We start from the raw sequence: 125,900 nt of genomic DNA, 5'->3' as shown, positions 1-125,900 counted from the left end.
CCATGTGCGCTCGCGTCTCCTTCACCTTCCTATAGTGCTAAAGGGCTTATTGCAAAACACACCCGCACACTTTGCTAAAAGGTTCAACACAATTCAACTGTGGAACGTGCGTGGCCTGCCTGCCTGCCTGCCTCCTTCCCTGCCTGCCTGCCTGCCTGCCTGCCTGCCTGCCTGCCTGCCTCTCTCCATCCCTGCCTGCCTGTCTCCCTCCCTCCCTGCCTGCCTCCCTCCCTCCCTCCCTCCCTGCCTCCCTCCCTCCCTCCCTCCCTGCCTCCCTCCCTCCCTCCCTCCCTGCCTGCCTCCCTGCCTGCCTGCTCGCCTCTCAGTGGAGATGAATTACTAGACGGGTCGGCCGCTTCCAGTGTGAAAAGGTCTTAACCCATTCTGGACGAGATAACCCCTTTCGGTGTTTTAAGCGTTATGTTATACTTTTAGCTATTGAAAAAAATAGCAGATCTACAAGCTCATAGCGCGGCATACCTTGTAGGTCTGCTATTTTTGAAAAATCGTGAAAATGTGGCACAAATCTTTGAATATATAATTCTTTCAGAGCGAATGTTTTTTAACTCAAATCTTTGCTTCTGGGAGGTCACTGAAACAACATATTTTCAGATGGGAGTGGGATGGCGGCCAATTTCATATATTTGTGGGGCTCCTTATGACATGAAAATGTTTGAAAATCACTGACATATACAGTAGAAACCTGAGGATTTTCAGAAAACTGTCAGGATTTATAGAAGGCATTTGTATAGAATCGTCCGCAGGTCTAAAGGTCTTAACCCATTTTGCGCGGGGACCTGTTTTGGTGTTAGCATTACGTTATGCTTTAGCTATTGAAAAATAGCAGATCTACAAGCTCATAGCGTGCCACCGAGTGGCGCGCTACGAGCTTGTAGGTCTGCTATTTTTGAAAAATCGAAGAGCGACTGACAGAAGACATTTCTTAGAATCTGATCTCAGGTCAGAATGGAAAACTGTCAGGATGTATAGAAGACATTTTTAGAATCTGATCTCAGGTCAGAATGGAAAACTGTCAGGATGTATAGAAGACATTTTTAGAATCTGATCTCAGGTCAGAATGGGTTAACACTGACCCACAGATGAACTGTATAGTGTGCGGACGGTTCCAGGATGATCAATTCTTCCCACCCCGCTCCATCCATTTTGGTGCTCATGCCTGTCAGGCTGCAGAAACCTCTTATCTCCAAATGTTAATACTTCTTGTGCTTATATATATACACGTTGTAAATGATACTGTACTCACTCGATCACGCTACAGCGCCACACAAAAGTCCAAAAGTGGACCGCGTTTTGAGCTTCTCGATCTGCAGCTCTCTTTGTTTTAACCCATTCTGACCTGAGATCAGTTTCTAAAAATGTCTTCTACATCCGATTCCTGACAGTTTTCATTCTGACCTGAGATCAGATTCTAAAAATGTCTTCTACATCCTGACAGTTTTCCATTCTGACCTGAGATCAGATTCTAAAAATGTCTTCTATACATCCTGACAGTTTTGCATTCTGACCTGATAAGATTCTAAAAATGTCTTCTATGTCAGTCGCTCTTCGATTTTCCAAAAATAGCAGCCCTACAAGCTCGTAGCACGCCACTCGGTGGCGCGCTATGAGCTTGTAGATCTGCTATTTTTTAATAGCTAAATTATAACATAATGCTAATACCAAAAGGGGTTCTCGCGCAAAATGGGTTAATTAGAATCTTGAACATTTAGGGTTTTGGCGGTTATATGAGGTTTCCAGTGTTGGGTATATTACTTTATATTTGGAATATATTTCTTATTACTTATTATCTTCATGTGTCAAGTAATATATTTTATTACATATTACTGTTTGAGCAAGATTAATATATTAATACTACAATTACATACAGTATTACTTTTCTTTTGCTCAAATCGAACAATTAAATATTTAGTATAATTATAAATTATACATTGCGTAGACCAAGTGGCATATATCTACAATAAGGCGAGGCCAAACGGCCGCCTAGCCAAATCCATCTGAAAACGCGACAAAAAGAGGACAAAGGCCACACCTGAGAACTATTAGTGGGGAGCGGAGGGACACTATTGCAAAACAATATATGTTAATGACGTTTAGAAGCTTTAGAACACTTTCCTGGGGGTCTTTATGTGTGTAATATGTGGTTTTTAGATATTTTAGATTGTAGCAGTGAGTCTGATGTCATGGACACTGGGCTCACTTCCTTCCTGGACTACATTTTGTCTCAGTAAAGACAGCTCTCCCCCCCTATCCACAAGGAGGAGCAGTGCACCAAATAATTATGGGAATTGTAGTCCAGGAAGGTAGTGAGACCACTTAACTTCTGCAGTTGTCACATAATGTCACAAAGACAGAGCCACGGGCAACGAGACAGACAGACAGAAAGTAACGCAGTAATACAGAAAGATTTTTTATAATTATATTACGTTATATTATTATATATATTATAATGTTTTTGTTAAGTAATGTATTATATTACAAGTTACCGTATTCCGGTAATATATTACTTGATACATTAAGTTACGTAGTGTTAGTTATTACCCAACACTGGAGGTTTCCACCTGACAGTATAGAGAGAGACGACTATACTGTAAGTTACAGTAAATATAGTATCTTACAGAAAATGTGTTTTCAGGTCACGATAACAATTTCATCCAGTCAAGCAGAGAGAACTCCCACAGGACACATAACAGGATAAACAAGTTTGGAAGTGATGAAAAAAAAATATATATATATCTGAAGAAAAAAACAAAACAAGCTGGAGCTGGAGCACTAACATCTTTGTTTATTGTTTTTTTTCCACAGAAGCATTATTTAAATACTGAGTTTGAAAAATAATAAATAGTGGCATTAAACAGCTTCTCTTAAATAAACCCCGCCAAGTATGACATATAAGAGTAAACGCATTGAATTTTCACCCCAAAGGAAAAGGACAACAGAAAACAAGACAAACAAACCTTAAATACAGGCTCAGTAAAAGTTGAAAAATAAAAAGGCAGACAAAAACAGACAAAACAACAGTACACAACAGCCTATAAACAATCATAGGTACATGACACATCCATGGAACACTAACATTTAAGCTGAAAAATAATTATACTTACTTAAGGCCTTTATATATTCCTTTACGGGAAAGCATGATTAACCTCTCAAATGTTTTTTTTTCTCTCTCCTCATTGGTCAGAAATGATGTAAGACCACAGGCACTTACGTTTTATACTAGTGTCCGAAGTTCCAATTTTGTACGCTCGTTTCTCAGCGCCGTCACTTCAAATTGCACTAATCTGTATCCTGTGCGAGTTCTCTCTCCCGGTGGGATTATAAAATATATATATAGGTATCCCGACCTGAACATGTATTTTCTGTTAACCCGTCATTTTGGTGCGGGAACCCCTTTTGCTGTTTTAACTAAGCATTATGTAATACTTTAGCTATTGAAAAATAGCAGACCTACAAGCTCGTAGCGTGCCACTCAAAATCGTGAAAATGTGGCACAAATCTTTGACTTTTTTTTTATTTCAACGTCAGGCCTAAATGGGATAAGCCATGAGGCCTACTACTGTACCACTGTACCCATGAACCAGTGGAAATGCAAAAATAAAATGCAAATGTCTCATAATCCATCAGCATTGTGATACTGATGAGGAGGGCAGTGCAGCTGTGCAAGCTGCAGTGGTGGACCGTAACTCGAGCATTAGTACTTTCCTACTTTTTCTCCTTTTATTTTGTTGCATTTGTCACACTCACAGGCCTTGTCTCAGATATAGTGTCTAGGTCTTATACAGTATTTCTATGTATTTTGGTGTAGTTTTCCTGGTTCTGTTTCGGTTTGCCCCAGCTGTAACTCATTTGTAATCACCTCATGTGTATAGGCCTAATGTATCAGTCTTCTCCCCAGACAGTCCTTGTTGTTGAGTCTTGTTTCTGTGTTACATGTGTTTATAGTTTGTCTGAGACGTTCTCCAATACAGCAATGAAATGATATCAGAAAGAAAAGTCATTTGTACTTTTGAATACTTTATATTTTTTTATTTTATAGGCTACTTGAAGTACTTTTGTCCACCACAGTGCAACCTGCTGGGAAGATGCAAAGTGACGGTTTCTCAACACGGGCTACGATTGGTCAGGAGGCTAAAAGGGGGGGCCCCCTTTTAGCCCGGGGGGGGGGCGTGTTAATCACCTTGTCACCAAGTTCCACCTGTGGAGTCCACAGTGATGGAGACACAGCTGGACAGGAAATCTAACATTAATCATCACAGCCATGCAAGACACACACGACACTCCTCTGGTAAGTAGAGTGTTACTTAACCCACTTTTGGTGTTTTAAGCATTATGTTATACTTTCGCTATTGAAAAATAGTAGATCTACAAGCTCATAGCGTGGCACCGAGTGCTGCGCTACGAGCTTGTAGGTCTGCTATTTTTGAAAAAAAACGTGAAAATGTGTCGCAAATCTTTGAATTTATATTCTTTCGGAGCAAACAATTTGAACTAAAATATTAGCCTCTGTGGGGGGGGGGGGGGGGTCCATATTTTTTAGATGGGGGTCGGCCGCCAATTACAGAAAATTCTGGGGGTCCTTGACATGAAATAGTTTGAGCACCACTGACATAGAAACATATAGTTTTTCCAGAAAACTGTCAGGATTTAGAGGACATTTCTAGAATCGTCCTCAGGCCTAAATGGGTTTGCTGCACTATGTACATTTCCTCTTGGATTTGAACCCGGGTCTCCTGCACAAGTACTGACATGTTTTACCTTTGACCTAATGGACCCTGCCTGCTTGCTCTGGTTGAAAATGTAATCTTGACCTTTAGATCTAAATGTGTAAACTAAACTATAGTAACCGAAGCCTCAAGAAAGACAAGTATAAACGTGTCACACTTTAAACCAGAAACATATAGCATACTGGTCCTGAGTTTATAAAATGCAGTATGTCAATACATTATCTTGTTGTTTTCTGTTATAACATTTCAGAGTGGGTCATTTCAAAGTGAGGGCTTTCTCTCAAATGTTTTTTTATTTTACATTTATTGCCATAACTTCAATGTTTCCATTACTACAGTATATAGCTTCAAGATGTGATGCTCAATATTGCAAAAAAAATATCATTAGTGTTCAAAAACTAGTAAATATAAGGCATGGCATTGGCTTATATAAAACGGTTTGCATTTTGCAAGGTTGTAGATTCAACAAGCAGCCAAGCTTGTGTAACACACACACACACACACACACACTGCGCGCGCGCACACACACACACACACACACACACACTGCACACACACACGGAACATTATAATCTTCATATATCCTTGAGGATACAATATTGTTTTCCTGTCACGCTTGAAGCCAAACCGCGATAAACAGACTGACTATAACAATCCCTCTCATTCCTTCTCAAGGACTTTATTGGCACGAGAGAACACACATTCACACTGTCAAATCAAATGTGAAATTAAACAATCAAAAGTAAATGATGATAATAATTAAAACAATAATAATGCAACTTAGAAGAACTATTTAGAACGCCATAGACATTGTGCATTTGTTGTAAGAAAGAGTTTTACGTCGGCGAGGATAACTTTGAGAGAGCAATTGCATCGATATTCCACGATTTTGTATTCACGCATTTGAGACAAATGTCTGTCTGTCTGTCTTTCCAGAACGTTCTTTCTCCTCTCTTGCATGCAAATGCTCCTGTTTGCATGCCCATCGTTATTCTCTAACCTCACACACCTGTAGTCAAATCATGCCCTCCCATCTTACATTAAACTATTAACCTACACACGCAATTATGTCTCAAATTGTTTCCCTAATCCCTTTGGCCGCACAACCACCATTATTATGACCACACAACCTAGTTCCATTGGACTGTGAACAGCAGCAGCATAGCCAGCACAAAAGCTTGAGACGTGCTTATTGTTGGAGGGATATTGCATCATCTTTTTCTTTTTCTTTATCATCTTTGACAAGCACCCCAGCTGCAACTACTCAGGCAAATGGATGCAGTAAAAGGACATACAGAGTTTGCTCAAATGCAAATTTCGAGGTGATATCGATGAAGGATATTTGTATTTATTCAGTGTAGTTGGGCGTTCGCTTCTGCCCGAAAGCTCTTATCGTAGGGAAACACGACGGGTACTTTCAAAGTTTAAGCAGCTGATTGAGCTTTGGTTGTCTCTCAATGGTATTCCTCAAGCGTGACATTTCTTGCCTGCAGTTTTATTTTAACTAGACTTGAAGAGGAAAAAAAGAACGCTTTTCGAATGGGAAGAAAAGAGAAAAGCCCAGACGTTTGTTTTGGTTTTGTCTGCTTTTACTCAAATATAACACTGGGTGACTGCAGGGTCAATGAAGTATAAATAAGTATAAATAATGTGCCATAATACAGTATTTATTTGAGCATAATTTCACAAAACCTGTGTGTGTGTGTCTGTCTGTCTATCTGTCTATAACCTAGTGTGTCTCAGATGACCCAGTGATGTGCATCCATTCCAGGTTGGAATTCGGTCACACCAAAAATATATCTAATTAATCGCACAAAGATCAGTTCCAATTTGACAGTGTTCCGGATTCATGTTTTGTCTACTCATTTATATTTCATGCACTTCCCCCTTTTGGTGTTTTAAGCATTATGACATACTTTGGCTATTGGAAAATAGCAGATCTAAGCTCATCGCGCTCATCGCATCGAGTGTCGCGCTATGAACTTGTAGCTCTGCTATTCTTTGAAAAAAGTCATGAAAATGTGGCGCAAACCGCTTTTGAATAAATATTCTTTCAAAGCGAACATTTTTTACTCAAATCTTTGCTTGATCTGGGGAGGTCCCTGGAACAACATATTCTCAGATGGGGGGTCAATTACATATATTTTTAGGGGTCCTTGACATGAAATATAGTTTGAGAACGACTGACGTAGAAACATGGGGTTTTTCAGAAAACCGTTCCACAAATTCCACTTGTTTATCCTGTATCCTATGAGTTCTGCCTTCTTCGTCTCTTCCTCCTCCTCCCTCCTCCTCCCTCCTCCTCCTCCTCTGTGTCTTCCTCGGTGACTCCTGCCATTATGTCCTCTCTCACCACACCCTTAAACCTCCTCTTTGCGGCCTTCCTATATTATCCTCCTGCCTGGCAGCGTCTCAACCTCGCCTCTCTTGTTTGAATCCCCAAAACCTGATCCTTCTACTGTAGTCACTTCTGATCCTGCCAATCCTTGTCACTCACTCCTAAAGAGGATCGTAATGAGAGTATATATTATGTTTTAAGAGCTGGATCAAGATCTCTGTTACTGACAAACTAGCCTGGAACTCACCTATGCTTTTTATGGCATATAGGCAGCTCCCGGCAGGATCCGCCGGGAGAAACTATGCGCAGCTGCACGACATGTGTACACGTGTGCATGTGTGCGTGTGTATGTCAATTTGACAAAGGTGCAGACGATCAGAAATCAGCAGAGAGTGAGCAATGTTTGCGCTACTCTATGCCGAATTGAAGTGGACTCTGACCCAGACTTTTTTCTCCTCCCTGGAAATAAAAACGTCTGGGTTTCCGAGGCTACTGACAAACAAAACACAATAAAATAGAACTACTATTGAACACTTTTTTGAACAGAAAACTATTATCACTTAACAGCACCTTTAACCCATTTTGGACTGATGCCCGATGTCGATTTAAAAAAAAAGGCTTCTAAATCCCAATAGTTTTCTGAAAAACCCATGTTTCTATGTCAGTTGTGCTCAACCCTTTTCATGTCAAGGACCCCCTAGAATTATCTATTTTATCTATTCTATTGGGCAATAACGAGCGACCCCCCCCAGAAGCAAATATTTTAGTTAAAAAATGTTCGCTCTGAAATATATATTCCAAGATTTGCACCACATTTTCACGACCTTTCAAAAATAGCAGACCTACAAGCTCGTAGCGCGTGCTATGAGCTTGTAGGTCTGCTATTTTCCAATAGCTAAAGTATAACATAATGCTTTAAAACACCAAAAGGGGTTCCCCGCCCCAAACTGGGTTAATGTTCTTGGTGTATTCCTAGCCCTAGGCCATCATGGAGGAAGTGCTTTGCATGTGGAGCGAGAATGAAAATGCTGTTCACTTTGCATTCACCAAACATTCTTTTCAAGAACACCAGCTGACACCAGCCACGGGTGGAAACTATAAATTAATTTACTCAAGTGTACAATTTACAATGTAGGCATTTATAGCTCTTAATCCAGAGCGACTTTATACATTAAGCAAGAACAAAAAGCATGGCAATACATCACATACATTAAAAGTAGTTAACGTGAAAAATGCGTAAGCTAAAGAACGTAACAGTGGAATATCTATATAATGAAACTATACATATACAGTATACTATACTATGCTATACATATTGTATACTATATAGTGCTGTGCCTGTGACTACAGTACATACAATGCTATTCTAGTGCTGTCTACATAACATGCTATAAGTCTTTATCAAATGCTATCTAAGTCTACAAAAGTGCTATCTAAGGGGGTAGGGTAAGTGATGATGGAGTCTGAAAAGGTGGGTTTTCAGACTACGGCGGAAGATTGCAGTGATGCAGTTCTGATTGTAATGGGAAGTGCATTCGATACCAAAGTGCTGTACTCAAGTACAATTTTGAGGTTTTTGAGTTTTACTTTACCTTTAGTTACTAGTTACTTGATTCTATTATTAATACAATTACGTGCATTAACCGCTAAAGCCCTTTTTTATACTTTTTGTAAGTATAGGCTATATTTCGATGCCAATACTTTTGTACTTTTACTTTTGAACACAGGACCTTTACTTGAAACAGAGTATTTCCACATTGTGGTATTCTTACTCCCCAGTGTTGATTTCGTCGACTAAAACTAAGACGAAAAATGTTCGTCCACAACCCTTTTCCACTGACGAAAAACTAAATGGAAATTAAAACTAAGCTATGGTGACTAAAACGAAGACTATAAAGTGTACTGACAATTTCGACAACAACTAAAAACCAGACTAAAATGTTAGGAAGGGGCTAGTGGACAAGAGATCCACTATAAGTCATTTTACTATAGTTGCATGCTGAAAATAGCCGATCTACAAGCGCGCTGCGACGCGTTGTGAGCTTGTAGATCAGCTATTTTCAGCAAGTGAAAAAAACAGTCTACTACGACGGCATCAAGGCCCGCCAAAACACATCTTAGTCGACTAAATCAACTGGCGATTTAGTCGACTAAAATCCTATGATATTGAGTCGACTAAAACTAGACAGACACCGAGACATTCCAGGTGGCTAAAATGTGACAAAAACTAAATTAAAACTATTCAAGAGACTAAATACGACTTAAACTAAAATCAAAAGTGTTGCCAAAAAAATAAAAAACTGAGTTGAGCCACTTGGGGGTGCTGATGGGTGCAGCGGGGCCGGTCACTGAATAACTCACGTATGTTTGTATACCTTGACCTTGACCTTGACGTTTACAGGGACTGCTGCGGTCACACGGGAGCTGTGTGAGATGTGGAGCCACGTTGGAGTGGTCAGAAAAACACAGGTTAGTAAAATAAGTAGTTTAAGTTATACTTTCCATCCACCACCGTCCACCGGTATAAACCATGCCGTCTCCGTCCATTCAGCGTGCCGTGTGTTATGTGTGTTATAATACAGCATGCTGCTTGGTTGCCCTTGCTCCGCTGCGTTGGGTGAGTCCACGGAGGGTGTGCAGGCGTCCCCCATGAGACGCCTGGCTGGAAGAGGAGCGGGCGGCGGGGAGAAGAACCACTGGGCAGCGGGCAGAGTGGGCGACGTCGACTTCATTGGTACAAGCAGGACGAGAGGGAAGGTGAGGGCACAGAGCAGAGACTTCATTGGTACAAGCAGGACGAGAGGGAAGGTGAGCGCACAGAGCAGAGACTTCATTGGTACAAGCAGGACCAGAGGGAAGGTGAGGGCACAGAGCAGAGACTTCATTGGTACAAGCAGGACGAGAGGGAAGGTGAGCGCACAGAGCAGAGACTTCATTGGTAGAAACAGGACGAGAGGGAAGGTGAGGGCACAGAGCAGAGACTTCATTGGTACAAGCAGCACGAGAGAGAAGGTGAGCGCACAGAGCAGAGACTTCATTGGTACAAGCAGGACGAGAGGGAAGGTGAGGGCACAGAGCAGAGACTTCATTGGTACAAGCGGCACGAGAGGGAAGGTGAGCGCACAGAGCAGAGACTTCATTGGTACAAGCGGCACGAGAGGGAAGGTGAGGGCACAGAGCAGAGACTTCATTGGTACAAGCAGGACGAGAGGGAAGGTGAGGGCACAGAGCAGAGACTTCATTGGTACAAGCGGGACGAGAGGGAAGGTGAGCGCACAGAGCAGAGACTTCATTGGTACAAGCAGGACGAGAGGGAAGGTGAGCGCACAGAGCAGAGACTTCATTGGTACAAGCGGCACGAGAGGGAAGGTGAGGGCACAGAGCAGAGACTTCATTGGTACAAGCAGGACGAGAGGGAAGGTGAGCGCACAGAGCAGAGACTTCATTGGTACAAGCAGGACGAGAGGGAAGGTGAGGGCACAGAGCAGAGACTTCATTGGTACAAGCAGGACGAGAGGGAAGGTGAGCGCACAGAGCAGAGACTTCATTGGTACAAGCAGGACGAGAGGGAAGGTGAGCGCACAGAGCAGAGACTTCATTGGTACAAGCGGCACGAGAGGGAAGGTGAGGGCACAGAGCAGAGACTTCATTGGTACAAGCAGGACGAGAGGGAAGGTGAGCGCACAGAGCAGAGACTTCATTGGTACAAGCAGGACGAGAGGGAAGGTGAGGGCACAGAGCAGAGACTTCATTGGTACAAGCGGCACGAGAGGGAAGGTGAGGGCACAGAGCAGAGACTTCATTGGTACAAGCAGCACGAGAGGGAAGGTGAGGCCACAGAGCAAACCTTATAAAAGTGTGCGTTCTATATAAAACTCAGGGCTTATATACCAAAGCTATATAGAGCCAGGTGCGAGAGAGCAGGCCAGCATTGAAATCCACAATACGTGACTGATTAAAGGGCGAGACACTATAGTTACAGGTTGTCAATGTTGGCTTCGAACTGATGACAGTTTGGAATGATAGTTTGGAACCAAACGGACCCTTATGGGTCTGTAACTCTGAGAGTGTGCAAATGGAACCAAATGAACCCTGACGGGTCCATTTGGTTCCATTCATACACTCCCAGAGTCAAAGTAACATTGATTTTACAATATACATTGGGGTCTCAGAGATAGAAATGCCATTAAATAGAGGACCGTAGCCTAATTCAGGTCAAACCCTTGAAATGAAAATGGCTGAGAATCACTGCTAGAGCTGTAAAAACCTTCTGTTATGGGGGACTAGTGGACAAGAGATCCACTATAAGTCATTTTACACTTGGTTGCACGCTGAAAATAGCCCATCTACAAGCTCACGGCACGGCACAGCACGGCACGGCACAGCACGGCACAGCGTTGTGAGCTTGTAGATCGGCTATTTTCAGCAAGTGTAAAAAAAGAAAATAGTCATTACGACGGCATCAAGGCCCGCCGAAATACATTTCAGTCGACTAAATCAACTGTAGATTTAGTCTCTGATATTTAGTCGACTAAAACTAGACTTAACACCAAGACATTACAGGTGACTGAAACGTGACAAAAAATAAATGAAAACAGACTGACTAAAACTAAAATAAAAATGTGCTGCCAAAAAACAACAGTGTTGTGGTGTGTGTGTGTGTGTGTGTGTGTGTGTGTGTGTGTGTGTGTGTGTGTGTGTGTGTGTGTGTGTGTGTGCGACTGTGTGTTCCAGTTTGTGAGGGTGAAGAGCAACACAGACCCGGTGCTGATCTACCAGATGCTGACGGAGCAGTGGGGACTAGCTCCTCCTCACCTGGTGGTGGCGCTGGTGGGCGGGGACGAGCTGTTTCAGATGAAACCCTGGCTGAGGGACAGTGTGAGGAAAGGACTGGTGAAGGCTGCACAGAGCACAGGTTTTTAATATTTATAATAAACACACACATGTGTACCATACAGTATAAATACACAGACACCATCAAAGGGGGCTTGAGCCCCTGCCCCTTTTTATCCGTCTGCAAAACAACTGCCCTTTCCAGACCTGCATGAATGCAGCATTTACTACATGGTGAAAGAAATGCCGGAAAAGGCAGCATTCAGGAGAATTGGTTTTTCTTCCCCCCGAAGTCTCCTGAACTTGAACGCAACATTTTTTGCGTTGAACAAATTTGTTTAGAAATCCATGTCGTTTACACACCTGCGTCTCTCTCCACTAGCTAAAGAGTGCTGGGTTGCCCCCCCCCCCCCCCCCCCCCCCTGAAAATAACGCGTCGTGAGCTTGTAGATCAGCTATTTTTGTCCAGAAGTGCCCTCTTACGGGATTCCAGCCCCTGGCTCCCTGACACTCTCTGCACGTCCCTGCGCACACGCACGCACACACGCACACGCACACGCACACGCGCGCACACACACACACACACACACACACACACACACACACACACACACACACACACACACACACACACACACACACACACACACACACACACGCTAAGGCTGTACCCTAGACCTTTTTTTAGGACTCGAACTTCGGCAGGAATTTTCGAGCGAACATCCGGAACCATTTGTTTCAAATTAATTTAAAAAATAACCATTGAGATATCAGTCTCGATCAGAGCGCAGCACGTCTCCCCCGCTCGCAATCTCTCTCGTCTCTCCCCCAACACACACACACACACACACACACCACGAAAACAGCTGATCTGCGCACTGACAGCATATAGCTTGCTCGTTAGCTGTTCCTCGTTAATTTGCTCCACCTGTGTATGAATGCAGCTTCAGAAGCGCATTGAAGTGGGCACAGGGGAAAAAGCAGAAACCTCCGTGACCGTTTTGCTTAACAATGATGCAGAGTTCACTCCTTTTTGGCTATGTGATGCTATAGAAGCATATTAAAATTAAATAAAAATAATATTCTTTTCAATAAAAATAATATATAAAAAAAAAGGAATGGTTTTCAAGCCCATTAATTAAGATTTGCGTGCCAACCCTATAACGAGCGAACATTCGAACCTTGAATGTTTGGGGACAGCCTTAACACACACACACGTGTACACACACATACACACACGTACACACAAACGTGTCTTAATTGTCTTCCTTCCAGGAGCATGGATTCTGACCAATGGCCTCCGCTTCGGCATCACCAAGCACCTGGGCCAGGCGGTGAGAGACCACTCTCTGGCCAGCACGTCCTCCAGGGTGCGCGTGGTGGCCATCGGCATCGCTCCGTGGAACATGGTCCACGACAGAGACGCCCTGCTCTCTGCCAAGGTGTTGTATATACTAGCCCTTACCCGTTGTGAGATATTTGCCCCCCTCTTGTGGCCGTGGGGGGGTACTGCGCCCGGTGCGTTTTTAATTCACTAATAAATGTTGCATCCTTTGGTATTCTTCTCCTGATAAACTACACGGTTTGCACACATCTCACCATGCACAACGGCGACAGGTAGCCTGTCCACACATGGACCGCTACTTTGCATTCATATTCATGTCATATTGACAGTACAATACCCATTTTTGCATTTTTTAATCCACTAATAAATTCATTATAAATCATTAATGTGTCAAATCGAAAAAAGGACTCCGTTAAGACCTCCATATAATTATGGTCCATGCCTGTGTGAAAAGTGGGAGTGATTGGTGCAGCCAATGATGAGATAACACGCTGTCAGTGACATTAATTAATTAATTCATTCATTCAGACATTCAGACATTCGCTGAATTATAGTATGATGATGATGATGATGATGATATATAACTAGCCCTTCTTACCCGTTGTGAGATATTTCCCCCCCCTCGTGGCCGTGGGGGTACTGCGCCCTGGGTGCGTTTTCGCATTTTTAATTCACTAATAAATTCATTATGATTAATCATTAATGTGTCAAATCGAGAAAAAAGGGGCTTCGTGAAGACCTCCATATTATTATGGTAAATTATGTGTGAAAAGTGGGAGTGATTTGGTGCAGGCATGTGTGTGGAGCTATGACTGTTTCTGACACACAGACAGACTGACTGACACACAGACAGACACACACACAGACAGACTGACACACACAGACAGACACACACACACACACACAGACAGACACACACACACACACACACACACACACACACACACACACACAGACAGAGGCTGAATTATAGCGTTATATTAGGATAATGAGGATTGATACTGATGCATCTTTTTAAAAAAATATTTCTGGATAACATTAACGAGGTCCATATACAAAGCATTATTTGAAAACAAAGTTAACCCAATTCAGTCCCGAGTTAAAAACATTCACTTTGACAGAATATATATTCAAAGATTTGCGCGACATTTTTACGATTTTTCAAAAATAGCAGACCTACAAGCTCATAGCGCGCCACTCGGTGGCGCGCTATGAGCTTGTTAGATCTGCTATTTTTCAATAGCTAAATTATAACATATTTAAAACACCAAAAGGGGTTCCCGCCACCTTAAGTAAGGAAACACTGCGTACTTGAATCATACATATTTACATATTTACTTATAGCCACTTGCGTGAATGCCCCAGCAGCGCCCCTGTCAAAAATCACTTAAATGAAAGAATGATTACTTTTTTTTATATCATTGATTTAACAGCTTTGGACATAATAGATAAGAAATGTCTGCTGTCCTTGAGCATTATAATTGATCCCTTATCTTTAAAAATCCCAGGAATTCCTCTGTACATGTATTAGATACATACTGAGATTCCTGGAATTGAATGTGTGCCTGGCATGCGTGCATTTGTGAGACTGTTGCGTTGCATTTGTGTTTTGTATCTGTATAGTATCTTGAATACGGAATACTCCACACAAGGTTACTGTGTCAATATGCGGGTTGTTTATTTCTCACGTAGGCAATAATACAGACTCATACACAATTCAATTCAATTCAAAGGGCTTTATTGGCATGAGAAAACATACGTTTACATTGCCAAAGCAGAAAGAACAATGCAACAATACAGCAATACAATCAATCATACACACCGCGCCAAGAATATATCACTTCCTCCCAAGAGGTGGTTGACTGACTGACTGACTACTGACTGTCCAGTCCTAGTCTGGTACGCTTGTGCCACCTCTTGGCCAGGTCACGTAACAACAGTCTCTGAACATGCCCACAACATAACAGTATCCTTGTGTGATCCTGCTAAGCTTTCGATCCGATTGACTACACAGTAACTTGGTGGGTGTATTCCTTGTACCCAGGGAAGTGCAGCATGGAGTGTGCAGTCGATTAGCTGTCCTCCAGAACACCATTAGTGTGGCGTAACGCTCGATCGACCTCCTAAGCTTGCACTCGACCCCGCGCTTCCCTTCCCTATAGCTGCAGGTTCTCAGCAAGTGTCGGACAAAGTACTACACAAATATCAATACCACAATGTAGGAAAGGAACTGGTTGGAATAACGTGTTCCTTCCACGCGCTATAAGTCCAACCAGGGAAACTCCCCCCCTGTCAGGTGTAAAGGAGCAACATGGACACTCAGGCATGAAGGAAGCATGAGTTCAAGTCCGTTGCTCTCCCCATGTTGGTGGAGGGTGTGTAGAGAGCCCAGGATCACATTAAATAATTGACACGTGAGGGGTGAAAAATGGGTTACAAAATCGTGGGATAACAAAATAAATAAAATAAATACCACAATGTAGAAATACTGGCCTGTATGCAATAGGCATGTAACGACATCGTATATCGCGATATATCGATATTATATCCATGACGATATGTATCGATTTATTAAAATTTTAAATCGATTAAAAAAAAGAAAAGGAAAAAAAAAACATTTTTTAGGGGCGGACTAGTGTGTGATATGAAATGTGAGCTGTAATCATATTCCATCATATTCACGTGCTTTTGGGCAGAAATGAGACAGACTCCATGCAGTCACTTTCAGTAGTAGAGTAGAGGCCTGCAGAGGGGAGCTGTATGTGTCTGACTGTGCCCAGGTTAATTGATGCTCATTAATACATCGAGGAAGGCAATTATGTTTGCAATGTAGTTAAATAAAAATTGTGAAAAAAGCTTGGGGGGAAGATGAATCATAAAAAAAAAGATTTTTTGGTCATTTGTCTGGAAAATCATCGTGTTGAAAATATCGTGAAAAATCGTATCGTGAACCTCATATCGTGATACGTATCGCATCGTGAGTTGAGTGTATCGTTACGTGCTTAGTGTGCCACATTTACTTGAGTAAAAGTGTGAAAGTCGAATACACGCGGCGCGTCACACATATACTTCCTTCACAGGTGTTATGAACAGAGCCAGTGTTGTTTTTGGCAGCAAATTTAGATTTTTTAGTTATAGTCATTAGTCTCTTGAATAGTTTTAATTTAGTTTTAGTCACATTTTAGTCACCTGGAAAGTTTTAGTCTAGTTTCAGTCGACTAAATATCATTAGATTTTAGTCGACTCATTAGTATATCATCGTAGGGAAGGGGCCCAATTTAGTTATTTCCAAAATGGACGCCGCGATGATAGTCCATAATATTCAGGTTCATTGGAAACAGCTGTTTTCTGTGCACTTCTTTCACACATTGCACCCCCCCCCCCCCCCACACAGACGGACGAGCCTGTGCTGTACGAGACCGTGGACCTTCCCCACGGGGCAGCGTACTCCCTGGACTGCCACCACTCCCACCACGTGCTGGTGGAGGAGGACCCTCGCCGGCCCGGAGCCACCAGCGACATGAGGGTCAAGCTGCTCAAGCACATCTCCCTGCAGCGCACGGGATACGGAGGTCAGGCACAAAACTTACATGAAAGTCGTCTAAATCCTGACAGTTTTCTGAAAAACCTATGTTTCTATGTCAGTCAGAGTGGGAAGTCGATCAGCGTTACGCCACACTAATGGTGTTCTGGAGGACAGCTAATCGACTGCACACTCCATGCTGCACTTCCCTGGGTACAATTAAGGAATACACCCACCAGTTACTGTGTAGTCAATCAGATCGAAAGTTTAGCAGGATCACATAAGGATACAAAATACAAATGCAACAGTCTCACAAAGGCACACAGGCACACATTAAATTCCAGGAATCAAAGAGTGTTGTAATGATTTTGTAGGATTTTGTATCTGTCAGGACAGTGATGTGACTGACATACTTTACTGCATTTGAGTCCTTTTCTGTGTTTTCTGCAGGCACAGGCAGCTTTGAGATCCCTGTTCTTTGTCTGTTGGTCCACGGAGAACCCAGGATTCTAATGGTGGGTTCCATTCATTGATTGTTGATGATTTTAGGTCGCTTCATATAAGAACTGTGTTTGAAAAATAAACCGACCACCCCGGCCTTTCTGTCAGGGGAATGGCTGTGCGTCGTTAATGATGCAGCAACCCCGCCTACCCGGAAATGTAGTTTCTGGGTTGTTTGACTCGTTTATAACGCTTATTTTGTTACTCTTTTGGTATATTTGTACATTTCCACCTTCAGTCGATGCTTCATATCCATAGGAGTGAAAAGGCCGGGGTGATCGGTTTATTTTTCAAACACAGTTTTTATATGAGGCGATCTAAAATCCCCCTATGGGGATTATAATGCAAATAAAAAGTACATGAACCTGGGGACTGACGCCCTCTACTGACAGTGACGTCAGGACTTCGGTGCTCTATAGGGGTCACTTTAGGTGCAACATAAAAATTCAAATGAATGTCAGATATCTAAATATTGAAAGAAGCAACTTAATAATGTAGTGTTAAAATGTTCAACTTCCCCTAGAAGTGTTTTGACCCATTTAGATCTGATCTTGCGTTGACACGGGCAGGCAGACGCAACGACGCAGTCTACCATTCATTGTCAATGGAAGATTGCACAAAATTGTAGGATAAGAAATTTGAAAAAAAAAGAAAACTAGCAACAGCTAATTTCACTAGCCAATGTTATAAAAAGGGGTTCCCGGATAGAAAGGTGTAACAACGGATAGGTGATCCAGGTCTAAATGGGTTAAAGTACCGTACTTGAGTAAATGTAGTCTTTATTGACTTTCCACCACTGTGTATACGGTACGTAAATCAAATGTCGTGTCCTTTCCTCAAAGGACATATGACATGTTGTGTCCCGTGTCTCAGAGGACGTATAACATGTTGTGTCCTGTGTCTCAGAGCATGCATATAACATGTTGTGTCCTGTGTCTCAGAGGACATATAACATGTTGTGTCCTGTGTCTCAGAGCATGCATATAACATGTTGTGTCCTGTGTCTCAGAGGACATATAACATGTTGTGTCCCGTGTCTCAGAGGACGTATAACATGTTGTGTCCTGTGTCTCAGAGCATGCATATAACATGTTGTGTCCTGTGTCTCAGAGGACATATAACATGTTGTGTCCTGTGTCTCAGAGGACATATAACATGTTGTGTCCTGTGTCTCAGAGGACATATAACATGTTGTGTCCTGTGTCTCAGAGCATGCATATAACATGTTGTGTCCTGTGTCTCAGAGGACATATAACATGTTGTGTCCTGTGTCTCAGAGCATGCATATAACATGTTGTGTCCTGTGTCTCAGAGGACATATAACATGTTGTGTCCTGTGTCTCAGAGCATGCATATAACATGCTGTGTCCCGTGTGTCTCAGCGGACATATAACATGCTGTGTCCCGTGTGTCTCAGCGGATGTATATAACATGTTGTGTCCCGTGTGTCTCAGCGGATGTACAAGGGCATCGTGAACTCCACTCCCTGGCTGATCCTGGCCCGGTCGGGGGGCATCGCTGACATCCTGGTCACGCTGATGAACCAGGGCTGCTGGGAGGCGGACGGCGTTCAGGAGCTGCTGCTGGAGACCTTCCCCAGCGCTCACCACACCGCGGACCTCACTAGCTGGGTCAAACTGGTGAGAGAGAGAGAGAATGAGAGAATAAATATGTACTTTTTTACCTTCTCCCTAATTTAGTCATTGCCAATTACTTCCTCACCACACACAGTGTGTGTGTGTGTGTGTGTGTGTGTGTGTTGCAGTGTTGATTTTGTCGACTGACACTAAGACAAAACTGTTCGTCGACCTACCTTTTTTCACTGAGGAAAACTAAATGTAAGTCATTTTACACTTGGTTGCATGCTGAAAATATCAGATGTACAAGCTCACAACGCGGCACACTGTGACGCGTTGTGGGCTTGTAGATCTGCTATGTTCAGCAAGTGTAAAGACAGTCATTACGACGGCAAAATATAAAATACATTTTGGTCGACTAAATAAACTGTAGCCTAGATTTAGTCGACTAAAATCTTATGGCATAAACTAAATGACTAAAATGTGACTAAAACGAAGTGAAAACTATTCAAAAGACCATGACTAAAACCAAAAATCTAAATTTGCTACCAAAACCAACACTGGTGTGTTGTCAGGCTTTGTACGTGTACACATATCAGACGAACATGCTCTGTGCTGTCCAGTGTTTCATGGTCGCCTCACAATGCTTTTCCAATGGAAGTCACGTGGTTTGACCAAACAGTTGTGTGTGATGGGGGAGGGGGAGGGGGAGGGGGGGGGAAACCACAAGCGTTTGGTCAAACCACGTGACTTCCATTGGAAAAGCATTGGGGCGGCCTGCATGAAACACAGGCCGAGCACAGCACAGTTGTTCTTCATGTTTAGGGGGCAGCGGTGGCCGAACGGTTTGCGGAGCGGTCTTGATATCGGAAGGTCGCTAGTTCGTATATCCCCGGACCGGCACGTTAAAATTACCACCGCTGTAAACAAGTTCTTGAGCTTAGTCCAGTTACCCTGGGTAAATGTAGTACCTTTCCTTTCCTTTTATGTGTGTACGAACTACGAAGCCTCACTACTGTTGTATTGTACTGTGTGTAGAAGACACACCTGCCAGTGACTGTGAGGTCACTGGCATGCACCGACAGAAGATATAATTGTATTTTTTTTTCAACCTGCGTTTTCAGATCCAGAAGATCTTGGACAACGGACACCTTCTCACAGTTCACGACCCTGAGCAGGAGAGCTCCGAGCTGGACACGGTCATCCTCAAAGCTCTGGTCAAAGGTGCAGTATAGCTCTATATGCCAGTGTTGTTTTTGGCAGCACATTTTGATTTTAGTTTTAGTCATATATAGTCTCTTGAATAGTTTTCATTTAGTTTTAGTCACATTTTAGTCGCAAATTTACAATTTAGGCATTTTAGCAGACGCTCTTAATCCAGAGCGACTTGCAATAAGCAAAAAACTAAAAGCATGGCAATACAGTCACCTGGAATGTTGTAGTGTTAGTCTAGTTTTAGCCGACTAAATATCATACGATTTTAGTCGACGATCTACAGTTGATTTAGTCGACTAAAATGTATTTTGGTGGGCCTGGATGCCGTTGTAATGACTCCACTTGCTTACACTCCATGGAACAACGACGGTCGGTGTAGCTTGTTGGCCTGTCCTTTGTCAACAAAGCTGCATACATTATGCATTCATTTGTCATATAGCTGTCCAACTTATGTGATGAGAGACGAAGCCGTGACATTTTCAGAAGCTCAGAGATTCAAATTCCGGACGTTGTTTTGTGTGTGCGTGTGTGCGTGCGTGCGTGTGTGACTGCGTGTGTGCGTGTGTCAGCCTGTAAAAGCCAAAGCCAGGAAGCCCAGGACTTCCTGGATGAACTGAAGCTGGCGGTGGCGTGGAACCGAGCCGACATCGCAAAGAGTGACATCTTCAACGGAGACGTGGAGTGGAGGGTGAGAGAATAATCTAATGATACACATTATAAAACGTAAAGCCTATAATTTGATCATCGTGCGACGAATAACGAAAATAGCCAATAGATGTCCTGTCAGATCTTTCAGATATTGTATATAACTATAGTTTGGACATTTTCTAGAAATTATCGTATATATATATTCAAATTGGCTAATGGGAGGCTGGTCCGGTCGGCCAGCGCGGGCAGACAGAACCACGGTCACGTCACAATCATCGGGACACAGGTTGACAGACACATACAGTACAGAGACTGGGTCAAATTTGGCACATACCAGTTAATGGTCAAATATAGGCGATGTAGAAAAAGGAGGCTGTCAATGCCTAGTGGGTCAGTTTTGGCACATGCCAAGGTAGCACTGGAAGTACTTTGGCGCCATCAAGTGGGTTGGAGAATAAATTACATTAATTTGAAAAAGCAGGAAGTGGAGATGACAGCACAATAGAGCACCTGACGTAACTCGCTCATCCCGACGATTCCCCTGGTTCGCGGAAGTAATTTCTCTATGGAGAATAACATGGGGTGATCTTAATATCATCTACTATAAGCGTTGTGGCCCAAAAATAAACAAGCTGTCTCGGTGTTATTGTTAGGGAGGTGTCTCTGTATCGTTTGCAACAGTCAGTCACTCATATATGATACAGTCTGCTTCTAGCGAAAATCTAACTAATTCAGCAGCAGTAACATTAGCGTTTTCTCTCAGTCAGTTGATTCTTCATATCCATATGAGTGAAGCGGCCGGGGTGACATGTTTATTTTTCAAACACAGTTGTTATATGAGGCGATCTAAAATCGCCTCAATGGGGATTTCAATGCAACTAAACAAATACATGAACCTGAGGACTGACGCCCTCTACTGAAAGTGACGTCAGACTTCGGTGCTCTATAGCACATGGCTCTAGGCTGCCAGTGTTAGACTTACTGCCCAAATCTGAGATTAGTTGTGCTAAAATAAAAATACACACCAGCTAACTCGATGACTCAACTATAGAAATATTGAAGTAGATTACATTTGACCTTACTTTTGTCTGATATATTTGGCAATGTCTGTTTGGAACAAATTTGACCCATCAGGCACTTGGACATGACATCACATCATAGAGATAGTAGTAACTGTAATAGTGTAATAGTGAAATAGTGTAATAAGTCTAATTTTGTAATAGTGTAATAGTTTAATAAGTGTAATAGTGTAATAGTATAATAAACACAATAAGTGTAATAAGTGTAATAAGTGTACTAGTGTACTAGTGTACTAATGTAATAGTGTAATATGTGTAATAAGTGTAATAGTGTAATTGTGTAATTAGTAGTGTAATAGTGTAATAACCCTATAGTCTAATGTGCCAAATTTGGCACATACCTACATTTATATCTATTGTTTGTGTTAAATGCAAATTGAGTATCTCAACTTAATATAGTATCTGATTGATGGCAGAAACACAAATAAAGTATTATTTTTTCATCATTAGAAATGAATTCCGTCCATGAGGGGTTAATGCATTTATTAATCGAACCCTGAAAATAAATGCTAATGAAAAACAAAAAAATCAAGTGTGCAAGATAATTGATTCATTTAACCCTGATAATAAATGTGACCAGATTTGACCGAGAGCCTGCCATCGCGCAACCTCCAGAGGAGATGAAATAAATGCTTAAACATGTAGCTAGGTGTAATGTTAAGAGTCCACAGAAGACATGTCAGGTGTTCAAATCACACCTCGGACGTATTTTTATTCTTTGGCTTTTCCAAGCATAGTATGAGCTTTTTGATGTTGAAAGTGACACTGTGTACTGTATGTTGTTTGTTTTTTAAATGGAGTTGTGATTTTTATTATTTTATTGTAAAGCACTTTGGTACAACTTGTTGTTATTTAAATGTGCTATAGAAATAAAGATGGTATGGTATGGTATGTAAATATGAAATGCTTAAACATGTAGCTAGGTGTAATGTTAGAGTCCACAGAAGACATGTAAATATGAAATAAATGCTTAAACATGTAGCTAGGTCTAATGTTAGAGTCCACAGAAGAGTCCACCTTTCAAGCCTGTTTTCTCGATAATTCAAAAGAAAATCCAATGGCAGTCCCTCAGTGCAAGATAAAAACCAAAAATCAAGTGTGTGTGCTCTCTCTCTCTCTCTCTCTCTCTCTCCCTCTCTCTCTCTCTCTCTCTCTCTCTCTGTCTCTGTCTCTCTCTCTCTCCCTGTCTCTCTCTCTCTCTCTCTCTCTCTCTCTCTCTCTCTCTCTCTCTCTCTCTCTCTCTCTCTCTCTCTCTCAATTTTTCAATTTCAAAAGGCTTTATTGGCATGATAAATATGTTTTACATTGCCAAAGCATACATACAAAACAAAAGTCAATAAACATCCCAACAATAATGAACAACAAGCAATACAGTAACAATGAAAATAAATTAACAAACATAAACATAAACATAACAGCAACTTAATGACCCTGTTCAGACAGATATACCTGTCTCTTCTGTCCACTGGCTGTCCCTCAGTTGATGACAACTCCATACATATTTTGCTGCCAAAACTGTGCATTTGGACTGTTCTCCCAGAACATATTGGAGTGATGAGTTATTAATGGTGGATTCAAATTCTTTATATTTTTCTTTAAATTTAGAGAAGAATGATTCTCTGATGTCTTTATACTTGTCGCATTGTAACAGAAAGTGTAGTTCCGTCTCCACCTCCCCTTGAGAGCAGAGTGAACACAGTCTTTCTTCTCTAGGCAGCCAGTTCTGTCTGTGTCTGCCTGTTTCTATTGCCAGGCGGTGGTCGCTGAGTCTGTACATAGTCAACATCTTCCTCAGTTTTGGATCAGTAACAGTGGTCAGGTAGTTTGCCACTGTGTATTCTCGGTTGAGGGCCAAATAGCATTCTAATTTACTTTGGGTTTTTGTTGTGTTTTTCCAATATGTGATATAATGTTCTTGTTGCATTTTGATAATTTGGTTAGTGGAGGTTGTTTTAGTCAGGGTTGTGGGGGTAAGACTCAGGACCAGCTGACTGAGGGGACTCCTGCTCATGTTCTCCTCTTGGCATTTTAAGGCCTGGTGATGGTAGGAGGTGGGGTCACTATTTTGAAGGTGCTTATGGAATTTTAATGCTCTTTTCTGGATGTTAATTAGGAGAGGGAATTGGCCAAGTTCCGCTCTGCATGCATTATTTGGAGTTTTTCTTTGAGTTTTTAATATATATTTACAAAATTCTGTGTGAATAGTCTCAATTGGATGTTTGTCCCAATTAGAAAATTCCTGATTTGCCAGGGGACCCCACACTTCACTACCATACAGGGCAATTGGCTCAATAATTGATTTGAAAATCTTCAGCCAAATTCGAATTGGAATGTTAATTTTGATAGATTTTCTAATCATATAGAAAGCCCTTCTTGCTTTTTCCCTCAGGTCATTCACAGCCATGTTAAAATTCCCTGTGGAACTAATTTTTAACCCCAGGTATGTGTATGTGTGTGTGTGTTCTATGTTGGTGCAGCCAAGTAAAAATGGGTATCTGCTTCCCTGACATCTGGACCGTTTCTGGAAAACCATGACTTTTGTCTTTTTCATATTGACTTTCAGGGCCCAGGTTTGACAGAAGTGTTGCAAATGATCTAGGAGCTGCTGTAGTCCTTCTTTACAGTTGGACAGCAGCACCAGATCATCTGCAAACAGCAAGCATTTAATCTATTTGTTCCCGAGGGTAAGGCCAGGTGCTGATGAGTCCTCCAGTGATTTTGCCAATTCATTTATATAAATGTTGAACAGGGTTGGACTTAGATTGTTGCCCTGCATTACTCCTCTACTTTGGGGGAAGAAATCTGTTCTTTTGTTGCCAATTTTTACTGCACATTTATTATTTTGATACATTGTTTTAATAATATCATATGTTTTCCCCCCCACACCACTTTTTAAAATTTGGAATAGCAGGCCCTCATGCCAAATCGAGTCAAATGCCTTTTCAAAATCTACAAAGCAGGAGAAAATTTTGGATTTGTTTTGATTAACGTGTTTTTCTACAAGGGTGTGAAGCGTGTAAATGTGGTCGGTGGTTCGGTTTTTTGGTATAAATCCAATTTGGCTTTTTCTCAGGATGTCATGCTCACTGAGGAAGTTCTGTAATCGGTTGTTAATGATTGAACAGAAGATCTTCCCCAGGTTGCTGCTGACACAAATGCCTCTATAATTGTTCGGGTCAAATTTATCACCATTTTTAAAGATGGGCGTTATTAGTCCTTGGTTCCAGATGTCAGGGAAATAACCTATACCTAGAACAATGTTAAACAGTTTCAACAAGGCAGTGTGAACTTTACAGTCAGCATGTTTAATCATTTCGTTTAGTATTCCATCTACACCACAAGATTTTTTGGTTTGCAGACCCTGGATTTTGTCTATTAGTTATTTTTCTGTGGGTTTTGCTGATCTTTAATGACGGATTCGAGTAGATCAAGTTTATTTTTTGTGTTTCTTTTCTCTCTCTCTCTCTCTCTCCCTGTCTCTCTCTCTGCCAGGCGTGTGACCTGGAGGAGGTGATGATGGACGCCCTGGTCAACGACAAGCCCGACTTTGTGCGCCTGTTCGTGGACAACGGCGTGAACCTCGGCGAGTTCCTCACCTACGGGCGCCTGCAGGAGCTCTACTGGTCCGTGTCGGAGAAGAGCCTGCTCCACAGCCTGCTCCTCAAGAAGGACCAGGAGAAGCAGCAGCTCCTGCCGCGGGGCACCGCCCCGCGCTCCATGCCGCCGGGCGGCGGCGGGCCCCTCATGGGTCGTCTGCACCACCACCACCACCCCGGGGGCCACCATGGGGGGGAGCAGGGCCCCGCGGCCCCCCCGCGCTTCACCCTGCACGAGGTCGCCAAGGTGCTGAAGGACTTCCTCCACGACTCCTGCAAGGGGTTCTACCAGAAGACCCCCACGGTGAGACTATAGTGTTGTTTTCGTCGAGAAAAAAATGTTCGTCGACTATACTTTTTTTTTTTTAGACTGACGAAAACTAAATGGAAACTAAATAAAAACTAAGACTAAATGGATTGACAATTTCGTCAACGGATACAAAACTAGACTAGGAAGGGACTATAGTGGACAAGAGATCCAGTATAAGTCATTTTACACTTGGTTTGCATGCTGAAAATAGCCGATATACAAGCTCACAACGCGTCGCGCTGCGACACGTTGTGAACTTGTAGATCGGCTATTTTCAGCAAGTGTAAAATCAGTCATTATACAACAGCATCAAGGCCCGCCAAAACACATTTTAGTTGACTATAAATCAACTGTAGATTTAGTCGACTAAAATCTTATGACTAAAACTAAATGAAAACTATTCAAGAGACTATACGACTTAAACTACAATCAAAATGTTCCGCCAAAAACAACACTGTGGTGAGATATGTGTGCTGGAAAGTAACTTAAGTACTGTACTTAAATACAATTTAGAGTTATTTGTACTTTACTTGCGTGTTTCCAAGTCCCAGTACTTTTCCTTCTATACTCCACTACACCTCAGAGCCAAATATTGTACTTTTTACTTCACTACATTTATTTTACTTTAGTTAATTTGTAGATTTGGATTATTATTACAAAACATACAGTGACCACTTCAGCGCTATATATATATATATATATATATATATATATATATATATATATATATATATATATATATATATATACTGTACATGATTTCGGCCATATTTGCAAATAGCAGAACCACAAGCTCGCACTTGTGATCTTGTAGATCTGCCATTTTCAAAATATTTGTAGACATTTTAAAACTTGAAATGAGACATTCTGAATCATGAGTACTGTTAGTACTCTTAAGTACCCTTTGATGCCATTGCTTTTGTACATTTACTCAAGTAGGCTACATTTTTATTTCTATATATTACAGTTTTTACTTAAAAAAACGTTTAGAGTACTTCTTCCACCACTGCAAACGGAGCAGCAAAACATAAATGAAAGTATAAAAAGTCTATAATCATAGCTTGTGTGTGTGTGTGTGTGTGTGTGTGTGTGTGTGTGTGTGTGTGTGTGTGTGTGTGTGTGTGTGTGTGTGTGTGTGTGTGTGTGTGTGTGTGTGTGTGTGTGTGTGTGTGTGCGTGCCTTTATTTTAACTGCCAACTGATGGATGATACACTCAGAATCAGTAAAAAATGTGAAGGAGGATCAGGCCTAAAAACGCTCCAGGGGGCTGAGAAGTAGCTTTCTCTGGGGATGTGTGTACATCAATGTGGAATATGCACATCTATTGCAAATACAATATTAATAGACATGCCATACAGATGAGAAAAAAAGAAACAACTAGCATATCACTGCAATAAAAGTCATAGGCAGCACAAAAACTGAACCTCGAATGAACCCAGATTAAGTAAGCATATAAGGAAAGCATTTTGATCGAGAGAAGAGATCGTCAGATCTTTGTTGAATTGGCAGCACAGCAGTTAAGAAGAGTTACAGGTACTCCGTACCATTTTAGAGTAATGCACGTATACTGTCATATTGCACGGCAACACAAAGGCACGACAAACAACAAGCACTGTCCAATGTAGTGGCGCATATCACGATGAAATAGCCATATAATGTATGTATATTGTTATAATACACTGACACGAAAACGCGTATTCAGGGTGGAGTCACCACGTACCCCCAGGGTAAGTTGTGATTTGCTCTCGTTCACTGCAATGCAATTTGCGGCATTTCCAAAACAATATTGCGCAGAGTATAGCGATTATCAAACGTATTTGCAATGCCCATACGTTGAAAGATCTGTTGCCTGGCGTGGACAAGGCACGTTACCTCCGCAAGTTGGATATTATCGGCATAGATGTTTGTCCGTATGTGATTAAGGATTGTAAAAAGTTGCATTGGCAAACATAGAACATTCTGCCCAGGGTAAAAAAAAACGGATGTGACGTTTTTGGGCGTTCCTGTCTTGTTTCGTGTCAGTGTATACTGTCTGTGTGTGACAAACCTTCACTGACTGAGTTTCTGCACGTGAGCTCTGAATGTCTTGATATTGGTTGGTCTAGTGCCCCCAATCCAAGAAGGGCCTCTGTAGTGATCAAGTGTAAAGGTTTGCTATGAAATTGTAAAGGCTATTGAATTGGGCCGTGGGGGTACCATTGTATAGATTTGGCTGTCATTGTGTTAACAATCTATAGAAAGGACCAACCTACTATTATAATACGACAACACAAAGGTAAGACAAACAACAACCATGCTGTCAATGTAGAACAACAGCATGCAACAGTGTACACCTAGAAAAAATAACCTGTCCATTACAATCAGTGCAATGCCAAATCAAATATAGTGTCCATTACAATCCAAGTTAAGAATAGCAGCAATATTAAGACAGTGTACATTGGTCCTACTGTATAGCACAGTTGAGGTGCTTGAAAGGTGTGCAAGAAGCTTCCTATATACTCATAAAGTTATAAACATCTATTTTACAAGTATCTGTGTGTGTCTGTATATATGCCAGTGTCCAATTGGCCCTAGCACCACAACATTCAGATGACCGCAACAACACTTATTTTTTTGATATATAATCCCAAATTAAACAAATATATGTCGGGTGGAAAGAAAACCTCATTCGTACAAAAACTGTACATTTTCTGGAATCTACAGTAATTCTATTTTTGCATTTGAATCCTGAAAAGTATAATAGTTTTGCACATTATGAGTTTCTACCCGTGTGTGTGCGTCTGTAAAAGCCTGAAGGGGCCTGCTGTTAGGGGAATATTAGGATTATTATTGGCAGTACATTGATTCCATAATGCTGTTGCCTTGCCGCAGTGTCCTTGGTTAACACGACATTCAGTGTGACAACAAAAAGATTACACGATAATCTCAACGGTGCAAGAAAGGGCTTCACTCACACCCTCACGTCTAGCATACAACATTGTTGCATGGTAGATGTATCCCCCGACCGGCACGTTAAAATGACCACCGCTGAAGTGCCCTTGGACAAGGCATTGAACCCCTACCATGAAATGTTCTATGAGCAGGGCCTGGCTGTAAACAAGTTCTTGAGCTTAGTCCACTTCCCTGCAGGGTAAACATAGTACCTTTCCTTTCTTTATGTAAACAAAGGGTAAGTGTCATGGCCGCCACCAATTTCATTTCCAATGGGAGTCGCATGGTCTGACACAACATTTATGTCGTACGTCTTTCGGGGCTGTGTTTCGACTGCCCCCCCTCCCCCTCATACGACAAAAAAAGTCGTGTCAAACCACGTGACTCCCATTGGAAACGAATTGCGAGCTCGCATCGGTATAAACAAGCCTCACGCATCGGCTATACGACAATCTGCTGCAAAGGTGTGAGCGAAGCCTTGAACAAATAATAAGTGTATTCATGCACAATATCTACCTTATTATTCATCGTCTCGTTTGTTTTGTGTCGTCCGTCCTCCTTCCAGGAGAAGCCTGCCAAGGGGCGTCATCTGTTCCACAGCCTGCAGAAGAACCTGGAGTTGGAGATGCAGGAGCGCTGCGAGCATCCCTGGAGGGACCTGTTCCTGTGGGCGGTGCTGCAGAACCGCCAGCAGATGGCTAACTACTTCTGGGCCATGGTCGGTATATACTTTCCTCTCTCACTTCTAACCCATTCTGACCTGAGATCAGATTCATACGAGGTTTCCACTGGACACACACTGCTCTGATCAACCCATTCTGACCTGAGATCAGATTCTAAAAAAAAATCAGTCGTTCTTCGATTTTTCAAAAATAGCAGAACTACAAGCTCTTAGCGCGCCACTCGGTGGCGCGCTATGAGCTTGTAGATCTGCTATTTTTCAATAGCTAAAGCATAACATGATGCTAACACCAAAATGGGTTCCCGTTCAGAATGGGCTAATCTCTCGCTGACTCACTTCATCTTATTTTGCAGCTGTTTATAGGGTACCCCGCGGTTCGCTTTTAGTTCATCACGACTATCTCCAGCTTAGATAATTGCTTGAGTAATAATTGTCAGAATGTTCCATGTTAACCCATTTTGACCTGAGATCAGATTAAAAAAAAAAAAAGTCTTGTACATCCTGACAGTTTTCTGAAAAAGCTATGTTTCTATGTCTGTGGTTCTTCGGCACTGCTATTTTTTCAATAGCTAAAGCATAACATGATGCTAACACCAAAAGGGGTTCCCGTCAAACATGGATTAAAGGACGAGACAAAAACGGTACCATATTGTCCATTAGTGAGGACCAATTATTATGATCGCCTCGGAAACCCAGACTTTTTTTTATTTCCAGGGAGAAAGAAAAAAAAAAGTCTGGGACCGAGTCCACTTCAATTCGGCATAGAGTATAGCGCGAACGTCGATCACTCTCTGCCGATTTCTGATCGTCTGCACCTTTGTTAAATTGACGCACACCCGTACACCCGTACACACACACACACACACACACACACACACACACACACACACACACACACACACACACACACACACACACACACTCCTCTCTCTCTCTCTCTCTCTCTGTCGCTCTAATCAATTAGTCTCATGTCGCGCAGCTGCGTCTAGATTCTCCCATAGCATAGGTGGACCCCAGGCTAATTATATGAAGACGGGTTGTAAATAGTTTTAGTTGTCTTTTAGGCCTCAATTACACCGATACAACAATGTTGCATGCAAGATGTAAGCACGTTGTAAGGGTCATGGCCGCCGCCCCAATGCATTTCCAATGGACGTCACATGGTTTGATACAATTTTGTTTGATGCGGGGGAGGGGGGCACAACGCAGCCGTCAAACAAAAATGTTGTATCAAACCATGTGACTTCCATTGGAAATGCATTGGTGGCGGCCATGACACTTACATCTCGCTTACACCTTGCATGCAACATTGTTGTATTATAGGTGTAATTGAGGCCTAATAAGGCCTCACTCACACCTTTCGATCTATAGCATACAACATTGATGCATGCTAGACGCAAACAAAGGGTAAGTTTCAATGCATTTCCAATGGAAGTCACATGGTTTGACACAACATTTTTGTTGTACGGCTTTCGGCTGTGTTTCGACTGCCCCCCCCCCCCTCATACAACAAAAATGTTGTGTCAAACCATGTGACTCCCATTGGAAATGCATTGCGAGCTTGCATCAGTAAACAAGTCTCATGCATCAGCAATACATCAATCTGTTGTGAAGGTGTGAGTCAGGCCATAGGCTAAAATTCACACTTGACAGTATAACTTAAATAAACTTAATAAAAACAATATGTTCCTCAAGCGACACTGTAGTGCGGTGGACAATAAGTTGAGCTTCACATGAACGGGGACATTTACTGAACAGCGCTGTGGCAGCTGGTGGCATTATGGAAATGTCATTATGGAATTCAGCCCAGTGTGTGTGTGTGTGTGTGTGTGTGTGTGTGTGTGTGTGTTTGATATTCATCAACATCTACTTTTCAATCTTATTTATAAGTCTACCAGCCAAGATGCCTATATATTGTAAAATGTCAAACTAACTGATGAAATGTCTTTTCTTGTTGCAATGATAATTGGAACCTTGGGGAGGATGGGGCGATGGGGGACTTGTAATGAAAATGAAAAATGCTTAATAAAAACTTTATCAACATCATGCGCTACGGCAAGATGTTATCTGCAAGAACTGACTAGTTTCTTCTAGTGGTTCTCAAACTTTTCTCTCTCAGGTCACCCCTGTCCCCAGGGTCACAAGATGACTCGCCCCGTTTCTGTTTTCCTCCCAGAATATTCCCCAGTGAGGGGTGGGAAGGGTGGGAGAGGCAGCAGACGGCTGGACTTTGAATGTCTCTAACTATAAACTTTCATGACAGCAGAACAGCCTAAGTACAAATATAATTTATGAAAAGCTACTACAGTGAAGTCTGTTCACACAGAAGTTGTTGTAAGATATGTGGGGATTATCTGACGAGGTACAATTTGAGTGGGCAAAACCTTACATATACTAAATATTACTAAATTGTTTATAGGGTCAATATAAGTCAAATAATATAGCCTTTCCACATGAGTATCTTTTTATATTTTTCCAAAAAGAATACAAACAGCCAATAGCATACCGTAAATCCTCTTTTAGGAACCTGGGCTATTATTTGTCTCAACCGATCCCGATACCGGGCTTTTATTGGAAGGAGGCAGCTATAAGAAGGAGGAATTTTATTTCTAATTTTCAAACTGATGATAATGAACAAATCACATTTTGGGTCAGTTAGAACACAGTAAAATGTATTGGGCTCATAGCCTATTGAAACCAAGTCCTCGTGAAATATTGAACAGTGCAGTTGCAGGTGCTCAATGGTCATTTTAACTGTTTTTCCATTTGGCATATTGCCTATGGTAAATACCATAATAACATCAACACATCAATTTAACTTGAATAACCAATGTCATTTGAAGCTATATGATTCCCTGCTTTCATATGACATGAAACAAATAAAAATACAATGGCAGTCCCTCAGTCAAATCTGGTCACATTCACAAATATACCGGTATATAACTTCAACTGAGATAGACTACCACAGTACTGTGGTAAAGGCCTACAGTTAGGCTACTGACAAGTTCAGATGCAAATAATAACATAAAAATAAAATGTATGATAGGCTATTTCATATACCGGTAATATCAAATCAGAACAGTGCAACACTGCAGTGCTTCATTCAACGGGAGGGAGAGAGAGAGAGAGAGAGACGTGTTAGAGAGAGCGTCTCTCTCTAACGCGCGCACAGTTGATTTAGTCGAACAAAATGTATTTTGGCTGGCCTTGATGCCGTCATAATGACATATAGCCGATCTACAAGCTGTGAGCCTGTAGATCGGCTATTTTCATCATGCTAACTAATTGTAAACTGACTTATAGTGGATCTCTTGTCCACTAGTCCCTTCCCTAACATTTTAGTCTAGTTTTTATTTGTTGATGAAATTGACAGTATATTTTGTCTTATAGTTTTAGTCATCATAGCTTAGTTTTCATTTAGTTTCTATTTAGTTTTCGTCTGTGAAAAAAGGAAACTTTTACGCTCTTAGTTTTAGTCGACGAAATCAACACTGGTTTGAGGGGACCTGCGACTGCAGCTCCGGTGGGCTGTAAGATCTGTTATGTTTTGAAGTGCAGGGCCCCCTGAGGCCGTGCGGCTGCAGCTCCGGTGGGCTGTAAGATCTGTTATGTTTTGAAGTGCAGGGCCCCGAGGCCATGTGGCTGCAGCTCCGGTGGGCTGTAAGATCTGTTATGTTTTGAACTGCAGGGCCCCCGAGGCTGTGGCTGCAGCTCCGGTGGGCTGTAAGATCTGTTATGTTTTGAACTGCAGGGCCCCCGAGGCCATGTGGCTGCAGCTCCGGTGGGCTGTAAGATTTGTTATGTTTTGAACTGCAGGGCCCCCGAGGCTGTGGCCGCCGCTCCGGTGGGCTGTAAGATCTGTTATGTTTTGAACTGCAGGGCCCTGAGGCTGTGGCTGCCGCTCCGGTGGGCTGTAAGATCTGTTATGTTTTGAACTGCAGGGCCCCCGAGGCCATGTGGCTGCAGCTCCGGTGGGCTGTAAGATCTGTTATGTTTTGAACTGCAGGGCCCCCGAGGCTGTGGCTGCCGCTCCGGTGGGCTGTAAGATCTGTTATGTTTTGAACTGCAGGGCCCTGAGGCTGTGGCTGCCGCTCCGGTGGGCTGTAAGATCTGTTATGTTTTGAACTGCAGGGCCCTGAGGCTGTGGCCGCCGCTCCGGTGGGCTGTAAGATCTGTTATGTTTTGAACTGCAGGGCCCAGAGGCTGTGGCTGCCGCTCTGGTGGGCTGTAAGATCCTTAAAGAGATGGCGCGCCTGGAGTCTGAGGCCGAGTCAGCGCGCTCCATGAAGGAGGCCAAGTATGAGCAGTTTGCTCTTGGTGAGTCAACAGAACAATAATATTAAGACATGTTGTTGTGTGTAAAGATATCAGAGTAAAACAACATGAGGGGGAGAGAGGGGGACGGACGGACGCCCCGGCCTTAACCCATTTTGACCTGAGTTCAGATTCTAAAAAAAATGTCTTCCTATACATTCTGACAGTTTTCTGAAAAAGCTGTGTTTCTATGTCAGTCGTTGTTCGATTTTTCAAAAATAGCAGACCTACAAGCTCGCTACACTCCGTGGCGCGCTACGAGCTTGTAGATCTGCTGTTTTTCAATAGCTAAAGCATAACATAATGCTAACACCAAAAGGGGTTCCCGCCGTCAAAATGGGTTTCGATGGGCGCTGATCGGACGCTTGCTTTACAGCTGTGTGTGTGTGTCTGTCTGTCTGTCTGTCTGTGTCTGTGTCTGTGTCTGTGTGTGCGTGTGTGTGTGTGCGCGCACGTGTGTGCGGTTGTAATGCACGTAACTCGAGACCCATTTGCCCCACCGACTTGACTTCACATTCGACACACGCGTTCCACCCGCTCTCTCAAGTGTTGGCCAACGGGCAGCGTACAGGTCTATTATAGTTAACTAAAATGTAACTAAAATTATCTATAAAACACTAAATCAAAATGTGCTGTCAAATGAAATCTCCACCGTTTTATCTCCACATTTGTGAACTTCAGACCTGTTCGGAGAATGCTACTCCAACAGCGAGGACAGGGCGTACGCTCTGCTGGTGAGACGGACCTGCTGCTGGAGCAAATCCACCGTGCTCAACCTGGCGACCGAGGCCGACGCCAAGAGCTTCTTCGCCCACGACGGCGTCCAGGTAACACTTAAACCCATTCTGACCTGAGATCAGATTCATACGAGGTTTCCACTGTGGACACACCACACTGGTCTGATGAACCCATTCTGACCTGAGATCAGATTTTATAAAAATGTCAGTCGTTCTTCGATTTTTCAAAAAATAGCAGACCTACAAGCTCATAGCGCGCCACTCGGTGGCGCGCTATGAGCTTGTAGAGCTTGTAGAGCTTGTAGAGCTTGTAGAGCTTGTCGACTAAATCTACTGTTGATTTAGTCGAACAAAATGTATTTTGAAAGGCCTTGATGCCGTCGTAATGACGTTTTTTTTTTACACTTGTAGAAAATCTACAAGCTCACAAGCTCAGCGTTGTGAGCTTGTAGATCTGCTATTTTCAGCATGCAACCTAGTGTAAAATGACGGATCTCTTGTCCACTGTATATAGTCCCTTCCTAACAATTATCAGTTTTTATTTGTTGACGAAATTGTCAATGTATTTAGTCTTAGTTTCAGTCGTCATAGCTTGGTTTTCATTTTGTTTCCATTTAGTTTTCATCAGTGGAAAAAGGTAGTCGACGAACATTTTTCATTGCACGCACGCACGCACGCACGCACGCAATTCAGTTCAAAGGGCTTTATTGGCATGAGAAAACAAACGTTTACATTGCCAAAGCAAGAAGTGGAACAATACAATAAAAACGAATCAATTTCTATGTACTGAGGTCGATGGCGTACGCACGCACGCACGCACGCACACACGCGCACACACACGCACACACATTCCAAGGCTTATGCCGCCCCCTTGTGGTATATACATCCATATAGTATGTGGATGCTGCCCCATACATACTAGGCTATTTGAAGCATTGTGCTTTAGTTCATTCAGGGTCAAATGAGACTAAACCACAGAATAGAACATTCTACACAGTGTAACAAACATCGAACATTTCATAGGCCTGCTCAGGGACACCTACGGCACCATGTGGTCCTTGAGAGGGTTCCAGGTGGTCCCCAGGTGGCGTTGATATAACCAAATTATAGATCTTTAGCTCTTAGTGTTTCATTGTATAGGCTATGTGTTAAATCGTTTTACGTGTTAAATCATCATTTAAAACATCTGCATTATTTACTGTCATTTCACAAGAAGACTATACACAACTAGAGAATGTGGATAAATGTTTTGCCTGTTATCTCTCCTCCATGGTACGGTATACCACATCAATACTTGTAACATGGATTCACCGGCAACAAAATAGTCTAGTTTTGGGTCTCAGAGGCTAATCTCATCAATTATACCACAGGTCGTTTGGTTGAAACAGCCTTCTAGCCGTGGGTTAATCAAAACAAAGAATTCAGCTGCTCTGTTCTCCCAGAGCGCTAGCAAACTCGGTGGCTATAGGCTAGCTAGTTTCTTGGGACATTTGTGGTCGTATAGTGATTACATCTGTCATTAAAAAATATATATTTTGTCAGCGATTGTCTTAGTTTTAAGGGTAACTGTTGTATAATTGCAATATTACACTTAAATGTCTGTGGCTTAATCCATTTAGGCCTGACGTTGAAATTTAAAAAATGTAAATCATGACAGTTTTCTGAAAAACCTGTGTTTCCGTGTCTGTGGTGCTAAACCTTTTTCATGTACCCCCCATCTGGAAATAGGTTATTCCAGGGACTCCCCATGCAGAAGCAAATATTTGAGTTAAAAAAACGTTCGCTCTGAAAGAATATATATATTCAAAGAGTTGCGCCACATTTTCAAGATTAAAAAAGAAATAGCAGACCTACAAGCGAGTGCCGCGCTACGAGCTTGTAGATCTGCTTTTCTTCAATAGCTAAATTATGACATAATGCTTAAAACGCCAAAAGGGGTTCCCCGACCCAAAATGGGATTTAAATGCAGAATAAATAATGGACCTTGACATTATAAAGGGCTGAAAAACATACTTGCAACAGGTGACCTATAACGGACATGCTGTATACTGTATAGGCTCTCTTGACTAAGATCTGGTGGAGCGCCATGACCACTGACACAGCCATCTCCAAACTAGTGGTGTCCTTCTGTACTGTATAGGCTCTCCTGACTAAGATCTGGTGGGGCGCCATGACCACTGACACAGCCATCTCCAAAATAGTGGTGTCCTTCTTCTGTACTGTATAGGCTCTCCTGACTAAGATCTGGTGGGGCGCCATGACCACTGACACAGCCATCTCCAAAATAGTGGTGTCCTTCTGTACTGTAGGCTCTCCTGACTAAGATCTGGTGGGGCGCCATGACCACTGACACAGCCATTTCCAAACTAGTGGTGTCCTTCTGTACTGTAGGCTCTCCTGACTAAGATCTGGTGGGGCGCCATGACCACTGACACAGCCATCTCCAAACTAGTGGTGTCCTTCTGTACTGTAGGCTCTCCTGACTAAGATCTGGTGGGGCGACATGACCACTGACACAGCCATCTCCAAACTAGTGGTGTCCTTCTGTACTGTAGGCTCTCCTGACTAAGATCTGGTGGGGCGCCATGACCACTGACACAGCCATCTCCAAACTAGTGGTGTCCTTCTGTACTGTAGGCTCTCCTGACTAAGATCTGGTGGGGCGCCATGACCACTGACACAGCCATCTCCAAACTAGTGGTGTCCTTCTGTACTGTAGGCTCTCCTGACTAAGATCTGGTGGGGCGCCATGACCACTGACACAGCCATCTCTAAACTAGTGCTGTCCTCCTTCTGTACTGTATGTAGGCTCTCCTGACTAAGATCTGGTGGGGCGCCATGACCACTGACACAGCCATCTCCAAACTAGTGGTGTCCTTCTTCTGTCCGGCGCTCATCTGGACCAACCTCATCAAGTTCAGGTGAGCTTTACACACTACAGCAGCTGGGTTCCCCAATTAGCGGCCCGCGGGCCACCTGCGGCCCGTGGAGCGCCCCCTTGTGGCCCCAGATATAAATGGGGGTCTGTAGCCTCTGCATGTCAAACTGGGGGTCCTTTTCAAATGGGGGCAAGACCTCGCGCGTGCCGACTCCCCAGCCTGGTACCCTAGTCCAAATATGGCCCTTGAGGAAAAGTAATTGGGGAACCCTGCACTACAGTATACAAGAATAAGACGCGCGGACGCGGGAAGCGAACGCAGCTCGTAAATTGCAATAACAACAATTAGAATAAATGTAAATAAACAAACTGTAAAAAAAATTACAGTTTTGCTTGGCTTCCAAGCTGCTCATTGCATTCGCAATCAATCTACTGTATATTGGTTCTCTCTCAACATGGGGGTCCAGGCAGGGACCCCCAGGTGTCTTTATATAGGGGCGTTCCAGGGGGTCCCCAGCTATGGATAATAATATCAAGGGATAATAATATTAATCGATTGACCCAAAAGTAACGACAAAACAAAGTATTTCCTTGCTTGCCGTAACGAAAGTATATTCCATAAGTATTGCGATTGCGCTGGCCTGTCCTTCCCAGTGCGAACACGTTGGCCTCGAGGGAAACAAGGATGTGTTGATCAAGTATAGAATACATTTTCGGTTATTGCATCATCTATTTCTCGCTTCAAATGCTTTCAGAAACATTTTCTTTTTTTTTAATATATAATTATGTTTTTTTATCCCACGATTTTGTAACCCATTTTTCACCCCTGTGTCAATCATCTAATGTGATCCTGGGCTCTACACACCCTACACCAACCTAGTCCCCATATATGGGGGACATGGGGAGAGCAACGGACTTGAACTCATGCTTCCTTCATGCCTGAGTGTCCAAGTCGCTCCTTTACACCTGACAGGGGGGAGTTTCCCTGGTTGGACGTAGCGCGTGGAAGGAACACGTTATTCCAACCAGTTCCTTTCCCCTCCATCAGGCGCCCCGGCTGGCCAAGGGGAAGCAGTTTAGTGACCAGGATTAATGCATGTTTTTTGTGAGGGTACCTACAAGAAGAAACATTCTTGAGAGCAACGTTTAGTTGTAAATGTTTACATGGCTGTCATGTCGGATACGGCACAAACTTCACGCAAATCCATGCTCTGATATAGGCTTTGATTAACGAGCTGATCGGTTCATTATGCGGAAATAACACACTGGGTTTGGGTCCACTTTCAGAGTTATAATAACAGTGAGGATCTTACGGTGTTATATTGGGATCCCACCAGAGATCATACTATAAGATGAGTGCATAAAAATGTTTTATGGCTGGAAAAACGTATTTTTTTTAGAGAATCGTTTACAATGATACAAACGATTCAGGTTGGGTGGTTTAATATACAGTGTAGGTTTAGGATTAGATATTTAAGGATTATAGATAGAGTTATATGCCTATGAGCTATACACTTAGTTGTATTACGTACGCTGGTGTCCTGGCCTGAAATATGGACGATCTACAAGCTCTCAACGCGTTAAAAAATGCCCACATTCATAAAAGTGCCATCCTAAAATGTTGATATATCCTCACAAGTACAGTAATACAAACGTGTGTGTGTGCACGTGTGTGTGTGTGTGTGCGCGCGCGCGTGTGTGTGCACGTGTGTGTGTGTGTGTGTGTGTGTGTGTGTTTGTGTGTGTGTGTGTGTGTGTGTGTGTGTGTGTGTGTGTGCGTGCGTGTGCGTGTGTGTGTGCGTGCCAGTGAGGAGGAGCTGGATAACCGTGCAGGAGGGGAGCAGTTTGCAGAGCTGGACAGCATGGACACAGAGAAGGCGTTGCTCCTCAGTGACAGCGACGACGACCCACTGTGAGTTCAACACGGCTATCGCTATTTTTATTTTGTTTATTGTTTTTTTTTCACAGAAGCAATTATTTAAATGCTGGAGTTGAGAAATAATAAGTGGTGGCATTATTAACAGCTTCTCTTAATAAACCCCGCCACCCCAAGTATAGCGTATACAAGAATAAATACGTTGGATTTTCAACCCCAAAGAAAAGGGACAACGGAAAACAAGACAAACTTGACCTTAAATACAGGATCGATAAAAGTTGAAAAATAAAAGGCAGACAGAAACCAGACAAAACAACAGTATACACGACATCCTACAAACAATTATAAGTACATGATACATCCATGATCCACGTTACATCACAGCAATCCAATCACAGTATACTTTTAAATCAAAAAGTCCAGCAGACCGGCTCACACATCCTCACACAGTCTAATCTTCTCCAGTTTTACACAGAACAAGGTGTCCCTAATCCAATGAGTGTGAGAAGTAGAATTAAGTGGGTGATTTCCAGTTGATCAAGATTAGTGTCCTAGCTAACAGAGTGACCAAAGCCAAAACATCCCTCTCTGGTTTAGAGAGCGACGGTACCAAGGGGAAAACACCAAACAGAGCCCCCAAAGGTGTGGGAAAGGAAAGGTACTATGTTTACCCAGGGTAACTGGACTAAGCTCAAGAACTTGTTTACAGCCAGGCCCTGCTCATAGAACATTTCATGGTAGAGGTTCAATGCCTTGTCCAAGGGCACTTCAGCGGTGGTAATTTTAACGTGCCGGTCCGGGGATACGAACTAGCGAGCTTCCGATATCAAGACCGCTCCACAAACCGTTCGGCCACCGCTGCCCCTTGGGCTCCACTCTTTGCCCGACTATCGCTGATAAGGAATTAAAGATATCTGTCCAATATTTGTGTAGAGAAGGGCAGAGCCAGAACGTATGGATGAGGTCTGCGGGAGCTTGCCAACATCTATCACACTCAGGAGACACATCGTTATAAATTCTAGACAACCTGGCCTTGGTGTAGTAGACACAGTGTAGTGATTTACGTTTAATAAGAGCATATATGCCTCGCACAAATAGAGGACCCATGTACTCGATGTCAGCGTTGCTATTTATGACATGTTATCATAGAACATACATGCATGGGCAACTGGTGTCCCAGGGGCCACATGCGGCCCCCACCTTCACTTAATGTGGCCCCCATTATTGATTTGCAAAGATGACCCGCGTTAATTACTTCAGTCTACATTAGTAGCTAAATGAGTAGTAGGCCAATGTATTTGTATTTAGTTCATAGAAATGTGTGTGTGTGTGTGTGTGTGTGTGTGTGTGTGTGTGTGTGTGTGTGTGTGTGTGTGTGTGTGTGTGTAACTTTTCAGGATTCCAACAAAAAATTTGGATTTCAATTCAAATAATAGCAAAAATAGCTGATCTACAAGCTCACAACGCATCGCAGTGCGACGCGTTTTGAGCTTGTATATTGCTACGACAGTAATGCAATGTGGCCCTCTGGAGTGAGTGTGGAAATATAGTGGCCCTCGCCATCGTCAAAGTTGCACCACCTCTGTTGTAGAAACAGAAAACTCCCCAAATTGTCAAACAATTGCATGTTATTTTCTAAAAAGATATCTGGCAATAATTCTATTGTGACAATATATTTTGTTGTGTTTTTTTTGTAAATGATGCTTGACTTACTGCATCATCACACAAAATAACAAGCTGGAAACCGAGCTTGTAGATCTGCTACTTTAGCCACGTTTGAATTTGAATCCTGGAAAAGTAGCAGTTTTTGGACATAATGAGGTTTCCAGCCGACAGGGGCCGTAATTATTGTAATGAGATTGCACTGTGTATTAGAATGAGAACGTGCTGATGTAATTTTTTTTAACGTACATCTTTTTAACTGCGTTTGACATTCTCATTACAATACGTTTCACAGCTGGCCACTTTGTGGCGGCAGGTGCAGGCTTTCACTAATAAACTGTGATTGAAGGCACCGTAAATTGAAGTCGACTATTGTAGTCATTATAAGCCACATAAGCCGTATAATCGCATTTAGACAGTTTAGACTATAAACTGGGCTTAAATTTCAATTTCAGCCCTCGATGTCATATACACTTAATTCAACGGTGTCACTTTCACTACTTCACTTTCAGAGTTCCTGCAGTGACTTTGCGGCACATTTTAGTCTAGTGTTTCCTCATGGGGGACGAACCCCGAACGCAACACTCTACCGCGATTCAAGTCACGCTCTAGTGGTGGATCAATATAAACAATGAAGGTCTAGTCCTACTATAAATGCGCCACGTCTCTGTGTGCGTGTGTGTACGGTTGTAATGCACGTAACTCGTGAACCGTCTGCCCCACCGACTTCAAATTCGACACACGCGTTCCACACCCCCGTTAGGGAGTGCAGTGCCCGGCCTCGAGTCGGTCGGAACCCACGGTTCTCCAGAACCACCACAAAAGGCTCTGGTCACGGGCTCTGCCCAGTGCATGGGCCTAATCAGCCTAAATCCCCTCACCTGTGCAATTTCCAGCCTCTGCCTCAGCCTCAGCGTGTGTGTATGGTGGACTTCAAATTCGACACACGCGTTCCACACCCCGCAGGTGCCCGGTATCGAGTCGGTCGGACGCACGGTTCTCCGGAACCACCACAAAAGGCTCTGCTCATGGGCTCTGCCAGTGGGTCTAATGAGGGACACAGACGGATATAGTTGCTATGGGTGCTATGACAAGTTGACAACGGATATTATTAGGTTCCCAAGTTGCATCGTTCCCAAGTAGGCCGGTGGCCGATGCGACGGGCACGTACAGGTCTAGTGAATTAAAATGACAGCTTTACAAAGCAATGAGGTGAAGGACAAACACATTCTAGATTATCTCAGTCAATCTCAATCTAGCTCAGTAAGGACAGACAGAACAAACTCCCCATTAGGATCACCCTAGGTACTTGCTTAACCAATTCTGTGCGTGAACCCCTTTTGGTGTTTTAAGAATTATGTTATACTTTAGCTATTGCAAAATAGCCGATCTACATACGAGCTTGTAGATCTGCAATTTTTTGAAAAATTGTGACAAATTGTGCTCAAATCTTATATTATGCTTCCACAGCCAATGTTTTTAACTCAAATCTTTGCTTCTGGGGGGGGGGGGTCCCTGGAACAACATATTTTCAGATGGGGGTCAGCGCCCAATTACATATCATTTTTCGGGTCCTTGACATGAAAAATCTTGAGAACCACTGATATAGAAACATGAGGTTTTTCCGAAGATTGTCATGATTTAGAAGATTTATTTTTCAAATAAAGTGCGTGAATGTACTTTCCCTGACATTTTCTGCTCAGAGTATTCTGCCCCCTTGCTTGACTGCAGTGCTGATTTCGTTGACAAAACTATTACGGAAAATGTTCGACTACCTTTTTTCACTGACGGAAACTAAACAAAAAAAAAAAAAAAAAAAAACGAATCTTATGACGACTAAAACTAAGACTAAATATACTGACAATTCCGTCAACAAATAAAAACTAGACTAAAATGTCAGGGAAGGATCAGTGAAGAAGAGTTATTGCACTTTAAAAAATAATAATATATATATATATATATATATATATATATATATATATATATTTTAAATTAAATCTTCGTGCCTTTTTTTCTTCTCCTTCTCCCAGAGACTCCAGGACGCCAGGAGGAGGAGGGCCGGCTGAGAGCTGCGCCACCGTGTGGTGGCGTTTCTTACTGCGGCGCTGGCGGCGCTTCTGGAGCGCTCCCGTCACGGTGTTCCTGGGGAACGTCATCATGTACTTCGCCTTCCTGCTGCTCTTCGCCTACGTGCTGCTGCTGGACTTCCGGCCCCCTCCCCCGCTGGGCCCCGGGCCCCCCGAGATCATGCTCTACTTCTGGGTGTTCACGCTGGTGCTGGAGGAGCTCCGACAGGTACAGGGGTTAGTTAGGTTATGCGATCAGTGGTGGAAAGTAACTACAGTGGTATCCCCTTCGTCTGTACCGGGCTGACTTCTATAGGTTTTGAGAGGTACCTCTCATGTGAAAGGTACCTCTGGAAGTCACACCTCTGACGGGTGGGGTTTCGTCTTAAGGGGTGTGTTTTTTTCCACCCACTGTGTAATACAATAAATGGACAGTAGGTGGCAGTAGTACAGAGGCCAGAGCAACTATACATACTATAATAATAATAATAATAATAATAATAATAGCTCAGATTTATATAGCGCTTTTCTAAATACCCAAAGCGCTTTACAAGGGAACACTAGGAACAGACTTTATTAAGAGAGAGAGAGAGAGAGAGAGAAAAAAAGTAAAACATAACAGATACAGGGTTAAAAAGATAAAAGGATAAACGAGACCTCATATTGTGAGCTTGTAGATCTGCTATTTTCAAAAGATATTTATACATTTGAAAATTTGAAATAACTTTTAAGTACATTTTGATTTTTTTTATTCAGAGAATTTCTATATTGCAGTATATACTTTTACATAAGTAAAGAATTTGAGTGCTTTTTCCACAACATACTACAGCATCACACAAAAGTATCAAAAGTAGCACATCCAACAAGCTTGAACGTTGTTACAAAAATGTCGTTTGATACAGTTTGATACAGTTTGGTAGTTTTTACCGTATGATTTTCTAATGGAACCTTTTGTTCAAAACGTTGTATACAATGACACTAATGAGGCTAATGAGGCAACTATATGGGGAGAATTCTTCACCATTGTGATGTCTATTATATTGTTTTCTTTTGACAGAGCTTCTTTACGGACGAGGAGATGAATATCTTCAAGAAGTTCAAGCTGTACTTGGAGGACAACTGGAACAAGTGTGACATGGTGGCCATGTCCCTCTTTGTCGTGAGCGTATCGTGCAGGCGAGTAGCCGTCTTTTTAGCTAAACAGAATGGCTGTTGCCAGAAATACAGTTCAGTCAGATATAACTCACGGATAGATTTAACCAATATTATATTGTAGAGTGAGAATACAAGTGTGCTTATGATATGCCGTTGGGCTCTGCTAAAAAAAAATTCTCCCTGCTGGGCACAATCAAACACCATCATTAAACATTGAGAGCAGGGAGATAGATATGCAATAACAACCCCCCCATGGGGAACAGAAATAGCAGAGCCCACCGGTGGTGCTGGGGTGGCGGTGGGAGCAAACATCACATAACAACAGAACCATAAGCAGAAGGAAGGCATGAAGAGCATGAGATGAGATGAGATGAGATGATGATATATACTTTATTGTCCCACGGGGGGAAATTTGTCTTGGGCAAAAGTGCATTAGTACATCAACGCTTTTTAAAACAGACAGACAATACACACACGACAATACACAGTAGCAGCAAAGTACAAGTCACAAGAGTATCACAAGAGTATCACAAGAGAAGTGCAAATTGCAATGAGAGAAGGTATAATATTAAAAAAAAAAAGTGCTAGAGTATTCACAGTTTATAGTATCTAAGTATCTATAAGTGCAATAAATAAATGATGAAAGTCCCTTCCCCACTAAGAACTATGAACTATGTGGCGGTTGTTTAGTAGAACAATTGAAGTGGGAAGAAAAGAAAGTTTGAAGCGGTTGCTCTTGCAACGACACGCTCTGTAGCGTCTACCAGAGGGTAACAGCTCATACTCTGAAGATAATATATGTGAAGGATCAGACAACACTCTGTTTGACAGACTGAGCACCGTTTTCTCAAAGATTGTCTGAAGAGATGGAGAATCTTTCCTACCAATTACCTTCATGGCTGTTTTTTCCATTTTAGCTATTCTAGATTTGAGCTGGACAGAGAGTGTCCCAAACCAAGCTGTCATGCCATATCTAATAATGCTACCTAGCACTGCATCATAGAAGGTTGACATGACTCCCTTGCTCACACCAAAGAGCCTGAGCCTGCGGAGAAAGTGCAAGCGTTGTGCCAATTTGGCACACAGATAGTCCACATGGACGTTCCATTTGAGCTGGTTGTCCATTTGGATCCCCAGGTACTTGTATGATACAACCTGCTCAATTTGCGTGCCCCCCATGACCACTGGGTCATGGATGTGGACACCTTTTGGATCGAGATCATCTCTTTGGTTTTTGTGGTGTTTAACATAAGGTGGCTATTATCACACCAGTCTTTAAAGTTATTGATTTCACTGATGTAACCCACCGGGTGTTCAACACCCCTCAACAGGCTGACTATTACAGTGTCATCAGAAAATTTCAAGATGAAGTTGTTAGGCTGGCTGCTTCTGCAATCATTTGTGTAGGCAGTGAAAAGAAATGGTGAACTCACCCCCCCTTGTGGCACACCTGTGCTACACAATTTGTGTAAATGTCATTTAGCTTTTTGACAAGTAACAGAGGGCTTACAGTATCAAAAGCAGAACTGAAGTCTGCAAAAAGGACACGAGCATATGCCTTTGGCTCCTCCAAGTGCTTGCTAATTAAATGAGTTATACTGACTACAGCATCCTCCGTGCTGCGCCCAGCCCTGTAAGCGAATTGTAAAGGATCCATAAAGGAAGCCACCTGAGACTTAAGTGAGTTCACGATAATTCTCTCAAAACACTTCATAACTCCACAAGTTAAAGCAATAGGTCTATAATCTTTGTTCACAGAGGGACAAGATACTTTGGGAACAGGAATTATTAGTGACTTTTTCCAGATATCAGGAACCATGTGTTTGTCTACAGACTGTTGGAAAATAGGGCACCAGGCAGCTGTAAGCTCTTCAGAGCACTTTTTTTAGCAGGCAAACCATCAGGCCCCGTTGATTTTTTGTTGCATACCCTGCTAAAGACACTCTGTACCTGTTTAGGATCAATGAGAAGTCGATCAGAAGTATTACACATGATAGAGTTAATGTTGAAGTCCACAGACTCCTGCTCTGAGGAGTCAGTGTCATGACGGAGGAAAAAGTCATTCAATTCATTGGCTTTTGCTTGTTCATCCAGTGTAGCAATGGGATTTCGGTTAGTGTTCATGTTCGTTATTTTTTTCATATGATCCCATAGACCCTTAGTGTTCATGGTGCCGACACTTTCCTCAAGTGCAGCTCGGTGGTTCCTTTTGGCCAGGGACAACATCCGATTGAGCTCCCTTTGGGCCACAGCCATGCCCCCCCTGTCCCCTTTTTTAAAAGCCACTTTCTTGCTGTTAATACAGGCTTTTACCTCCTTGGTGATGTAGGGCTTGTTGTTAGGGAAGTGGCGAATGGACTTTTTTGGGACGACATTGTCCACAGAAGTTAATGTAATCCGTTACGGTCTCTGTAGCCTCGTTCAATTCAAGGTCATGAAATATGCTCCAGTCTGTACATAGGAAGCAGCCCTTAAGAGCCTCCACACTGTCCTCTGACCACTGTATCACTGTTTTTTGGACAGGTTTACTGGACTTTAAGACAGATTTGTAAGTGGGCATGAGCTGGACAGTCGAGTGATCCGAGTTGGCAAGAGGAGGGAGAACCTTGGCTCTGTACGCATTTTTTATGTTGCCATAACATTTGTCTAGCACATTTTTGTTCCTTGTACCACATTTGACATACTGGTGGAACCCAGGTAAAACTGGCTCCAGTCTACAGTGGTTAAGGTCCCCCAGAACGAAGATAGGGGCTCCAGGCGTACGTTGCATTTGTGAGTGTACACAGTCTGCTAGTCTGTTTGCGGCTCTAGCTGCATTTGCACTAGGCGGTACATAAGCTACACAAATGATAATATTGCCAAATTCCCTCGGAAGGTAGAACGGTCTCATGGAGAGGCAAAGCAGTTCAACGTCCGGGTCACAGTATTTTTCTCTGATCGTGTATTGGCTACACCAACTGTTACTCACATACACACTGAGTCCTCCTCCTTTGGACTTCCCCGACGTAGCCTCCCGATCCGCCCGTGTTGATGAGAAACCCTCCAGCTCCAGCATGGAGTTCGGTATATCCTCCCGTAGCCACGTTTCGGTAAACACCAAGATATTAGCCTCCCGGTACTCGTGGCTAAATCTAGTGTGTACGCGGAGCTCATCCATTTTGTTTCGAAGTGACCGCACGTTGCTCAAGATGATTGAAGGCAGCGGAGGTTTGTTCCCTCTTCTGCGGACGCGTTGCCTGACGCCACCTTTCCTACCCCTCTTCCTCCGTCTGGCTCCCCCGGCGGGGCTGCTGATGACGGCCTCAGGGAGGTTCGTTGGCGGTGTATTCCCTTTCAACCGAAGGGCGAGCAGGGCCTCTCTCGTGTAGGCACGGAGCACTGCCGTGTTTGTGGGAAGTGTTTCTAACCCACTAGTGTACAGGAGTTCCCCAAAGACCAAGAACAACACAAGCAGCGTCCACAGTGCTGCCATGGCTCCAGAATAGTAGTTCCCAGGCAGGCAGTCTGTTGCTTACTAGGGTTAGCCTAGCCTCAAGGCTAACTCAAGAGCTAACTCTCCTCTCCTCACAACAATTTTACTGAGAGAGAGACAGTGTCAGCTTTCGTTGCTTCCCGGAGAGAAAAGCACTGTTTCTCTTTCTGCTTGTACAAAAGTGCAAGGACATACAACGATAAAAACAGTAAAAACAATTAAAAAGCGCTCAATGCAGCAGCAGCACTAGAGCCCGGGTTGCCACTGAGCAGCGCCACCGGAGCATGCAGTCTAGTGAGCTTAAAGGAGCATTCAGTGAATTTGGGTGATTTGGAAAACTACCCGGTCCGCCCCGGTAACCATATGTGCAGCACATGCACACTGCAGTGGGGAGAACACGCAAGAGGCCAACAGCACACACACCAAGGCCCGCCCTCACTCGATCGTGATTGGCGGAAAGCCCCTCTCTATCCTGATTGGATGAAGACTGGGCCACCTAGCCAAAAACGAAACCTACGGGTTTTTTTTGGACCCCCAGGGGGTTAACTGGGGACAGGGAGGAACTCCTTATATGGTCAGCACACTCTATAGTAGGGAGGATTATTGCGAACGCAATGAGCACTAACTATGAGACCTAGCAGAACATGACTGTCTGTCTGTGTGTCTGTCTGTCTGTCAAGCTGTAACACCACCCGCCCGCCACCAGAGGGTGCAGCTGTATGTACCACACAAAACACACACACACACACACACACACACACACACACACACACACACACACACACACACACAAACCTAACTTAAAAAAAAACATTACATTTTTTTTTTAAACCTTTAAAAAAACACAGTCATATAGTCACATACACACACTAAAATAATAACTTAAAAGAAACGTAACTTAAAAAAGAAATCTTAAAAAAACCCGCTCTGCGTTCGCTTCCCGCGTTTGCGCGTCTTACTTGTAACAACAACAATTATCACAAAAAAGTAGTGATATTTGAATGAAGTGAAATCACTGAATATACCTTTTAAGTAGCCCGCCCAATTGGTCAGCTGACTGCCACATCAGCGAATGACATGTGGGTCTTGCACACACTGAATACACCCACATAGTAATGCAGCATATATTAACCCCTTGAGTATATGCCCTTGAGCACGGCATGAAACCCCTCGAATATATCTGACTGAACTACGTATCATTTAGCTTTGAGGCCGTATGCTGCAGCCTGGTGGATGAATGTGTGAAGAAGTATAGAGATGCACAAGATTATATCCAGAATAGAAAAATAGTCTACTCTTCTTCAGAAATCAAACCACTCTCTAGGGCTAGGCCACTAAACAATAGGCCACTCACAGACCACTTTCAGGGTATGCCCTTGCCCTGTCATACCAAACTTCAGGTTTTTGATATAATCACGGGTGACGGTGGATTTGATGTATAGTCACGGATTGGGAACGGAGCATTTTTCTTTTTGTTCTGTTCCAGTGGAAAAGCATTGGCAGAATCTAAGAATCTAAATGGCAGATCTACACGAACGTTTGACCTATACTCACCAATACAAAGACGGGTTGTGTCAATAGAAAGCCTACTTTCCTTAGTGGACGCACTCTGAGCCCCCCACCACACATATAAACGGTACTTTTTGGCCAAAAATGGATTTTGTTTCCACCGGGAAAAAAATACTTTTAGTTACTCCGCTGCGCCCTACAATTACAATTTACAATTGTACCGATATTGCCCAGAGAACTGCCTCATAAAGAATATTTTTCCTCCGGTGGGGGGCTTAAAGTGCATCCACTAAGGAAAGTAGGCTTTCTTTTTTTTTTTGTCTAAATTTTTATCCCACGATTTTGTAACCCAATTTTCTTTTCACCCAGTGCCAATTATCTAATGTAATCCTGGGCGCTACACTTCCTCTGCCAACCTGGGGGGGCAGCGGACTGACTCATGCCTCCTTTTATGCATGAGGAGTCCAAGCTGCTTCTTTTCACCTGACGGAGGGGAATTTCCCCGGCCGGACGTAGCGCGTGGAAGGGACACGTTATTCCGACCAGTTCCTTTCCCCTCCATCAGGCGCCCCGGCTGGCCAGGGGGAGGTAGTTTTAGAGACCAGGATTACGGCATGTTTTTGTGAGGGTATCTACCCTAGGGGACACGGGGAGAACATGCAAACTCCACACAGAAAGGCCCTATCGCCAACCCCCGCCTCGGGTATGGGCACTGATGATGCGGAGGAGGGAACACGCCACCGGTGCCCACAGCGTCCCCAGCGGGAATCGAACCCAGGACCTTCTAGCTGTGAGGCGACAGCACTACCAACTGTGCCACCGTGCCCCCTCGAAAGTAGGCTTTCTAATGACACAACCCGTCTTTGTTTGGCCAAACGTTCGTGAGATTTCCACAAAAGAGGAGAGGCTGGTCTGATTTTGATTTCAGATTTAAAACTGAAAGTCACATAGCCTTATACTGCAGGGCAGAATCGAAGCAGTAGAAGGCTATGGACCAGAGCTAATGTTTACTGTGGTGTTGTCGTCTTTCCCCTCGGCAGGATGGCTCAGAGCACGTACGAGGCAGGGAGGACCGTTCTGGCCATAGACTCCATGGTGTTCACCCTCAGGCTCATCCACATCTTTGCCATCCACAAGCAGCTGGGTCCAAAGATCATCATCGTGGAGAGAATGGTGACGTATAAACAATTTACAATGTACTACTCGTCGTCGCCATAATAATCCATTCTATCTGTTTTCTTTCAATCGCCTGTATCTCCTATTGTCACGGTCCGCTCCTCAGACCGTGAACTTTACTTACTTACTTACCGTGAACTTTGACTGTCCTTATTTAGAGTTTGGATTTCTGTCATTTATATGTATTTGCTCATGTATTCCTGACTGTTTCTCGTTGGTTTTGGTTTTCTGTTACTCTGTTGTTGCCTTAGTTTTGTGTATTTTATTTTGTAGTATTGTTCCTAGTGTTTCCTGTCCTCCTAGTTACTGTTAGTTACCTTGTCTATCCTACCTTGTTATTTGTCAGTGTTTCCACCTGTGTCCTTTTAGTCCCCTAGCCTATCCTGTGTTTGATTGTATTTTGAGTTCACCTGTGTCCTGTTACCCCTGTCTATTTAAGCCCTTTGTTTGCAGCGTGTCCTTGTTGGTCCATAGACCTCTGTCAAGTGAGTGTACATGTTGCGGTGCCTTTGTTTTGCCCTATCTTGGTTTAGTGAAATAAACACTTTGAAGATAGTCTGCTTTGCATCCTGTTGCCTGCTTTTGGGTCCACCCGTAATGCATTCCTGACACTATTCCTTGTCCCAGATGGCATTTCTGGTCAAAATAAAGTTTATTTGACGGCACAGAGCCGGTGATGTGGAGGCTCTCCAGCATCGCGGTTTGGATTCATATTAGTAAACAAGGCCTGTCCAGGCTCCGTTGAGCTTATTAGGATAATACTACTTCTGGTAGACTGGAAATGTGGCTTTTCTAAATACGAGCCAAAATGGGAAAAATGCTGGCGTGAATTAGATCCTAATTTTTTCAATACATGCTAGCGCTGTAAGTGTTAAGTGATGCAATTTAATAAGAACTTATAACCACATTTAGACCTGAGGACGATTCTACAAATGCCTTCCAAATCCTGACAGTTTTCTAAAAATGTTTCTGTGTCAGTGGTTCTCAAACATTTCATGTCAAGGAGCCCCGGAAATATGTGTATTTGGCCGCCGACCCCCATCTTAAAATATGTAAAATATGTAGACCCCCTCCCAGAAGCAAAGATTTGAGATAAAAACGTTCGCTCTGAAATAATATATATTGTGAGAGTCAACAGTCTGGTAACGCGAGACTAGAGTCTCGCTATTCATTTCAGTGGAAGTTGCTCAGTTGCGTTTTGAAGCACCCGGAAGACTTCCGGGAAGTATAATTTTAACTCAATGGTTCGAGCGAGCGGAAGTTTAGCCTAGCCTAGCCCCGGCCCTCAATTTTGAGGTCCGGGCTTACGCACGTGACGTCATGAACGTCCGTCCACTTCCATTAAAGTGCTGCAATTCCACATTTCGCCAGTAGGTAGTGGCATCTTCAACGTTGGATAGCCTTACTGGGGGCAGAGTGATGTAGTAAGAGAGTGGTGACACGCTTTGATCTCGCTGCAAAGCGGGTGCCTATGGGCGATAGTTCCAAACATTGCTCCTATGGCTGGAACTATTCCATTGAGATAGAATGAGCACTTCCGCATTCCATTGTTACAATGAGCACTACCATCCTTTGGCCAGTGTGTCATACTATTATCTTAGACGTGCATCACCATCTTTTTAATTTTAATTTGGTAAACCTTACATGGTAGTGTTGTTTTCGCCGACTAAAACCAAGACGAAAAATGTCCGTCGAAAACTAAATAGAAACTAAATCAACCGTAGATTTAGTCGACAAATCGTATGATATTTAGTCGACTACAACTGTAGACTGACACTAACACATTCCAGGTGACTAAAATGTGACTAAAAACTAAAATGAAAACCATTTGCCAAAGACAACAGCTGCCACGTGGATTGTAAACGGTGAATGCGTTGTGTCGTCTCATTGGCCAGATGAAGGACGTGTTCTTCTTCCTGTTCTTCCTGGGGGTGTGGCTTGTTGCGTACGGCGTGGCCACGCAGGCTCTGCTCCACCCCAACGACCCGCGCATCGACTGGGTGTTCCGCAGGGCTCTGTACCGGCCCTACCTGCACATCTTTGGACAGATCCCCCTGGAAGAGATCGACGGTGAGTATAGTATAGTGTCGGAAGAAGCACTTCCACGCGTCGTGATCTTTTTTTCCCCACCCTAAAACATGATCATCAGGTCTAAGGTCGCATTCTCACCAGAGAGCTTTGCTGCGATTAAAACGAATCCCGCTGCGCATTTTCAGAAAGTGCACTTCGTTTGGCAGGTGTGAAGGCTCATTCGAATCCCAATGCGTATCAAAGAACCGCATTTTACTCCGAGCAAAAACGGGGGTTTCGCTTCGCTTCCAATCGCACTTGATTACGATTCGGTGCAGGTGTGAATGCAATCCGCAGTAAATAAAGGAAATGAAGCAAACAATGTGGCGGGCGCGGAGCTGAACACAGTTGGAGACGGAGAAGGCATATTTTACGCAGTGCAAAGATGTTCCGTTACCGTGGATACTAGACGTGGTCGAATGAGGAGACTGAAGCCCTGATCGAAATGAGGACGAGTACATTAATCAATTGCTTAAGAAAACACATAAAAACACTGCAGTGTATTATAGCCTACAGAATATTCTGTCTGTCTGTGCGTGCCGTAAACATGGAGTGCTGTCACTGTGTGGGGACTAGTGGGGAGCAGGGACTTTCATCTCGATAAACTTGTAAACATTTTGCGCTGCTGTCTGTTATATCGGTGTGCTCAGCGCTGTTAAATATGCAAGAATCCCAAAATCTACGCCCATACGCATGAGTCTACCGAAGTATGAATGTGACCTTATTGTTGTTTTTCCAAAAAGTGTACAGTATTTGTTAATGTTGTTTTTATGTGGGCACGCCCACCAGTTCATTAAGTGTGCCTGGTTTGCCTGGTGGGTGGTGATGGGTGGTGAATTGGTGATCCACCTGAACTGAAGCCGCACCCACAGCTGTAGTTGTATGATAAAGGGGGAGGGGTTAGGGGTGGGGCTGATAGTGTGATGTCACTATATTACTGTTTATTTCATTGGCCCGTTTGACTGTAAAGGGTTCAGCCTCCAGGAAGTAACCCTAAATACAAAGTTAATACACCATTGCACATACAAACAACTCAAGGGTGTCTAATGAAGTACTGTCACCTCATAGACACATGAAAAACTGGAAGAATACAAACATTGTGGAACTCCCTCTTTAATTGCTGGCAGGATGTGGATTAATTACGCACGGCCAATCACAACCACCCGCTTTGAATGTTATCATCAACCCAATAATCAGCAGTATGTTCTTAGTCAGTATGGACATTTCCTACATACTGCTTACCGCGAGTAGGTGACTAGGCAACACGGAAGTGAAATGACTGGCGCCGAAGCGAAAACACGGTGAAAATGTTCTCTACAACAACTTCACTTTATGTTTAGTCATGTGTTGCCGGTTAAAACTGAGCTTAGAGTTAGGGTTAGGGTTATTAGTAATAGAGTTAGTAGTCGAACGACGCGCGTCGCACGTTGTCGGACAATGGCTGACAACCACAACAACGTCAAAATGTAGGAAATGTCCATACTGGCTCCACTGCATGGCCTTGATAAGAACGAGCTGGGAGATTAATCGGAAAACACATCGGTATATCTGACCGATTTGAGTTGTTTTTAGATGAATCGGCATCGGTTTGATTAATCAATCAGACCGATTAATTAATCGGTCCGATTAATCGGCCTGTCTTTACAGATAAACAAGCCCAAAGTTAACAGCTTGTACAGATCTACAAGCTCACAATATTACATAATAAAAAGTATAAATCTGACTTGCAATATTTCTTTCAATACAGAATGAGATCATATCGACATCGGTCTAATATCGGTTATCGGCCATAACAGCAATGAATTATATCGGTATATCGATATCAGCCGAAATGTCTCAGCGGGACATCCATAATATAAACATAGTGGTGATTATGGGTTGATAACGGTAAACGGATATGAAAAGCCTCCACGACGTCAAATGACCAAACTATGACAAAAAAACCCTCAAATTAAAGGTATATTCAGTGATTTCACTTAATTCAAATATCACTTATTTTTTTGTTTTGTTGTGATAATCCTCTCTACTATCTATAGAGTGTGCTGACCATATAAGGAGTTCCTCCCAAAAAACCGTAGGTTTCCTTTTTGACTCTCTATCCTGATTGGACGAAAGGCTTTGGGTCCCAGCCAAAAACGAAACCTAAGGTTTTTTGAGTGAAATCACTGAATATACCTTTATAAGTTTGATTAAAAAAAGACCACGACTAACTAAAAAGACAAACTCAACAACACCGTTTTTCCAACGGTGTGGCGTGTCTGTCGACACACAGCGGCTCGCTTCCCGGACATGAACTGCACGGAGGACTCGTCGGAGATCATGGCGGGCCTCCTCCCGCCGTGTCCCAACATCTACGCCAACTGGCTGGTCATCCTGCTGCTGGTCATCTTCCTGCTGGTCACCAACGTGCTGCTGCTCAACCTGCTCATCGCCATGTTCAGGTATACGGTCGTCTTCCTGCTGGTCAACCAACCTGCTCATCGCCATGTTCAGGTATACGGTCGTCTTCCTGCTGGTCAACCAACCTGCTCATCGCCATGTTCAGGTATGGTCATCTTCCTAAGTTCCTGCTGGTCACCAACGTGCTGCTGCTCAACCTGCTCATCGCCATGTTCAGGTATACGGTCGTCTTCCTGCTGGTCAACCAACCTGCTCATCACCATGTTCAGGTATGGTCATCTTCCTAAGTTCCTGCTGGTCACCAACGTGCTGCTGCTCAACCTGCTCATCGCCATGTTCAGGTATACGGTCGTCTTCCTGCTGGTCAACCAACCTGCTCATCGCCATGTTCAGGTATGGGTCATCTTCCTGCTGGTCACCAACCTGCTCATCACCATGTTCAGGTATGGGTCATCTTCCTAAGTTCCTGCTGGTCACCAACGTGCTGCTGCTCAACCTGCTCATCACCATGTCCAGGTATGGTCATCTTCCTAAGTTCTTGCTGGTCACCAACGTGCTGCTGCTCAACCTGCTCATCACCATGTTCAGGTATACGGTCGTCTTCCTGCTGGTCAACCAACCTGCTCATCGCCATGTTCAGGTACAGGGCTGTGACTCTCGCCTTCATGCAGTGTCGATTTTGTCGGCCAAAACGGAGACGAAAAATGTTCGTCGACTACCCTTTTTTCAAGTAAATGAAAACGGAGCTATGGAGACTAAAACTGAGACTGCGGATCTGCTATTTTTCATGCAAACAAGTGTAAAATGACTTATACTGGATCACTTGTCCACTAGTCCACTGGATCACTTGTCCACTAGTCCACTCCCTTCCTAACATTTTAGTCTAGTTTTTATTTGTTGACGAAATTGTCAATATATTTAGTCTTAGTTTTAGTCATCACAGCTTAGTTTTCATTTAGTTACCATTTAGTTTTTGTCAGTGGAAAAAAGGTAGTCGACGGACATTTTTAGTCGACGAAATCAACACCTTCCATTGGGCATCTAACTGGTGTCCTCTGCTCCTCCTGCTCGTTGGCAGCTACACCTTCCAGGTGGTGCAGGAGAACGCGGACATCTTCTGGAAGTTCCAGAGGTACAACCTGATCGTGGAGTACCACAGCCGTCCCGCCCTGGCTCCGCCCTTCATCATCATCAGCCACCTGTCCCAGATCCTCTTCAGCCTGCTCCGACGCCCCGAGCCCAAGCAGGAACACCTGGGTACCAATTAAAACACAGTTATGCTAGCTATTAGCCCAAGCAGGAACACCTGGGTACCAATTAAAACAGTTATGCTAGCTATGAGCCCAAGCAGGAACACCTGGCTACCAATTAAAACACAGTTATGCTAGCTATTAGCCCAAGCAGGAACACCTGGGTACCGATACACAGACCAAGTCCTTTCAGGACTGCTTGGTCCTTTAAATAAAAAAATATCATAGAAATAAATATACAATAAAGAGAGTTCCACCATGTTCAGTTTGGAACATACAGACACAGGTTTGTGTTTCCACCGCATTGTGTTGGACGGAACAATTGTCACTGTTTGATGCCTAGCTGAATGGTTAGAGAGCCTGTCTGGAGAGAAGGAGTCTCCTGAGGTTTGAATCTCAGTAAGAGATGCTGAGAGTGGCTCACCATCAGGTGGGATGAGATGTTGATCCATCATTTCTTGATCTTTCTGCTGTTCCTTCGTCTGGAATGTGGTCTCGGTTGTTGTCGTTGGTTGCCACATGCAAGTTCCCACCTGATGTCGTGTGGGAGTTCTGATTGGTCCAGAGCGTACTTAATAACTTCTAGCTTACATAACGTCTTAAGACAAGGACTGAAGTCTAAGATGAACAGCTCATCAGAGATAGTGTGATCTCCTTTGTATCCTCCAAAGAGGATGATACGATCTCCCACAATGCAACAGCACATAGCATGAATTGGACATGGTCCTTTCCCCTTGGGCTCAACCTTCTTCCAGGAGAAGGTCTCTGGACTGAATTTCCACACATCATTGAAGGTCTGGTTATTGTTCCAGCCACCAAATATGTACAGCTCTCCATTGTAGATAAATGCTGACTGACAACAGCGTCCTTCTGGTAGAAGTTGTGCAGAAGGTGTGTCCAGCCAGGCGTTTGTCTCTGTGTCAAACACTCTGATGCTGTTGTAGACCCCCTGGTACCCCCTCCAGCCCCCGAATACAAACATCTTGGTACCAATGATGGTAGCAGAGTGATATCCTGAAGCAGGAGGTGGAGTTCCTCTGGTGTTAATTACAGACCAGACCATTGTGCTGGTGTCCAACATGTACATCTCATTAGTCCACATAGTCAGCTTGGTGTATCCTCCATGGATAAACATGACCTTCTCCAACACACAGGCTGAGTGGCAGCACCTCTCCTCTGGAACAGTCCCAGAAACCCTGGGTTGGAACCATCTGTGGGAGTCAACATCAAATGCATAAAGCACATTGAAGTAAGGCTGCCCTCCCCAGATGTAGACTGTATCTTCCACCAACACAGCTGTGTGGCTGGAGCGCTTGGATGGAACCTCAAGGTGACCGTCTCCTCTTCCTGGTTCCACTGGAGGTAACTGCTTCCAGCATAAAGACACTGTGTTGAAGACATGGACATCCATCTGTCCCTTGTTGCAGGTCCTTCCATAACCTCCAAAGGAATACAGTTTGTTCCTCACTGCTACAGAAGCATGACAGGCTCGCTTTGGTCCTCCTGCTTTGGAAACGGTCCAATACAACATCACCCTGTCTGTCTGTATGTCTGTCTGTCTGTCTGTCTCTCTCTCGTACAGTCATTTTCAACACGGTGCATCATCTTATATCATCTGGTGTGAAATAACACGAGACACAAACTGTTGCCATGCACGCCTTAACGATGCCAATTAGTGCAGCTGTTCTTCATCTGCACCCTTTGAACTCTATTGCTATATTTATTACTTCATTGCGGCTACCTTGGGGTCTATGGATCTATGGATATATGGGTCTTCCACACGCTACAGCTACAGGGTTCCCCAACACTGAGCTGTGTTGTATTTTGAGGCTGTGTGTGTGTGTGTGTGTGTGTGTGTGTGTGTGTGTGTGTGTGTGTGCGTAGAATGTGCTCAAGCTGACTGGCTGAGCACGGAATGTGATGTATGGTGATAACAGTGCCGCTCAAGTCACGTGGGTGTGATATTTTCTCCATATCGCTGTGTGAGAGACAGTCCACTGAGCAACTCAAAGTGAGGCTGAATGACAAGCATTTTGCATTCTGGCTCTTTGAGGGGAGCTAGCGCCCCCTATGGCCAACTTGGTGTGTTTGTGTGTTCTCAGGGGCAGCCTTAGGAATCTGGAGGCCCGTTTCAAGACCAAATATGAGGCCCCCATATACCTATGACATCATTATTTTGTTGAGGCCCCCCTGAGGGTGGAGGCCCCCCCTGAGGGTGTAGGCCCGTTTCAATGGAAACTGGTGAAACATACTTAAGGCCTCCTATGCCTAAACAGTTATTCTATAGCCATTAGCCCAAGCAGGTTCACGGTTGTTGTTGTTGTTATTGTTATGGCTATTATAGGGCATAGCAGTGGCGGCCATTTTGTGGTGCCACAGATAGAAAGCCCATTAATGTGTCCCATAGAGATTTAAAAATATATATTTATATAAGTGATTTTAAGCCTAATTAAAAATGCCTTGACACCATAATGTGTCAACGGCTAAAATGATTTTAGCCTTTACATAAGCCTGCGTCAGGGCTCTCTAGGGCGAGTAACAAAACAAACAATCCATAAAAGAATGTCTTGTAGAGAGAACCGCATATGAGGCTTCCCTATTCACTGTAGCGACTATAGGAACAGACAAGGTTTTACATTATTACATCACACGTTATCGTCTGTGTCAGAGAGCACTTCCCCTGCTGCGACTATAAACACTGATTAAAGTCACCTCATATTAACGGTCTGTTGATTCATTGTGTGTGTGTGTGTGTGTGTGTGTGTGTGTGTGTGTGCAGAGAGGGACCTCCCAGCAGGGCTGGACCAGCGGTTGATGACCTGGGAGACCGTCCAGAAGGAGAACTATCTGGCCAAACTGGAGCGCCAGCGCTGGGAGAGCAGCGAGGAGCGCCTCAAGAGCACCTCGTCCAAGTAAACACCAGCGTCACTATGTCAGCGGAAATGTATAGAGCACATATACTTTACCATTAAAAGAGGCATGTAGAGGCAGTGTTGTTTTTGGCAGCACATTTCTATTTTTTTATAGTCACATTTTAGTCACCTGGAATGTGTTGGTGTTAGTTTATGTCACGACCAAATGTCATGAGATTTTAGTCGACTAAATCTATAGGTGATTTAGTCGACTGAAATGTATTTTGTCGGGTCTTGATGCCGTCATAATGGCTGATTTTACACTTGCTGTAAATAGCCGATCTACAAGCTCACAACGCGTCGCAGCACGACGCGCTGTGAGCTTGTGGATCGGCTATTTTCAGCATGTAACCAAGTGTAAAATGAAAAATTGCTGGGACAGTGCATTGATTGATTGATTGATTGAAATATTTATTAACAGTTTGTAGAATTACAGTACATTTCAAGCACAAACTCAATACAGAGACTGTTAACTGTGAGTGGACGACCCAATTAAGCATTACACTTGTTTACAACAGGGTCCACATTGTTCAATTCATCAAAACATATAGAGACATACAAATAGACTGATAGGCTGATTTGGTCATGGCAATTACACCGTTTCTTAGCTTGTTACATTGGGTTTTTAGGATGCACAGTTTGGTTTGGAGATCACAGTCGAAGCGCTTGGCTAGCTTGGACTTGCATTTAAGAAGTTCAGAGCATTTGTTGTCTCTGGTTTTCATTGCAGTCAGTATGTCCGAATTCATCCATGGCTCCGAGCGGGTTTTGACCCTGACGGTTCGCAGAGGAGCCATGATGTTTAGTACTGATGTAAATTTGGTTTTAAAGCCAAGCCATGCTTCTTCGACTAGTCAGCTACTGAGCACATCGGACCAATCCAGACTCTCCAGTTCTAGGTTAAAGGCCTCGCTAGAGTAGAGCATACGCATCAAAATTGCCGGGACGGTGCATAGTGCATACGCATTGAAAATGCTGGGACGGTGCATATGGCGCAAAGTAATTAAAGGTAATGCTCCTATGTATACATGTATGTAATCTGGCACCACTGCCGTATCAGGCACAATTAGTCATTACGTCATTTGCTGGGACGGTGCATACGCGTCGAAAAAGCTTGGACGGTGCATACGGCGCAAAGTAACTACAACTACAGTATACCGCTAATCAACTTACAAATTACATGTATAACTAGCTCTCAATGATTACGTAATAAAGATGTGGATTAAAGGACCCAATGCCAGAGTGTAATTGGTTTTCGATGGTGACGTAATGACGATATGTTTTAGTGTCGGGAGGATTAAAGGTAATGCTCCTATGTATACATGTATGTAATCTGGCACCACTGCCGTATCAGGCACAATTAGTCATTACGTCATTTGCTGGGGCGGAAAAGCAGAGTGCAGTTCTAGTTAGACTTAGTTTTAGTCATCACAGCTTAGTTTTCATTTAGTTTCCATTTAGTTTGTCAGTGAAAAAAGGTAGTCGGCGAACATGTTTCGTCTTAGTCGACGAAATCAACACTGATCTAGAGCACGTTTAACTGCAGTGTGTTGATGACTACAGGGTCCAGAGTGTTGTTTTCACTGCAATGTGTTGTTTTCTTTTGTGTGATAAGAAGCAGACTAATTCTTATCACCTGACAGGGGGGGGGGGGCGTTTCCACAGTAGGACGTAGTGTAGTGTGTGGAAGGAACACGTTATACCAACCAGTTCCTTTCCCCTCCATCAGCTGGTTGGTGGCAGTATAGAGACCAGTATTATACTGCATGTTTTTTTACCGTAACCGATTCAGGACGGGAACCCCTTTTGGTGTTTTAACCTTTCTGGGGTTCTTGTTGCTATGTAAAGTACGTATATAGCATAACAGTTTTCAGTCTTCAGAAAAAACACTATGTTTCTGTGTCAGTCATTCTCAAACATTTCCATGTCAAGGCGTCAGTCTTCATAGAAACAAACCACCACGGGAAAAAACAACAAAGGCAGGAGCTGCAAAGTTGAACAGCATGGGAAATAGCTACGTAACGCTAAAACTGTAACTAGCTCTAACTCAGTTTAACAATACTGGAAGGCTTGAGCTGTACTTTACCATACATGTAGACTAGACATGTGAAGCTCTGGCGTGGAATGAAGGGCATACTGGGCTTTTGTAGAGGCGGTGCTTGATTGCAGGATGGAAGACAGGTGCAGAGGATTGGTGCAGGAGAGCAGGTGTGCCGAGTAGAGCCATGCCCCCTTTCTGAAACCAGCTCCTCGCCACTCGCCCTACACACTTGCCCTCGATATGCGCGTTCACGCGAGGCTGCGCCATATTAAGTGTCGTCCGAAACCAAGCAGCCTTGAGTGGAAGTGGCTTATAAAGCCCTCAAGAGCGAGTCTGTGCCGATCTAGACTCGATTGCCTTGTGCAGCCCTGCTCTCTGTCCGCATGGAAACCGCAACCTACAAATGGAAGTACCACCACAAATAAATGATAAATAAAAAAATCTTCATCTGATGCAGAATAGACAACGCTCCAACTGATGTTCACAAGGGCTCTTTATTTACCCCACCGTGAAAAACTATAAATGAAACCACACAAACAAAACAACTTTTAACACAATGATTTATAAACACCATGGATGTATATGACATGTCATTTTTGACAGTCACGCTGTATTTCCTTTTTCCATATGAATGAAATCCACATGTCACACAAACATACACGATGCAATGCAATATAACTGTAGGCCTACAAACAAAATAAAAGGTAACACAATTGCATGATGGTAACCATGGCAACAAATGGTGTCTGTTTCCTGTTTATGCACAAGGAGGGCAAGTGTATTTCCAAACAGTTTTTTATACCCAGCACCCTAATCAAGGGAACTTGATTCAGCTGGAGGGGCACTTCCTGACGAGGGAACCTCCCGAGAGCACTTCAAGTCAAGGGACTATGGTTTCAGAAAGGGCCCTATAGAGTAGTCAGTGAGGGTGGAGTGGCTAAGCAGTGCCTTGCACGTGAAGGTGCAAGAACAGCAGACCTACAAGCTCGTAGCGCTGCACTCTGTGCCGGGCTATGGGCTTGTAGATCTGCTATTTTTCAATAGCTAAAGTATAACATATAATGCTTAAAACACCAAAAGAGAGCTGATTTAACTGCAGTGTGTTGATGACTACACAGGGTCCAGAGCCTGTTGAGGATCGTCAGTGGTGTCAAGGACCAAGAGAAACGTCTCCTGTCCATGGAGGCTCAGGTACGTAAGTGACAGATACGATGATCTCCATATATGGGCATTTTGCAGTAGGACTGGCAGACAGTGCGATCCTAAAGGATTTTGTCCAATCATCATGCATGCAAATCAGTACACCTTATCTCCATAGTCATGTGATCAAGATGGATCTGTCCTATTCTTGTTCCATCCTGATTGGCGAATTCCGGCCCACATATTTCCTACCTCCGAGGAGCAAGTTCTCTCTCTCTCCCTCTTTTTCTTCCTCTCCCTCTGATTGTCCCTCCTTTTACACTCTCTTCCCCCCCCCCCCCCCCCCCCCCATCTATGTTTAAAGGAATATTCAGTGATTTAACTTAATTCAAATATCACTTATTTTTTTTGTTCTGCTGTGATAATCCTCCCTACTATAGAGTGTGCTGACCATATAAGGAGTTCCTCCCTGTCCCCAGTTAACCCCTGGGCGTTTTTAGTTTCCGGCTAGGTGGCCCAGCCTTCATCCAATCAGGATTGCGAGGGGTCTTCCACCAATCACGATCGAGCGGGGGGGGGGCTTGGTGTGCGTGCTGTTGTGGCGGCCTGTCGCGTGTCTCCCCACGGTAGTGCGTTGTTTTTTTTTCTTCTCTCCAAATCACCGAATGCTCCTTTAATATTAAACTCCTGATACCTCCCGAAAAGTCGTAAAATAAGGTGGTCCCACGTTATACTGATAAGCCTGGTTGTGATCGTCACATAATCATGTAGATAAATGCCTGTGTTTGTATAGTGTCTTCCAACCACTCGAGGGCCGGCCTTATACAAAGCATTTCAGATGCTTTATAGTTATCGCTTAGTATAACACAATGAAACGTAGTTTGGCAGCAATCCCCCTCCACTTATCGTCATAAAAGCAAAGTAATAAGAAGAGGGAAATGTGTAGGCTATCCAAATATACGGTATATATATATCAAAATATAGGTCTAATAAAAGTCATCATAATAGTCAGTCAGACGGAGAGAGAGAGGCTGTAGAGTAAATAAAATAGCCTGGAAATACTTGGCAGCAATTTTATATTATTACACCTGGGGAAAGTCAGTGAAATACTGTATAATCAAAATGACAATTACATAATACCTTCGACATGTCATTAATGGGCTCCGGGGTTTCCTCCTCCTTAGATCAAGTACTGCGGAGAGGTGCTGTCCTGGGTTGCAGAGTGCTTCGCTCTGAGCACGCTCAAGTGTGACAGAGAGGCTCCCAGACCGCCACGTGAGTTCCACGTTCCGCGGAAACCTTCTTTATCGTCAACTTGCTCACTTGTTTGTGTTCTCTGGCCACTTATTTTGCTTTGGAACGAGGGTTACTTTCCAGGTTTATCAGAGGAGGTATAGCTATACACGGAGTGGGCCCAGTATAGAGCAACGAAGTCTGACGTCAATATCGGTAGAGGGTTCATGTACTTTTTATTTGCATTGTAATCCCCATAGGACTAGGAGGGGAGAACTGTGTTTGTTAAAAAAGAACGGGGTGCATACTTAGTTTAGACTAGTCATTACTGCACCCAAATAAACACCGCTTCACTCATATGGATGTGCAGAATCAACTGACTGCAGAGAAAACGCTATTGTTACTGCTACTGAATTAGTTACATTTTCGCCAGAAACAGACGCACTAGTATCATATATGAGTGACTGACTGTTTTCCTGGCAACCTTGCAAACCCGGAAAAGGTTCCCGGGTTTTAGTTCCAACCCGGAACTAAAATGGAATGAATGTGATGATAATCAGACTGAATCAGTTTGATTCGACGTGACTGTGATGATTTAAATCTGCCAATCAAAACGGCAGTGTCGTTGACAGGCAGCAGCAAGGCCAGCAAGGACCCACCTCCAGCTCAACCAGACCAGGAAGTACAATCAGACGACAAGGACGCAACGTCTGGTCACCAAGGATACGGAGCAAACAAACGATTCCCTTACATCGATGAATAAACATACCGGTGTTGTTTTGGGCCAGCAAATTTTGATTTTTGTCGTAGTAGTCTCTTGAATAGTTTTTCGTTTAGTTTTGGTCACATTTTAGTTTTTTGTTGTTGTGTTAAGTCGACTAAATGTCATAGGATTTTAGTCGACTAAATCTACAGTTGATTTAGTCGACTGAAATGTATTCTGGCGGGCCTTGATGCCGTCGTAAGGGGCTGACTCTACACTTGCGGAAGATAGCCGATCTACAAGCTCACAACGCGTCGCGCACAACGCGTCGCACACTGGGACTCGCTTAGTTTTCATTTAGTTTTCGCCAGTGAAAAAAGGTACGTACTTGACGAAAACATTTTTCGTCTTAGTTTTAGTCGACACAAACAACACTATTATATTTTAGCCACATGAGTGAGCATCATTTGTTATATCGTCACTGTCGGGGTGGAAATCTTGCATGTCCAAAACAGGACTTTTTTTTGTAATACTTTTAATTTGTTCAACATTTATAAAAACCCACTGACAAACTTAATTCACTTTCAATGGTCATAAAGGGAGACTCGTAACTACGATAATTGATAAAACATAACATCATTAAAGTTTTCAGTATAGCTTTTACCAGATGATATGTCAGTCATTGTTGTTTGTTGGAGTGTTCTTCTTACTGTAACAATATTGTACATTATACTGTACATGATCGTTCTGTCCGGTATTACCCATTTAGACCACCTCAGACAATACTTTTCTCTCCAAGTACCACCGTAATATATGTTAAAATACAGGAGCACATACCTGCCCTTTTTGTTCCATTCCTATAACAAAACTGTCTAATCACTAATCAGCACAACTGCTGATATTTCTAATGTGATTAATCCGTTCCCAAACATTCTATTAACGGCTACTGTGCTACGGTGTGCTGTCATGTTTCTATGTCAGTGCCCCAGAAGCAAAGATTTTAGTTAAAAACGTTCGATCTGAAAGATTATTCAAAGATTCGAGACACATTTTCACGATTTTTCACTAAATAGCAGACCTACAAGCTCGTAGCGCGGCACTCGGTGCCGCGCTATGAGCTTGTAGGTCTGCGGAAATTGCGGAAATTGCGGAAATGGTAATTGCGGAAATTGCGGAAATGGTGGAAATGGAAATTGTGGAAATTGCGGAAATTGCGAAAATGGAAATTGAGGAAATTGCGGAAATGGAAATTGCGGAAATTGCGGAAATGGTAATTGCGGAAATTGCGGAAATTGCTCTTCACTTATAGCTATCTATTTTCAGGTAGATTGTTTTATTTTACTCAGTCAGCCATATCACTACTCATTTTTTTCATGAAAAAGGTCATAGCTATCTATCTATTTTCAGGCAAATTGTGTTATTGTATTTTATTTTACTCAGCCATAACAATTTATTTTCTGTTAACCAACTTGCTGGCTGGCAGGCAGGCAGACAGCTACTCATAGACAGGCAGACAGACAGCTACTCATGGAGAATTGGACAGGCAGGCAGTCAGACAGCTACTTATAGACAGGAAGACAGACAGGCAGGCAGGCAAAGAGCTACTCATGTTATGTTATTATGTTATTATAACAGCTACTCATGTTATGTGCAATAATTTGTGCAGTTATGGAAACAGCTCTTTGTGTTTATGCAAGAAAATGTAACACATTTATTTATTTACATATTGTGTGCATGCACATTGTACTTTGATACATTTTGCGAAAATAAAGCAATTGAAAGAGAGAAGTTATCAAGTATCATTAATGTCGTAATTTTATCTACTGGCCCCTGGCCCCTTGCCATTTTTGTAATGCGGCCCACAGGTAAATCTATTTGAGTATCCCTGCTATCAATCAATTAATACAGTTGCAACCACTATATTAATGGCAAGTATTTCATACAGCTTAAGTTAAAAAAATCTGAACTATCCCTTTAACTTATAAACAAACCCAGGCTCAAGTCAGCCGTTGAATGTCATTCACGCTGCTACTGCAAAACACAACACGCTTCATCATTCCATGCTAGAAGGCTTTCTTACCTTTCTTTGTAGTCGTTACGTGACTCCCCACCAAAGAGGTCCAGGTGTTTTGTGGAAAAACTCATTCTCCTACCATAAGCCCTCAATGAATTGCATTGAATTGAATGGGAATTGAATGGCACTATAGGGCAGTGATACTCAACCTCAGGCCCGCGGGCCACATCAGGCCCGCGGGACCATTATGACTGGCCCACCAATGAAAATCTAAAAAAAAGAAGAAAAAAAAATCTGGAAAATGAAATAAAAATAAATAAATCTGAATGAAGTTATCTTTAATTACATTATTATAAGTAATACTATTAGAGTTGTACTATTACTCGAACGAAAATAAAAGCTTGGGGGGGGGGGGGGAGATGCAATGCAAATGAAAGACATATACTGTGTATCCCTATTCCCTGACATAATTTTATAGCTAAACGGACAGAATTCTATTTTATTTGAATGATGAAACCCAGCTGCCATTATTAGTTGGAAATGGAAATGGAAATTGCGGAAATTGCGGAAATGGAAATTGCGGAAATTGCGGAAAATGCGGAAATTGTAATTGCGGAAATGGTGGAAATGGAAATTGCAGAAATTGCGGAAATTGCGGAAATTGCGGAAATGGTAATTGCGGAAATTGCGGAAATGGTGGAAATGGAAATTGTGGAAATTGTGGAAATTGCGGAAATTGAAATTGAGGAAATTGCGGAAATGGAAATTGCGGAAATGGAAATTGCGGAAATGGTAATTGCGGAAATTGCTCTTCACTTATAGCTATCTATTTTCAGGTAGATTGTTTTATTTTACTCAGTCAGCCATATCACTACTAATTTTTTTCATGAAAAAGGTCATAGCTGGGTAATCTATTTTCAGGCAAATTGTGTTATTGTATTTTATTTTACTCAGCCATAACAATTTATTTTCTGTTAACCAACTTGCTGGCTGGCAGGCAGGCAGACAGCTACTCATAGACAGGCAGACAGACAGCTACTCATGGAGAATTGGACAGGCAGGCAGTCAGACAGCTACTTATAGACAGGCAGACAGACAGGCAGGCAGGCAAAGAGCTACTCATGTTATGTTATTATGTTATTATAACAGCTACTCATGTTATGTGCAATAATTTGTGCAGTTATGGAAACAGCTCTTTGTGTTTATGCAAGAAAATGTAACACATTTATTTATTTACATATTGTGTGAATGCACATTGTACTTTGATACATTTTGCGAAAATAAAGCAATTGAAAGAGAGAAGTTATCAAGTATCATTAATGTCGTAATTTTATCTACTGGCCCCTGGCCCCTTGCCATTTTTGTAATGTGGCCCACAGGTAAATCTATTTGAGTATCCCTGCTATCAATCAATTAATACAGTTGCAACCACTATATATGGCAAGTATTTCATACAGCTTAAGTTAAAAAAATCTGAACTATCCCTTTAACTTATAAACAAACCCAGGGCTCAAGTCAGCCGTTGAATGTCATTCACGCTGCTACTGCAAAACACAACACGCTTCATCATTCCATGCTAGAAGGCTTTCTTACCTTTCTTTGTAGTCGTTACGTGACTCCCCACCAAAGAGGTCCAGGTGTTTTGTGCAAAAACTCATTCTCCTACCATAAGCCCTCAATGAATTGCATTGAATTGAATGGGAATTGAATGGCACTATAGGGCAGTGATACTCAACATCAGGCCCGCGGGACCATTATGACTGGCCCACCAATGAAAATCTAAAAAAAAGAAGAAAGAAAAATCTGGAAAATGAAATAAAAATAAATAAATCTGAATGAAGTTATCTTTAATTACATTATTATAAGTAATACTATTAGAGTTGTACTATTACTCGAACGAAAATAAAAGCTTGGGGGGGGGGGAGATGCAATGCAAATGAAAGACATATACTGTGTATCCCTATTCCCTGACATAATTTTATAGCTAATATTTTATTTGAATGATGAAACCCAGCTGCCATTAATAGTTGGAAATGGAAATGGAAATTGCGGAAATTGCGGAAATTGCGGAAATGGAAATTGCGGAAAATGCGGAAAATGCGGAAATTGCGGAAATGGTGGAAATGGAAATTGCAGAAATTGCGGAAATTGCGGAAATTGCGGAAATGGTAATTGCGGAAATGGTGGAAATGGAAATTGTGGAAATTGTGGAAATTGCGGAAATTGAAATTGAGGAAATTGCGGAAATGGAAATTGAGGAAATTGCGGAAATGGTAATTGCGGAAATTGCTCTTCACTTATAGCTATCTATTTTCAGGTAGATTGTTTTATTTTACTCAGTCAGCCATATCAGTACTCATTTTTTTCATGAAAAAGGTCATAGCTGGGTAATCTATTTTCAGGCAAATTGTGTTATTGTATTTTATTTTACTCAGCCATAACAATTTATTTTCTGTTAACCAACTTGCTGGCTGGCAGGCAGGCAGACAGCTACTCATAGACAGGCAGACAGACAGCTACTCATGGAGAATTGGACAGGCAGGCAGTCAGACAGCTACTTATAGACAGGCAGACAGACAGGCAGGCAGGCAGGCAAAGAGCTACTCATGTTATGTTATTATGTTATTATAACAGCTACTCATGTTATGTGCAATAATTTGTGCAGTTATGGAAACAGCTCTTTCCCAGCTAACATGTCCATCTGGGCCCCACTTGGGTTTTGACATGGGCTATGGGCATGGATTCCGAGTGGGCCGTGCACCCAGTTTTCACAAAGGGCCCACCCGTGTTAGCCCATATGGGCTTTTGCGGGTTTCTAAGTGGGTCTTAGGTGGTATCCAAATGGGCCATTTTATTTCAGAACCATGTGTGCGCCACCTGTGTTTGCCTATATGGGTTTGAACTGGGATCTGATTGGGCCTTAAGTGGGTACCAGCTGGGCGAATTATATGTGACCCATGTAGGCCACACTTGTGCCTCATTGTCTTCCGTCCTGTTTCTGTTTTCCCCTGCTGTCGATTGTTCATTCCTACAGATAGGATGCAGTGTTTCCAGTTTTCTGTAGTAGTTTCTTCAAGTGTTCAAACTTTATGACTGGATAGCACTTGATCTGTAGAGTCCTACATTACTATCTCCTACGATCAAGGGTTAGGGTTAGGGTACTGTAGCATGCCGTTTTTTCATCATTTTTGAGGATTTGAAAAAAATGACGAAAATCACTCCGACACCATGGACTATAACCCATGGTCAGGAAGTGATTTTGTCTTTTTTTCAAATCCTCGTTTTTCATCGTTTTTGACCATGGATTATAGCCGGGTTAGGGTTAGGGTACACTAGCATGCCGTTTTTATCATTTTTGAGGATTTGAAAAAAAGACGAAAATCACTCCGAGACCATGGACTATAGCCCATGGCCTGTAAAAACGGGGATTTGTAAAAAAGACAAAATCACTTCATCATTTTTGACCATGGATTATAGCCGGGTTAGGGTTAGGGTTGGGGTTAGGTTCCACGGGCTAATAAAGTGTAAATTCGGGGATCCTTGACAAGAAAGGGTTTGGGAACCACTGTTGTAGAGGGTATATAGAATAGATGGATGTTGATAGTATTAGTTAGTGACTTTGACAGTGTACAAATGGAACCGGACCAGCAGGTCAAATGAGGTACAGAAAACCGTATGACTCCCAGGCTGATCTCACTGGGGGAAAACTGTATGAGTTTATTTGTTTAAGAACTAACAATCAATTGAAAAATATATTCTGGATGTGACACTTACAAGCCGAAATAGCGCAGTTGGTAGAGCATTAGACTAAAGATCTGAAGGTCCCTGGTTCAATCCCGGCTTTCAGGAGTTGAAATGAGGTACAGAAAACCCTATGACTCTTAGGCTGATCTCCCTGGGTGAAAAACATTATGAGTTTTTTTTGTTTAAGAAGTAACAAGTAACAGTCAATGTAAAAATAAATGCTGGATTTGACACTTGCAAGCCGAAATGGCTCAGTTGGGAGAGCGTTTGACTGATAGACCTGAAGGTCCCTGGTTCAATCCCGGCTTTCGCCAGTTGAAATGAGGTACAGCAAACCCTATGACTCTTAGGCTGATCTCCCTGGGTGAAAAACTTTATGAGTTTTTTTGTTTAAGAAGTAACAAGTAACAGTCAATGTAAAAAATAAATGCTGGATTTGACACTTGCAAGCCGAAATAGCTCAGTTGGGAGAGCGTTAGACTGAAGATCTAAAGGTCCAGAAGGACAACTTTAAAGCAGCTCAGAAATTCAACATATTGTTTGTAGAAGTGTAGAAGTAGAAGTGTAGAAGTGTGCCGGTTCAAACCGGCAAAGACTCTTTGCTTATACATTAGAGACAGGTAGGCCTACAAAGGTACAACCTTGCAAAGATGCAAAATGAAAAAATAATAACTAAAGGCCCTGCTCTTTGTAATACACATACAAACTTGGAAAAACATCCTTGATGTAAGAGTGAGCTAAATATTGTATAAATGTCCGTACTAGTAGGCCTACTTGTGTGCAACAAGCAAGTAGGCACTCGATAGGGTGCAGTTCTAGTTTATTTTGCCATAACACCCACATTTTACTGTGTGGAAACACTGGGGGGGAAATACCCCCCCCCCCCGGCCCCACTGTACTGCATCCCAGTAGACCCAGGGTAACAGAGTACATCGATGAGTATTGGCTTCAGTGCTTGGTTACAGCTTGGTCCCCCAGGCTGGCCTTGAACCTGCTTTGGCCATGTACCTTGGTACACAGTCGCATTGGTAGCCACGCTAGAACTCGATCACCTAGAGCACCTCCACCAATTACACTTGTTTCTTTAGGGCTTTTATGTCGAAAGTGTGCATTGTTTTTTAACCTAAAGAACCTCTATATTCTGAAAGGTGGGTTAAGTCAGACATTCTCAACTGCATCAAGTTCGAACCTGCTGAAGATTTAAAGGTCGGTCCCTGTTTCAATCCTGGATTTAGGCAGTTCAAATGAGGTACAGAAAACCCTTCGACTCTTTGGCTGATCTCACGGAGTGAAAAACTTTATGAGTTTACAGAAGAACAAAAGAAACAAAAAATAAGTGTGAATTGTCTGGAGCCAGTGGCTCAGTGTGTTAGAATGCTGCCACATGATCGGGAGATGGTGGGTTCAAAGCCCACTCAGGTACAAAAAAATAAAGGGGCCAATCCCACCCCATTCTTTACTGACACTTTGCATTCCACACTAACATCAACTAGCACAGAAAAGCTGTGTTGTAGTAACCAGCAGTTAGCTCAGTGTGATGAGTAGCTGTACTTGTGATCCACAGGTCCAGGGTTCAAATCCCACATTAGTCAAGTGGCTCTGTGACACTTTGCTATATTTCTAAAACTATGACATGAAATATATGAAATATAGTGCTTTCTGAGTAGTTTCTGAGTTATTTAGTTAGCCTCGATTCTCATCATTTTGGACCATGCTGGAAGTTTTTACTTTGAAATGTTTTGTAGTTTATAGCCGATCGTTTTCTGAATTTTTTGACAAATTGCGGAAATTGCGGAATTTTGAATTTTGAATTTTTTTGAAAAATTGCGAAATTGCGGAAAAAATAATGGGTTATAGCCCATGTTTTTTGAAATTTTGAAAAAAAAAGGTTAGCCTCGTTTCTCATCATTTTGGACCATGGGCTATAGCCCATATCGTACGGCATACTATAGCACGCCGTTTTTCATTATTTCGGAGGATTTGAAAAAAATGAAAAAATAAAAAAACGATGGGTTATAGCCCATGTTTTTTGAAATTTTGAAAAAAAGAAGTTAGCCTCGTTTCTCATCATTTTGGACCATGGGCTATAGCCCATATCGTACGGCATACTATAGCACGCCATTTTTCATCATTTTGGAGGATTTGAAAAAAATGAAAAAATAAAATAACGATGGGTTATAGCCCATGTTTTTTGAAATTTTGAAAAAAAAAACGTATCCTCGTTTCTCATCATTTTTGACCATGGGCTATAGCCCATATCGTTCTAGTCAGGGTTCTAGTCTCATGAAGAACATTTTCACTGTCCATCTAAATTCTAAAAGGCTGGTTAAATGAGACATGGGCTATAACCCATCGTTTTTTTTTCATATTTTCATTATTTTCAAATCCTCAAAAACGATGAAAAGCGGCGTGCTATAGTATGCCGTACGATATGGGCTATAGCCCATGGTCCAAAATGATGAGAAATGAGGATAACTCAAATTATCGTAGTGGTTAAGATGTTGGCTTTCCACGTGGGAGACCAGGGTTCGATTCCCGGCTGTTACACTATCATACAAAAGAAGACCTCAACAGCGCTAAGAAAGATCTGATTAATATGATGCTGTGTTATTTAAACTTTACTAACTGAAGGCTAACGAACAAAAGATCACTTCAAAATTACCAGGAGACTTTGCCTGAGAGTGTCTGACTGATGGTGCAGTGGTCTAATCATCAGGATTTCAGTACAGACATTCCATGTTCAAGGCCTGTTCCTCCTACAGCTCAATGATGCAGTAATTTGAACTTTTCAAGAATAGAATAAAAAATAAAAACTCAAAAGCACCCGGAGACATCTGCTGAATGCCCAAAGGTGCCGTGGCGTAATGGTGTGGAGCGCTTAGCCCGATGCCTCTGCTACAGTCAGTTGGCCGGTTCAAGTCCCATGTCATGACATCAAGGTGCTGGAGGACCATCGGGAGTTCCTCCTACAGCTCAATGCTGCAGTAATTTGAACTTTTCAAGGCTAGAATAAAAAATAAAAACTCAAAAGCACCCGGAGACATCTGCTGAATGCCCAAAGGTGCCGTGGTGTAATGGTGTGGAGCGCTTGGCCGGTTGCCTCTGCTACAGTCAGTTGGCCGGTTCAAGTCCCATGTCATGACATCAAGGTGCTGAAGGACCATCGGGAGTTCCTCCTACAGCTCAATGCTGCAGTAATTTGAACTTTTCAAGGCTAGAATAAAAAATAAAAACTCAAAAGCACCCGGAGACATCTTCTGAATGCCCAAAGGTGCTGTGGCGTAATGGTGTGGAGCGCTTGGCCAGTTGCCTCTGCTACAGTCAGTTGGCCGGTTCAAGTCCCATGTCATGACATCAAGGTGCTGGAGGACCATCGGGAGACGGTGCTCTCTCCCCCTGTTTCCTGAGATGTATCGGTTGGGGCTTATATCTGAAAGAACCCTGTCCAGCTAATCTTTTACCATGAAAATGTCCAATTTAACATACTCTTACCACCTCTCAGTGTGCCATTTTCCAACTGGCCTGGAAGCCAGACATAAAAGAGGGACTTTCCAACCAAGTTTTGGGCCACCTCAATTTCCCAAATTTGCAATTTCCGCAATTTCCAATTTCCGCAATTTGCAATTTCCTCAATTTCCGCAATTTCCAATTTCCCAAATTTGCAATTTCCGCAATTTCCGCAATTTGCAATTTCCCAAATTTGCAATTTCCGCAATTTCCGCAATTTGCAATTTCCGCAATTTGCAATTTCCGCAATTTGCAATTTCCGCAATTTCCGCAATTTCCCACATTTTCAATTTCCGCAATTTTCAATTTCCGCAATTTGCAGTTTTTCATTGTGAAATTCATATAGTCACAGACTATTCTGTCAGATGATGGGCCAAAATGCATTGCTATTTATTTTTAAAAGTTTGACCTAATTCTTATCTGTAAAACTTTAGGTGGACAGGGTTCTTTCAAACATAACCCCCAAATGCTACTTTTCAGGAAACAGGGGGAGAGAGCACCGTCTCCCGATGGTCCTCCAGCACCTTGATGTCATGACATGGGACTTGAACCGGCCAACTGACTGTAGCAGAGGCAAAGGGCCAAGCGCTCCACACCATTACACCACGGCACCTTTGGGCATTCAGCAGATGTCTCCGGGTGCTTTTGAGTTTTTATTTTTTATTCTAGCCTTGAAAAGTTCAAATTACTGCAGCATTGAGCTGTAGGAGGAACTCCCGATGGTCCTCCAGCACCTTGATGTCATGACATGGGACTTGAACCGGCCAACTGAATGTAGCATAGGCAACGGGCCAAGCGCTCCACACCATTACGCCACGGCACCTTTGGGCATTCAGCAGATGTCTCCGGGTGCTTTTGAGTTTTTATTTTTTATTCTAGCCTTGAAAAGTTCAAATTACTGCAGCATTGAGCTGTAGGAGGAACAGGCCTTGAACATGGAATGTCTGTACTGAAACCCTGATGATTAGACCACTGCACCATCAGTCAGAAACTCTCAGGCAAAGTCTCCTGGTAATTTTGAAGTGATCTTTTGTTCGTTAGCCTTCAGTTAGTAAAGTTTAAATAACACAGCATCATATTAATCAGATCTTTCTTAGCGCTGTTGAGGTCTTCTTTTGTATGATAGTGTAACAGCCGGGAATCGAACCCTGGTCTCCCACGTGGAAAGCCAACATCTTAACCACTACGACAATTTGAGTTATCCTCATTTCTCATCATTTTGGACCATGGGCTATAGCCCATATCGTACGGCATACTATAGCACGCCGCTTTTCATCGTTTTTGAGGATTTGAAAATAATGAAAATATGAAAAAAACGATGGGTTATAGCCCATGTCTCATTTAACCAGCCTTTTAGAATTTAGATGGACAGTGAAAATGTTCTTCAGGAGAATAGAACCCTGACTAGAACGATATGGGCTATAGCCCATGGTCCAAAATGATGAGAAATGAGGATAAGTTTTTTTTTCTCCAAAATTTCAAAAAACATGGGCTATAACCCATCGTTTTTTTCCATTTTTTTCAAATCCTCAAAAATTATGAAAAACGGCATGCTATAGTATGCCATACGATAAGGGCTATATCCCATGGTCCAAAATGATGAGAAACGAGGATAACTTTTTTTTCCAAAATTTCAAAAAACATGGGCTATAACCCATCGTTTTTTTCATTTTTTTTCAAATCCTCAAAAATGATGAAAAACGGCGTGCTATAGTATGCCGTACGATATGGGCTATAGCCCATGGTCCAAAATGATGAGAAACGAGGCAAACTTTTTTTTTCAAAATTTCCAAAAACATGGGCTATAACCCATCGTTTTTTTCATATTTTCATTATTTTCAAATCCTCAAAAATGATGAAAAACGGCATGCTATAGTATGCCATACGATAAGGGCTATATCCCATGGTCCAAAATGATGAGAAACGAGGCTAACTTTTTTTTTCAAAATTTCAAAAAACATGGGCTATAACCCATCGTTTTTTTCATTTTTTTCAAATCCTCAAAAATGATGAAAAACGGCGTGCTATAGTATGCCGTACGATATGGGCTATAGCCCATGGTCCAAAATGATGAGCAACGAGGCTAACTTTTTTTTTCAAAATTTCAAAAAACATGGGCTATAACCCATCGTTTTTTTATTTTTTTCAAATCCTCCAAAATGATGAAAAACGGCGTGCTATAGTATGCCGTACGATATGGGCTATAAACCATGGTCCAAAATGATGAGAAACGAGGCTAACTTTTTTTTTCAAAATTTCAAAAAACATGGGCTATAACCCATCGTTTTTTTATTTTTAATTATTTTTCAAATCCTCCAAAATGATGAAAAACGGCGTGCTATAGTATGCCGTACGATATGGGCTATAGCCCATGGTCCAAAATGATGAGAAACGAGGCTAACTTTTTTTTTTCAAAATTTCAAAAAAACATGGGCTATAACCCATCGTTTTTAAATTTTTTAATTTTTTTCAAATCCTCCAAAATGATGAAAAACGGCGTGCTATAGTATGCCGTACGATATGGGCTATAGCCCATGGTCCAAAATGATGAGAAACGAGGCTAACTTTTTTTTTCAAAATTTCAAAAAACATGGGCTATAACCCATCGTTTTTTTATTTTTTTATTTTTTTCAAATCCTCCAAAATGATGAAAAACGGCGTGCTATAGTATGCCGTACGATATGGGCTATAGCCCATTAGCCCATGGTCCAAAATGATGAGAAACGAGGCTAACTTTTTTTTTTCAAAATTTCAAAAAACATGGGCTATAACCCATCGTTTTTTTATTTTTTTTATTTTTTTCAAATCCTCCAAAATGATGAAAAACGGCGTGCTATAGTATGCCGTACGATATGGGCTATAGCCCATGGTCCAAAATGATGAGAAACGAGGCTAACTTTTTTTTTCAAAATTTCAAAAAACATGGGCTATAACCCATCGTTTTTTTATTTTTTTCAAATCCTCCAAAATGATGAAAAACGGCGTGCTATAGTATGCCGTACGATATGGGCTATAGCCCATGGTCCAAAATGATGAGAAACGAGGCTAACTTTTTTTTTCAAAATTTCAAAAAACATGGGCTATAACCCATCGTTTTTAAATTTTTTCATTTTTTTCAAATCCTCCAAAATGATGAAAAACGGCGTGCTATAGTATGCCGTACGATATGGGCTATAGCCCATGGTCCAAAATGATGAGAAACGAGGCTAACTTTTTTTTTTCAAAATTTCAAAAAACATGGGCTATAACCCATCGTTTTTTTATTTTTTTATTTTTTTCAAATCCTCCAAAATGATGAAAAACGGCGTGCTATAGTATGCCGTACGATATGGGCTATAGCCCATGGTCCAAAATGATGAGAAACGAGGCTAACTTCTTTTTTCAAAATTTCAAAAAACATGGGCTATAACCCATCGTTTTTTCATTTTTTCATTTTTTTCAAATCCTCCAAAATGATGAAAAACGGCGTGCTATAGTATGCCGTACGATATGGGCTATAGCCCATGGTCCAAAATGATGAGAAACGAGGCTAACCTTTTTTTTCAAAATTTCAAAAAACATGGGCTATAACCCATCGTTTTTTAATTTTTAATTTTTATTCAAATCCTCCAAAATGATGAAAAACGGCGTGCTATAGTATGCCGTACGATATGGGCTATAGCCCATGGTCCAAAATGATGAGAAACGAGGCTAACTTTTTTTTTCAAAATTTCAAAAAACATGGGCTATAACCCATCGTTTTTTTATTTTTTCATTTTTTTCAAATCCTCCAAAATGATGAAAAACGGCGTGCTATAGTATGCCGTACGATATGGGCTATAGCCCATGGTCCAAAATGATGAGAAACGAGGCTAACTTTTTTTTTCAAAATTTCAAAAAACATGGGCTATAACCCATCGTTTTTTTTCATTTTTTTCAAATCCTCAAAAATGATGAAAAACGGCATGCTATAGTATGCCATACGATAAGGGCTATATCCCATGGTCCAAAATGATGAGAAACGAGGATAACTTTTTTTTTCAAAATTTCAAAAAACATGGGCTATAACCCATCGTTTTTTCATTTTTTTCAAATCCTCCAAAATGATGAAAAACGGCGTGCTATAGTATGCCGTACGATATGGGCTATAGCCCATGGTCCAAAATGATGAGAAACGAGGCTAACTTTTTTTTTCAAAATTTCAAAAAACATGGGCTATAACCCATCGTTTTTTTATTTTTTATTTTTTATCAAATCCTCCAAAATGATGAAAAACGGCGTGCTATAGTATGCCGTACGATATGGGCTATAGCCCATGGTCCAAAATGATGAGAAACGAGGCTAACTTTTTTTTTTTTCAAAATTTCAAAAAACATGGGCTATAACCCATCGTTTTTTTATTTTTTCATTTTTTTCAAATCCTCCAAAATGATGAAAAACGGCGTGCTATAGTATGCCGTACGATATGGGCTATAGCCCATGGTCCAAAATGATGAGAAACGAGGCTAACTTTTTTTTTCAAAATTTCAAAAAACATGGGCTATAACCCATCGTTTTTTTTCATTTTTTTCAAATCCTCAAAAATGATGAAAAACGGCATGCTATAGTATGCCATACGATAAGGGCTATATCCCATGGTCCAAAATGATGAGAAACGAGGATAACTTTTTTTTTCAAAATTTCAAAAAACATGGGCTATAACCCATCGTTTTTTTATTTTTTTCAAATCCTCCAAAATGATGAAAAACGGCGTGCTATAGTATGGCGTACGATATGGGCTATAGCCCATGGTCCAAAATGATAAGAAACGAGGCTAACTTTTTTTTTCAAAATTTCAAAAAACATGGGCTATAACCCATCGTTTTTTTATTTTTTCATTTTTTTCAAATCCTCCAAAATGATGAAAAACGGCGTGCTATAGTATGCCGTACGATATGGGCTATAGCCCATGGTCCAAAATGATGAGAAACGAGGCTAACTTTTTTTTTTCAAAATTTCAAAAAACATGGGCTATAACCCATCGTTTTTTCATTTTTTTCAAATCCTCCAAAATGATGAAAAACGGCGTGCTATAGTATGCCGTACGATATGGGATATAGCCCATGGTCCAAAATGATGAGAAACGAGGCTAACTTTTTTTTTCAAAATTTCAAAAAACATGGGCTATAACCCATCGTTTTTTTATTTTTTCATTTTTTTCAAATCCTCCAAAATGATGAAAAACGGCGTGCTATAGTATGCCGTACGATATGGGCTATAGCCCATGGTCCAAAATGATGAGAAACGAGGCTAACTTTTTTTTTCAAAATTTCAAAAAACATGGGCTATAACCCATCGTTTTTTAATGTTTTCACTTTTTTTCAAATCCTCCAAAATGATGAAAAACGGCGTGCTATAGTATGCCGTACGATATGGGCTATAGCCCATGGTCCAAAATGATGAGAAACGAGGCTAACTTTTTTTTTCAAAATTTCAAAAAACATGGGCTATAACCCATCGTTTTTTTATTTTTTCATTTTTTTCAAATCCTCCAAAATGATGAAAAATGGCGTGCTATAGTATGCCGTACGATATGGGCTATAGCCCATGGTCCAAAATGATGAGAAACGAGGCTAACTTTTTTTTTCAAAATTTCAAAAAACATGGGCTATAACCCATCGTTTTTTTATTTTTTCATTTTTTTCAAATCCTCCAAAATGATGAAAAACGGCGTGCTATAGTATGCCGTACGATATGGGCTATAGCCCATGGTCCAAAATGATGAGAAACGAGGCAAACTTTTTTTTTCAAAATTTCAAAAAACATGGGCTATAACCCATCGTTTTTTAATTTTTTCATTTTTTTCAAATCCTCCAAAATGATGAAAAACGGCGTGCTATAGTATGCCGTACGATATGGGCTATAAACCATGGTCCAAAATGATGAGAAACGAGGCTAACTTTTTTTTTCAAAATTTCAAAAAACATGGGCTATAACCCATCGTTTTTTTATTTTTAATTATTTTTCAAATCCTCCAAAATGATGAAAAACGGCGTGCTATAGTATGCCGTACGATATGGGCTATAGCCCATGGTCCAAAATGATGAGAAACGAGGCAAACTTTTTTTTTCAAAATTTCAAAAAACATGGGCTATAACCCATCGTTTTTTAATTTTTTCATTTTTTTCAAATCCTCCAAAATGATGAAAAACGGCGTGCTATAGTATGCCGTACGATATGGGCTATAAACCATGGTCCAAAATGATGAGAAACGAGGCTAACTTTTTTTTTTCAAAATTTCAAAAAAACATGGGCTATAACCCATCGTTTTTAAATTTTTTAATTTTTTCAAATCCTCCAAAATGATGAAAAACGGCGTGCTATAGTATGCCGTACGATATGGGCTATAGCCCATGGTCCAAAATGATGAGAAACGAGGCTAACTTTTTTTTTCAAAATTTCAAAAAACATGGGCTATAACCCATCGTTTTTTTATTTTTTTATTTTTTTCAAATCCTCCAAAATGATGAAAAACGGCGTGCTATAGTATGCCGTACGATATGGGCTATAGCCCATTAGCCCATGGTCCAAAATGATGAGAAACGAGGCTAACTTTTTTTTTTCAAAATTTCAAAAAACATGGGCTATAACCCATCGTTTTTTTATTTTTTTTATTTTTTTCAAATCCTCCAAAATGATGAAAAACGGCGTGCTATAGTATGCCGTACGATATGGGCTATAGCCCATGGTCCAAAATGATGAGAAACGAGGCTAACTTTTTTTTTCAAAATTTCAAAAAACATGGGCTATAACCCATCGTTTTTTTATTTTTTTCAAATCCTCCAAAATGATGAAAAACGGCGTGCTATAGTATGCCGTACGATATGGGCTATAGCCCATGGTCCAAAATGATGAGAAACGAGGCTAACTTTTTTTTTCAAAATTTCAAAAAACATGGGCTATAACCCATCGTTTTTAAATTTTTTCATTTTTTTCAAATCCTCCAAAATGATGAAAAACGGCGTGCTATAGTATGCCGTACGATATGGGCTATAGCCCATGGTCCAAAATGATGAGAAACGAGGCTAACTTTTTTTTTTCAAAATTTCAAAAAACATGGGCTATAACCCATCGTTTTTTTATTTTTTTATTTTTTTCAAATCCTCCAAAATGATGAAAAACGGCGTGCTATAGTATGCCGTACGATATGGGCTATAGCCCATGGTCCAAAATGATGAGAAACGAGGCTAACTTCTTTTTTCAAAATTTCAAAAAACATGGGCTATAACCCATCGTTTTTTCATTTTTTCATTTTTTTCAAATCCTCCAAAATGATGAAAAACGGCGTGCTATAGTATGCCGTACGATATGGGCTATAGCCCATGGTCCAAAATGATGAGAAACGAGGCTAACCTTTTTTTTCAAAATTTCAAAAAACATGGGCTATAACCCATCGTTTTTTAATTTTTAATTTTTATTCAAATCCTCCAAAATGATGAAAAACGGCGTGCTATAGTATGCCGTACGATATGGGCTATAGCCCATGGTCCAAAATGATGAGAAACGAGGCTAACTTTTTTTTTCAAAATTTCAAAAAACATGGGCTATAACCCATCGTTTTTTTATTTTTTCATTTTTTTCAAATCCTCCAAAATGATGAAAAACGGCGTGCTATAGTATGCCGTACGATATGGGCTATAGCCCATGGTCCAAAATGATGAGAAACGAGGCTAACTTTTTTTTTCAAAATTTCAAAAAACATGGGCTATAACCCATCGTTTTTTTTCATTTTTTTCAAATCCTCAAAAATGATGAAAAACGGCATGCTATAGTATGCCATACGATAAGGGCTATATCCCATGGTCCAAAATGATGAGAAACGAGGATAACTTTTTTTTTCAAAATTTCAAAAAACATGGGCTATAACCCATCGTTTTTTCATTTTTTTCAAATCCTCCAAAATGATGAAAAACGGCGTGCTATAGTATGCCGTACGATATGGGCTATAGCCCATGGTCCAAAATGATGAGAAACGAGGCTAACTTTTTTTTTCAAAATTTCAAAAAACATGGGCTATAACCCATCGTTTTTTTATTTTTTATTTTTTATCAAATCCTCCAAAATGATGAAAAACGGCGTGCTATAGTATGCCGTACGATATGGGCTATAGCCCATGGTCCAAAATGATGAGAAACGAGGCTAACTTTTTTTTTTTTCAAAATTTCAAAAAACATGGGCTATAACCCATCGTTTTTTTATTTTTTTTATTTTTTTCAAATCCTCCAAAATGATGAAAAACGGCGTGCTATAGTATGCCGTACGATATGGGCTATAGCCCATGGTCCAAAATGATGAGAAACGAGGCTAACTTTTTTTTTCAAAATTTCAAAAAACATGGGCTATAACCCATCGTTTTTTTATTTTTTTCAAATCCTCCAAAATGATGAAAAACGGCGTGCTATAGTATGCCGTACGATATGGGCTATAGCCCATGGTCCAAAATGATGAGAAACGAGGCTAACTTTTTTTTTCAAAATTTCAAAAAACATGGGCTATAACCCATCGTTTTTAAATTTTTTCATTTTTTTCAAATCCTCCAAAATGATGAAAAACGGCGTGCTATAGTATGCCGTACGATATGGGCTATAGCCCATGGTCCAAAATGATGAGAAACGAGGCTAACTTTTTTTTTTCAAAATTTCAAAAAACATGGGCTATAACCCATCGTTTTTTTATTTTTTTATTTTTTTCAAATCCTCCAAAATGATGAAAAACGGCGTGCTATAGTATGCCGTACGATATGGGCTATAGCCCATGGTCCAAAATGATGAGAAACGAGGCTAACTTCTTTTTTCAAAATTTCAAAAAACATGGGCTATAACCCATCGTTTTTTCATTTTTTCATTTTTTTCAAATCCTCCAAAATGATGAAAAACGGCGTGCTATAGTATGCCGTACGATATGGGCTATAGCCCATGGTCCAAAATGATGAGAAACGAGGCTAACCTTTTTTTTCAAAATTTCAAAAAACATGGGCTATAACCCATCGTTTTTTAATTTTTAATTTTTATTCAAATCCTCCAAAATGATGAAAAACGGCGTGCTATAGTATGCCGTACGATATGGGCTATAGCCCATGGTCCAAAATGATGAGAAACGAGGCTAACTTTTTTTTTCAAAATTTCAAAAAACATGGGCTATAACCCATCGTTTTTTTATTTTTTCATTTTTTTCAAATCCTCCAAAATGATGAAAAACGGCGTGCTATAGTATGCCGTACGATATGGGCTATAGCCCATGGTCCAAAATGATGAGAAACGAGGCTAACTTTTTTTTTCAAAATTTCAAAAAACATGGGCTATAACCCATCGTTTTTTTTCATTTTTTTCAAATCCTCAAAAATGATGAAAAACGGCATGCTATAGTATGCCATACGATAAGGGCTATATCCCATGGTCCAAAATGATGAGAAACGAGGATAACTTTTTTTTTCAAAATTTCAAAAAACATGGGCTATAACCCATCGTTTTTTCATTTTTTTCAAATCCTCCAAAATGATGAAAAACGGCGTGCTATAGTATGCCGTACGATATGGGCTATAGCCCATGGTCCAAAATGATGAGAAACGAGGCTAACTTTTTTTTTCAAAATTTCAAAAAACATGGGCTATAACCCATCGTTTTTTTATTTTTTATTTTTTATCAAATCCTCCAAAATGATGAAAAACGGCGTGCTATAGTATGCCGTACGATATGGGCTATAGCCCATGGTCCAAAATGATGAGAAACGAGGCTAACTTTTTTTTTTTTCAAAATTTCAAAAAACATGGGCTATAACCCATCGTTTTTTTATTTTTTCATTTTTTTCAAATCCTCCAAAATGATGAAAAACGGCGTGCTATAGTATGCCGTACGATATGGGCTATAGCCCATGGTCCAAAATGATGAGAAACGAGGCTAACTTTTTTTTTCAAAATTTCAAAAAACATGGGCTATAACCCATCGTTTTTTTTCATTTTTTTCAAATCCTCAAAAATGATGAAAAACGGCATGCTATAGTATGCCATACGATAAGGGCTATATCCCATGGTCCAAAATGATGAGAAACGAGGATAACTTTTTTTTTCAAAATTTCAAAAAACATGGGCTATAACCCATCGTTTTTTTATTTTTTTCAAATCCTCCAAAATGATGAAAAACGGCGTGCTATAGTATGGCGTACGATATGGGCTATAGCCCATGGTCCAAAATGATAAGAAACGAGGCTAACTTTTTTTTTCAAAATTTCAAAAAACATGGGCTATAACCCATCGTTTTTTTATTTTTTCATTTTTTTCAAATCCTCCAAAATGATGAAAAACGGCGTGCTATAGTATGCCGTACGATATGGGCTATAGCCCATGGTCCAAAATGATGAGAAACGAGGCTAACTTTTTTTTTTCAAAATTTCAAAAAACATGGGCTATAACCCATCGTTTTTTCATTTTTTTCAAATCCTCCAAAATGATGAAAAACGGCGTGCTATAGTATGCCGTACGATATGGGATATAGCCCATGGTCCAAAATGATGAGAAACGAGGCTAACTTTTTTTTTCAAAATTTCAAAAAACATGGGCTATAACCCATCGTTTTTTTATTTTTTCATTTTTTTCAAATCCTCCAAAATGATGAAAAACGGCGTGCTATAGTATGCCGTACGATATGGGCTATAGCCCATGGTCCAAAATGATGAGAAACGAGGCTAACTTTTTTTTTCAAAATTTCAAAAAACATGGGCTATAACCCATCGTTTTTTAATGTTTTCACTTTTTTTCAAATCCTCCAAAATGATGAAAAACGGCGTGCTATAGTATGCCGTACGATATGGGCTATAGCCCATGGTCCAAAATGATGAGAAACGAGGCTAACTTTTTTTTTCAAAATTTCAAAAAACATGGGCTATAACCCATCGTTTTTTTATTTTTTCATTTTTTTCAAATCCTCCAAAATGATGAAAAATGGCGTGCTATAGTATGCCGTACGATATGGGCTATAGCCCATGGTCCAAAATGATGAGAAACGAGGCTAACTTTTTTTTTCAAAATTTCAAAAAACATGGGCTATAACCCATCGTTTTTTTATTTTTTCATTTTTTTCAAATCCTCCAAAATGATGAAAAACGGCGTGCTATAGTATGCCGTACGATATGGGCTATAGCCCATGGTCCAAAATGATGAGAAACGAGGCAAACTTTTTTTTTCAAAATTTCAAAAAACATGGGCTATAACCCATCGTTTTTTAATTTTTTCATTTTTTTCAAATCCTCCAAAATGATGAAAAACGGCGTGCTATAGTATGCCGTACGATATGGGCTATAAACCATGGTCCAAAATGATGAGAAACGAGGCTAACTTTTTTTTTCAAAATTTCAAAAAACATGGGCTATAACCCATCGTTTTTTTATTTTTAATTATTTTTCAAATCCTCCAAAATGATGAAAAACGGCGTGCTATAGTATGCCGTACGATATGGGCTATAGCCCATGGTCCAAAATGATGAGAAACGAGGCAAACTTTTTTTTTCAAAATTTCAAAAAACATGGGCTATAACCCATCGTTTTTTAATTTTTTCATTTTTTTCAAATCCTCCAAAATGATGAAAAACGGCGTGCTATAGTATGCCGTACGATATGGGCTATAAACCATGGTCCAAAATGATGAGAAACGAGGCTAACTTTTTTTTTTCAAAATTTCAAAAAAACATGGGCTATAACCCATCGTTTTTAAATTTTTTAATTTTTTCAAATCCTCCAAAATGATGAAAAACGGCGTGCTATAGTATGCCGTACGATATGGGCTATAGCCCATGGTCCAAAATGATGAGAAACGAGGCTAACTTTTTTTTTCAAAATTTCAAAAAACATGGGCTATAACCCATCGTTTTTTTATTTTTTTATTTTTTTCAAATCCTCCAAAATGATGAAAAACGGCGTGCTATAGTATGCCGTACGATATGGGCTATAGCCCATTAGCCCATGGTCCAAAATGATGAGAAACGAGGCTAACTTTTTTTTTTCAAAATTTCAAAAAACATGGGCTATAACCCATCGTTTTTTTATTTTTTTTATTTTTTTCAAATCCTCCAAAATGATGAAAAACGGCGTGCTATAGTATGCCGTACGATATGGGCTATAGCCCATGGTCCAAAATGATGAGAAACGAGGCTAACTTTTTTTTTCAAAATTTCAAAAAACATGGGCTATAACCCATCGTTTTTTTATTTTTTTCAAATCCTCCAAAATGATGAAAAACGGCGTGCTATAGTATGCCGTACGATATGGGCTATAGCCCATGGTCCAAAATGATGAGAAACGAGGCTAACTTTTTTTTTCAAAATTTCAAAAAACATGGGCTATAACCCATCGTTTTTAAATTTTTTCATTTTTTTCAAATCCTCCAAAATGATGAAAAACGGCGTGCTATAGTATGCCGTACGATATGGGCTATAGCCCATGGTCCAAAATGATGAGAAACGAGGCTAACTTTTTTTTTTCAAAATTTCAAAAAACATGGGCTATAACCCATCGTTTTTTTATTTTTTTATTTTTTTCAAATCCTCCAAAATGATGAAAAACGGCGTGCTATAGTATGCCGTACGATATGGGCTATAGCCCATGGTCCAAAATGATGAGAAACGAGGCTAACTTCTTTTTTCAAAATTTCAAAAAACATGGGCTATAACCCATCGTTTTTTCATTTTTTCATTTTTTTCAAATCCTCCAAAATGATGAAAAACGGCGTGCTATAGTATGCCGTACGATATGGGCTATAGCCCATGGTCCAAAATGATGAGAAACGAGGCTAACCTTTTTTTTCAAAATTTCAAAAAACATGGGCTATAACCCATCGTTTTTTAATTTTTAATTTTTATTCAAATCCTCCAAAATGATGAAAAACGGCGTGCTATAGTATGCCGTACGATATGGGCTATAGCCCATGGTCCAAAATGATGAGAAACGAGGCTAACTTTTTTTTTCAAAATTTCAAAAAACATGGGCTATAACCCATCGTTTTTTTATTTTTTCATTTTTTTCAAATCCTCCAAAATGATGAAAAACGGCGTGCTATAGTATGCCGTACGATATGGGCTATAGCCCATGGTCCAAAATGATGAGAAACGAGGCTAACTTTTTTTTTCAAAATTTCAAAAAACATGGGCTATAACCCATCGTTTTTTTTCATTTTTTTCAAATCCTCAAAAATGATGAAAAACGGCATGCTATAGTATGCCATACGATAAGGGCTATATCCCATGGTCCAAAATGATGAGAAACGAGGATAACTTTTTTTTTCAAAATTTCAAAAAACATGGGCTATAACCCATCGTTTTTTCATTTTTTTCAAATCCTCCAAAATGATGAAAAACGGCGTGCTATAGTATGCCGTACGATATGGGCTATAGCCCATGGTCCAAAATGATGAGAAACGAGGCTAACTTTTTTTTTCAAAATTTCAAAAAACATGGGCTATAACCCATCGTTTTTTTATTTTTTATTTTTTATCAAATCCTCCAAAATGATGAAAAACGGCGTGCTATAGTATGCCGTACGATATGGGCTATAGCCCATGGTCCAAAATGATGAGAAACGAGGCTAACTTTTTTTTTTTTCAAAATTTCAAAAAACATGGGCTATAACCCATCGTTTTTTTATTTTTTCATTTTTTTCAAATCCTCCAAAATGATGAAAAACGGCGTGCTATAGTATGCCGTACGATATGGGCTATAGCCCATGGTCCAAAATGATGAGAAACGAGGCTAACTTTTTTTTTCAAAATTTCAAAAAACATGGGCTATAACCCATCGTTTTTTTTCATTTTTTTCAAATCCTCAAAAATGATGAAAAACGGCATGCTATAGTATGCCATACGATAAGGGCTATATCCCATGGTCCAAAATGATGAGAAACGAGGATAACTTTTTTTTTCAAAATTTCAAAAAACATGGGCTATAACCCATCGTTTTTTCATTTTTTTCAAATCCTCCAAAATGATGAAAAACGGCGTGCTATAGTATGCCGTACGATATGGGCTATAGCCCATGGTCCAAAATGATGAGAAACGAGGATAACTTTTTTTTTCAAAATTTCAAAAAACATGGGCTATAACCCATCGTTTTTTCATTTTTTTCAAATCCTCCAAAATGATGAAAAACGGCGTGCTATAGTATGCCGTACGATATGGGCTATAGCCCATGGTCCAAAATGATGAGAAACGAGGCTAACTTTTTTTTTCAAAATTTCAAAAAACATGGGCTATAACCCATCGTTTTTTTTTTTTTTCATTTTTTTCAAATCCTCCAAAATGATGAAAAACGGCGTGCTATAGTATGCCGTACGATATGGGCTATAGCCCATGGTCCAAAATGATGAGAAACGAGGCTAACTTTTTTTTTCAAAATTTCAAAAAACATGGGCTATAACCCATCGTTTTTTTATTTTTTTCAAATCCTCCAAAATGATGAAAAACGGCGTGCTATAGTATGCCGTACGATATGGGCTATAGCCCATGGTCCAAAATGATGAGAAACGAGGCTAACTTTTTTTTTCAAAATTTCAAAAAACATGGGCTATAACCCATCGTTTTTTTATTTTTTTATTTTTTTCAAATCCTCCAAAATGATGAATAACGGCGTGCTATAGTATGCCGTACGATATGGGCTATAGCCCATGGTCCAAAATGATGAGAAACGAGGCTAACTTTTTTTTTTCAAAATTTCAAAAAACATGGGCTATAACCCATCGTTTTTTTATTTTTTTATTTTTTTCAAATCCTCCAAAATGATGAAAAACGGCGTGCTATAGTATGCCGTACGATATGGGCTATAGCCCATGGTCCAAAATGATGAGAAACGAGGCTAACTTATTTTTTCAAAATTTCAAAAAACATGGGCTATAACCCATCGTTTTTTCATTTTTTTCAAATCCTCCAAAATGATGAAAAACGGCGTGCTATAGTATGCCGTACGATATGGGCTATAGCCCATGGTCCAAAATGATGAGAAACGAGGATAACTTTTTTTTTCAAAATTTCAAAAAACATGGGCTATAACCCATCGTTTTTTCATTTTTTTCAAATCCTCCAAAATGATGAAAAACGGCGTGCTATAGTATGCCGTACGATATGGGCTATAGCCCATGGTCCAAAATGATGAGAAACGAGGCTAACTTTTTTTTTCAAAATTTCAAAAAACATGGGCTATAACCCATCGTTTTTTTTTTTTTTCATTTTTTTCAAATCCTCCAAAATGATGAAAAACGGCGTGCTATAGTATGCCGTACGATATGGGCTATAGCCCATGGTCCAAAATGATGAGAAACGAGGCTAACTTTCTTTTTCAAAATTTCAAAAAACATGGGCTATAACCCATCGTTTTTTTATTTTTTTCAAATCCTCCAAAATGATGAAAAACGGCGTGCTATAGTATGCCGTACGATATGGGCTATAGCCCATGGTCCAAAATGATGAGAAACGAGGCTAACTTTTTTTTTCAAAATTTCAAAAAACATGGGCTATAACCCATCGTTTTTTTATTTTTTTATTTTTTTCAAATCCTCCAAAATGATGAATAACGGCGTGCTATAGTATGCCGTACGATATGGGCTATAGCCCATGGTCCAAAATGATGAGAAACGAGGCTAACTTTTTTTTTTCAAAATTTCAAAAAACATGGGCTATAACCCATCGTTTTTTTATTTTTTTATTTTTTTCAAATCCTCCAAAATGATGAAAAACGGCGTGCTATAGTATGCCGTACGATATGGGCTATAGCCCATGGTCCAAAATGATGAGAAACGAGGCTAACTTATTTTTTCAAAATTTCAAAAAACATGGGCTATAACCCATCGTTTTTTTATTTTTTTATTTTTTTCAAATCCTCCAAAATGATGAAAAACGGCGTGCTATAGTATGCCGTACGATATGGGCTATAGCCCATGGTCCAAAATGATGAGAAACGAGGCTAACTTTTTTTTTCAAAATTTCGAAAAACATGGGCTATAACCCATCGTTTTTTTATTTTTTCATTTTTTTCAAATCCTCCAAAATTATGAAAAACGGCGTGCTATAGTATGCCGTACGATATGGGCTATAGCCCATGGTCCAAAACGATGAGAAACGAGGCTAACTTTTTTTTTCAAAATTTCAAAAAACATGGGCTATAACCCATCGTTTTTTTTCATTTTTTTTTAAATCCTCAAAAATGATGAAAAACGGCATGCTATAGTATGCCATACGATAAGGGCTATATCCCATGGTCCAGAATGATGAGAAACGAGGATAACTTTTTTTTTCAAATTTTCAAAAAACATGGGCTATAACCCATCGTTTTTTTTCATTTTTTTTTAAATCCTCAAAAATGATGAAAAACGGCATGCTATAGTATGCCATACGATAAGGGCTATATCCCATGGTCCAAAATGATGAGAAACGAGGATAACTTTTTTTTCAAAATTTCAAAAAACATGGGCTATAACCCATCGTTTTTTTATTTTTTATTTTTTATCAAATCCTCCAAAATGATGAAAAACGGCGTGCTATAGTATGCCGTACGATATGGGCTATAGCCCATGGTCCAAAATGATGAGAAACGAGGCTAACTTTTTTTTTTTTCAAAATTTCAAAAAACATGGGCTATAACCCATCGTTTTTTTATTTTTTCATTTTTTTCAAATCCTCCAAAATGATGAAAAACGGCGTGCTATAGTATGCCGTACGATATGGGCTATAGCCCATGGTCCAAAATGATGAGAAACGAGGCTAACTTTTTTTTTCAAAATTTAAAAAAACATGGGCTATAACCCATCGTTTTTTCATTTTTTCATTTTTTTTCAAATCCTCCAAAATGATGAAAAACGGCGTGCTATAGTATGCCATACGATATGGGCTATAGCCCATGGTCCAAAATGATGAGAAACGAGGCTAACTTTTTTTTTCAAAATTTAAAAAAACATGGGCTATAACCCATCGTTTTTTCATTTTTTCATTTTTTTCAAATCCTCCAAAATGATGAAAAACGGCGTGCTATAGTATGCCGTACGATATGGGCTATAGCCCATGGTCCAAAATGATGAGAAACGAGGCTAACTTTTTTTTTCAAAATTTCAAAAAACATGGGCTATAACCCATCGTTTTTTTCTTTTTTTCAAATCCTCCAAAATGATGAAAAACGGCGTGCTATAGTATGCCGTACGATATGGGCTATAGCCCATGGTCCAAAATGATGAGAAACGAGGCTAACTTTTTTTTTCAAAATTTCAAAAAACATGGGCTATAACCCATCGTTTTTTTATTTTTTCATTTTTTTCAAATCCTCCAAAATGATGAAAAACGGCGTGCTATAGTATGCCGTACGATATGGGCTATAGCCCATGGTCCAAAATTATGAGAAACGAGGCTAACTTTTTTTTTCAAAATTTCAAAAAACATGGGCTATAACCCATCGTTTTTTAATTTTTTAATTTTTTTCAAATCCTCCAAAATGATGAAAAACGGCGTGCTATAGTATGCCGTACGATATGGGCTATAGCCCATGGTCCAAAATGATGAGAAAAGAGGCTAACTTTTTTTTTCAAAATTTCAAAAAACATGGGCTATAACCCATCGTTTTTTCATTTTTTCATTTTTTTCAAATCCTCCAAAATGATGAAAAACGGCGTGCTATAGTATGCCGTACGATATGGGCTATAGCCCATGGTCCAAAATGAAGAGAAACGAGGCTAACTTTTTTTTTCAAAATTTCAAAAAACATGGGCTATAACCCATCGTTCTTTTATTTTTTCATTTTTTTCAAATCCTCCAAAATGATGAAAAACGGCGTGCTATAGTATGCCGTACGATATGGGCTATAGCCCATGGTCCAAAATGATGAGAAACGAGGCTAACTTTTTTTTTCAAAATTTCAAAAAACATGGGCTATAACCCATCGTTTTTTCATTTTTTCATTTTTTTCAAATCCTCCAAAATGATGAAAAACGGCGTGCTATAGTATGCCGTACGATATGGGCTATAGCCCATGGTCCAAAATGATGAGAAACGAGGCTAACTTTTTTTTTCAAAATTTCAAAAAACATGGGCTATAACCCATCGTTTTTTATTTTTTTTATTTTTTTCAAATCCTCCAAAATGATGAAAAACGGCGTGCTATAGTATGCCGTACGATATGGGCTATAGCCCATGGTCCAAAATGATGAGAAACGAGGCTAACTTTTTTTTTTCAAAATTTCAAAAAACATGGGCTATAACCCATCGTTTTTTAATTTTTTAATTTTTTTCAAATCCTCCAAAATGATGAAAAACGGCGTGCTATAGTATGCCGTACGATATGGGCTATAGCCCATGGTCCAAAATGATGAGAAACGAGGCTAACTTTTTTTTTCAAAATTTCAAAAAACATGGGCTATAACCCATCGTTTTTTCATTTTTTCATTTTTTTCAAATCCTCCAAAATGATGAAAAACTGCGTGCTATAGTATGCCGTACGATATGGGCTATAGCCCATGGTCCAAAATGATGAGAAACGAGGCTAACTTTTTTTTTCAAAATTTCAAAAAACATGGGCTATAACCCATCGTTTTTTAATTTTTAATTTTTTTCAAATCCTCCAAAATGATGAAAAACGGCGTGCTATAGTATGCCGTACGATATGGGCTATAGCCCATGGTCCAAAATGATGAGAAACGAGGCTAACTTTTTTTTTCAAAATTTCAAAAAACATGGGCTATAACCCATCGTTTTTTTATTTTTTTATTTTTTTCAAATCCTCCAAAATGATGAAAAACGGCGTGCTATAGTATGCCGTACGATATGGGCTATAGCCCATGGTCCAAAATGATGAGAAACGAGGCTAACTTTTTTTTTCAAAATTTCAAAAAACATGGGCTATAACCCATCGTTTTTTTATTTTTTCATTTTTTTCAAATCCTCCAAAATTATGAAAAACGGCGTGCTATAGTATGCCGTACGATATGGGCTATAGCCCATGGTCCAAAATGATGAGAAACGAGGCTAACTTTTTTTTTCAAAATTTCAAAAAACATGGGCTATAACCCATCGTTTTTTTATTTTTTCATTTTTTTCAAATCCTCCAAAATGATGAAAAACGGCGTGCTATAGTATGCCGTACGATATGGGCTATAGCCCATGGTCCAAAATGATGAGAAACGAGGCTAACTTTTTTTTTCAAAATTTCAAAAAACATGGGCTATAACCCATCGTTTTTTATTTTTTTTAATTTTTTCAAATCCTCCAAAATGATGAAAAACGGCGTGCTATAGTATGCCGTACGATATGGGCTATAGCCCATGGTCCAAAATGATGAGAAACGAGGCTAACTTTTTTTTTCAAAATTTCAAAAAACATGGGCTATAACCCATCGTTTTTTCATTTTTTTATTTTTTTCAAATCCTCCAAAATGATGAAAAACGGCGTGCTATAGTATGCCGTACGATATGGGCTATAGCCCATGGTCCAAAATGATGAGAAACGAGGCTAACTTTTTTTTTCAAAATTTCAAAAAACATGGGCTATAACCCATCGTTTTTTATTTTTTTTATTTTTTTCAAATCCTCCAAAATGATGAAAAACGGCGTGCTATAGTATGCCGTACGATATGGGCTATAGCCCATGGTCCAAAATGATGAGAAACGAGGCTAACTTTTTTTTTCAAAATTTCAAAAAACATGGGCTATAACCCATCGTCTTTTAATTTTTTTATTTTTTTCAAATCCTCCAAAATGATGAAAAACGGCGTGCTATAGTATGCCGTACGATATGGGCTATAGCCCATGGTCCAAAATGATGAGAAACGAGGCTAACTTTTTTTTTCAAAATTTCAAAAAACATGGGCTATAACCCATCGTTTTTTTCTTTTTTTCAAATCCTCCAAAATGATGAAAAACGGCGTGCTATAGTATGCCGTACGATATGGGCTATAGCCCATGGTCCAAAATGATGAGAAACGAGGCTAACTTTTTTTTTCAAAATTTCAAAAAACATGGGCTATAACCCATCGTTTTTTTATTTTTTCATTTTTTTCAAATCCTCCAAAATGATGAAAAACGGCGTGCTATAGTATGCCGTACGATATGGGCTATAGCCCATGGTCCAAAATTATGAGAAACGAGGCTAACTTTTTTTTTCAAAATTTCAAAAAACATGGGCTATAACCCATCGTTTTTTAATTTTTTAATTTTTTTCAAATCCTCCAAAATGATGAAAAACGGCGTGCTATAGTATGCCGTACGATATGGGCTATAGCCCATGGTCCAAAATGATGAGAAAAGAGGCTAACTTTTTTTTTCAAAATTTCAAAAAACATGGGCTATAACCCATCGTTTTTTCATTTTTTCATTTTTTTCAAATCCTCCAAAATGATGAAAAACGGCGTGCTATAGTATGCCGTACGATATGGGCTATAGCCCATGGTCCAAAATGAAGAGAAACGAGGCTAACTTTTTTTTTCAAAATTTCAAAAAACATGGGCTATAACCCATCGTTCTTTTATTTTTTCATTTTTTTCAAATCCTCCAAAATGATGAAAAACGGCGTGCTATAGTATGCCGTACGATATGGGCTATAGCCCATGGTCCAAAATGATGAGAAACGAGGCTAACTTTTTTTTTCAAAATTTCAAAAAACATGGGCTATAACCCATCGTTTTTTCATTTTTTCATTTTTTTCAAATCCTCCAAAATGATGAAAAACGGCGTGCTATAGTATGCCGTACGATATGGGCTATAGCCCATGGTCCAAAATGATGAGAAACGAGGCTAACTTTTTTTTTCAAAATTTCAAAAAACATGGGCTATAACCCATCGTTTTTTATTTTTTTTATTTTTTTCAAATCCTCCAAAATGATGAAAAACGGCGTGCTATAGTATGCCGTACGATATGGGCTATAGCCCATGGTCCAAAATGATGAGAAACGAGGCTAACTTTTTTTTTTCAAAATTTCAAAAAACATGGGCTATAACCCATCGTTTTTTAATTTTTTAATTTTTTTCAAATCCTCCAAAATGATGAAAAACGGCGTGCTATAGTATGCCGTACGATATGGGCTATAGCCCATGGTCCAAAATGATGAGAAACGAGGCTAACTTTTTTTTTCAAAATTTCAAAAAACATGGGCTATAACCCATCGTTTTTTCATTTTTTCATTTTTTTCAAATCCTCCAAAATGATGAAAAACTGCGTGCTATAGTATGCCGTACGATATGGGCTATAGCCCATGGTCCAAAATGATGAGAAACGAGGCTAACTTTTTTTTTCAAAATTTCAAAAAACATGGGCTATAACCCATCGTTTTTTAATTTTTAATTTTTTTCAAATCCTCCAAAATGATGAAAAACGGCGTGCTATAGTATGCCGTACGATATGGGCTATAGCCCATGGTCCAAAATGATGAGAAACGAGGCTAACTTTTTTTTTCAAAATTTCAAAAAACATGGGCTATAACCCATCGTTTTTTTATTTTTTTATTTTTTTCAAATCCTCCAAAATGATGAAAAACGGCGTGCTATAGTATGCCGTACGATATGGGCTATAGCCCATGGTCCAAAATGATGAGAAACGAGGCTAACTTTTTTTTTCAAAATTTCAAAAAACATGGGCTATAACCCATCGTTTTTTTATTTTTTCATTTTTTTCAAATCCTCCAAAATTATGAAAAACGGCGTGCTATAGTATGCCGTACGATATGGGCTATAGCCCATGGTCCAAAATGATGAGAAACGAGGCTAACTTTTTTTTTCAAAATTTCAAAAAACATGGGCTATAACCCATCGTTTTTTTATTTTTTCATTTTTTTCAAATCCTCCAAAATGATGAAAAACGGCGTGCTATAGTATGCCGTACGATATGGGCTATAGCCCATGGTCCAAAATGATGAGAAACGAGGCTAACTTTTTTTTTCAAAATTTCAAAAAACATGGGCTATAACCCATCGTTTTTTATTTTTTTTAATTTTTTCAAATCCTCCAAAATGATGAAAAACGGCGTGCTATAGTATGCCGTACGATATGGGCTATAGCCCATGGTCCAAAATGATGAGAAACGAGGCTAACTTTTTTTTTCAAAATTTCAAAAAACATGGGCTATAACCCATCGTTTTTTCATTTTTTTATTTTTTTCAAATCCTCCAAAATGATGAAAAACGGCGTGCTATAGTATGCCGTACGATATGGGCTATAGCCCATGGTCCAAAATGATGAGAAACGAGGCTAACTTTTTTTTTCAAAATTTCAAAAAACATGGGCTATAACCCATCGTTTTTTATTTTTTTTATTTTTTTCAAATCCTCCAAAATGATGAAAAACGGCGTGCTATAGTATGCCGTACGATATGGGCTATAGCCCATGGTCCAAAATGATGAGAAACGAGGCTAACTTTTTTTTTCAAAATTTCAAAAAACATGGGCTATAACCCATCGTCTTTTAATTTTTTTATTTTTTTCAAATCCTCCAAAATGATGAAAAACGGCGTGCTATAGTATGCCGTACGATATGGGCTATAGCCCATGGTCCAAAATGATGAGAAACGAGGCTAACTTTTTTTTTCAAAATTTCAAAAAACATGGGCTATAACCCATCGTTTTTTCATTTTTTCATTTTTTTCAAATCCTCCAAAATGATGAAAAACTGCGTGCTATAGTATGCCGTACGATATGGGCTATAGCCCATGGTCCAAAATGATGAGAAACGAGGCTAACTTTTTTTTTCAAAATTTCAAAAAACATGGGCTATAACCCATCGTTTTTTTTCATTTTTTTTTAAATCCTCAAAAATGATGAAAAACGGCATGCTATAGTATGCCATACGATAAGGGCTATATCCCATGGTCCAAAATGATGAGAAACGAGGATAACTTTTTTTTTCAAAATTTCAAAAAACATGGGCTATAACCCATCGTTTTTTCATTTTTTTCAAATCCTCCAAAATGATGAAAAACGGCGTGCTATAGTATGCCGTACGATATGGGCTATAGCCCATGGTCCAAAATGATGAGAAACGAGGCTAACTTTTTTTTTCAAAATTTCAAAAAACATGGGCTATAACCCATCGTTTTTTAATTTTTTATCAAATCCTCCAAAATGATGAAAAACGGCGTGCTATAGTATGCCGTACGATATGGGCTATAGCCCATGGTCCAAAATGATGAGAAACGAGGCTAACTTTTTTTTTCAAAATTTAAAAAAACATGGGCTATAACCCATCGTTTTTTTATTTTTTTATTTTTTTCAAATCCTCCAAAATGATGAAAAACGGCGTGCTATAGTATGCCGTACGATATGGGCTATAGCCCATGGTCCAAAATGATGAGAAACGAGGCTAACTTTTTTTTTCAAAATTTCAAAAAACATGGGCTATAACCCATCGTTTTTTTATTTTTTCATTTTTTTCAAATCCTCCAAAATGATGAAAAACGGCGTGCTATAGTATGCCGTACGATATGGGCTATAGCCCATGGTCCAAAATGATGAGAAACGAGGCTAACTTTTTTTTTCAAAATTTCAAAAAACATGGGCTATAACCCATCGTTTTTTTTCATTTTTTTCAAATCCTCAAAAATGATGAAAAACGGCATGCTATAGTATGCCATACGATAAGGGCTATATCCCATGGTCCAAAATGATGAGAAACGAGGATAACTTTTTTTTTCAAATTTTCAAAAAACATGGGCTATAACCCATCGTTTTTTTTCATTTTTTTTTAAATCCTCAAAAATGATGAAAAACGGCATGCTATAGTATGCCATACGATAAGGGCTATATCCCATGGTCCAAAATGATGAGAAACGAGGATAACTTTTTTTTTCAAAATTTCAAAAAACATGGGCTATAACCCATCGTTTTTTCATTTTTTTCAAATCCTCCAAAATGATGAAAAACGGCGTGCTATAGTATGCCGTACGATATGGGCTATAGCCCATGGTCCAAAATGATGAGAAACGAGGCTAACTTTTTTTTTCAAAATTTCAAAAAACATGGGCTATAACCCATCGTTTTTTTATTTTTTATTTTTTATCAAATCCTCCAAAATGATGAAAAACGGCGTGCTATAGTATGCCGTACGATATGGGCTATAGCCCATGGTCCAAAATGATGAGAAACGAGGCTAACTTTTTTTTTCAAAATTTCAAAAAACATGGGCTATAACCCATCGTTTTTTAATTTTTTATCAAATCCTCCAAAATGATGAAAAACGGCGTGCTATAGTATGCCGTACGATATGGGCTATAGCCCATGGTCCAAAATGATGAGAAACGAGGCAAACTTTTTTTTTCAAAATTTAAAAAAACATGGGCTATAACCCATCGTTTTTTTATTTTTTTATTTTTTTCAAATCCTCCAAAATGATGAAAAACGGCGTGCTATAGTATGCCGTACGATATGGGCTATAGCCCATGGTCCAAAATGATGAGAAACGAGGCTAACTTTTTTTTTCAAAATTTCAAAAAACATGGGCTATAACCCATCGTTTTTTTATTTTTTCATTTTTTTCAAATCCTCCAAAATGATGAAAAACGGCGTGCTATAGTATGCCGTACGATATGGGCTATAGCCCATGGTCCAAAATGATGAGAAACGAGGCTAACTTTTTTTTTCAAAATTTCAAAAAACATGGGCTATAACCCATCGTTTTTTTTCATTTTTTTCAAATCCTCAAAAATGATGAAAAACGGCATGCTATAGTATGCCATACGATATGGGCTATATCCCATGGTCCAAAATGATGAGAAACGAGGATAACTTTTTTTTTCAAATTTTCAAAAAACATGGGCTATAACCCATCGTTTTTTTTCATTTTTTTTTAAATCCTCAAAAATGATGAAAAACGGCATGCTATAGTATGCCATACGATAAGGGCTATATCCCATGGTCCAAAATGATGAGAAACGAGGATAACTTTTTTTTTCAAAATTTCAAAAAACATGGGCTATAACCCATCGTTTTTTCATTTTTTTCAAATCCTCCAAAATGATGAAAAACGGCGTGCTATAGTATGCCGTACGATATGGGCTATAGCCCATGGTCCAAAATGATGAGAAACGAGGCTAACTTTTTTTTTTTTCAAAATTTCAAAAAACATGGGCTATAACCCATCGTTTTTTTATTTTTTCATTTTTTTCAAATCCTCCAAAATGATGAAAAACGGCGTGCTATAGTATGCTGTACGATATGGGCTATAGCCCATGGTCCAAAATGATGAGAAACGAGGCTAACTTTTTTTTTCAAAATTTCAAAAAACATGGGCTATAACCCATCGTTTTTTTATTTTTTTATTTTTTTCAAATCCTCCAAAATGATGAAAAACGGCGTGCTATAGTATGCCGTACGATATGGGCTATAGCCCATGGTCCAAAATGATGAGAAACGAGGCTAACTTTTTTTTTCAAAATTTCAAAAAACATGGGCTATAACCCATCGTTTTTTAATTTTTTCATTTTTTTCAAATCCTCCAAAATTATGAAAAACGGCGTGCTATAGTATGCCGTACGATATGGGCTATAGCCCATGGTCCAAAATGATGAGAAACGAGGCTAACTTTTTTTTTCAAAATTTCAAAAAACATGGGCTATAACCCATCGTTTTTTTTCATTTTTTTCAAATCCTCAAAAATGATGAAAAACGGCATGCTATAGTATGCCATACGATAAGGGCTATATCCCATGGTCCAAAATGATGAGAAACGAGGATAACTTTTTTTTTCAAATTTTCAAAAAACATGGGCTATAACCCATCGTTTTTTTTCATTTTTTTTTAAATCCTCAAAAATGATGAAAAACGGCATGCTATAGTATGCCATACGATAAGGGCTATATCCCATGGTCCAAAATGATGAGAAACGAGGATAACTTTTTTTTTCAAAATTTCAAAAAACATGGGCTATAACCCATCGTTTTTTCATTTTTTTCAAATCCTCCAAAATGATGAAAAACGGCGTGCTATAGTATGCCGTACGATATGGGCTATAGCCCATGGTCCAAAATGATGAGAAACGAGGCTAACTTTTTTTTTCAAAATTTCAAAAAACATGGGCTATAACCCATCGTTTTTTTATTTTTTATTTTTTATCAAATCCTCCAAAATGATGAAAAACGGCGTGCTATAGTATGCCGTACGATATGGGCTATAGCCCATGGTCCAAAATGATGAGAAACGAGGCTAACTTTTTTTTTTTTCAAAATTTCAAAAAACATGGGCTATAACCCATCGTTTTTTTATTTTTTCATTTTTTTCAAATCCTCCAAAATGATGAAAAACGGCGTGCTATAGTATGCTGTACGATATGGGCTATAGCCCATGGTCCAAAATGATGAGAAACGAGGCTAACTTTTTTTTTCAAAATTTCAAAAAACATGGGCTATAACCCATCGTTTTTTCATTTTTTTCAAATCCTCCAAAATGATGAAAAACGGCGTGCTATAGTATGCCGTACGATATGGGCTATAGCCCATGGTCCAAAATGATGAGAAACGAGGCTAACTTTTTTTTTCAAAATTTCAAAAAACATGGGCTATAACCCATCGTTTTTTTATTTTTTTATTTTTTTCAAATCCTCCAAAATGATGAAAAACGGCGTGCTATAGTATGCCGTACGATATGCGCTATAGCCCATGGTCCAAAATGATGAGAAACGAGGCTAACTTTTTTTTTCAAAATTTCAAAAACATGGGCTATAACCCATCGTTTTTTTATTTTTTCATTTTTTTCAAATCCTCCAAAATGATGAAAAACGGTGTGCTATAGTATGCCGTACGATATGGGCTATAGCCCATGGTCCAAAATGATGAGAAACGAGGCTAACTTTTTTTTTCAAAATTTCAAAAAACATGGGCTATAACCCATCGTTTTTTTAATTTTCTCATTTTTTTCAAATCCTCCAAAATGACGAAAAACGGCGTGCTATAGTATGCCGTACGATATGGGCTATAGCCCATGGTCCAAAATGATGAGAAACGAGGATAACTCTAATTGTAGTAGTGGTTAAGATGTTGGCTTTCCACGTGGGAGACCAGGGTTCGATTCCCGGCTGTTACACTATCATACAAAAGAAGACCTCAACAGCGCTAAGAAAGATCTGATTAATATGATGCTGTGTTATTTAAACTTTACTAACTGAAGGCTAACGAACAAAAGATCACTTCAAAATTACCAGGAGACTTTGCCTGAGAGTGTCTGACAGTGTGCAGTGGTCTAATCATCAGGGTTTCAGTACAGACATTCCATGTTCAAGGCCTGTTCCTCCTACAGCTCAATGCTGCAGTAATTTGAACTTTTCAAAGCTAGAATAAAAAATAGAAACTCAAAAGCACCCGGAGACATCTGCTGAATGCCCAAAGGTGCCGTGGCGTAATGGCGTGGAGCGCTTGGCCCGATGCCTCTGCTACAGTCAGTTGGCCGGTTCAAGTCCCATGTCATGACATCAAGGTGCTGGAGGACCATCGGGAGTTCCTCCTACAGCTCAATGCTGCAGTAATTTGAACTTTTCAAGGCTAGAATAAAAAATAAAAACTCAAAAGCACCCGGAGACATCTGCTGAATGCCCAAAGGTGCCGTGGCGTAATGGTGTGGAGCGCTTGGCCCGATGCCTCTGCTACAGTCAGTTGGCTGGTTCTAGTCCCATGTCATGACATCAAGGTGCTGGAGGACCATCGGGAGTTCCTCCTACAGCTCAATGCTGCAGTAATTTGAACTTTTCAAGGCTAGAATAAAAAATAAAAACTCAAAAGCACCCGGAGACATCTGCTGAATGCCCAAAGGTGCCGTGGTGTAATGGTGTGGAGCGCTTGGCCCGTTTCCTCTGCTACAGTCAGTTGGCCGGTTCAAGTCCCATGTCATGACATCAAGGTGCTGGAGGACCATCGGGAGACGGTGCTCTCTCCCCCTGTTTCCTGAGATGTATCGGTTGGGGCTTATATCTGAAAGAACCCTGTCCAGCTAATCTTTTACCATGAAAATGTCCAATTTAACATACTCTTACCACCTCTCAGTGTGCCATTTTCCAACTGGCCTGGAAGCCAGACATAAAAGAGGGACTTTCCAACCAAGTTTTGGGCCACCTCAATTTCCCAAATTTGCAATTTCCGCAATTTGCAATTTCCGCAATTTGCAATTTCCTCAATTTCCAATTTCCCAAATTTGCAATTTCCGCAATTTTCAATTTCCGCAATTTTCAATTTTCAATTTCCGCAATTTGCAATTTGCTCAATTTCCTCAATTTCCCAAATTTGCAATTGCCGCAATTTTCAGTTTTTCTTTGTGAAATTCATATAGTCACAGACTATTCTGTCAGATGATGGGCCAAAATGCATTGCTATTTCTTTTTAAAAGTTTGACCTAATTCTTATCTGTAAAACTTTAGGTGGACAGGGTTCTTTCAAACATAACCCCCAAATGCTACTTTTCAGGAAACAGGGGGAGAGAGCACCGTCTCCCGATGGTCCTCCAGCACCTTGATGTCATGACATGGGACTTGAACCGGCCAACTGACTGTAGCAGAGGCAACGGGCCAGGAGCTCCACACCATTACGCCACGGCACCTCTGGGCATTCAGCAGATGTCTCCGGGTGCTTTTGAGTTTAATTTTTTTATTCTAGCCTTGAAAAGTTCAAATTAATGAAGCATTGAGCTGTAGGAGGAACTCCCGATGGTCCTCCAGCACCTTGATGTCATGACATGGGACTTGAACCGGCCAACTGACTGTAGCAGAGGCAACGGGCCAAGCGCTCCACACCATTACGCCACGGCACCTTTGGGCATTCAGCAGATGTCTCCGGGTGCTTTTGAGTTTTTATTTTTTATTCTAGCCTTGAAAAGTTCAAATTACTGCAGCATTGAGCTGTAGGAGGAACTCCCGATGGTCCTCCAGCACCTTGATGTCATGACATGGGACTTGAACCGGCCAACTGACTGTAGCAGAGGCAACGGGCCAAGCGCTCCACACCATTACGCCACGGCACCTTTGGGAATTCAGCAGATGTCTCCGGGTGCTTTTGAGTTTTTATTTTTTATTCTAGCCTTGAAAAGTTCAAATTACTGCAGCATTCAGCTGTAGGAGGAACAGGCCTTGAACATGGAATGTCTGTACTGAAACCCTGATGATTAGACGACTGCACCATCAGACTCAGGCAAAGTCTCCTGGTAATTTTGAAGTGATCTTTTGTTCGTTAGCCTTCAGTTAGTAAAGTTTAAATAACACAGCATCATATTAATCAGATCTTTCTTAGCGCTGTTGAGGTCTTCTTTTGTATGATAGTGTAACAGCCGGGAATCGAACCCTGGTCTCCCACGTGGAAAGCCAACATCTTAACCACTACGACAATTTGAGTTATCCTCATTTCTCATCATTTTGGACCATGGGCTATAGCCCATATCGTACGGCATACTATAGCACGCCGCTTTTCATCGTTTTTGAGGATTTGAAAATAATGAAAATATGAAAAAAACGATGGGTTATAGCCCATGTCTCATTTAACCAGCCTTTTAGGATTTAGATGGACAGTGAAAATGTTCTTCAGGAGACTAGAACCCTGACTAGAACGATATGGGCCCATGGTCCAAAATGATGAGAAACGAGGATAAGTTTTTTTTTTTTTTAATTCAAAAAACATGGGCTATAACCCATCGTTTTTTTTCTTTTTTTCATTTTTTTCAAATCCTCAAAAATGATGAAAAACGGCGTGCTATAGTATGCCATACGATATGGGCTATAGCCCATGGTCCAAAATGATGAGAAACGAGGATAACTTTTTTTTTCAAAATTTAAAAAAACATGGGCTATAACCCATCGTTTTTTTTATTTTTTTCAAATCCTCCAAAATGATGAAAAATGGCGTGCTATAGTATGCCGTACGATATGGGCTATAGCCCATGGTCCAAAATGAAGAGAAACGAGGCTAACTTTTTTTTTCAAAATTTCAAAAAACATGGGCTATAACCCATCGTTTTTTAAAAAAAATTCAAATCCTCCGAAATGATGAAAAACGGCGTGCTATAGTATGCCGTACGATATGGGCTATAGCCCATGGTCCAAAATGATGAGAAACGAGGCTAACTTTTTTTTCAAAATTTCAAAAAACATGGGCTATAACCCATCGTTTTTGTCATTTTGTCATTTTTTTCAAATCTTTAAAAATGATGAAAAACGGCGTGCTATAGTATGCCGTACGATATGGGCTATAGCCCATGGTCCAAAATGATGAGAAACGAGGCTAACTTTTTTTTTCAAAATTTCAAAAAACATGGGCTATAACCCATCGTTTTTGTCAAATTGCGGAATTGCGGAAATTGCAGAAATGGTAATTGCGGAAATTGCTGAAATGGAAATTGCAGAAATTGCGGAAATTGCGGATTTTTTTTCTTCATTTTTTCCAAATCTTCAAAAATGATGAAAAACTGCGCGCTATAGTATGCCGTACGATATGGGCTATAGCCCACGGTCCAAAATGATGAGAAACGAGGCTAACTTTTTTTTTCAAAATTTCAAAAAACATGGCCTATAACCCATCGTCTTTGTCATTTCGTATTTTTTTCAAATCTTCAAAAATGATGAAAAACTGCGCGCTATAGTATGCCGTACGATATGGGCTATAGCTCACGGTCCAAAATGATGAGAAACGAGGCTAACTTTTTTTTTCAAAATTTCAAAAAACATGGGCTATAACCCATCGTTTTTGTCAAATTGCGGAAATTGCAGAAATGGTAATTGCGGAAATTGCTGAAATGGAAATTGCAGAAATTGCGGATTTTTTTTCTTCATTTTTTTCAAATCTTCAAAAATGATGAAAAACTGCGCGCTATAGTATGCCGTACGATATGGGCTATAGCCCACGGTCCAAAATGATGAGAAACGAGGCTAACTTTTTTTTTCAAAATTTCAAAAAACATGGGCTATAACCCATCGTTTTTGTCATTTCGTCATTTTTTTCAAATCTTCAAAAATGATGAAAAACGGCGCGCTATAGTATGCCGTACGATATGGGCTATAGCCCATGGTCCAAAATGATGAGAAACGAGGCTAACTTTTTTTTTCAAATTTTCAAAAAACATGGGCTATAACCCATCGTTTTTGTCAAATTGCGGAATTGCGGAAATTGCAGAAATGGTAATTGCAGAAATTGCTGAAATGGAAATTGCAGAAATTGCGGATTTTTTTTCTTCATTTTTTTCAAATCTTCAAAAATGATGAAAAACTGCGCGCTATAGTATGCCGTACGATATGGGCTATAGCCCACGGTCCAAAATGATGAGAAACGAGGCTAACTTTTTTTTTCAAAATTTCAAAAAACATGGGCTATAACCCATCGTTTTTGTCATTTTGTCATTTTTTTCAAATCTTCAAAAATGATGAAAAACGGCGCGCTATAGTATACCGTACGATATTGGCTATAGCCCATGGTCACACATTGACTTGAAGAAACTACTACAGAAAACTGGAAACACTGCATCCTATCTGTAGGAATGAACAATCGACAGCAGGGGAAAACAGAAACAGGACGGAAGACAATGAGGCACAAGTGTGGCCTACATGGGTCACATATAATTCGCCCAGCTGGTACCCACTTAAGGCCCAATCAGATCCCAGTTCAAACCCATATAGGCAAACACAGGTGGCGCACACATGGTTCTGAAATAAAATGGCCCATTTGGATACCACCTAAGACCCGCTTAGAAACCCGCATAAGCCCATATGGGCTAACACGGGTGGGCCCTTTGTGAAAACTGGGTGCACGGCCCACTCGGAACCCATGCCCATAGCCCATGTCAAAACCCAAGTGGGGCCCAGATGGACATGTTAGCTGGGTTGTGTTTATGCAAGAAAATGTAACACATTTATTTATTTACATATTGTGTGCATGCACATTGTACTTTGATACATTTTGCGAAAATAAAGCAATTGAAAGAGAGTAGTTATCAAGTATCATTAATGTCGTAATTTTATCTACTGGCCCCTGGCTCCTTGCCATTTTTGTAATGTGGCCCACAGGTAAATCTATTTGAGTATCCCTGCTATAGGGTGTTGTGCTAATTCGCTTATGTCCATCGCAATAAGTAGTAAAGTGTGCCGGGATATTATTTACATTATAAAGAGAGGACATAATAATTTTGAGAGATGGAAATAAGCGAATTAGCACAACACCCCATAGGCCCATTCAATTCAATTCATTGAGGGCTTATGGTAGGGGAAATAGCCAATGAGGCGGTTTTGCACAAAATAACACCTGGACCTCTTTGGTGGGGACGTAACAACCACAAAGAAAGGTAACAAAGCCTTCTAGCATGGAATTCTCCTTTAAGCCCAATTGATAGATCCACATTGCGGCGCACAACACTGTAAAATACAACAGATCTACAAGCTCACAATGTGCCGCGATGTGACACAATTGTGAGCTTGTAGATCCGCTATTTCTGGCACGCCACATACTGGCGTATACAACAAAGCATACGTTTCAGCATGAGCTCTGTGATTTTTATCACAAGTGTAGATTCTCCACAGTGGCAATGCTTTGCAGTAGAGTAGATCTCAGTCGACCGCATGGCTAGCGAGCGAACTGTTAAGACAGCAATATGATGTGTAATATTATCAATCAATCATAAATTATGCAAAATGATTTGAAAGAAAAAAACTAGAACATTTGAAAATGACATTCTGAGAAAAGTGAGATAAGCAAACAAACATATAGCCTAATAGCAGTAGGCAATATGGTTTACATACAGTACTGAAGAATGATGTTCAGAATTATGATTTGGTCTCAAAACCTTTGAAAAGCAATATCACAAATATACTAACGCTCCTATACTGTCCCAACAAACTCCTGTCAAGTACGAGAACTTGAATTTCCAGAAGTTGATATGAACGGATTGCCCTCTTAATACGTGACGTTATAACATACTTCATGGAATGTGTCAACGTTACAGTAATACGCGACGTTATAACATACTTCATGGAATGTGTCAACGTTACAGTAATACGCGACGTTATAACATACTTCATGGAATGTGTCAACGTTACAGTAATACGTGACGTTATAACATACTCCATGGAATGTGTCAACGTTACAGTAATACGTGACGTTATAACATACTTTATGGAATGTGTCAACGTTACAGTAATACGCGACGTTATAACATACTTCATGGAATGTGTCAACGTTACAGTAATACGCGACGTTATAACATACTTCATGGAATGTGTCAACGTTACAGTAATACGTGACGTTATAACATACTTCATGGAATGTGTCAACGTTACAGTAATACGTGACGTTATAACATACTTCATGGAATGTGTCAACGTTACAGTAATACGTGACGTTATAACATACTTCATGGAATGTGTCAACGTTACAGTAATACGTGACGTTATAACATACTTCATGGAATGTGTCAACGTTACAGTAATACGTGACGTTATACATACTTCATGGAATGTGTCAACGTTACAGCAAACGGCAGTACATCCGTCGGGTGAATACAGTATGTCTATAAAACTGTTACTTTTCAGGTTCAAAAGTAGCAGATCTACAAGCTCAGAACTGCTACTTTTCATACTTTTGTGTACACTGTGCTGTAGTATGATTAACCCAAGCAAAGATTTGAGTTAAAAACATTCGCTCTGAAAGAATATATTCAAAGATTTGAGGCACATTCTATAACGATTTTCCAAAAACAAAGTAACACAAAAAGTTTGAATATGAAGAAAATAAGTTTCTGCCCGACCATTTGAAATCTGTTTGCTCATTATCACATCAGATGCTCAGCTCCACCCTGTAAATCACTTTTACACCCAACGGCAACCCCTGAATTACATTGTCACTTTATAGCACCTTACATTTATGTCATATTACGGTATAGGTAAATGTGTAACTCTTTCAGCATAAGCATTTTCACGAGGAAAACGTGAGAGAATACCAGACCGATTGAATATATAAATGTTATACTTGACCTTTAACCACTAAACTAAAGCCCAGCATCACTAAACATTCGCCCCAAGAAATTTGGTGTACAGTGCAAGTCCTCAAGTCCTTTTTTTTTTTAAGGCTCTAACGTGGTTAACTGAAGTGATGACAACTCATTTCAATCTCCAGAGATGATGCATTTTAAACCTGCGATAACTTTATTTTTTTATAGCAATTCCCCCCAATCCGAACACATTTCGTGAATCCAAAACAAAACACACAACTCACCCCCCTTTCCGACTTCCCACTTTAAATAATCTTATGATTTGTACATTGTCATTTCAACTTCCTTCACCTTAACCTCTTTAAAAAAAAACAGCATCCATATTGTTGGGAAGGCTTTCTCAGAAAACAGTCGATCATCGGGGGTATTTCCAGCGAAAGCCTTCCTCAACGCACAATAACAGAAAACACACTAGCACGGCGAGCCCTGAGGGACTCCGCTCAACCCCTCTAGGGTTCTTTAACCCATTTTGGGGCGGGGAACCCCTTTTGGTGTTTTTTAAACATTATGTTATAATTTAGCTATTGAAAAATAACAGATCTACAAGCTCATCAATAGCAGATCTACAAGCTCACCCCACCGAGTGGCGCGCTATGAGCTTGTAGGTCCGCTATTATTATTTTTTATCGTGAAAATATTTATTTCAGAAAACTGGAGGATTTTAGAAGATTTCTTTTACAATTTTGAGGTCAGGCCTAAATGGGTTAAAGGAGAATTCCATGCTAGAAGGCTTTCTTACCTTTCTTTGTAGTTGTTACGTCCCCATCAAAGAGGTCCAGGTGTTTTTTTGTGCAAAAACTCCTATTGGCAATTTCCCCCTACCATAAGCCCTCAATGAATTTCATTGAATTGAATGGGGATATGGGGTGTTGTGCTAATTCGCTTATTTCCATCGAAATAAGTAGTAAAGTGTGCCGCTTGGGATATTATTTACATTATGAAGAGAGGATATATACAAAAAATATATAATTTTGAGCGATGGAAATAAGCAAATTAGCACAACACCCCAAAGCCCCATTCAATTCAATGCAATTCATGTAGGGCTTATGGTAGGGGAAATAGCCAATAAGGAGCTTTTGCACAAAATAACACCTGGACCTCTTTGGTGGGGACGTAACAACTACAAATAAAGGTAAGAAAGCCTTCTAGCATGGAATTCTCCTTTAAGTGGCTAAGACGGACGCTTCGGGTCCTCCTCCGCGGGGCTGCACGGCCGCTCCCTCGCGCCTCAGCGCCGGCCCCGCCCCCGCCGCCGCCACGTCGAAGAAGCGCGGCGTCACCTCGCAGCGCACCAGCAGCGTGTCGTCCTTGACAAAGGGCCGCGTGTGCAGCTGCTGCAGGTGCAGGAAGGTGACGTAGCCGAAGCCCTTGGGGTTGCGCATGATGACGGGCTTCTGGAAGGCCTGCAGGTCCGGCTTGGTCTCCATCACCTCCGTGTGATGCTGGCCCTCGGGCCCCTGGTCCAGCACGGCCAGCCGGATGGTGCCCTGGAAGGGCCACGTCAGCGCGCCGTCGAACGCGCCCTGCATGGTGTGCACGAACAGCGAGATGTAGTTGGAGCAGCGCGGCGCGCTCGGCGACTGCAGGTGCAGGCGCAGGCAGAGCTTGTAGCCCGGGCGGCCCGTGTAGAAGCCCGGGCTGTGCTCCACCACGGGCAGGCCCGCCTCCTGGCTGCGCAGGTGCGCGGCGAAGCCCCGGAGGCGCCAGACGAAGACGCCCTGGTGGCACTGCTGGGCCTCCAGGTCGCGCACCGTCTCCTCCAGCGTGGCCACGCGGCGCTTCAGCTCCGCCAGCTGGCCGGCCTGCGTGGGGGGGGAGGGGGGGAGGGAGGGAGACGTGCGGTTACGGTCATCTGGAAGTTTTTCACATGTAGCCTATATGTACTAGGGCAGGGGTGTCAAACTCATTTCGGGGCAAAGGGCCACATTGCGTGAAAGGTGACTTGATGAGGGCCAAAAAAATAAAATGGGTACTAAGTTAAACAACTAGTAAACTAGGCAACTAGTAAACCGAACCCAAGAATTTAGCAATATTACACGAGAGGGTGTGGTTTAACGTGATTATTGCCACGACAGTGATGCGGTAAGGAACGAGACGTAGTAGAGTTCCGCAATAATCACGTTAAATAATAATCACGTTAACAATCACGTTAACAATAATCACGTTAAAACCACACCCTCAAATGTAATATTGCTTAATTCTTGGGTTCGGTTTACTAGGTCCTTAATAGGTCCTCACTAATAATCATTCTTGGGCAATTATACAACAGTTACCCTTAAAACTAAGAAAATCGCTGAAAGAACATTTATTTTATGACAGATGTAGCCACTACGACCACAAATGTCCCAAGAAACTAGCTAGCCTAGGCTGTGGTCCTACCCCCCCCCCCCCCATGAGACTTACAAATCCCAAATGTTTATAAACAAATCCCAAATGTTTATAAACAAATCCCAAAATGTTTATAAACAAATCACAAATGTTTATAAACAAATCACAAATGTTTATAAACAAATCACAAATGTTTATGAACAAATCACAAATGTTTATAAACAAATCCCAAATCCCATGAGACTTGGTCCTACCCCCCCGACCATGAGACTTACTACAGGTCAACTGGAAGTGGTCCTACCCCCCCCATGAGACTTACAAATCCCAAATGTTTATAAACAAATCCCAAATGTTTGTAAACAAATCCCAAATGTTTATAAACAATTCCCAAATGTTTATAAACAAATCACAAATGTTTATAAACAAATCACAAATGTTTATAAACAAATCACAAATGTTTATAAACAAATCACAAATGTTTATAAAAAAAAATACCAAAATGTTTATAAACAAATCCCAAAACCCATGAGACTTGGTCCTACCCCCCCGACCATGAGACTTACTACAGGTCAACTGGTAGTGGTCCTAGCCTAGCCACCGAGTTTGCTGGCGCTCTGGGAAAACAGAGCAGCTGAATTATTTGTTTTGATTAGGGTGTGGAGTAGCTCGTTTGAACCACGGCTAAGAAGGGCCGTTTCAACCAATCAAGATTGCTTCCTCGAAACGACCAGGTTGTTCAACCCATTCTGGGCGGGAACCCATTCTGGTGTTAGCATCATGTCATGCTTTATCTTTTGAAAAATAGCAGATCTACAAGCTCATAGCGCGCCAACCGAGTGGCGCGCTACGAGCTTGTATAGGTCTGCTATTTTTGAAAACTCAGGATTTAGAAAAGACATTTTTATAGAATCTGATCTCGGGTCAAAACGTGTTAAAGAACCACCACTCTTCTGTGCGTTTAGAATCTGGTCTCAGGTCAGAGAATGGGATAATAACAACGTGATTTCAATCATAAAACACCTGCGTCTCCTTCAGGATGATCAGCTCCCGCAGCTGGTGGTCCTGTTTGACCAGCCGTCGGTCCATCTCGCCCAGCCGCTGAGCCTCCTCGCTGGGCTGACCGCCGCCACCGCACACTGCCGCGGCCGCCGCAGTAGCTCCGCCTCCTCCGTGGTCCTCGGGAGGAGAGAGGACGGAGGAGGACGCGGCGGCGGCGGCCGCTGCTGCGCCCCCCGGAGGCCACAGAGAGGACTGCTGGTGGTGGTGGTGGTGGTGGGAGAGGCTGGCGCTGTTGTTGTTGAGGCCGAGGCTGCTGCGGACGAACTCGGCCATGCAGCGCATGTGCATCTGCGTGAACTCCTGCATGTGCTGAGCCAGGTCGTGGCGCTGCATCTGTAAAAAAGTCGTTTTTGTTTTTTTTGTGCAGCACATTTTCCCATTTTTAGTTTCAAGTCATAATCACTTTAAGTCATATTTTAGTCACCTGGAATGTTTTAACTCATCCATCGCTTTTAAGAAGTGCCAAAAAGTCCCTAAGCGCCAGTCTCTATACATTTTTTTATTTAATTTTAATTTTAATTTTTTTTTTTTGGTCCCATGTTATACCCGTCTGAAAAAAACGATAAAGTCGTCGTTGGCGCTGCTGGAGTTGCTGAAAAATCAGTCAATTCAGTCATTGGCAGACATTGAGTTAAGTGTTTAGTGTAGTTTTAGTCGACTAAAAATGTCATGAGCCCAGGTCGTGGCGCTGCATCTGTAAAAAGTAGTTTTTTTTTTTTTGTGCAGCACATTTTCCCATTTTTAGTTTCAAGTCATAATCATTTTAAGTGATATTTTAGTCACCTGGAATGTTTTAAATGTAGTTTTAGTCGACTAAAAATGTCATAAGCCAGGTCACGGCGCTGCATCTGTAAAAAGTCGTTTTTTTTTTTTTTTTGTGCAGCACATTTTCCCATTTTTAGTTTCAAGTCATAATCATTTTAAGTCATATTTTAGTCACCTGGAATGTTTTAAGTGTTTAGTGTAGTTTTAGTCGACTAAAATGTCATGAGCCCAGGTCGTGGCGCTGCATCTGTTTTAAAAAGTGGTGTCGTTTTTTGTTTTTTTGTGCAGCAACATTTTCCATTTTTTGTTTCAAGTCATAATCATTTGAAGTCATATTTTAGTCACCTGGAATGTTTTAGTGTTATAGTGTAGTTTTAGTCGACTAAAATATCATGCGCTTTTAGCCGACTAAATGTGCGGTTCATTTAGTCGGCTAAAACGTGTTTCGGCGTATGCCGTGATGCCGTCGTAATGGCTCATTTTTTACGCTTGTTGAAAATAGCCGATCCACGAGCTCACAACGCGTCACACTGCGACGCGTTGTGAGCTTGTAGATCTGTTATTTTCAGCATGCAACCAATTGTAAAATGACGTCCAGGGTCCTGGTCTTGTCTTTCATTTGTTGTCCCCATTCTCAAGCGAGCACGGTTTCGTCCTCGGGTCGAGTACAGAGTGACGTAGAGGGTGCGCTGTGACTGGCCAAGTCGCTGTGATTTCGTCTCAATAGAAGTCATTGGACTGAAGCCCCACGAAGTGAACGCGGTTTGCGTAACTCTGTCTATACTCTATGGCTCTGCCCCAAACTATGTATGTACCCCTAAAGGTGTTGACAATCACTGCTTTAGACGATTTGAGATACAAAAAAGGACAAGCTTTCTCAGCTTTCTCGATCACCTTACCCTTTCCCGACAACCAAACGTGCTGAAAGTGCACGCGATGGGTGCTTTCGGACAGTCCGTGTCGCAGTGAGACTCCATCTGAAACGGAAGCAACGTGAATAGTTTCGTTAATTGAATATTCGATGCAATGAGTGCATTAGTAAGGGTGAGCTACAGACAGTACGGCGTGTCATGGCAGCACTCACTCACCTGGTCTCTGATGAGCTCCATCCCACAGTACTCACACTCCACGCTGGCGAAGGGACACTGCAGCTCGTGGAGCTACGGGAGACAAGACCAGAGAGACACTTCAGGAAGCTGCCCCACAGATTAAAAAAAATGTCTTCTATGTCAGTCGCTCTTCGATAAATAAAAGAAATAGCAGACCCTATACAAGCTCCAGACCTATGAGCTTGTAGATCTGCTATTTTTCAATAGCTAAAATGACGCTAACGCCAAAATGGGTTCCTGCCCAAAATGGGTTAAGGAAGCTGCCACGTTGCTTATCCCATTTAGGCCCGACGTCGAAAAAAAAAAAAAAAAACGTTCGCTCCGAAAGAATATATATTCAAAGATTTGTGCCGAATTTTTACGATTTTTCAAAAATAGCTTGTAGATCTGCTATTTTTTCTAAAGCTAAATTATAACATAATGCTTTAAATAAAACACCAAAAGGGGGTTATATCCCCGCCCCAAAATGGCCGCTAGACTTTTTGGTCAAAAGTTCACCTGTTTGTCCTCGTGGACAAAGGAGGCCAGACACTCCAGGCACGTCGCGGGTCTCCGGAGGCACTGGTGGGTGGCGTGTTCCTCCAGGAGGCTTTTCCTCACGGACTGTTGGCACTGTGGGCAAGGCAGCGTCGCAAACTGGCACTGTGACACGTGCCTCTGGTGACAAAGGAAAGGTACTATGTTTACCCTGCAGGGTAACTGGACTAAGGAAAGGAAAGGTACTATGTTTACCCAGGGTAACTGGACTAAGGAAAGGAAAGGTACTATGTTTACCCAGGGTAACTGGACTAAGGAAAGGAAAGGTACTATGTTTACCCAGGGTAACTGGACTAAGGAAAGGAAAGGTACTATGTTTACCCAGGGTAACTGGACTAAGGAAAGGAAAGGTACTATGTTTACCCAGGGTAACTGGACTAAGGAAAGGAAAGGTACTATGTTTACCCAGGGTAACTGGACTAAGGAAAGGAAAGGTACTATGTTTACCCAGGGTAACTGGACTAAGGAAAGGAAAGGTACTATGTTTACCCAGGGTAACTGGACTAAGGAAAGGAAAGGTACTATGTTTACCCAGGGTAACTGGACTAAGCTCAAGAACTTGTTTACAGCCATGAGGCCCTGCTCATAGAACATTTCATGGTAGGGGTTCAATGCCTCTTCCAAGGGCACTTCAGCGGTGGTCATTTTTAACGTGCCGGTCCGGGGATACGAACTATAGCGACCTTCCGATATCAAGACCGCTCCGCAAACCGTTCGGCCACCGCTGCCTTAAAGGACGCATTTTACGGTTTATTTTTTATTATACACAACTCCTCGTGGTGCACACTAGTCTGCACACGACTAGTGTCATCAAACATTTATACCGTATATATACATTTTTCGAACGATTTATCCCATGATTTTGCAACCCATTTTTTTCACCCAGTGTCAATTATCTAATGTATAACCCTGGGCGCTACACTTCCTCTGCCAACCTGGGGGGGGAGGAGGGGGGGGGGGCAGCGGACTGACCTCATGCTTCCTTCTATGCATGAGGAGTCTAAGCTGCTTCTTTTCATCTGACGGGGGGAATTTCACCGGCCGGACGTAGCGCGTGGAAGGAACATGTTCCTTCCCCTCCATCAGGCGCCCCCAGGGGGAGGCAGTTTCTTGGGACATTTGTGGTCGTAGTGACTATACAGTCAAGTCATTAAAAAAATATGTTTTTTCAGCGATTTTCTTAGTTTTAAGGGTAACTGTTGTATAATTGCAGTATTACACTCGAGGGTGTGGGTTAACGTGATTATTGCCACTTCAGTGATTGTCTTTTTGTGTCCAATGTAGTTATGTTAACAGTTCATAAAGTTAACATAACTATAACTAAATGCATTTGAAATTCAATAAAAAAAGGTTACTGTTCAGGATTCCGATTAAAATAAATAGCAAAACATTATTCAGGTTTTCAATTCAAATACAGCAAAAATAGCCGATCTAGCTTGTAGATCGGCTATTTCTGCTACGACAGTAATATGCACTGTGGCCCCTCTCTGGAGTGAGGGGTGGAAATATATTGGCCCTCGCCATCGTCAAAGTTGCACCAGCCCTTGCCTTACATAATAAGACACAACAACAACAACAGAAAAGTCTTACATCTAGATTTCGGAGCTCCATTTTGTCGGCGCAGCCAGTGTGGGGACAGCGCACGGTGAGCGACAGGATCTCGCGCTTGGCAAAGTTGTCGGGAAACAGCTGCTCCTCCAGAAGCATCTCGTTGTCCACTGGACACTTCTGGCCCGTGTCTCTGCAGCAACATGGAGGAGTTTATTTATAGGTAGAGTTTATTTATTTTGGTCATTATAAACAAATCAATACAGTGCCTGCTTTTTTGAGTGGTGCAACCACTCCTACATCCAGCAATGTCCGTGTACCCGTTTGTTTGTTTGTGTGTGTGTGTGTGTGTGTGTGTGTGTGTGTGTGTGTGTGTGTGTGTGTGTGTGTGTGTGTGTGTGTGTGTGTGTGTATGTAGGTGTATGAGCACGAGTGGTGTGCGCATGCGTGAAATTGGAACGAGAGAAGTATGTGACATGGCTGCCACCTGCTGGACGCAAATCCAACTTCTGACTGCCACGGTCTGTGGGGGTGATTTAGAGGCTGCGCACGCAGCACAGAAACAGGATTGATATCCATAATAAAGCTAATCTGACAAAGCAGAGAGAGAGAGAGAGAGAGAGAGAGAGAGAGAGAGAGGAGGGGGGAGAGAGGGGAGTTGCACCACTCGGTTCACACAGGTGTGATTTTTTTTTGCAAAAGAAACATTGACGAAAAAGGTGTTAGGCTGAAGCCTAAGCTTATAGTGCCTATACCCTTCAGATAAAAGGCTTTCATAGGTATAATAATACAACAAAGTAAACAGAAGGGGAAAAAAACAAGAAAACAAAACAAAAACAAACAAACATAACATAAAACAAAAACAAAGACAGACAGGACAATACAGTTAACAGGAACAAGACAAAAAAGAACAAAAACAACAAAACAAAACGAGAAAACAAAACATCATATCAATGTTCTATAATTATGTATCTACTATTTTTGATCTATACAATTTTTATTTTTATTTATTGTACTACCGTTTTTTTGTTCACAGCAAATGGACAGTGGAGGGAAAAGCATTCAAAATGTTTTACTATAAGAGGACAAGTCCGGGCTAAAAAAAAATCTTCTAAATCCTGAGAGTTTTCTGAAAAACCTTGTGTTTCTATTGTCAGTGGTTCACAAACTATATCATTCGGGTCAAGGAGACCCCAGAATTGTGTGTAATTGGCACCGGAGCCCAATCTCAAAATATGTAGTTCCAGCTCTGAAAGAATATATATATTCAAAGATTTTGCACCACATTTTAACGATTTTTCAAAAAAATAGCAGACCTACAAGTTCGCTATGAGCTTGTAGATCAATTACAGGCCAATTACATAACATTTTTGGGGGTCCTTGACATGAAATATTGAGCAACCACTGATACAGAAACATGAAGTCTTTTCAGAAATTGGTCACGATTAAAGGGACACTTCACCCTTTTTGCAAAAAAATATATGTTAAAGACGTTTAGAAGCTTTAGATCACTTTCCTGGAGGTATTTCTGTGTGTAATATGTGGTTTTAGATATTTTAGATTGTAGCAGTGAGCCTGTTGTCTCTGATGTCATGGACACTGGTCTCACTGCCTTCCTGGACTACAATTCCCATAATTCTTTGGTGCACTGCTCCTCCTTGTGGATAGGGGGGGAGAGCTGTCTTACTGAGACAACATGTAGTCCAGGAAGGAAGTGAGCCCAGTGTCCATGACATCAGAGACAACAGGCTCACTGCTACAATCTAAAATATCTAAAACTAAAACCACATATTACACACATAAATACCCCCAGGAAAGTGTTCTAAAGCTTCTAAACATCATTAACATATATTTTTTTGCAAAAAGGGTGAAGTGTCCCTTTAAACTTCTGGTCTAAAAATGTGCTCAAGTGCAACAACAAAGTCAGGCACTGCAGGCCAGTAAAGGCCAGATCATTATTATTATTATTATTATTATTATTATTACCGGATGGACTTCTCAATGCAATTCTTGCAGAAGCGGTGTCCGCACGGCGTCTGAATGGCGTTCCTCAGCGCCATGAGGCAGATGGGGCACTCGTATTTGCTCTCCAGGGGCGGGTCGAACTCCACGTCGTAGCCCTGCATGGGGGTGGCGGCGGCGGCAGCGGCGGCGGGCGCCCCCTGGAGGAGGCTGGTGGGCGTTGCGGTCCCGGAGCTCTCCGAGGGCTCGCGTTCCTTCTCCATCATGGCCAGAGCACAGCTGGACAGCTCCCCCCCGTCACCACCACAACCACCACCACCACCACCACCACCACACCGGCCATCGTCCTCCAAGCTGGCCTTGTTGTCACTTTCAAAGCAAGACATCTGTAAACAAAGAAATGTGACCAGATTTTGACTGAGAGCTCGGCTCGTGCCATCATCGCGCAAACTCCAGCTTTTCACCAGAGTTAAAGGACCACTTCACCATTTTTTAACCTATCTTCATATAATAGGTCCTCACTAATAATCATGATAAAATGGCACGATTTTTTTCTACTCCGTCTGTGTCTCATAGGAGAGCTGTGGGCAGTTTAGAAACCGTCTTCCAGTGACATCATCATCAGGCAGATTTTCTTTTAAACAAGCTAAAAATATTTAGATTTTCATTATCGTGAGAACGATGGCTTCCATTTGCGCATTGCAACTTTTCAGGACTAGAAAGCCTGCTGTTTTTATTAGCTTGTATTCCCCATCGATGATGTCACTGGAAGACGGTTTCTGAACTGCCCACAGCCCTCCTATGAGACACAGACAGAGTAGAAAAAAATGTCAACATTTTTTCATGATTATTAGTGAGGACCTATTATATGAAGATAGGTTGAAAAGTGGTGAAGTGGTCCTTTAATAGCACTGGCAGGCAGACTCTTCAGTCTTCACATACTAGAGCCAAGGGGGTGGGCAACTGGAAGCCCGCGGGGGCCACATCATGCGGCCCCCACCTTCACTTAATGCGGCCCACGTGTTAATATCAGAAATACTGATTGCAGCTGTTTACAATTCCAAACCCACTTTAATTACTTCATGACTAGTATTAAATGACTAGTACTTAATGACTAGTGTTACAATGTTAGTCTTTTTTGTGTCCAACGTAGTTATGTTAACGGTTCATAAAGTTAACATAACTAGGCCTAAATGCATTTGAAATTCAATAAAAAAGGTTACTTTTCAGGATTCCAATTCAAAAATAGCAAAGATTATTCAGGTTTTCAATTCAAATATAGCAACGCTAGCGACGCTTTTTGAGCTTGTAGATCAGCTATTTAGTAATATGCACTGTGGCCCCCTCTGGAGTGAGTGTGGAAATATATTGGCCCTCTCCATCGTCAAAGTTGCACCACCTCTGTACTAGAGCATGTCTGAAATAAGTGTCAGAGGCTGAAAATCGACATGTAAATATGAAATGAATGCTTAAACATGTAGCTAAGGTGTATAAATGTTAAGAGTCCACAGAAGCCTTTTTTCTCAACTCGCTGTATCTCTGCAAGACGTTACTCTGTATAAGCCATATCTCCAAAACTGGTGTGAGTCAAACTGAACAACCAATATACCGGTATGTCAGCCCTGATGAAGACCGTATAGGTCGAAACACATCGGTTCAATAAAGTTTTCATCCTTTTAACATCAAGTGTGCCCCGGATCTCCGCTTTGTTCTATAGGCTATCGATTTTTACAATTTTTATACCTGCACACCTCCTGAGCACCTTGGTTGCCTCCTTGCCTCAACCAATATGTCAATTTGAAGCTATGCTATGCTATGCTATGCTGCTTTCACATGACAAAAAAAATCCAATGGCAGTCCCTCAGTCAAATTTGGTCACATAATGTCAAAAACTAGTTAAACTAGTTAAACACAACAACTCTGCATTGGTGAGCTCATGACAGAAGCAACGAGACTTTGTTTGCAATCAGTGTTGTTTTAGTCATAGGCCCTTATTTATCAACGCGGTGTACACCCAAAATTGGGTGTACACCGGGTGTACATGCATTGATAAATAAGGGCCATAGTCTCTTGAATAGCTTCCATTTAGTTTTAGTCACATTTTAGTCACCTGGAATGTCTTAGTGTTAAGTCGACTAAACATCATAAGATTTTAGTCCACTAAATCTACAGTTGATTTAGTCGACTACAATGTATTTTGGTGGGCCTTGATGCCCTAGTCGGTGATGACTGATTTTACACTTGCTGAAAATAGCCGATCTACAAGCTCAGCGCGACGCGTTGTGAGCTTGTAGATCAGCTATTTTCACCATGCAACCAAGTGTAAAGTACACTAGTCCCTTCCTAACATTTTAGTCTAGTTTTTATTTGTTGACGAAATTGTCAATATATTTAGTCATCATAGCTTAGTTTAAATTTAGTTTCCATTTGGTTTTCGTCAGTGGAAAAAGGTAGTCGACGAGCATTTTTCGCCTTGGTTTTAGTGGACGAAAACAACACTGCAAGGTAACAAGTTAACTTGGGACCCCCTGGCTGGGACCCCTCCTCCAAGGACCCACGGGGGGTCCCTGGACCACACTTTGAGAACCACTGTTCTAATGTATACTGTATAAAAAGAAAACACAGTTTTCAATTCAATAAACTATAAAGTCTAATAAAGTAGTATTCAATCAATCCAAAAACCCAAGAAGGGCTTGGCAAACGACGAGGTTATTAACTTATTATAGGAGGTACAGGTTTAGACCAAACTAAAGAATATTTTGTTGTCGTTGGATAAGATCTTGTCTACAATTCCATGCTTTTGGCAAACGCTTTCGATCAAAATAACAATTATTCTACATGCTCTAATTGTGTATTACTTCTTGTAAAAGAAAGTAATGCAGATGTGTAACAATAATGTAACTCCAGAGAGGGTAAAATTAAACCATCCATTTGAGTTCATTTTACAGCTCTCAATAGTTAAAAACCTTATAAGGGTTAATTTGGTTTGCAACTCCATCATTTGGCTGGCAGTGCAGGGACCACCTGGAACCCCCCTCAGCGACCACTGGTTGAAAACCACAGGTTTAGACAGTACTTGTAGCCTAGTAAAGTACCTATACTCTACTAGTACCTACAGTTATACATTAATACTAGCTACTGTACTCACCTACCCTCACATCTGTCCAAAGTAGGCTAACACATGAAGGACAGATCAGATGACAGCAATCAGAAGATATCTCATCTCAAATTTAAATGAATTCAGTAAAAACAAAAACAAAACTGATCAGCCGTCAGCCAAAAGGAAGTCACCCTGACTGTACTCCTGTCACTAGTACCGCGTGTGTGTGTGTGTGTGTGTGTGTGTGTGTGCGCGCGCGCGCACTCATGTGAACGACTCATGCGGAACTGTTGTAATACAGTTAGCCTACACACACACACACACACGCTACAGTAAAACACTTCGATCATCATGACAACAAACAACAGTACCATAATGTATCGCGACAGCAGCGACACGCCGACGCGTTTTGGGAAAACGCAGACATTCTAGCAACTACTTTGGTCTATTAAATGTGCATTTATTTATTCATAACATTTACCTTTTTTTGCCTTGGAAAAAAATGCCGTGAAGTTTGTCTGGTGAATTTCCTGGATTTCCACCCTGGCCCCTCCCACAGTAGTTCCGTCAGGGCTGCCAGGTGTTGCAAGGAGAAACAAGCATTCAGGTCTATGAAAACATGCAAATCACTTCTATCTGGAATATTTTTTAAACTAAACAAATATTGTATTTAGGTTTTATTAGGCTATCAATCAACTAGTTAAGGACTGTAGGTCTATAAATGTCTTGATTAATTGAAAATGAATGGTGAGCAGATTTTGAAATGTACCCATTCTACAAACGTAATACAATTGTCAATCAATCAATCAATCAATCAATCAATCAATATGTATGGTGTAGCCACATCTGAAAAGGTTTTCTGCCAGGAGGGACCCCCCGGAAGAATTGTGTAAAATAATAAAGAATAATGTTAAACAAATGTCCAACCATTTTCGACATTTTTGACACATAAATTAATCCCTATACTTTTTCTGGGTGGGAACCCTTGTTTATTTTTAACTCTATGAAACTAAAAGACAAATCGAGGTCACTAGACCTCGATTTGTAGGTATTTCTATTTTGCATCATGTATATTTAATATTTGTATGTCTTTAAATTCCTCAATGAATTGAAAATCGATGACCCTGTTGATGTAAACACATCTTAGTGCTTTTCATGGTTTTATCCTTGTAGCAAACTGTTAATTAAATACATTTCAATCAATCAAAAATCCCCTGTTTGTGTCTCACCCCTCGACTTTACAGGATCGAACTCAAGCCCAAAGTTACTTATAATAAGCAGACATGGCAACAGGTCTCAACCATAGACTGTAAGGTCTCAACACGATCGTCAAGCTGCTCCTACGTGCGTGTGGGTGTGACTCTAGGTGACTTCCTGTAGGAGGACGTCACGTCAAACATGAGAACGAACCGAACGAACCATAGACTGTAGGAACGAACGCACATCAAAAGCGCAGAGTACACGTAATACAAAAACAATACAAAATCATGAATTATAATAATTATTGTTCATGAAATAATGCAAATAAGCAATGCTTCTGTTTTGTTAGTCAAATTACTCTTATTTTGAAACCAATTTACCGGAAGTCTAACCGTTAACACTGCAATTGACTAGAGTTATTGTTTTTTAATTGACGGAACTGTCAAAACTGTCCACGAAACTTGGCTTAGAGATTAAACCGGGATTTAACAGATATCCTGGTTTAATATAATCCTGGATCAGCGATTAACCAGTTTCATGAAAGATGGTTAATCTTGCCAGATTAATTTAACCAGTTAACCTATATGTTGAGTTGAGGCTTGATTCGGTTTCATGAAACCGCCAGCTTCCACCATGTCAGGATTGCCTGTTTATGCATTCAATTGATGCCAACTATCAGGCTGCTATCTGGAGACGGTCTCTTCAAACCCAGCCATATGTACCAAGCCCTGTGGACCATGGGTGGACCACAAATGATGAAGGGCAGCTGGAAATGCAGTGGATGCGTGGTTCCCCAGCACCAGATGCTGTCTTGCAGTTGCTATCCTGCAAGTGTGTGAGGTCATGCAAACTACCTGAGTGCACATGTCTCAAGAATGGGCTGAAATGCACAAACCTGTGTAAATTACAAACCTGTGCCAACCAATGCAGTGAGGAGGAGACCCCTGCACAGCTGACAGACTCAGATACTGATGATGATTTAAAAAAAATCTGAAGTAGGCCTACCCTGTTTGTACCCTAAACATAGGGACATATACATAAAGATGGACATAAGGAGGGACGGACATTGGTGTTCCTTGGAGTGGTTGCACCACTCAAAAAAAGAAAGAAAAAGGTAAAATATGCACAACTGTTTCCTTTCCTTTAAAGTAATGATAACAAGGGGCTAGGTAATTGAACCTCTGTGACTCAGTGATGTTTTGTGACATTGTAACATATTTCTGTTATAGCTGATACTGTATGTCACCTGTGTTGTGTTGGTTTGTGCTGATGTCATAACTAGGATTGCCTTTTTACGGTCTACTTTACACAGGGTGATTGTATAGAGTGTATACATCTGTATACTTTATTTTATTTTGTTGACTGTGTTGGCTCCTTGCTCTGCAGCAGATTATTTTACATTATTTTTGTATCATATTAAAGTTGTCTTGTGCTGCTATTCGTCTGAAATTACTATACTACTTCTATGTCCTGTATCTGTATCCCTGTGGGATCAATGAAGGTATCTATCTATCTATCTATCTATCTATCTATCTATCTATCTATCTAACTCTAAAACCAATTGAATAAGGTATTGAGAAGAAAAATATAATTTGTCAAAAAGGTTCCTTAATTAGACAATATACATTGCAATTATTTAGTACTTAAGGGTTTATTACAAGTATCTGTGGCTGGCTAATAGTTCAACACACCCAAAGGAGATGATATAATGAAAGAAGATGATTTCCAGGGAAGGCACTTTTTAGTTTTTTGAATATACAATTTTCACAGATTTGAGGTATAGTGCAGAATTTTGGCTACAGAAAGAGTCATTTTCAAGATAGAAAGGTCATCTTGGGCTTAAATTGAAGCTTAGGGATATGGGAAGTTTTCTATATACAAGTGAGGCAGTGATATTCACCGTAATGTGCTGGAAAATAACCATCTTTGTTGTTATTTGTTAAGCGGACAGTATATTTCTTTATGTTTCTGTGGATGATGCAGGTCATATTTAACAATACAATGCAGCGGCGGAGCTACCGGGGGGGTGAGGGGGGTGGTCACACCCCGGCCCGGACCTCCGGGGGGCCCGGGCTGTCAGATGATCGATTGACGATTTTTTTTTACACAGTCACTCACGACTGATAAAACCAGCGGGCCCCCACGAATCCCGCAATTAACCAGATACAGAGCTTATATAGCCTATAATAGCCTACACTTTAGCAAAATATCATGTCTGATGAGATTGTACTGCGCTCGACTGTACAAGCACCGTGGAGTCTGTCTCACACTCTCTCCAACAGACATCCCAGCCACGCTCCAAAAGTGCAAGTCTCTCTCTGACGCCCTGTGGAAGTCCCTTCCGCAGCCCTCTGGTGATATTCTCACTCCCGTGCGCGGGTTTTCAAATCCCAGCAAATAAACAAAACCACGTAACTACTCACCAACACAAAGCCTGCTAGACCTTGTTAAAAGTCTATTTTCGTATCTGGGAAGCGTCTCAGGTCCCCAGCTTCTCTAAAATACACTTTGTGCCATCTTAATAACGCAATGTACCCTGCATTTTACCGGGCAGTCATTTCTTCTACTATGGCATTTTCGGGTTTTGCCTGCGCCGATCTGGTTGGATTAATTTTATTTAATGATTAAAATAGTGTATTTTATAGAGAAGCTGGGGACCTGAGACGCTTCCCAGCTACGATAATAGACTTTTACCAAGGTAAAAGGCTTTGTTTCGGTCGTCACAGGGCGTCAGAGAGAGACTCGCTGTATAAGCGGTCCAGGGCTACTACAAAAGTGGCAGCACCTGTCACTCATTAGTAGGCTAATCACTCTGTGAGAATTTAGGAGTGCATATGTAATGTGTGGACTTCCTTTTCTCCACAACGGACTGTTTCGATTCTAAACCCCTTCTTGTTGCTTTTCCCTGTGTGCGATCACTCAGCAATAAGGTGAAACAGAACACAAAGATGAGTAGTAGCCTATTTATTTTTTAACACGCAGCACCTCTCTCGTCTCTCTCTCTACGTCTCTCTCTCTCTCTCTCTCTCTCTCTCTCTCTCTACGTCTCTCTCTCTCTCTCTCTCTCTCTCTCTCTCTCTCTCTCTACGTCTCTCTCTCTCTACGTCTCTCTCTCTCTCTCTCTCTCTCTCTCTCGTGTGTGCATTGCTGCGCAATGTCACAGACACAGACGCGATCAACCAAATATAACACTTTCCCTCTATCTGTGACTGTGATCAGCTCAGCAGCAACTGTTAACGTAATTATTTTTCCTTCCGTTCGGGGGGGGGGGGGGGGGGGGGGGTGCAGTTGGGAGTCCTGTTCGGTGAGGCCCGGTCGTGCTGTCTCACCCCCCGGCCCGGCCCAATGTTGTTCCGCCACTGATACAATGGTAGCATGCCCCAAAATACTATTCTGCTACTTACCCCTATGTGTCAAGATACTACATGACAAATTTTAGACTACCAAGTCGATTTTTGTAATTTTAGTGAATTAATGTATGCCTTTACACAATTTTGCCAGAGCCATATACCAAAAAGGGGGGTTTGAGGTGATAACCACTAAAAAGGTCTATCATATCAAAACCTAATCTAGGGATGTATAGGAATAAAAAAATCACAACTAAACTTTGCCGCCTTTTCGGTACCGATATCTCGTCCGGCCCAAGGACTATATGTTTGACCAGAATGGTAACCTTCATTGGTAACACTTTTGATTTCTAGTTTTTAACCTTTGAACCTTTTAACTAGTTTTCTAATACAATTGTTTTTACTTCTGTTCTGTAATATATTATAAATCGTATATTATTATTATTAGTATTACATGTGAAGTAAGGAAGGACATTCCTTTCCAACATGGCTGCTGTGCATGGAGCTTATTGACATCAAGCGGACGTCAAAGTTATTTCCACAGAGTCGGCACACGTTGGTTTTTTTCTTAGACGGTGTGGTGGGTTCTTCAGCCATTCTCCTCATTTTCCTCACATAGCCTCGTTTGAAGTTCCACTGGTAATGGTTTCCTCACGGTGTTATTTTGAGGGGTGCACAGACGAAATGAAAGCCTGGGTATCGAGGCTAGCTTGGAGGTGTCTGTCCCTTACCAACCATTCCGCTTCTGAGTTAATTCTAGCTACTGTAGGTGCTGCTCCCATACACCCAAAAGAGGGTGCAGCGGGACTAAAACCTGTTTGTCGAAACTGTGCTGGAGAGAATCGGGTAGAGCCATGATGTGTCACATCACAGCTACAACAGAAAAAATCAGCTACTGTATCGCCACTAGTAGCCAATCAGGTAGGTAGCCACCGAGGACATCCATGGTGACAAACTCAGCCACTAGCTGTCACCACTACCAAAAACACAATCGCCACAAGATTCACCTTGGGATTCAGACGTGGAGGACAGTGCCCCAAATCAACCTATCGACTGCTGCTACAAAATGGATGAGGTACGTACTGGTCTGTTTAATCAATTATAGCCAGGGTTACAGGAAAAACAGGACCACATGCCTTTTTGGACGCTTTTATCACGAGCCTACTGGCTGCGATTAGGATACGGAGACGTCCGACATGGCGTTGGGTGTGTTGTCTGACTAAATCTATAACGCTAACCCTAACCTCGGTTTTAGCCGGTGATTTAGGTCCCCCAAACCTCATATCAGTTTTAACCGGCCACATAAGTCCCCTAACAACCTCATGAGTTTTAACGAGCCAGGTAAAGTCCCCAAACCTCATATCAGTTTTAACCGGCCACATAAGTCAGTTTCACTTCCGTGTTCGCAGCCAGTATAGGCTCCCAGTAGCCTATACAAGTAGGTTGATAAGATCGTCTCGATAAGTAACCTACTGATGATTCTCGGTTGATATTGATAACATTTGAAGCGGGTGGACTTTTACCCTGTTCATGTGTGTCTTTCCCAATCCAGGAAGCAAGGATTGCGGGTGCAGGAATAATTGACAGAACTATTTGGACTGATAATTTGGACCGCTTTGACTCTTGGCTAACTCAAAACAAACGGGTAGGCCTATACACCCACACTCCCACAACACCTTCCTTTCTTCCTAAAACTCATGCTATAATTTGACGTCTGAGATTTGAAATATGCATTGCTAGAGTGTGCATGGTCTAGGCTGGGCAAGAACTACTGTCTTAACTGGTGGTTGAAAGTAACTAAGTACATTTA

The 125,900-nt window shown here is 41.0% G+C and overlaps 2 protein-coding genes across 4 annotated transcripts; one reads left to right on the top strand and one right to left on the bottom strand.

Moving 5' to 3' along the window:
- The first annotated feature begins 4,257 nt into the window (after window positions 1–4,257).
- Window positions 4,258–64,760, top strand: trpm5 (transient receptor potential cation channel, subfamily M, member 5). 2 transcript variants are annotated; one of them, XM_080764447.1, is made up of 26 exons: window positions 4,258–4,306; window positions 9,485–9,552; window positions 9,666–9,840; window positions 11,818–11,998; window positions 13,192–13,358; window positions 16,656–16,833; window positions 17,235–17,299; window positions 18,740–18,925; window positions 19,987–20,086; window positions 20,647–20,765; window positions 25,297–25,704; window positions 29,207–29,359; window positions 33,517–33,640; window positions 34,319–34,464; window positions 37,183–37,295; window positions 39,060–39,164; window positions 42,821–43,085; window positions 43,914–44,032; window positions 50,033–50,165; window positions 52,064–52,238; window positions 54,511–54,679; window positions 55,717–55,895; window positions 58,668–58,800; window positions 61,960–62,032; window positions 63,166–63,256; window positions 63,835–64,760. In XM_080764447.1, the coding sequence occupies exons 1-26, from the start codon at window positions 4,280–4,282 to the stop codon at window positions 63,975–63,977; spliced, it is 3,795 nt and encodes a 1,264-aa protein (XP_080620573.1). In that variant the 5' UTR covers window positions 4,258–4,279; the 3' UTR covers window positions 63,978–64,760. The 2 variants fall into 2 exon arrangements, with proteins under 2 accessions (XP_080620573.1, XP_080620574.1); XM_080764448.1 differs by lacking the exon at window positions 4,258–4,306 and adding an exon at window positions 6,043–6,067.
- Window positions 64,761–106,417: 41,657 nt separating this feature from the next.
- Window positions 106,418–120,076, bottom strand: traf6 (TNF receptor-associated factor 6). Of its 2 annotated transcripts, none has more exons than XM_080764491.1 (8): window positions 120,025–120,076; window positions 116,468–116,829; window positions 114,524–114,674; window positions 112,895–113,053; window positions 112,376–112,447; window positions 112,187–112,264; window positions 110,484–110,855; window positions 106,418–108,937 (listed from the first exon to the last, which is right to left on the bottom strand). In XM_080764491.1, the coding sequence occupies exons 2-8, from the start codon at window positions 116,827–116,829 to the stop codon at window positions 108,299–108,301; spliced, it is 1,833 nt and encodes a 610-aa protein (XP_080620617.1). In that variant the 5' UTR covers window positions 120,025–120,076; the 3' UTR covers window positions 106,418–108,298. The 2 variants fall into 2 exon arrangements, with proteins under 2 accessions (XP_080620617.1, XP_080620618.1); XM_080764492.1 differs by lacking the exon at window positions 120,025–120,076 and adding an exon at window positions 119,596–119,730.
- Between the last annotated feature and the right edge of the window lie 5,824 nt (window positions 120,077–125,900).

This window comes from Protomyctophum bolini (genome assembly GCF_963924005.1).
Source record: "Protomyctophum bolini genome assembly, chromosome: 1".
Lineage (NCBI taxonomy): Eukaryota > Metazoa > Chordata > Actinopteri > Myctophiformes > Myctophidae > Protomyctophum > Protomyctophum bolini.
Note: the sequence above shows the minus strand (reverse complement) of the source record. Positions and strands in the feature narration are given on the sequence as shown.

What these genes read in the sequence shown, in the direction of transcription:
- trpm5 (XM_080764447.1), top strand. Translation starts at nt 4,280, where the DNA reads ATGCAAGACACACACGACACTCCTCTG. An exon ending in ACGCCCTGCTCTCTGCCAAG is followed by an intron (nt 13,359 to 16,655) that starts GTGTTGTATATA and finishes CCCCCCACACAG; the next exon opens with ACGGACGAGCCTGTGCTGTA. An exon ending in GTATGAGCAGTTTGCTCTTG is followed by an intron (nt 33,641 to 34,318) that starts GTGAGTCAACAG and finishes TGTGAACTTCAG; the next exon opens with ACCTGTTCGGAGAATGCTAC.
- traf6 (XM_080764491.1), bottom strand. Translation starts at nt 116,829, where the DNA reads ATGTCTTGCTTTGAAAGTGACAACAAGGCCAGCTTGGAGGACGATGGC. An exon ending in TGCATTGAGAAGTCCATCCG is followed by an intron (nt 114,675 to 116,467) that starts GTAATAATAATA and finishes ATGTTGCTGCAG; the next exon opens with AGACACGGGCCAGAAGTGTC. An exon ending in TGGAGCTCATCAGAGACCAG is followed by an intron (nt 112,265 to 112,375) that starts GTGAGTGAGTGC and finishes CTTCCGTTTCAG; the next exon opens with ATGGAGTCTCACTGCGACAC.